The sequence below is a fragment of the Calonectris borealis genome, chromosome 2 (genome assembly GCF_964195595.1).
Source record: "Calonectris borealis chromosome 2, bCalBor7.hap1.2, whole genome shotgun sequence".
Classification (NCBI taxonomy): Eukaryota; Metazoa; Chordata; class Aves; order Procellariiformes; family Procellariidae; genus Calonectris; species Calonectris borealis.
This window is the reverse complement of record NC_134313.1, coordinates 117,887,217-118,009,112: the sequence shown is the minus strand read 5'-3', so window position 1 is coordinate 118,009,112 and position 121,896 is coordinate 117,887,217. Positions and strand designations below refer to the sequence as shown.

At 46.8% G+C, this 121,896-nt stretch overlaps 1 protein-coding gene and 1 long non-coding RNA gene across 2 annotated transcripts; one reads left to right on the top strand and one right to left on the bottom strand.

Annotated features, from left to right (window-relative positions):
- Window positions 1–201: 201 nt before the first annotated feature.
- EEPD1 (endonuclease/exonuclease/phosphatase family domain containing 1) lies at window positions 202–63,924 on the bottom strand. The gene is made up of 7 exons (XM_075143077.1): window positions 63,036–63,924; window positions 28,557–28,608; window positions 11,398–11,508; window positions 7,924–8,058; window positions 6,497–6,629; window positions 807–1,001; window positions 202–698 (listed from the first exon to the last, which is right to left on the bottom strand). The coding sequence occupies exons 1-7, from the start codon at window positions 63,887–63,889 to the stop codon at window positions 499–501; spliced, it is 1,680 nt and encodes a 559-aa protein (XP_074999178.1). The 5' UTR covers window positions 63,890–63,924; the 3' UTR covers window positions 202–498.
- Window positions 43,462–54,486, top strand: LOC142078277 (uncharacterized). Its single transcript, XR_012672169.1, has 3 exons — window positions 43,462–44,248; window positions 47,948–48,006; window positions 54,270–54,486. It is a non-coding gene; the product is annotated as an uncharacterized LOC142078277 (long non-coding RNA).
- Window positions 63,925–121,896: the final 57,972 nt, after the last annotated feature.

Genomic DNA, 121,896 nt, shown 5'->3' with positions numbered 1-121,896 from the left:
CAGGTCACTTAGGGACCAGCTCCGGCAGCTTTTGCAAGTGCTGAACAGCATTTGCGACTTGCCAAGAATTTCCACGGTATCTCTCTTTTTGGGGCCTATCTTATTCCCTCAATTTACAAGGAGGAAAGGAAAATAACCATCACTCCCCCCTCACCCTCACAGCAAAGCCCTGCTCAGCTGCGTTTTAGCAAAGATCCTGTACAGTATTAAAAGTACACTTTATTTTCTGTACAATTCTCATCCAAATCTCCAGGCATGGAAATGTCCACTGTGTCCCCAGAAAAAGTTGCAGATTGCTCCACTGCCATGAGATACCCCACAATTGTCCAGGAGGGGCACAAAGCCAGGGCCACCAAAATCAAGTGCTGATGCTTTCTAGGCGTGGGCAGGAGAGCGGGAAGGAGGGAGAGGGAAAGGCAGTCCTGCTCCGCCGAGCTGCGAGCGAACAGAGCCTTCGACTGCTCCCTGAGGAGCAGAAGAGACACCCTCGAGTTCACGTCATCGTTCGTGCTTAGCGTGGGAGTCATTGCGTTCGACCGTCACCCCATTCCCGTTCCGCGTCACCTCCTTCCTGTTCCAGTCCTTTTCCAGGTAAAATTCAGCGAGCACAGGGCAATGGTCCGAAGCCACCCCACCCCAGGACCAGTTATCGGGGATCCACGGGTTTGTAAGACCTTCTCGCACAACAGCCCAGTGGCCTGCATGAAGAAGAATCGCAGAGAAGATGATGAGTAATATTGCCCGCATTTGGCACACACCACTAACCTAACTAAAGGTTACATGACCTCACTAAAAAGCAATTCTACCTGTGAAAACCTTTTTCAAGCTCCGACTGATCCAGATGTTATCCAGCGACTTGGACCCTTGAGGGTTCTTCGTGCTGATGTTGGTGAAGGTGCTGGAAGGGACCAGGTGATGGAACTTCTCCTTCCTCAGGATGTCATGGTCGCTGCTGTCTGGGGCCTGGTTAAAATCTCCAAGGATGATCACGTCTTTCTCCCCTAGAAAACAGGAAAAATAGAAATGAATGGGAGGAATGGACATCCATCACTTAAGTACAAGAGGGAGAGAGGATAAATGGGAGGAGGAAAAATACAAATACTGAGTAGCAAAGCTGACTTTATTCTGCACTCCTGAAAGAAATGCTGTTTAAAGCCTTTTTTACCGGCTATTTACTCATGGCCCTCCTCTTCATGACAATAAAAACCAGCCAGTACACATTTCACGCTTGTTTTTAAATATCATCTCATTTATATTGACATCCTTTGCTTGCTCTTCACTGATAGTGACAAACTCAAAGGCAAGCAGTTCTGATCTTAGAGGTTTTTAGAAATCTGTGACTTTGTAAGCTTATTTTTTTCTTTTCCTGCAAGAAACATATTAGCTTTAACTTGTCCTGACATTGTCTTTTACAGATTTGCTGTAAGAGTCAACGACGCTTTTGTGAGGATCCCAGGAAGACACAGCCTTACGCTATATATACCAGAGCCCCAAAAGTGCAGTGCTTGTTCTAACCCTGTGCATTTAAGAAATCCCAAAGAACAAGCCCAAGGAGCAGCCTGCAATGGCAGAAGATGACTTCACAAACCACACGGACACTCCCTGACTACAGCGGCTTTCCTTTCCCTGGCTGACTGAAGGGATACTGCTGAACTTGGGATGTCTTAGACTTTGTCTAGGGCTGAATTTTCAAAGAAACGAAGGGAATGACTTGAAATGCTCATCAAAAAATCCTTTCTTCATGTGAATAGAAAATGACCTCAGTTACATTTTATTTCCAACCCTAATGAAGTGAGAAAGGAAACTCTGGACCCCAATTTCATATCCGCAATGTGTGCTTTCCTAGCTCCACAGCTGCAGATGGAGACATCCCAGCTGTGCACTGGGGTAAGAGGACAACGCACATGTCCCACTGCCCATGTCAAACCACTGCCAGAAACGTCTGATATGACAAACTCAAGAACACTGATAGCCGATCAAAGATGTTGCTGTGTTACAGCTTGGTCCTGGAGAAGGAGGAAGATGCTAAAAGCACCAAAAATAATCCCAAAGCTGACTTCAGAGATGAGAACTATGTGATTCCGTAAGCCCTTTCTTTCCTGAGGTTGAAGTGTGGAGGGAGAAAGGGTGGACAGATGGATTGCTTTATCGTACCTAGTGCTCACAGATAAACCTCCTCGTTTTGTGCTGTTGCTGTAGAAGTAGCTAGCCAGGAGAGGGAGCGCAAGTTAAGCAACAAAATCTATTCAACTCCTGTCTTGCACTGCTTGACAGATCTATTGGGAAAGGGCAGGAGAGAAGCGAGATTGATAGCGTATGACTTACAAAACCAAATAATTCAAAATATGCTGATTGCTAAGAAGCAGAGAGGCGATGAAACAACAGTGAAACTATTTATGGTTTCTCTACCCTCTGCAAGTCGCAAATCATACTGAAAATGACAGGAGGTTTAAATATTATTCTATAAAGTGTTGTGACAGCGGCCTTCCCACCTTTAAAAGAAACAAAAAACCCAAACCTGAACCTGAGCTATTTTAAGCTCCACCAGAACCCAAAATAAAATCAGTGCTTGTCTAATAAGACGATAGTGCTTGCTGGGAGCTGGCGGTTTTGCAGGCATCTCATTGCAAAAACCCAAGATCTCTCACTTGGCAGGACCAGGAAGCCTGAAATGCAACGACGCCGTCTCGGTCCTTCAGGACTAATGCTTGCTTAATGGCCAAGGCAGCACTTGGCTCCTTCCATGCTTTCAGCTCGGCTGTATAAGCGGGGAAAGGCCATTACAGAAACCTTTGGAGCACATCCTTGCAGGGGGGAGCACATCCTTGGGGCGGGGTGGGGTGTTTAAAAATGACAGAGAGGCAGGGATCTTAACAGCATTATCTCGATCCCGCGCAAAATATATTCCTTCCTATTCTATTCTATTCTTAAAGTACTCGCACTTCTTTTAGCAAATCCTCAAGCCCATTTCCCTTACATGAAAAAAACATAATCACAAGTGAAAATTTTAACTGACTGCTCCATTCTAGGCAGTTTAGAAAGAGCAGAGGCTAAAAGACCCAGCACCTAGACGTGTACTTGGAAGGAGGTAAGAAGTCAGCCTGCGTGCACAGGGAGGGAGTCACTGTTTTCTTCACCCACTTAAATTTTCACATGCAGAATAACTAAGCATAAAATCAAAATGCAGCGTAAAGTTGACAGACGGAACAGGCTGGGCTGTGTTAAAGAAGCCGAAACCCAATTTGCCATTGGGGAGGGAAAGGATTGCTTCTGGTCCCCTCTCACAGAAGCTGCTGGAACTTCCTGTGATTGAAAATTACTGGGGAAAAGGCTGGGCAGCCCTGCGCTAAGCAGGAAAAGCAGGCAACACCAATTTTCTAGATAACCACCAGCTTCATTTCCCCTTGTCCTGGCTTGCTCTGAGCGCTGCTCCTGCCTCTGCCAGCTCCTGCGACAGCAACGCCACGCACGGCGGCTTCGTGTCTCGACTGCCTGCTGCAGCTCCTGACAGACGTCGAGCAGGGAAAGAAGCAAACCTGCCTGGATCCTCCTGGGTGTGTGACTGCGCCTGATCGGTCGCCCCTGAGTCCCTCAGCCGGGGCAGGGAGCAGAGCCGCCACGCAGCAGCTGCAGCTCTCAGGGGTCCGCGGATCAGCCCCCACGGCTCTCGGCCAAACTTAGCAAAAGGTCTAGAATTCATGCCCTTGCCCATAATGAGGGATGATAACTGACTGAAAATGGCAGTCACAATGTCCACAGTTACAATCAGATGGGGGAAAAAAGAAAATTGAGACAATGCTACTGATGCTGTGATGTCATTTCTCTTTTGGAGGAAACAAGAGTTCGAGACTGGCAGGGCTCGTTGCTCCTCCTCCTCAGGACTGGGCAGCAGAGGCTCCTCAGCTGATGCAATCTGGGTCTTCTCCTCCTCCATCAGGACAGAGCAGCAAGCACTGCCTCACCAACCCATCTTTTGCTGCAAAGGTCCCTCCCACAGACTACGCTGTCCCACAAGGACCCAGAGCCTCCATCTGGTGAGACGTGGTGGCATACAGCCTGCAGCAGACAGGCGCGTGTCCCGTCACCCCTCAGGGGTGCTCCCACATGCATTCAGACCCATCGGGCTCAAAGCAACCCTGCCCTTATCAACGGGGAACTCTTCAGGTGAGGAAAAAGTCCGTCCTGTTCGCAAACGCACCTGCAAATTCACTGAAACACCAGCGACTTTTAGCAGTGTCTGCGGGTGGCTCTCGGCCAGCAAAGCGCAGCGCTGCCTTAACTCAGCCCTGTGCCGCAGCGGCTGAGCACCGGTGCGCCAACGCAATCAGCTGAGGGACTTTCAGTGCCCGCAGAACGTCTGCAGTGTTGAAATCTGCTTTCCTGCAGGAACTGGGAAACCCTCCTTTGCTTTGTGGCAGTCCAAAGAGACACCTGTAGGACACTCTCCCTGACTTTCCCATGCCCCAGATGAGCCCCCTCACGAATTGAACAGACCCTTAAACCCCCAAATCCTTCCTGGAGAGAGTGAGAAGCAGATGATGAGAAGGATGTGATGGTACATTGGCTGCTAAGAGGCTCCCTACCGCCTCTCAAAGGTCTTCTAAGCCTAGTGTGCGATGCATGGGTAACCCATGGAATATGGCCAAGCCGGATGGGAGAAGATGACTAAGCCAACACCCTGGTCCCTGGGTCCAAGCACTACCAGCACATCCAGAATAGCATCTGTGTGCTGCCCATGGTCACCACACTGAAGACGAACTGGTGGAGCTCTTGAGAGAAGGTAGAAGGGCTGCGGCCAAGAGTTAGCTATGAGCAGCCAACAGCCACCGCATCTCTCCGGTACTGCTGAAGAGAAAGAAAGAGGGGAAAAAGGAACCAGGACCCACTGGTCTGATGGGAGAAATATGGGGACACTAGTGCTCTGCATTACAGGAGGCTGTGGATAGGAACCAAATTTCCCCAGATGTTCACATGCCTCTTTGTAAGAATGAAAGATAACAGAGTAGGCATCTGTTAGCAAAATGAGAGCAGAAACTCAAATTTACTGCAGTATCCAAAGAAAAATCACTTCTTATCACCCATATTTTATGGATTGATTTGGAAGAGATTGAAGGATGGCGGTAATTTTAAGAATTACATTCATTTTGGCAGGGTAATTCAGTACTTCGAAGTAACACGTGTACACTACCATTCATTTAGGAAACAAGACCTGCATCCCACAAGTTTGGAGGAATCTGAATCTCTTCTTTTGTGAAAGACTAAGCCAAGAACAAGCCTGCTCCAGTAACGTGCCTACCAAAGAAAATAAAAACATGAAATAAAGAGAAGCCCTAATGCCGACAGTCTAAATTTAGATTCAGTGGAAATGCCACTGAGCTGACTTCGGAAGAGCTACACATTTATCCGTGTCTCAGTTGAGCCTTTGGGATTAAACAAACGATCCTTTTGTTTACCTTCATCCTTTCCAATTTCAAGGTACGTGGACAAATACTTAAATCAGTAGCACTTAAAAATAGCTCTGATTGACTTCTTGCAGCTCAAAAGGAAAAACAATAGAACACGCATAAAAAACTGCAAATACCTCTTGTGTTATACAAGAGAGATATTAATGCTTCCAAGTGACCAACCTTGCTAAACTGGGCCAAGCTGAAAATCATCACGCATGTAACCTTGTAACCTTTTGCATCTTTGTTAAGCAGTAAATGAAGGGCTAGATTTTTCTGTTCCCATAACAAGATCAGCAACATTTAGAATCTGAAACATGCTGTTCTGCTTCGTAGGAAATTGAATTTAATTTGCAAGCTTCAAAGTAAGAAGCAAATTCTCAGAAATGAGGTAAAGAAATTCAGCTGCCTATTACATTGCTTGAGTTCAGATCTAAATTCTGGTGTCTCTCATCCTGGTGTAAAATCAGAGCAACTTATTGGAAATCAACAAAATTATCCTGCATATTACACCCAGGTACCAAAGCAGGATTCGGCCTCTTTTCTCATTAGCAGGCATCTCCTGATTTGCACTGGGTTTTCCAAAGTGCTTCCAATTATCCAAAAAGTGAATATATAGAACCGATTTCTTTTGGAAAAAAGCCACTAAGTTTTGTTCTGATATCAGGTAGGTGTCATTTCCACAAAGCACTTAAAATAGGGTCTTAACCTTGGTGTCTTTTCTTTCTTTATTTTTTTTTTTGGCTGAACTTGCTCTTACGCTAGCATAAAATCAGAAGGAACTTCATTTGAAAAAATGATGTCAAAGCCAGTAGGATCCTCTGTGCTGCTTGTGTTAATTAGGAAAGACTACAAGACAATGAGCAAGGGAAAAGCACATTTGCCATGCTATGCATCATTCAAATACAAATACCAGTAAAGACAATTGCGAGGCTGATGAGGATATTTGTGAAACTCGCACTGAGACAGATTTTTTTTTTTTTAAAATTCCTTTTGATTAGATAAACTGGCCAGTGTGCATGTGATAGCTGGCAGGAAAAAAACTGCCCTACCTTTCAGAGTCTCCTGCAAAGTCTGTGCAAAGGCTGCCAGTTTGTGGCTGTCGTGGTTCTTCCCGGTATTCTCTCCTGCCGAGGGCGACAAGGCCAGGTGAAGGTTAACCAGCGTTAGATCATTTATCCCAACCTGGGGGAGAAGGAGAAGAAATCAATGCCATGCAGACAGGGCACGGAAGGTCACAAAGCAAAACCACACGCCTGTTCCCAGTACTTTTGGTAGTAAATCTGGGTGACCAGGACTCACTTCGCTATGTATGTGGTGTGTTTTGGTTTGTCTTGGTTTTGGAAGGAAGAGGGGAAAGGCGTTTTGCAGCTTTGTCTGCAATAACCTGATACCCCCTCAGTTCTGGGGAAACTGGTTTGCATAAGCAAACAGCTTCTTTCCACCACGGTTGCAGAAAGAAGCCGGCTGCTCATGAAAATCAGTTTATGCAAAACCAATTGTTAATAAGCTACAAATAATGTCATGGTCATTACATGGGCTAATTACTACTCTCTTGTGATTAGCCCTGGCCCGTCACAGAGACTAACCAAGAAACTTAATGTACCTTGAAAGGAGCTGTTGGCTCCCTGCAATCTTCTGCTCACCTTCTGGGACTCACTTGGCACAACTAATACTTACTCCTGATATTGACCTATTTACATTATTAATTAATATTAATTATTAATAATTATTTATTTATTTATAATTATTTTATTAATGCTTCTCTCAAAGCATTACCAGAGATGTCAAGTTCCCCAGACTGGACCCCTCCATCACAGCCTGTGCAGAGATGGGCTCTCTCTGCTTGTATGTTCACTCAAGCATATGTACGAGAACAGTTTCCAAAATGCATGACGTTCTTTTAGATGAGTTCAGCCTAGTGAAAAAGCTTTAAAATGGAAACTCTGCAGTATGCCAGCAACATAAGACAGATCAGCCCGAGTCTCTCAGGAGCACTGTGCCTCCTATATATATGTCTATCTCCATTCTGCCTACACTTACCCCTCTCCACTCGCAATTTGCGGCACTGAGAAGACTCACAGCCCTGTGGCTGGCTGCTGCTGGATACACACCTCGTCCTAGCTGTGTTAATTTGGTAAAAGCAGAACAAGGTGACTGGTGACTTTTGCAACACTCTCAGTGGCTGTGGATGCTACTGAAGATCCGGTGACCCTCACGTGCCCAAATGCTCCCTTGCAGCAGGGTTTGCTCCCACAGGAGCGAGGAAAGGACTGACTCTGGTGATCTGCTATACATATGAAGGCTCACTAAGCACCTTTCTATAATCAAGCCATGAGACAGTGCTGAGGCGATGAGATGAGTTAGAGCCTCATGCAAATTTTTATCTGTTAGAAGACTGGGTCTCTTTCCATCTTACCCAATTTTTTTTTAATAAAAGCTAAACCCTGTACGGGTCGGTTGGCACAACAGCAGTTACCTTGAAATGTGCAAGATACGGGTGAGGATATGCGTGCCTCCCATTGCCATTAGTCTGTGCACTCTCCTGAGATGAAGCATCTTTCAGTTCAATGCCAGCTGTTGTATCCCAGAGGAAGCCAGAATATTCAACTCCCTGGAATCAAAAAAAAGAGAAAAGTTGGTAGTAAGAAGGTAAACCCAAAACATTCTGCCCAAATGCAGCCCCCTAGATGAAACTTTCACCCGCAAGTGTCAGTACCACTGTTTCTGTTGGCAGTAGTGTACATCACTCCCAAAATATGCAGAGGCGGTAAAAGATGATGCAGGTTTGTATCCGGGCTTGGCGCCTGCTGAGGGCAGGAAGCCCAACTCGCTGTGCACAAGCGTAAAAGAGAAACAGCATCCTAGGCTATCCGTAGGAGATAAAGAGAACAGGTGGAAACGCTTCTTTATCTCAGCCCGGCCAAAAGCCCCACCAGATGTGGGAGGAACGCTCCCCCGGCACTGACTTCACTGAAAGTGAGTTTGAAACACATATTGCTCTGCTACCCGCAGCCCCTCGCGTCTGTACGCTGGCTATCGGACACCCAGGTAACTTTAGCACTGCTCTGTCCAGACAACGATTTAATAAGCTGTTTTATCTTATACAGGCGGAGCACGAACAGGACCGCCGCAGGGGTGAAAGATAAAGACGCTGCCTCTTGTGCACGTGTTTGGGCTGATATGGTCCTCGTTTCCTCCTAGTCCAGGCAAGGCATCGGATTCTTCTGAGCGTGGTCAATAACGAGGTAATTTATTACCCATAGGAAAACAAGGATTGTTTGTCTAACCCCGAGCTCAGCGCCTCGTGGTCTCACTGGGCAACTCCTAGGGTTGCGGTAGACGATGCCGCACACAGTTGTTCCTTCTCCCCACGCCGTACGCCATCTCACAGATTTCTGTCGCCCGCAAGCTAAAAATATCCAGGCTCCTTGAGTCTCTTGGTGGGAAATCTGGTCTAGACCTCTCAGCCCTTTCAATCTTCTCTGTCTCTTTTCCAGCTTGAACATTTCATGCTCAGCTCTCTGCTCCTTTCAGCTCTGTTTCTATCATCCTGCATGGGTTTTTTGATTACTTTGGGACGTGGAATTGTCATTTTCAGGAAGCTGCCCGCCCCGGTTGCACCAGCAGCGGTATCTAATTCAAAGCCTGTCAGCCTCTCCTCCCATCACCCAGACACCATTCTCCTTGGTATCATTCAAAGCCAATTCCCTTAGCGAATCGTAGTTAAATCCATCGCAAGGAAGAGTTTTTTCCATTTCAGCTGCAATAAACAAGTGTTATCTGCTCTGCTGACTTCCCCTGAGCCTTGAAAGAAAGTATTAAGGTTGGCTAAAATCCTTTGGAAGCTCCTTTAGATAACCTTTAAAATACTGACAAAATTATTCCACCAGTCAGAAGTCTAAGGTCTGAAAAGTGCTGTAGGAAAAGATGTTGGAAGAATAAAACGGCTGTCAAGAGCTCTTCCCTGGTTCCTGATTTCACACCAACATGGTGGTCAAAAGTCATTGCTTGGTTGAAGGCCAAATGCCTGGCACGTGTGGAATCACAAGCCTGAAGCAGCATCCACCATTTTGCATTATTTAGCCCTGTAGAGTGTCCCGAGATCAGCTTGTGGTCAAAGATGCTATATGCTCAGGGTTACGCTGCCTTGCTTCACCGTATTGCACTTGTGTACACGATCTTCAAACCTGACGGACCCATTAACTAAACCGAGGAGTAGAGCAGACTTTTTGGCTTAGTGGAGGGTTCTAACAGCCAGATTTCTGTTAAAGCAGCTAAGAGGAAGAGTCAGTAGATACCATTTCTTTTCTTAGCTTGGCCACAGACTTTTCGCATAATTTAGGGAACCATTCATCCTTACATCCTTACCAGTAAAACAAGGTAGATGATGATTTTTAATTACTCAGCCCATAGTCAAAACTTTCATTGTTATCTTTGGAAATACAGCTCTGGAAAAAATAGACTAAAGACTCTGGATTTAACATAGAAACTCTGAGACAATTATAAGTAATTCTTGGAAAAAAAAGAAAAAGCAGAGGGAAAAACTTCAACAACTTTGCACAACTTTTGAAATTCAGTGTTTTAATGATCTGACTTAACAAGAGATCCCAAAGGAAAACTCCAGCCAGGAATAAAAATGTCCTGAAGGGGATTTGCACTCTGCATTGGAATTAAGCGTAAATTGTGTTAAACCTTGGACACAATCAGATCCTCTGTGTCTTTCTAGTGGTAGCTAGAGTCCAATACTTGTGCTGCTCAGGTGGTGGGTTTTGGTTTGTTTTTGTTTTTTTTTTCTCTCCCGTTAGTTGCCATTCTTGGGTTTTATTCAGAAGGGCACTAAAAGTTGCTGCACCTCCCAAAACATCAGAGTCCAACAAGAGCCTCAGGTATGAACAGTGATACAACTTGATTTGGAAAAGCCAGATTAAGGAAACGTGGATTCTAAGCAGCGTGACTACGGGATACAACTGCAGCCACGTCTTTAATAACGACAGTGCTCAGAATAGATGAAGACAGCCCAATGTACTGCTAGGCACCATTCATTACATGACAGGTCTCGGTTCCTGCTTCCACCCCACAACAACATCCATGCTGCAATAACTGCATCACGAGAATGATCTCGTTCAGCAACAATAGGCTCGAGCCCGAGGAGGACCGTGCTCTGAAATCTCATTAACACCCTTAAAGGGAAAAAAAGAGAGATTTCCCTTGGGAGAGACTGCTTTTGGACGCTGTTAGTGGTGTCCAGTCCAATGCAACTATAGCTTGAATATTGTCAACGGTAGCAGGTGTACCTGTCACCACCTTATAAATTAGTACCTCACTGCAGTACATATATATATTCCCATGGCAGAAGATGCTGCAGGGAAAAGCACAGTGCAGCACAGTGTTGATTTCAAACACAGTCTGCAGCATATTTTAAATAACTGTGCAGAGCACTTTGGGGAACGTGTGAGATAAGCTCCTCTTCCAGATGAGGATGGCAGGCTGCACGGCCCCTCTGCGGGGTCTTCACTTGCAAGCTAGGGAAATGGGGAGCTCTTCCGAATGCCAGCTGGTGCTGTGCTAGGGAACAAGCTCAGCTGACTAGCACACAAAAATTCAGATGTACTGCAGCCTGGCAGTGGCAAAACCAAGGACTCTTTCCTTGTCCTAATGTGTAGCCTTTCTTCTATATTTCTATACTGTTTTTATCCACCATACCTCCCCCAAACACACACCTCTTCCTCCTCACAAGCGTGCCACAGGCTGAGGAAAACAATTCTTCCAAAAAATCAATCGCACAGTCGAATTGAAAGCTATAGGAAGAGTCAGCTTAAAAAAACAGAGATGCAAACCTTGCCAAAAAAGATTTGCAAAATGTTTTGCCTTAAACAGATTCAAAATATATCCTTGCTTAGAGGGGAAAAAAAAAAGCAAAGCCGAAGTTCAGACTCAGGGATTAATGTACCTTGTGTAGCTGGCCCGAGGGTTTTTCGGAAACAACACCCTTCCAACATCCTCTAGGACCCTTCCACTTGCGGATGTTTGGCAGCGTCGGCTGGTTCAGCTCCATACAAAACTAGAGAGAGGAAAGAGGGGAAAAAAAAAAAAGATCAGCTTTGTAGGATTTCAAAAAAATTGCAAAATAAAGCATACAGCGAGGCATTGGTAAGAGACACCATGGAGCACAGCCTGTGCTCCCTCCCTGGAGGCTCGCAAAGGAGCTGGTCTGGGCCACATCCCAGGCTGACTCAGTCCTGACTGGATGTTATTTGGCAATAAATAAAAATTATAACAGCTCAGTGCAAATGCTGCGAGTACAACGTTTCTCCCTCAGACTCTTTTTTTTTTTTCCTCCAAAGCTACTTGTTTGACTGGACAGGGGTTTCCTCTGTGCCGCCTCCAAAGATGCTGACTGCACCGTATCCCACCCGTCAAGGGGCTCCATGAACAGCCGCCGAATCCTCCCGCATCCTCCGCTCCAACACCGAGGCCACCAACTCCGACAAACTCTTGTATCCAGAATGTCCCTCCAAATCAAGCAGCAACTTAACGAAGAAGGATTTTCAAGGCAAACAATAACGTCTTGTACACAGTGACTCTTTGCAGCGGGATATGGCAAACACAGTTCTAAGAGCTACAGTGATAACCCGCACGGATATAAGTGTTTCCTACGTGGGTATCAGCAAAATGATGGGACAGCTATTCTCATGTTTATTTTACCTTTTGCTTCAAAAATTAAAATCAAACCCCGCTCTCTCACTAACTGCCTTGTCTGCAAGTTCAGCATCCTGGAGGCTGAAGCTGTAAGCATTGACTTCTCAAATAGACGCAACCCAGCAACCCGTTTTCACCTCGGAAGGCTGAGAGTCATTCTGGTTGCACACCCGAAGCGAAAATGCTTGACACACTTTTTAAAACAGTTTTCTGAAATGCAGAGAATGGCTGAGACTTCTTATTCAAGATGAACATACTGCGTTATTGTCCGTTATATACCTCCAGGCAGCGCTGGGGCTGGGCTGATTTATTAAACGAGGAGGCACGCAGGGTGTTTGCACGGCCTGGGGACAGAACTCTGCTCTGAACTGATTGCCAGGTGGAACCCTAACAAACACAATAAATCACGGCAGCAACCATTATTCATTCCTGATGTCATTCCGATGACTTTAAATAAATGACTTTAAGCGGCCTCTAAACCACTCATTCGCGACAGCATGGATTTGGTGAATGAGTTTTCTAACATTTAAATAACTTAAATCAGCAAAAAAAAAAAAAAAGTTGAAATTAGGAGTTCTACTGTAACCTGACAAAAGAGTTAACTTATCTCTGGGTTGCAGCTGCCTGGGAAGTCCAGCCAGCACAAAGTATTCGACAGGGCTGAATAAATCCTACAGAAACCATCACTTTATTAAAAAGAGCATCTGCAGTCGACTAGTTTGAATATTTTGTTTCTCCAAATTGATTTTTTTTTTTTTAAGGTCTTGATTTAACTTTGCCCAAACAAAAAGATGACAAATAAGATTACACGGTCTGTTCAGAAAAAAAACATCAGCCCGTTCTGGGTATGGTTGCAGCAATGGAGAACTTGGCCTACAGCAGCTGACTTTAATCTGTGCCCATTTTCCAGGGCTTAGAGGCGCACAGATTTTGAAGCTGTGACAGCATACTTGCTTAGGTCATGTTTTTCTGAAGTGAGAAGGGCATTTCTCAAATCATGTTGTTCTGCCCACAAAACCCAACGTCAAACAACATTACGCTTTCCCTCGTACAGTAAAAATATACAGACACGCTCCTAGCCCACATTGGAAATGAAAAAAATGCCTTTCCTCCTTTGCAAAACTAAGTTAGAGCTACGCCAATCCCTTTGAGAAGCAGTTCTTCAAATGGAAAAGAAAAATCAAAATTAAAATCTCAGTCAATCAGAACAACTTTTTTTTTCCCAAAATCCTCCTAAGCAAAAAAGTTCTAGTTTTGTTTTTCTCTAGAGCCTTTCAGGCTGCAAGTTTACTGAAATTCAGTCAGCTTCTTCATTAATTCCACACATACTGAGTCAAAACTCACACACATACCATAATACCAACAGCACCAGGGCTTATTTACACGGATGCCCTGCATTACACCTATGCCGTTGCGGTCTCTCTTGCAGCTGGGTTCTGGTTTTTGTGGGATAGGCAGTGCTGCCAGGGAGCAGACACATGGCAGCACCAGGCTCCAGGCACGCTCTAGGAAAAGAGCAGCCTGTGCTCTTTAGAGGTCACCCCACCTTGTGCCAGGTACCTGCCCATTGCCCCCATTTGGCGTGCAAGGCGCCAACAAGGGCCACCACCCCAGTGTTGGCAACAAGGGCCAACGAGCCCCGTTGCCTTTGCTCACATCAGCAACACGTCATTTTCCCAAGAAGGGAAGATCCAAAGACATAATTGCTCTTTGTCCACCCTGATAAGGAGCCAGTGCCTGTTGCTCCCAGCCCCTCCAGAAGCAGAGACGGGTACAGGAATGAGCTTATGACTGACACTGCAGAAAAACGGAGGGCAGTTGGAAGAAGCTGGGGAAACACACATTTGAAGAGGGACTGCAGAGGGGAAGGCAAGGGGTCTTGGACTAATTTGGGAGCAGGGAGAAGAACACATACCGAGCTGGCGCGTGCTGGAGATCACAAGGGAGTTACAGACTCCCTGACACACCTACCTGCCTCCCCGAGACACTCCACGCACCGCCAGCAAGAGCATCTGATTTGTGCATGAAGCTAAATCTCTTCCAGTGCAGTAACTCTGACACTAGGAGAGCTGCCAGCGAGCACCCTGCAGTAGCCCACGAGCGGATCTCACCACCTCTTGTTCAAGATGCCCTGGTTAATCTTTGTTTTCTTTTGGGGTGCTATTTGTGCAGCCAGTCCCAAACCAGGCACAGCAGGGTCATCTTTTCCAGATGATGACACCACTCCGTGCTGAACACCTTTGCTTGTCAAGTGTCACTTGCCTGTCAAGTAATACCAGCACTGGGGACCACACCGAGTCACCTCCCTTAAGGTGAGCATCTTTTGCTCGAAAAGAGGGTGTGCTACTCCTAAACCCTGAGGAAACTAAATGTGACCCAGACAAACAATGTCTTAGGCCTTAATAAATTATTAGCCAGTGATTCCTCTTTGGAGGACACTTTCATTTCAGCCTGGAGTCAGAGCACAGGCTGTAAGGAGGGCGAGGAGAGAAGGAACAGTGAGGAGGAGCTTCCAGGGAGAGCCTGTTGTTATGGCACGGTCTGTCTCGATGCAGTAATCATTGCCTGAACTTTAGAAAGGCACTCAAAGCAATTAACTGTCCATTTTGGTTAATTACCACAGAAGCTTTCAGGCCAAAAGGGCACTGCCGTAAAGGTAAACAACAACTTAGTTCATCAAAGCAAAGTTTCCTCTTAACCAAGAGGAGAGATGAGAGCTAGGGAATAAATATTCCATTTCTAAATGTCACACATACACAGTTCCTTTATTTTTAACAGGCACTACAGGGAGCAGCTTTAATGAGTACTGAAGATGCATACGAAAATTCTATCAATTCCTTATCATTTCAGCTATGTTGAGGTGTCTTATTAGTAAAGATTTGACATAGTCACGGTGAAAGAGACTTGGAGTTCGAGTGTGGGAGCTGGCAATAGTTGAAAAGGAGACCCTGACCAGCAAAAAAAGATGTTAAACTATATTATTAGGTCAAAATTCACCACCTTTTTTCAAATTGTAGATCCTGGATAAATCTTGAAGTAGGAATCTGTACCTGTGCATGAAAAATTTAAGTCTTCTGACAGCGGGCTTGCTTTCCTGTTACTTTTGAGGGACCTCTTAGTATTAGTTCATGGCCCGCAGGTATCTGCAGGTCATGGATTGAAAAACACCAAGGTAAGGGCTGTTCTGTGCTACAGAGCATCTCCCAGTGATGGACTTGGTGCTTCAGGAAAGGGTAAACAAAAGATCTCTAAGATACACCTTGTAAATTGTACAGTGGCACTTGAGGAGAAGCCCCCCAACCCTCTCCAATAAAACTCCCATCCTGAAACATGATCTAATATTTCTGATAGAAGATACAACAAAATTGACAGTGGTTTCACGAGACCATCTGGCACTGCTCTTTTTTAATCCATCCTTTAATATACATATGTCTTCCCTGCTCCATCACTGGGTATTGTATAAGCTAAAAATCACGTTCCTGGAATTAAATGCACATTATCCTTTCTTTTCTTTATTCGTCCGAGTGGACTGTACTTTTATTTCTGATTGAAAAAGCAAACTCGAATACCTGTAATCCTAATCCAATCTACCACATACAGGACACAGCTACAGTTGGTGCACCCTAATGAAGCCTGACCTAGAAAGCCAGGAGCAGAAAAGTTACAAATATTTCTGAGAACTTGAAATTAACACTTTTGGTTTTCAAATAAAGCATCCTGATCTGACACCGACACTCCAGAAACAGTGTGTTTTGTTAGATCACGTTTGCAAGGAGGAAGAGGCAGAGTTAGGGGCTGAAGAGATTTCTGGGTGTTGTATTTTACTGAACTGGCTACTGAGGTAGGGGTAAGGAAGGGTCAAAGGCTTCAGGACTGTTGTCCTGGTGCAGCCGCACGCGGCAGTGTGAGGCAAGTCAAGAGGGGATGCAAGATGCAGCGGGGCCAGGACGCCCAGCGCAATTCTGCAGCCGAACAACGCTGCATCCACTTCCCACAGGCAGGAGCAACTAGGGAAGGGGACACAGAGGAGCATCGGGCTTTTCGGTTACATCTGGATTCTCCTATAACCAAATGTAACAGCAGGGAAGGAAGCGTTATTATGGCTAAAGCCTGAAACAGAGACTCAGGGTTGGATCCCACTGACAACAGTGTTGTCTCAGGCCTTCATTGCTTGTTTGCCTTTCCCTCAAGTGTATCCCTTTCCTGTTTGCAAAAGTAGCCAAAAAATACACGCACAAGAAATAGATGCATCCACCGGCGTGGGTTCACTGGCGTGGACTCTATTCAGAGGAACCATATAAATAACTCGAGGGAAAGTCGGGGTGGCCCTATGTTAAGATACAACATTTTTCACATGCCCATTCAACTAGTCCCTTCTAAGAAGATTTCATTAAAGATTGCATAATATTTATTGCTTGTGTTGTTCAAGTATTGATATTACATAAAGGCAAATAAAACTTGGCAGGTGGATAGAGGCCTGATGGATAATTATGACTGTTTTCAAAGGAGAACAACCCCCTCAGGGAATCAGTTTCAGTCTCAGCCATATCTATACATTTGTGTTGGAAAAAGTTTTCTACTTCTCCCCCTTGCACATAATTGTACATTGTACATAATTCTACAATGAAGTTAGAGCTGAAGAAATAATAAAAAAATTATAAAGTTTAGGAGAAAAATTCTAGGATAAAAAAAAAAAGAAAGATAAGGAACCAATCTACGGAAAGTGCAGCAGCCACACAATTACTCCCGCAAAGCTTATCTGCCCCTTCTGCCATGCTGGCATGTCCTGCTTGCACTGGGTCATCAAGACCTGGGACAATACCTTCCCCCATCCTTTACGTACTGGTTTGTTGTTACTAGAGCTAAATCAAAACATCGAGATTGATGACCGAATAAATCCTTGCCATCCTCCACGTTCTTCACAAACATTATCTAATGCATCCTTCAAAGAGCTCATTGCGAGCAGCGAAATCGAGGCAGAGCCCTTCAACGCAGCCAAATCCTCAACCAGGATCTTTCTTCAGAAATAATACAGCACCTATAGGCACAGTCATCACCTCTATGTGCCTTTGCACGCTATGGACATACAGAGCTCATTCATTGCGATAACATGCATGCATATCAGGGTCCCAAGTCCGGCTCCATCTGAAGGTAGGTACCTACGGCTTTTTCATCAACTCAAGCAGGACTCATTTTTTCCTGGAAAATGTACTGCTTCTGCTTCTTAAAGAGCATCCCAGTAATTCAGACAGACACCCACGGAGGAAGGATTTCCTTCCTCTGGGGATCAGATTCTCAGCTCCTAAATGAGTGCTCCGGGCACCATGTTACGGACCGGAGAGCAAACATTTACCGTACTGCAGCCTCGCTGCCCGGGAGCCACATGGAGACCTGAACTCCCAGCTTTGCTGCAAAGACCACTTCTAAGCTTAATACTTAAAAAAGGAAACCTCGAGGACTGAGCTCCTCAGAGCAGATAGGATGAGGAAGGCTCATTTTTGAAGCCCAACTATGCATAGGCGAGAAACTAAGCTGTCCAAGTCCGCTCTGCCTGCTTCAGACGGGGATAATTCTGGGTCTGCAGAGAGGCACCGCTCTGCTGACCTGAGGAGCGTGAGAGCAAAGCATCAGAGGACTCTGTCCTTTAGGCACCCCTGGGGTTAGGTGGCAGCTAAACGATGCTTGGCAGGATTGGAAAGTTTTTCAAACTGAAGGCATCGTTTCCCACGTCAGGTATCTGAGCCGTTCCATGAGCCTGGCCCTCTTTTGAACCGGCCCGTGGATGTGAATCCAGCTGGACAGGCGCCTCTCTCCTGCCGCCGCTGTGTTACCCATTGTACTTCATGCATGTGCGGGAAATAATTATGCTGATAAGGTTAACATTATCTCAGTTATCAAAAGTGTGTAATGATTTGTTTCCATATATGAAACTGTTTGAATCAAATCAGATTTTTTTTTTAAGTCAGGCTTTACAGGATCAGTTGGGGAGTGGTAGGAGCCTAAGTTTGCACTCCCAAGTTATTTACTTTCCTTTTCAAGTACTTATTTTGGAAAAATTTAGCAGTGAGTTTCTACACTGCGCTCCCAGATGAATTATAGCTCGCTGCAGTCACCCACCTGCTTAATTCTTTGTAATATCTGAGAGGAAATGACATTCTTTATCTTTGAATATATGATTAAAAAAACAGATTGTAGCCGACAAAACCAGTTCTCTGCTCGCCTTTAATCATAGTGTTCCCGGGACAACAATGCAGATCATTCACTGGCATGTTCTCCTACCTTCATGCTAAACAAAAGTGGTTATTTATATAAACAGTGTCTTTTTATAGATCTTCAAAAGGAAGACACAGAAACCTTTGGTGCAGAGCAGTGAAACAACAACAACCGAAAGAGGCAATGCAGTAACTCTTCTAACGTATTTTAAGTGTTGGGGCCACTATTCAAGAATTACAGGATGCTCAACTACCTATTGTCGAAATGGGATATGTAACATCTTTCAGCAAGTTTGCCATTTAAGGGGAAGGGGTCTTCACATATGCTTGGTGGAAATTTATGCTGCCTTTTCCCTGTGGAAGCCAGCACCTGTATTTGTCAACCTCCGTGTAGGAGAAGTTTCATGGGTTCTTAATCTCTCATGTTTCCATTCACAAGCTGAGGTTTTTCCTTGTACTTCATGGGACAGACTCATTTTGCAGAAGACATTTCCTGACTTCTTTTCTTACCCTTAGGGCTTTTTTTATTTTTAAACATAATACGGGAGTTAAGGCTCAAGAGGTTGTCAAGGATGGTCACAAATCTTTGCAATTTATTCTTGAAGCCTTTTCAAGAGAGTGTTCTATTCTGCATAAGTGGGCAGTATAATCATTAACGGCAATAACGGCATGCTAAGGGAACTGATGTGATATAAAGAAGAATAAAAAGAAGCCCTCATGACTATGAGGCTATCTTTTTCATGAAGCTGCTTTTACGAGAGATGAGTGGTTGATTTCAAACACTTTCCCTACATTGTCACAAAACACTGCTCAACTGGTCAGCTGTGCCAAAATCATAGCCACCCCACGACTGAATTATTTACTTATTACTATGTTGTCTGCTGTAAATACTCAGGTGCTTTTCCAAGTTTTTTTTCCCCAACTCATTATTTCCAAAGGAAGAAGACAAGTTTCATTTTGCTGCCACTTCTGCCACCAGATATACATCTCTCTGGGAACACGGGTGTATGCTTAGGGAAGGTATCATTGAGATTATTAGAGCAATGCGGCATCAGGTATTTTAGAAATACTACTATAAGTGTATAACTACAGCTACTGCTTCAAGCAGTGACCGCCACAGAGGGGTCCAAGCCTTGCCCAGCGTGAGCTATTGCACATTTACCCAGAGCACAGGTACTTCGTTTTGACCCGTCAGGGCCACCACTCTGCACGGCCATGGACTGCGCCGCAGACACAGGAGACCTAAGCTGCGTGCTCATTTGGACTAGACACAAGGCACTGGGCAACCAGGAGTCAGTGGCTTCCTGGGAACCCCTCTTTTTTTTATTTATTTAATCCCTGGGCTGATTCTTTTCTCATGAAACATGAAACTGAGGAATCGATTTCTGCGGTGTGGTGTAAAACCATACTACCGTGAGTACAACCTTACTCACCCAGTAACCACCACATGAGGTGAAAATCAGTTTATCAGAACCTAACCCTTAACGTGGATAGCAAATAGAAAATCATCCCATGAAACATGAGACCCAAAAGTGATAAAAAATAGTTTCTTGTTCACCAATTAAAAAAAAAACCAAACAAACCAACCAGTGAGCTATATCGATTTGCCACGATCTGACTCTCCTTACCTGCACACTGCCTTCAACCAGAGGAAAAGAGGAGGGGAAAAAAATGTGCTAATACAAAAAAAGAACAAACAAAACCAAAAGGGAACAGGGAAATCACAGTTTTGAATGTTATTAATCAAGGAAAGCTGCTTAAGCACGTAAGATAACTAGGTCTCTCTCCATTCCCATGATAAAAATTTACTCATTTCCAGAGGTGTTAGCAAGTGAGTTGGAGCTTTTTGGTTGTTTTTTTTATTTTTAATTGTGCACTTCTGGCATATACATGGTGGTAAAGACAGATGGGACTGTGCTGATGTGCAGTATGAGAAGGAGTAAGAGCAGTGTGTTAAGAAAACTGCTGTGACACAAGGAAAAAGGCACAGCCTCATTATTACAAGGTCACAGTTTGGCCACCTCTACAGAGCCTTGCATCAAAAATAGTTATTCACTGGGCATTTTGCTTCCATCCATTTCTTTCCTACTGTTAGTATTACTGTTTTCCCCAACTGATTTACATCTCTGCTTAGAGCAAGCATTCTTTCCCATGGTAAGAACACAAAAACAAGGAAGAGAAAAATATATGCTATGACTCACAACCATTGCCAGCCTCAAATATTTATTCTTCTTTCAGGCATTGATTATGCCACATACAGAACTCTGTGCCACCTCCTGTAAAGTTATTTAAATCTGTCTTGTATCCTATTCCATTACTTTTTTTTTGGATGCTTATTATTAGGAGGATCTCTTCCAGGCTGCTACATTAGGACATGTCATCTCACCTTTTTTTTTTTCAAGTCTCATACACGTCTACATTCTTTTTCACACCTCTAGCCCTTAATTTAAAGAGCCCAATTTGACACTGATTCCTCTCTGAAATAGCACATTCTTTATTTATAGGTTTGCATGAGTTTTCTGTCTTCACCCACTAGCACATCCTCCACAGAGTCTACGGGACCGTCCTCCAACCCTGACCAAAGTTCTGCTCTAACAGATGCAATGGACTCTGGCTCCCCACAGAGAGCATATGCATTACTTAATCACATGAACTACCGAAAAATGATTTGGGCTGACATTAAAACACTCTTGCTGCTATGTCAATCTATTAAAAAGAAAAAAAAAAAAAACAACAAAACACCCTTCCCCAAAATTGCTGACTATTCAGAACTGGTCCTGTTCTATGAACTTGCTTTGCCCTCTGCCATTTTCTAGAAGAAAGCCAGGAAAAAAAGGACCAACTAACACCACTATCACTTCTACCACCCACAAAAAAAACTTAAACACATGCCAGCATTTGTAAATGCATGTTTTCCACAATAACAGGTATACTTTCCTTCACCCTGAGATTTCTTGACCCCAGGGGGTGAAGTCTGAAAAAAAGACTTTGCACCCTGAGTATTACTTGCACTCAGATAAACAGGCAAGACAAGGGAAAGAGATAGGGGGAAATACAGGAAGGGTGTGGGAGAGCAAAAGAGTAAGTAATAGGGAATAAAAGGTGAGAAAAAGAATTAAAATAAACTCAGCTGGACGATTTGGAATAATGTCCTTTTACTCTGAGTGGCCAATCATTGACTCCATGGCAGCTTTGAAGGAACAGGGCAGGAGGACCTACTTCAGCTGATGAACTATGCAGAAGTCTGTCCCAAGGCTGAATTAGGCAAAGGGTACGGCGAGAGGCTTGATTCCACCTCTCCTCTCTGGGAATGGGGAACAGAAAAATGAGGCAGCAACAGGGCTGGAAGAGATTGATGAAAGGTCCCGAGTGAGTGGCCAAGTCTACATCTCCTTTTCCTGTTCTCTGAAAGCAAGACTGCTGTTTCCTTATCTGACTCTAGAGGACATCCAAATGTACTTAAGTTTCAAAGAGGTCAACCTCTTTCCGGAAAGGACAGTTCTAAGAAGAGGCAGTAAATATAACTCATTTACAGCAACTAATTCATTTGTTGCCAATTGCCTTATAATCTTTTTTAATCAATAGCTCCGAAGCGAAGCAAGATTGCAAGACAGGGCTCACTCTGTACAGGAGGACTGTGGCTTTTAAAAATATGCACACAAAGACTCAGTCCTGAACTAACTGCATTTCTGGGGTACACATCGAAACAATTCACACCGAAGAGGAAGGACCATCTTGGCATTGGAAGAGTGCCTGGGACTCAGGAGACTCAGGAGGATCACTTCCCGACTCTGGTCAAGTCGGTCATCTTGGATGACTCTGCCAAAATCATGTGATTTCCTTGTAACTCCAGCACGGCTCCATAAATCAAGGATAACCACAATTCTTCCCTACCTCTCTGGGACTGCTACATGATTGCACTCTCCAAAAAACTGAACAGCAGCAACAGTGCAGGATATTTTGGCTGCACGGGCAACAGATACATTCCAGGTGGCCCAACCCCAGTAGCCGTAGAGCTCAGACAGCAATGGTAGACCCTCACCCTGCAGGGGGGTGTCAACAGCCCCCTTCCCTGCTCTTCCTTCAGGAGACATTGATGGTAGCTCCCATGCCAGTGCTGGCTTATACACACGGAATGACGTTTGCCTGCAAGGGCAGCCTTGACTGCATGACCAGCCACTTGCTGCTTATACCGAGGAAGCGGTGACAGGCCAGATATACGGCCTCGGGTGACCAGCTGCTCCATGTCAAGGCATATTATAGATCACTTTCAACTGCCCTAGCAAACGCACACGCAAACATGCTTATATCCACGCAAGCAAGAAGCGATGTGCCTATGCTTACTCCTGCAAATGGAAAACAGCACCTCTTTTTCAAACACCGACAAGCTCCTAGGGATAACCTTTCACAAATAAACAACCTGCTCTGCTCCGAGAGGGATTTTATAAAGAACAGAGATTACAATGGGCTTAATCATGATTAAACACTGATCTGGCTCAATCTACTCAAAAGCAGACAAAAGATAAATAAAAACCTCCAGCAGATGCATTTCATACTGGAAATTCTGGAACCTCAATTGACGTCATACTTTTTATGTCCAGATAATATCTGGAGGAAACAGTACATTGGATCAAGAAAACAAAAGCAAATTTCTAGTTAAAATTCTCCGTGCTCTGTGTAGAAAGGAAAAGGCTACAGCAGGGAATGCACAACGCAGCTCAGCATTTTACAAACCCATTTTTGACTGTAGCTGAAATTGCACTATTAGAGCGATGCCACTAGAAAGAAACAAGCACTCCCTTTTGTCCTCATCTCCTGGGTCCTACCGTGTAAAAATGGGCAACATTAGTCATTGCATTTCCCCTCAGACAAAAGCTGCTTCTGATCAATGACAGGCAGGTTAATTTTCTTTTACTAAAATAATGCCACCTCCTCAGTGTCACCCCAGTTGTGGTGCACTGATTCCTCAGAGACAGTATGAAAATTCTGCACGATGGGAAGGGGTTGCATCTGGAGAACATCTCCCAAATACAGACATCTGGTCTTTCCTATGGGTGAGGAAACCCAGGAAACAGATTCCACATCACGGGAGACAACTCCAGCCATTGGTACTTGCTGAGGGAGGTGGAAAAAGTCAAAAAATGAGCACCGATCCTAGGGATTACTTGCTTACAATGCTAAGCTTCCCATTTTATTCAACAGGATAAAGACGTTCGCTTCGAGGAAAGAGAAATAACTCTTCATATCGGGGGGGGGGGGAGTTGAAATCCTATCTGGATGAGAAGGCTGATCAGAGTTTTCTCATTCTATCATCCCGACTCTTCATGTCCACAGCAGCAGAAATGCCCAATGGATGGCCACGTACGTCTGGCCAGCAGACAGAAGAGATCCCTTCCCGCACTAAGACGGCTAGAAGCTACGTTGCTGCCTCTCCTGGTGCCTAGCAAATCCTGTGCTTCAGAGCTACAGGACGCTGAATGTCAGGTGAAAGACTTTCAATCTCTTTTGATTTATGACCTCCAAAACGTCTCCAGTGAAGGTGAAAATCCCCTACAGACAATGTAAGCCTATTGTTAATTACTTTGTTCTTCTCACTTTCTTTTCACTGACCTCTTGGACGTAGCTCACAGTGCATAACTTTGCCATCACTGGCACAGACAGACCTTGAAACCTACGTGAAAGGTGAAACCTATGTTACTTATCCTGATTTTCAAGCTGCAAGTTATCAACTTCATCCCCGAGCAAAATCACAATTCTCACCCCAACTGCTACCACGCTTCAGCCCACCCAGCGTATCTCTCAGGCCAGTCTGGATAGATCACTTCCAACTTCAAGCAGAACAAGCATCACTTTGCAGATGAACTCCACACTTTCACAAACTGCTGAATCAGAGTTATGTGATTTGCATTTACTAGATGAGAAGCCAACAAGCTGCTCTGTCTTTGGGTCAAGTGGACAGTCCTTTCTCATCCCCAGTAACAGCAGATGCATTTGCTTATTAATACACAAATAGGAAACTGGGGTTACTGTTGCTTGTTCGCAAAGCAGGCTTACCTTATAAAAAGCTGTCAGGGGGTTACTAAATATAACGTTGTTGTACAGATTCTTTAACTTTCCTCAATAACCTACCTCTGAAGGACAAATGAGTTCAAGAGCCCCTGTTAACACCTGAAGAGCGCAGGGGGGAACATTTGACAGAATGCAAAGAATACTTTTATTTTTTTTACAATATGGATGACTCTTCCTGCACATCCTACTGGCATCAAGCACCAATAAGAATAATCATTTTGGCATACTTGTTGCCTATGGAAAAGGACTATAGATTTAAATGCTAAAACAGCAACCAATGTGAAATGTCACCTGGCTAGGCAGTTCAATCTGCTAATTACTTGAACAGATTTCTTTTTAAACTATAAAAACAGCATGTTCCTCAGGAGAATTATTTTTTCCCCTTCCCCAAATAAATACAATTAACACTTGCCAAGTAGAGTTCTTCATCTGCAATTAAGGACTTCCCGAAATCAGACCGAGTAAAGTACTCAAACACACGTTGGGGCAAGAGTGTCCCTGGGGGTCCCTCCCAGAGCTGTGCTTCTGGAAGAGGAAGAGATGCTTCATACAGGACGCGGCGCCAACAAACCTGCGTGCCCGAGATACTTCTTTCTAAAGCCTGAGTGGCCTTGAACCCTTGCGGGGACGAGGCTGTCACGACCGCAAGCCCTCCCCTGGCATCTCGCCGTCTGTGTTCGTTACTGCCTCCGGCAAACGGCAGCGGCACTGCTGAAGCGAAGGCACGCCAGCAACGCGGTCCCGCGGCAGCCGGGGCAAGCGCAGCGAGGAGGCAGGGGGAAGCAAACAGATCGATTTGAAGATTCAAGGTAAGACAAAATGCAGGTAATCACATGCTTGGTTTTAAGCTGCCGGTGAGACCGCTCACGTGGAATACGTGCTGGAAGGGGTCTGATGGGCTATGGCCAAAACAAACAGAAACAAGTCTGTCCCTGACCCAGAATTTTCTCCAGGTACAGACTCTTGTTCTTCTTACGTGACCTGGTCCTGTTTCACCGAGATAAATTATGACTTTCCTGTTCCTCTTAACGACAGCAAGCATGGTGCTGGGGTCCAGCTCCCTTCTGCGGTGCTTACAGGCGCCCGTGGCACCCCAGAGAAACAAACTGGCTGACGAGCAGCCTCCAAGGGTCAGACAAGCTTGTTCCGAGCCAGGACAAGCTGTAATTAAACCCAGCCAATCATCCCTTCTGTCTCGGCAACCCCAGGCATAAATGCAGCCAAGTGTGGTAGACCTTTGGCTTAAAGGGTCTTTTTGGCCAAACTTGCCAAAACATTAGGGTTTAGGAAATTAAACAAATAGAGTCTTTGCATGACACAAAGTTTCTTGCAGTGTGATCAGTTTATTTTCAATGGCCAAGGTGGAAAAAACATTTAAAGATAATACGGTATTTATCTAAGATAGTCAGAATGGCATTAAACCCTTTTGCTGTAAGTAATCGAGAAATAACTGATGTGCAGCTTTTGGAGCGCAGCAGAGCTCCACTACACGAGGGCAAAGCTTTTCGCGACGTACCCGCAGGGGGTTGCCATCTTCTCAAGACCTCAACGGTTCGAGTAGGTTCTCCCAGCCTGCTCCGACCGCCTGCTGCTTCATGTGCCTCGCCTCCCAGACCGTCATCCCGTTTCAAAAAGGTGACAGTAAACTGTGTTTTGCAGTGCCAAATAATTTTCTGATACTGTCTCAAGGCCCTGGTTCTCAAGAGACTCGCTACACACGCGCTTAACTTCAGTGTGATTTGGTTTAATGGAGCTAGTCTGCAGCACGAACACCAGTGTGCACCCGTAAGTCTTGTCAGGGGGCACTGCTGTTCGCCAGTTGCTTCTACTCACTCTGGGTTTCCACGCAAGTATCAAAAATATATAACAACACTTGCAAAGCTGAGCACTGAGTTTTAGAAATAATGAGGTTACAAAAGTTCAAAACCATCTATGATGGACTAGAAAGTGTCCTATAGGAAAAACACTTCTAAGTTATCATGCCCATAGCTACCTTAAAGAAAACTTCCCTTCAAAAGCCAGAAAAATCAATCTTGCAATGAATGTCACAATATTATCATTTAATAATAAATTCTGTATTCCTGCAGTATAATGCAGATAAATAATGAGTTACAAATACAAAACTCGACACGTGTTCTCAAAACCTGACTCTGCAAGCAGGCAGGACAAGGGATTTTGTTCTAGTCTACTTTTTGCCCCCTCCGTATTTAAAAAATAAAGACAGCAAATTTCTTTGAATTCCACCCTGTTATTTTCCAGAGGGCTAAGCTGGCCTTTTAAATTCTTTAAGCTTGGCATTGTATGAAAGCAGATATCAAACATTCAGAGAGCTCAATTTAGAAAGATCATTTTTCTGAGGCTGAGCCTTTCTGAAGAGCTTCCTGCAGAGCTCCAGACAATGCCTCGAACAGCCATTCCCACCAGGCTGAGGTCACTCGCCCTTGCCAAGCTGTGTTTTAGGAGGTGTTGGGCCAAAGGGAGCTGCAGACCCGACAGAAAGGTGGGAAGTGGACAGGGTGTGAGGTGCCAGAGAAGCCGACTGCTGCAAACGACAACAATTTGTGAATATTAACCTGTTTTGCACAATGAGTGGTTGAGAACCGTGTCTTCTTCGCACACAAAAAACTACAGTATCACCTGCCTAGTCCTCTGTGGCTGCCTTTTAACAAAATCCACCTCTTTGGGTCAAAATCTGAGTTCACCAAAGCCAATGAAGAGATGCTCCTCTTGAATTAACTGGGTTGTACATAGGACCTCTGTGAAACACATCTCCAAGTCAGTGGCAAAGCACAAGGCTGAAGCACCTGCTGCTGCTGGATTTTATTTTACCCGGTATTCCTAGAGTACCCAGCAGATGTAGCCATGGCGGTCTGGCTTTAACACCGTGCTGCACGACCTTCTCCTTCACACAGACAGGATTAGCTCGAGGTAGGAGAAGGTTTCCTCCTTCTTCCCTCAGCCTTGCCAGGTCACTCATAGGTACGGAGGGGCTGCTTGGGTCAGCAGCAGCTCAATGCCTGCCACAAGGCAGCAGTTTTCCCAGCAGGGCTCCGAGTCCTGTTGTTTTCTTTGAATCCTACCAAGTCTTTCATATTTCCATGCTGCCTCCCAGCTGGCTCCTCGGTCTTATAGATGAAGGAGCTGGTGCAAAAAGTGAAGGGAACCCACCAGTCCCAGCGTGGGCACTGGGAGTTCAGTCCTCCAGGCCAGCAAAATCATAAAACAGTAAGAAATACAACACTTGGTTCTTCACGCAGAAGGAAATGATCTGTAGGGTACTGCTGTGTTTACAATACCCTTGGCTAAAGAGCAACACCGGGTTTTATTATTTACAAACCCTCCAGCCTTTTGCGGCTACTGGTTTTGCTGCGGCTCCACAGGTGGGACCTCAGGCTGCTGAGGCACCAAGCCAACGGGAGGTCTTAGGCGCTGGACCAGGGGGACGAGCCCCCCGAACAGGACCACACTGTTAGGACGCAGGAAGCCATCGGCTCCGCACAGCTCCTCCTCTCTGCCCCCCCCCCAGCCAAGCACAGGCTGTTTGCAAACCCCACCATCCCTGGGACAGTGGATGGACGGCACATCCCTCAGCTCCCTGGAAGGCCAGGCTTAAAGGCAGGCCTATCCCTGCACAAGGCAGACAGGAGGAGAGCTCAGGCTAACAGACACCATATACTCGGCTGGTGTTAGGGCTGATGATGAGTAGCTGCTTTGATCCCTTCATCACTAAATTAAACCACATTTCTGCCAAGGCACCTCCTACCATTCTCCTGAGCTGGATGTTCAAAAGGGACTCCTCAGACACTCTTTCTGCTTCAGACATTCATTTGTGTTGGTTTAAATCATCTACTTATCCTAGCTGTTAGCAAGGAACTGATTTCGGGAAAGCTCATACAGGCAGGCTAGAGGCATTGCTTACCTGAAGCCCATTGTAAAATCAGAAAACACCAAAACTATGCGGTCAACTTGGACAAAACATTGCCCCTCTGCCTTCACGTACTACGTAGCTAGGAAGATGTCCTACCTTATGCTGCATGATTTTCTATACAGTTAGGAAGCCTGACTAACACAGAGGGCTTTAAGAGCCTAAATGTATTGTGACAGTTGTATTATTCATATTTTTAAATACCTTTTCCAGCGCTTCTCTATCGACCAGCTCCTGCACAGCCAAAAGCTTGATACTGTAAGAAAAAAGAGAGAAGAAAAGAATGAATCACTCCACTGCAAGCATTTCAGAAACACAAGTAACGGCAGAACTGAAGCTCTCTTTTTATGTTCTCACTTCACAAAAGAGTCTATAGAGGTACGGATACAAAAATTGCTCAGGATATAATAAACCAAAGCAAGAGAGAACCACTGTTACTTTGTTTGCTTTGAATTAGCTGTCCCAAACAGATTTTCTGGTTTCTGACTTACCAATGTTTCTGAATTCACCTTACAGAGAAACTGCATTAATCATTACATTTTTAATACCCTAAATTAACACTGAAGGATCTTCTGAACGACAAACATAGAGAAAGACTCTAAACATTTATATCATTTTTAGTCAGCTTTGTTCTTCAGTATCAACAGGGTTCTATGAGTCCCACGACAGTCATTCCCAGGCATTTACAATATTATATATGAGGTACAGTAAATAAGACAATCCAGCTCAAGAAATTTGAGGGAGATATGAGGGAAATGTGCATAACTGTTTGAAAGTAGGGTAGAGAGATAATCCATAATTATTATTTTGTAATGCCATTTGCTAATCAAAACCAAATTTCGTCACCTACTGAATCTTTTCTACGTTTACCTCTAGGGGCTAAATCCTGCACACTGAATTTTGTTCACTTCAACAAGGTTATGAGAGTTACTCAAGCAGGATTTTGCCCTGTAAGACAGATAAAATCACAGCTAAATCAAGGTATATAAGAGAACCTTGTACAACATCTATACTTTCATAATCAGTGTACTGAGTAATTTGAAATTATCCATCCTCCTTCAACTTCAGTGACTTGCATGTGTCACCATGTAGGGCAAAAGCCTAATCTTTTCCATGCTCAGGAATTTCAGGAAAAGACCTTGTTGCATCCCCACCAAGCTGCAGGGCTCACAGGACAGGTATGAACCTGAGAAGCATTGGCAAAGCATTGCCAGCAGGTCGAAGGAGGTGATCCTTCCCCTCTGCACAGCACTGGTGAGGACACACATCACACCTCCCCACCCCTGGGCACTCGCCATCCATGGTCCACAGCGGCTGCCTTGGCCAGAGAGCAGAAGGGATCAACAACACATCCACTTACGGAGCCGGGCATCTACTTTAGGACGGCACGGTTATGATTCAGCCCACCTAAACTTTAGCTCTCTACAGCTTTGGTGCCTCATCGAAGCTAAAGTTTAGATGTGCTATATGGTCAATGAAATGAGAGAGGAACCTCGCTTCCCCAGGGCAGTTCAATCCACCTATCCTGGCATCATCCCCTACGTCCTCCCACAAGGGCAGAAGCTGCTGTCACACCACCCTGCGCCAAGTCAGGCTTGCAGAAAGCTGGCAGCCTTTTTACACATGGAGTAGACTAGTATTGCAACTCTGACTGCTCACCTTCCTTACCCAGTCTTAAAACCAGTCGCTTAATATATTATCCTTGGACTCCAGAGGATAATGTCCTTTACCCAGGGATACAAAAACATTTGCGTGGCAGTGGAAGAATCAAATGATGCACACAAATATTGTTTAAATGACTCTCACGACTCTGTAGACAGACACAGCAAAGAGCCAGTATAGTTAGAAGCTCATATTCAAGACTGTGCGAATAGTTGACGTAGAAGTCTGCCAAAGGATATAATTTGTCATGTACTATAAGGAGTTTTATTAGCCTTTCAAAACCTCAGAGCAATGTTGCATAATTCTTGAACGTCCACAGACATCTTATACATTGATTATCTACGTCCATCCTGTAACAGCAGCTGGCAAAACGTAGCTTTAGTCCTGTCCTTCTACTGCGTTACAATGCTTTCCACTACAAGCATTCACAGCCTAACCCCTAAACACGAATGCGCGTTCACTTTAACGTACTTCTAGTTTTCAGATGTCTTCAAAGCATCATAAAAAGCCTATAGCCAATGAATTACAAAATAGCCCCAGACCATACATTTCCAGCCTGAGGAGGCTATTATTACTAAGACAGAGAGGGTGGAGATGGTTCAGAAAACAACGGGATAATCAGGAAAAAGAAAAAGGTATTCCATTAAAGCCCAACCACTACAGTAGCAGGGGGCGCATGATTTTCTGTTACCGTTTTGTGAACACATCAGGCTGTGCACAAGCATTCAGCTGAACGGGAAGGTACTTAGGGAAAGTACAAAGCCAATACAAGGTATTTTTTAACATCATTTTCCTGGCAATTCAGCCAGCAAGCAAAATAAAGATGGGATGTGCACCAAGCAAAAAAGGCACCTCCATTTAAAAAACACTGCAATATGGCATCCAACCCTGAACAGCAGAAGGAGCCTAGGCTGATGCATCTTGGAGAACAAAGCCCAATAACATTGGCAGTAGCAATGCAGCCACGATCAAGACCTGTCTCTGAATTCAGGGCTCACCTCTGTTGCAGCGCATTTCGGGAAAACACAGGACGGGTGAGAGGGAGGTAGTCTAACACGCATGTGGAGGCATCCAGGATGCTCACAGCCAGCTGGGCTGCTGCAAAGACTGCTTCAAGTCCGTGTGTACGTAGTTAAATCTAACATTTTGCCATTCCCTTCTGCAAGCTGTACAACAATGTGGTTTTTGTTATGCAAATTACTTTTGTCTTTTTCCTTTTGAAGCCAGAGACTTTTTGATCACTTAATCATCAAAAAGTAGAATTTATCAATCAAGGCTGCTGATGCTTCTACCAATTGACTGATTTATTTCCAGAACGTTAGTTGTGGATTATCTGACACTCAATAGCTGCAGAAGAAAGACACAGACTGCCCAAATGCAAGTACTGTTTTCATTAGAGATCATCACCTTAGTGTGCAAACCTACCCTCCCTCCCATTTACACTCGTAAAGCCCCACAAGATCTCCTTCAGCTGGTATGCTTTTATTTAAAACAAAGTATACCGAGTTACACAGAAGCAAGTAATAAAACAGGGAGCAGGAATCTTTTTACTTTATCTCATTATATTTACAGGGATGCTGTACTCTTGTTCAGAGCTGAAGAACCCATACAAAATGCTTATGTCCTGCAGGGATACTGCATATGCAGGGTCAGAAGCAAATCCGAATTCGATGTTGTTACATGATTTGCAACAACATTGGTTTGACTCTTGGTGAGAAAAAGACTTCCCTCTACTGTTATAAATTTACAGAGATCAATGTTTGCCCAGTATTTTATTCTTTTCTGCTCAGGTGACACCAGGTTATTTGTTCTGGGTCAAAAGGAATCAGCAAATGCAAATATCGGTCTTCATACAATCAGCTGCAAGATGCTTCTTTCCTTGAAGCATCATCGTGGATGCTGTCTCTGCCCATTGGATTACAGTCCACTACCTGGAAAATTGCTCTTGATAGTCAGTTATTTACTGCTATTTCTTCCAGCAATTCCAAGCAACATCTGTACGTGCTAATTTATGCAATGTCGGCTTGGAAATGCAGCTTCTTTCAAGGCTGCTGCTTTGGGGGTTTGATACTTTGAAAAGAAATCAGGCTGTTTGTTTAGGCACTACATCAGCAATCCTACAAACACTGAAAGCAGCTTATAACTACGTATGCTGTTTGTACTTTATGTGCTTGCCAATGATTTCAGAGTAGATGAGAATGTAGCTACTCGGTAACTGAGAGAGGAAAAAATCTCTAATAAAGCAGAAATGTAAAGAGCGTTACCAAAAGCCAATGCTGAAGCCCAAGGTCTTGCTGTCTACAATACAACACTTATGTACTCTGTTTATACACCACGGTGTCACTTCTTTCATCCTCACTTGTGGTATTTGAACGCTAACTCGTGAATAAAGTTGTAGAAAAACATATTTTCTGAAGACACTTTTTGGTTACTGGAGCACCTGCTCTAATCTACCAGCTTTAAAATATACTGGTAATAAATCTGTACTGCAACTAGCTATATCGACTTGACGAAAAGGGCCCTGCTTGTATCTGAAACCATATTAAAAATACTCACTCAATTACTTACATGATCTATTTAAAAAAAGCTATTGATATTAATATCCTGGCACCCCAGGCACACTCAAAATACTTGAAAACATGCAGTGATCAGGATGAAGGACTCTCCTCCAGCAGTAGAAATATGCAAACATGATGTGCTGTCAAGGAAACACATGACTCCCTCTTTTTTTGGCCATGAGTGATGCACGGCGTTCTCCTCTAAGGGAACTCCTTTTCGTTTCCAGAAGATGAGTCACAGTGCTGAGCGAACGCCTATAGCTACAGCACATTTCCACTCCTCAGGGTAGCATTGCAATCCTTTCCTCAAAGTCTTCCTACTTAAAAACAGGTAGCATTGTGTTCCTCTCTCTAATCCCACATACCCAGGCATAATTTAAGCCTTTTTAGCAACTTTCGCAATACTGCAAACTTGCCGACAGGTCCCTTGCTGGTTGGTGCGTTCCTATTCACCGTGAGCCATCATCGTGTTTTATTTGCGTTGAGCTTCACTTCCCAGCTTGAGTTTGCATTGCCCACAAAATCCCATCTGCTCTTGCAATAGGGGATATCAGGGTCTTCCTGAGAACTACTCCAGGGTCATCTGCCTGCAAACCAGCAAACCTATGGCTCTGCAGCAAGGCAGATGGGATAGACAGAACCTGCCGCGCAAGGCAGATCCAAGATCCATCCATGCAGAATGCACCTGAGGTCTTCACCTAAGGAAGAGAAGCTGCTTCCCCCTAAACCAACTTGAAGGGTGCTCTAGGATAGGGGTAGAGAGGAATTAGGATTACAGCCAGTTTCTGGACCACCCTTGCACGGCACTGGACTTGCAGCCACTATGGACACATGTCACTTGGCTGCCACTATCAAGGCAGAAGGTCCCCAGAGCAGAGCCCTGCATCGACAAGCACAGAGACCTGCATCTGCTGAGCTGACCCTGGGGTGGAGCTGAGGTTCCCACTCAGTGCAGAACCTGGTAATTTTGGGAAAAAGGGAAAGAGGAAGAAAACATGAAGCGTTAAGTTTGGCGATCAGAGAGTCAGCGAAGTGTTTAAGCAAACACTTAGCCTCACGACGGCGTCCTGCAGAAGGGGCCAGTCGCTGTGATGCAGGGCAGCTGCGAAGGTAAAGCAGCAAGACCCCAGCTGGAAGCCGTGCCTTCGCTCTCCACACCTTGTTAGCCTGCAAACAGCTGGTGCACGGTGAGTCTCCAGGCACGCCAGCACAGCCGGATTTACTACCACTTTGCTTTTCCTTCCCCGCAGCCAGCCTCCCTCCTCAGCCTGGAAGAGCAGAGCTCTCCGGACAGCCAGCGCTGCCTGTCTCCTCCCTGCGGGTCGGTACGGCACGTGGCTCATAGCCAGTCTTCACCGACCCGGGTTTGTCACCCAGCAGCAACGTGAACTGAGTATTGGTCTCAATTTGCTTTGCAAGCTTATACATTTTTGCTTGGGGTCTGAATTTTTCCAAAAATCTCATGCTTTTTATCAGTCAGTGCATAAGCCTGACTAAAGATAACAACATGAAGAAATTGACTTCTCTGAGTCTTCTGGCTCCTTCCTCAGCATACAGCTGTACCGAATCACGCTTCAGCAAGACTCACAGACATTATTATAAATAGCCTGTGCAAAACCCACTCAACCCCAAACGGTTCTTTTGAGCATCATTAAATCATTCCCTCCTCCCTCCTTTTCGGTCCATAAACTTTTCCCCTTTGTTCTTGAGATAAGATCCCAAAGCCATGTTATGGCCCACGGTGAAGTTTTATGGATGACTTACATATCCAAGAGCAGAGCATGGATGCACGTAAGAGAAGTGCCCCCAACTTACCTTGGGGTTAATTAATACAAAAGAAGAGGACAAGACCCCTCGGGTCATCAAATTTGTATGCTAAAATTGTATTTGCATATCTACACAAACTGACCTCACTCATAAATCAGTTCTGCTCTACAAGATTGGCATGAAAGATGAGAGTTGGAGGAAAAAAAGACAAAAAAAAAAAATGCAGCTGAGCTGTGCTAATGACCCTTGGTACCTGGGAGGGAGCGCTCCCCATCATCCACCCACCCTCCCCACGCCTGACCTCAGTCCCCAGCTCCCCTGCCGCAAGGGCACGCTCCGTTTCATCACCATTCACATCGCAGCCCGCAGCCCCAGTTTTTCCTCTGGCGTTTGCCAGGGGTGAATACTCAGGGTGAGTAACGATAAGGATGGGGAAGCGGCCGTCGCGGGTACGTGCTCACTGCAAGGGCTGTGGCACGTCCCCGCTGCAGCCAGCTGTCGACAGTCTGACATTACGGGCTGTGATTAACTGTTTTCTGACTGTTTTAAGCGCAGGCAGAAGCTTAGGCACCAAGCACGCGCTGCTTCAGGAAGTACATGGAGCGTGGGGAAAGATAATAGCCAAAAAGTGACAAACACAGAAAAACATGTATCTTGCTGCTTAAGCCAATGGGGGGGGTGGAGGTGGCGGTGTCTGGGGTGGGTTTTTTTTGTGGGTTTTGTGGGATTTTTTGTTTGATTGTTTGTTTTAAATACAGAGCTGCTGCTGACATATTTGGAGTTGTCCCTTGCTGCTAAGGTCTAACGAGACCCATGGCTTGGTTTCTTGACTCTGCCCACCCTGGCGATGATTACCTTGCCCAAAGGCAGGTGAAAGAATGGCGGGCTCCCACCCGCAGCACGGTGGACTATGCTTAACACGGTGAGATGACCAAGGAGCAAGTCTCTGAGCACCGATTTGAGCTCCAGCCCTGGGGGGCTGCAGAGCGATCGGTGCTGCTCCCTCCTCAGGGCTGCCCACACCAACCGGGGCAACGGGCGACCTAAATGGGGTGCCTCTACAGTGAGGAAGTAACCATTAAGACGTACATCAATGCACGCACTGTGAAAAACCATCTCATTTTTGCTGGCATATCCCATTTACAAAGTTTTTTTTCCCCCCAAGATCCTGTTCACTCAAACTCCAGTAAAAAGAAAAGCGGACAGAAGAAGAAAGAAAAAAAGCATGCTTAATGACTTTCAGCCTCATCAACTTCCTCCGTCTACCCCTACGAAGTCTGACAAGGAAATAAAATCGGTTTCTCTTTTTCCACTAACAGCATCTGTGTCTTCTCAATCGCTCCTTAAATGGAAGGAAAAATCGTGTCCGCTGCCACGTCTTAACGGCTGCTGGAAGCCACCAGAGAGCTTATGAAGTAAGCTGACGGGCTTGGATGGGAATACCATGCCGTATTGCTTTGTGACTAGCTGCCAGCTAATGACACAACAAAATTATTTGGTAGATTCTCAGGAAAAATACATCTACAGTAAGTAGAAATGAGGATAAAAACAGGGAGCTGCATTTCCTTTAAAAAATATATGTATATTTATATTTACTTTATATATATATCTATATTATAGCATAGTATGTATTTATATAAATACATTACATATAGCATATATTAAATAGCTATTATAAATTTTACATATAATTTAATTAACTATATATATATAAATAAAACCCTATATATTTATGTAAATTTATTTAGGGCTACTTTTTTGTAGTTTCCTAGTTCGGATGAAAGCAGCTGTTCTTCGATGTCTAGCCATCATCGATTTGCCTGCTGAATGGTTTGAAACCAAAGAGCAGATGAAGGCTCCACAGCTGGGAAGGGAACCAGGAGTAAATGGAAGGAGCAAAGAAGTTGAAATCCATCAAGCAAATTGGCAGTGTAGCGCAGGCCAGGCAAACACTGTTCCCCCGATGTTTGCATTCGCGGATCCTATTACATTATGTGAGTGATTGGAGTATTTGACATGGGGAGAAAGGAAACTGTAATGGAACTAAAAGGGGGAAAACATGAATTATGGATGGTTACTACCGAGAGTTCAAGGGGGGAAACAGCAGCATTACCCGAGCTAACAGGCAGGAGGCAACCGAAATAGTTCACTCTGTTCTTTTTCCATTTCAGCAGTTCCCTGGGTCCAGGGATGCTCTCTCAGTCCTCTCCTGCACACAGTTCTCTCCTTGCTATTCTCTTTCTTACATCTGCAGCAAAGCCATCATTTTGCAGGACCTACAAACTTTGCATCGAGGGTCTGATTTATGTTCAACTGATGCTGTGGTTTCAGCACAGCTATATCATTGCAGGAACAGAACGATGATTCATAAACCCTGGACTCTGTGTATTCCCAATGCATGAGTGCAAAAAGGGAGGTTCCAAGAACAGCAGACTTCTTCCTAGCCCTCTGGAAGGGAGTAAGACATGCTCCACGAATGACCCAAACCACAACCACTAGCAGAAAGCGTGAATGCCCACATACAATGAGTCCTGGAAGCCTTCTTGACCTCCTCCTTGGGCACAGCCATCCAAGCTCTTTCCAAAGGGATGAAATCTGTGCTGCTCTGGATACGGACATTTCCTACGTCAGTCATCAGAGCAGGCATGCACAGTGAAGTTAAGAGAGGAGCTGCTCAAAACTCCCAGACTCTCTGTGACTTTAAAGAAAGATCATTCTTTTCTTGTTCATCTACTCAGAAAAGGTGTCTCCTGACTTGTGAGGCACTGATGCTCAACAGGTCACTTCTGCAAATTCTGGGGGTTTCTATCATAGAGAAGATTAAGAGCAGCAGGGAAGCATCCTATTTACCTCCTCCTCCACATAGACGATCATGTTTCAGGCTTAATTCTTTCCTTTTTCAGGTAAGGGGGAAGGAGACCAGACATCATCTACTCATTTCCACTTGCATAAAGTCTCTCTTTCTGAAGATTCCCTCAAACTTTTAAACCAGAGGAAGTGCAGAAGGAACATCCTTTTGGATGCACGCAACATGCGTGTGCACATAAATACTCTCATTCATTATTTTGTTCATATAGATTTGCTATCCCATCTCAATTTGGGGTGCAGAGTACCGAAGACACGAGCCCAGAGCTAACTGCACTTTCTAGAAACGCTTTGTTTGCTAAGTTATAGGCCATCCCGTGGCCTTTTCTTTTGCCGTCCTCTTATTCTTCTTTCCTATCCTTCTCCACCTCTCTCTCTGCAAACTGGTGCAATGCCAAGAAAGTGGCAGCAGCTAGAAAAGTAAGCATCATGGAAGACTTCCAAGGTCCTCAAAAGAAATGCTGGTTATTAAGGGCTGAGATACATTGCACTTGATTGAACAGAACCAAAGCTGATTCCTGAGAGGCAAAGGTTAATTAGACAAATGGCTCAGAAGGATCAATCTGTTCTAACTCATTATTTGTTGATTTTTTTAAAAATTTTAAAAGAGAGTTTAAAATAGACTAGGCAGCTGAAAATAACCCCTGAATTCCCAAATGCATGAGATAAAACCACGGAAGGCCTGAGACTGCCAATAACATAACGATTACAGAGTAGTAGCCTAATGAATAAAGAACAAGCAAATCAAATACCTATATTAAATTATATTGAATGCAGCAATCTTGTCTGCATATATCTACTACGGGGGACCAGGTACAGACAGTGGCAATGCAGCTTAACTTCCGACATCATTCAAAACTCGGGGTGACAATTCCAGGAGGCTTCTCTGTCACCACTTCCACCTACTCCTTCACTGATTACTCCTGTGCCAAACACTTCACTACATGATGGTTCAGGCATCACAAGAGAATACTATTGCAGTTGTGGGGGGGGAATAATCTGACGACAGGTATATTTACTCACAAAAAACACTCGAGTTGTTTCAACTCACTTCTGACAGACAGCAGACCAAAACCAGTTGCCCGTATTAAAAAAAGGGGGCTGTTGGCTTTTAGTTTAATTTATATCATGATAAAATGTATTTTCCTTCTTCCATATTTCATTTCTTACTATATTTAGCTAAGAGTAATAATGTCTCCCTTCAAACTGGTTCATGTAATGTCCACTGGTTTTGAAATTAGGGAAAATGCTCTGTATAATGTTCACAGTCTTAGGATTTTTTTTTTTTTTTAATTTTTCAAAGGATGCCTGTTTTCTTATAATTCTGCAGGAGGAGAGAGGCTCACAAAGAGTGTTGTGTTTGCAGCAACATTGATTTCTTCTGAGTCATTAAAACTGGACATGGGCAAGTTATTTAACTTGCACTGAATTATTCAAATCTGTACAACAAGGGAGGAAACCAAGACTGAAAACAAAAATTTAGAAGCTCATAAAAATCAAAGGTGACTTAGAGCTTCCAAATATAGGCATTATATTATAGTGTAAGTGGCCTCTGGCATTTGGCTCTTTTTCCGGATTTTCTGAATCATTCCCTGCTGGGGTAGAGCTTCTTAGCTCCAGAAACGGCACCTTCTCCAATCCAACCCTGCCCTACTGCAGCAATGGAAAACTTGAGTAGTCCTTAGTTAAATCAAATGGGCATGTTTGGGAAAGGGCACACCACCGCGCTATCGTTCTGCCACGAAGAACAAAGCCACCAATAAAATTATGGGGGCTTGCGATGCAAAGCGATTAATAGGGACTCTGCTTGAAGAATTTACCTCTGTGTCCCTGCAAAACAGACTTGAACTTGGGAAGCAATAAAACGCGATTTGGAATAGTCTGCATCCCCTTTCTCCATCAGATATGTGAACCATATGCTGTCAAGCTCTTATGTGAAAGCTCCTCATGTCCCCTTCTCAGAAACTTAATGCAATATTACCTTGTCATACATGCACATCCTCCTCTCAGAGAAATGGGTTTGCCCAGTTAAAAACCTTACAAAGGAATATAGTGGAAACCAGTTTGTTTTGTTAAATACTGGCCCAAGAACAAAGCTGCTGTTCGGTGGCAGGAGAACCACAATCAGCTGGTGGCATCTGAGTGCCGGTAAAATTTAGCCTGGCATTATGCAAAGAGTATTGAAGCTTCCTGGCTGAATCTGGATACAGAACTTCAAAGTCTTTTATGGTATGCTCTTAACAAAGAGATTGACCCTCAAAAGTTGGTTCTTACTTTGAAGAGGCTGGCGGAGCACCACAGCAATTGTGCGTTTCCTATGGGCATCTTCTGCAAAAGACTTCATGCCAAAGTGGAATTGTTTAAACGGCGGAGGAGGCCGAACACCGGGGATTAAAATAGGAGAACGTACACAAGAGGTGCTCGGAGAGACCCTATGAAATCCCCGAGGAGAGGCAGTGCAACGAGGGGAAAGGAGCACTACAGAAATCAAGAGCGGTGCTTTGCTCAAGCGTACTTTTCTCTACGGCTCTTTCACGAGCATCTCACACTGTCTTACAAATTCAAAGACCTTTCAACAGAAAGGATAAAATGAAGTGCATCATTACAACAGGTAGAGAAACTGTATTAGCAGAGAGCCCATATGTTTTCAGGGCTTCCCACTGCATGGCTAAAAGCCAGCCCAACTGTGTTTCTAGAGCAGAGCTCAGGAAGCTATTGACAAGATCTTGATGCTGCGGTGCCCTGCAAGAGCAAGGGGCAGGTGTCAAAGGATGAAGAAAAGACTATGCCAAGGTGACTGAGGCCTTGCCACCATGAGGGGGAAAATAAGGGGACGTTTGTCAAGATAACATTCCTGCATTACTACTGCAGCAAAAGTCTCCAGCGCAGGCCTAGCCTAACACTGTTAAGTTTGCACATCAACAGAGCTGAGCGTGTCCATCAGCACAGCCATCTACCGCACCACAAACAGGAATGGCGGCAGGATCCACTGCCAACAACCGGGTCGTTCTCTTTATAGCATCTATACCATATGGTGAAGGAAAGGCCGCAGTAGATGAGACTTCCTCGAAACTGTCACTTGGCTAGCCCGCTTAAAGATTACAGAAAACAGAACAATTTGGTACCCAAGCTTTGAAGGAATATGAACATATATGCATCCTCCTAAAACTGAGGTCAGTTGCACATTCCAAAATGTGAAGTAAAGAAATGGAAAACTGTGAAAAGCAGCGGGCCAGAGGGAGCAGAGGCAGAAACCTGAGTTCCGCATACCAGTGAAGATGGCACACCTCCGTCTTGCATGCACCCGAGCCTTTAACTGTCAGAAGTGCCACTGAAGACAACTGAGTAAGGCTATAGACAAGCGGAGTTGATATCAAGCCATAAAGAATTTTGTTTATGGCGATGCTACCCTCTTAGGACATCAGAAATGCAAGAATATTGTAGTCAGAAAATAACAATCAGCCAATACTGAGGTCACATCTGCAAGAGCCCACAGAAAGCACAAATCAGATAAGAAAACCACCTGTCAGGTAAGTGTAAGAAGTTAAAAGCCTCCTTTCCAAGAGCTAATTACAAAAGTATCCTACCAGCTTCATCTACAACATCACATGATACTGCATTAGAATAGGGAATTTAGCTTATGGGGCATTTAGAGTGCCATTTATATAACTTTAACCAGAGCAGACCAGACAGTCTTTCAATCAAGGCCAGTCTAAAAAGCAGACCAGACAATCTTTCTATCAAGGCCAGTTGTTTTTTTACTTTAATAATGACTTTGAAGTGTGATAGGGACTATATGAAGCTTAAGCCTCCGGTTAGCCAAAAACCACAACCTCATATAGCCTTTGCTCTGAGTATCAGAGTAACACGGAAAGGTTTTGATTTAAACCTCCGGGGATGCATCACATAGCTGCAGCTCCAATCCGGGAGAGAATGTAATCCTTCCTCGATTCTCAAAGTCAGAAAAACTGGCTGAGTCGGCACTCTCCCAGCCAACTGCTGTCCTCGAACCAGCCTCTGCTCTGTTTGCTGGCAGAGTTTTCCAGCAGAGCTGTACTAAGCAGAAGGGACAGACCGCTCAAAAAGGAAGCATGCTACATAGACGTATAGCAGAACAGACTACGGCCTGCTACCATTCACTTTTTCTACTGCATCACAGAAAATTCCTGGAGAGTATGTGTGGTAAAGAGAAGAATCCTCCATCAATCAGATCCCGGGTATCTGTCTCCAGGAGCACTACAGAACCACAAACACAGAAGCATTGGTCAAAAGAGACCGATGCAACAACCCCCTCAACATGGGACTATCATGAGGTCAGCTGTGGCTTCACCCAGCTGTCTTGAAAACCTCTGGAACGCTAAGACTCCATGGCCTCGAGATAACTTCTTCCAGCGCTGTACCAACTTCTGAGTGAGCAAGCTTCTCCTAGCGTCTGTTCTGAAAGGTCCCAAAGCAGCCAACTGCCCACATGTACTAAAGCAAAGGTTCATTTTACCTGCAGTGCTGGGATTCTTGTTGAACTTCATAAGGCTTTTGTTGACCCAGCCGAGTTTCTCCAGGATCTTCTGGATTGAAGGGTTACCATCTGCCACGGCAGCCACTCCCCCATATTATGTACTTTTACAGTGCATAATAACTTATTACCCATCATAAAGGATAATTACCCTGTGTAGCAAATACATGCTACCACAATGGTCTTTGTTGACATAGGAATAGGTTTATCTGACTAAACAGATGGGTCAAGTAATGTTTTCTTTCTACCACCCCAACAACGGCTTGTGCCAGGTTCTTCAGAGGACAGAGCGAGACACAGTAAAGAAGCCAAATAGCTTCTCTGCTTTCCCTCCCACTCTCATCTCGCGTAACGGGATGTCACCACTGTCCATATAATTGTCTCACTTGGTGGTTCCCAAGCTTTCTGAGCTGCGAGCTGCTGTCAAGATTGAAGCTGCTCTTCATGGAAGATTACACGCTGTTGTGAAACTTTTGACTAAAAGACACTACAGAAGGGATGTCTCGCCCACCATGAAACCACAGTCACGTCAGTCACACCTCAGGAATGGAGGTGGTGGGGGACAACTAATCCTTTATTTGAGCTTCTGCTGAGCTCCTAACCAGCGTGGCATTCTGGCATGGGCTTATTAACATGCCATGTTAACAACTCCCTTGAAGCAAGCACAGCAGAAGGTTTTCCCCTTGTTCTAATATGTACTTAGAAAATAGCACACTTGAGTTATTTTACATTCACTTATCACAGTAGCCTTTTTGTTCTAGTATCTCATGACTTTGAGATCAGAACGAACCTCATCAGTTAAGGAACCTCATTAAAATGACCTATTTCTTCCACAGGAGAGGAGAAATCTGAAGTTTATATCATGGAAGATATCACGGAAAGTTTTAAATTGTGGAATAAGAAGTTTCAAATCAAGAGTGTCATATGGGTACATACACAGAAGCTTACATCGCTAGTAATAATCGGTGCTCTTACAAAGGCGGATTAACCATCTTTCAATTAATGACTGCAAAAAAGCCTGTGTACAACAGGACACAATAGTAAATGCTTCCCTGCAGCTGATTACTGTACACAGGAGCAAGTCGTGACTTTCCAACTTATTTATGACAAATACATCCGCTGCATTTGTCAGAATAATAAAAAAAAGAAAAAAGAAAGAAATGCACCGCAGTGTCAGTCTCCAAGTGCTCCGATCTGATAAGGAATCACGCGGGGTGGCTGGGCCTCGTCAGGCGACGCAGCGTCACGCTGAAACACAACAGCACTGCCCAGGCACCCTGCTCCCAGCACCGGCACCACAACCACGCCGGCCGCATCCACCCTCCTGGGACGGCCGCATAGGAGAGCTCCATCTACCCCGACGAGCAGCAGCGCTGACCAGATACCAGAGGTGACCACCCGGTGGACCTCTCCCTGTGCCACGTCCCCCCCACGCAGCAGCTCTCCTGCCTGTGTATTTTAAAGTTGGGGTCTTCATACACTATTCCCGGTGGACTTCCACATGCTTTGCAAAGGTGGCAAGCGGTGCTGCCCCCAACACGTACAGGCAGGGCATAGCCTGACTTTCTCTTGCAACTGCAGTTAGGGTGGTTTGAGCTGTCCCCGCTCCCGTTCAGCAAGCTGCATTCAGCAGCTGTTTAAGTGAAGCCAATTTACTTGGCAGACAAGAAGTTCCCAGATTAACCTGGATCAGCTCCGGGTGCGGAGAAAGAGTAACAAGCAGCTAGTGGAAGGATCTCAGAAACACGTGCTTCTTAAGCGGCGATGAGAATACGCCTGCTGCAGAGAAGTGACGACACTTGTCCAACATCACGTCAGAGGTGGAGATGGGACAGAGCCATGGTGGCTACAGTCCCAGGCCGTAGCTTTGTTCTCTTAGACCACCTCACTTTTTAATGCCTCATTTAGACATTTTACAGTGCATGAAAGCATATGCATTATGTAAGTGCTAATTATATAGTGTACATGGCTCCTACTTCAGATTTAAGGAAAGTATTAATGCATTATTCATTACTTCAGCATTTACTCTTTGCAATTTGGATCATTGCTCTGATTTTTATAGTAGCCCCCCGCCCCCTTTTTTTTTTTTTCATTTCGCCAAATAGTTCCTAGCTATAATTTTGATTACAATTTTCAAACGCTGGTTTGCGGAGGATTAGTTATGGTGGTGGAGGCAGGGGAAAAACCTGTGGAAGACCAGTGCTTGTGGATCCACCAAGCACAGGACAGCAATGGGAAGCATCACAGTCATCTTCTCAGCAAGACTTGGTCAAGCAGCAGAAGTCTTAGGCTGCCTCTTTCTCAAAGCTTGACAAATTCCCAAACACTGAACAGCTACAGCTTAGTCTTAAAAGGCCGTATGCCATTTAAAAAAAATTAAAATAAATAAAAACTCAAACCATAAGCAGAACACCTAAGGAATCTCACAGGCTGGGATGACGGAAAGGGACATTAATTTCATTAGACATCTCTCATTAAACACAGATGCCTGCAAACTGCCACAACTGTCACAGTATACAGCCAGCACACAGGTATGTAACCAGTTACTATAGAAAGTTTTAGAAATGACCATTACACAAATTGCAGAGGGCTGCATCTACGGAGGAATTTTCTTTAACCAGCCTGCTAGTATCCACTAAGCTCTAAAGCAAGGTTTAAGGTCTAAAACAAGGAGGACTTGTCATATCTGCTTCACCAGATGCATAACAGGGGACAATAAACATGATCATGCTGTGTCAGCTCTGTCACCAAAGGTTTTCCTTTAGAGAGGACACAGGTAAACTTAAAAACAAAACCCCAAATCCTGATTTTAAAAGGCTGTGAGCTTGCTGGGGATTAAAAAAAAGAAATAATTTTAAAAAATCTTTTTAAAGCCTTGCAGAGAACCGTGAAAAGGAGATTTTGTTAAACACATGATTCTCGCCATGTTCTTATTTGTGCTACACAGCGCGAGCAGGGCAAAGATTTAAGGTGCTTTACAGCCTGTGAGCGGCCGCAGCCTGCTGCAAGCTGCGGGCAGCCTCCGCTCCCTGAACTGCAGTAACCCTGCGCAGGCAGGGATCCAGCCAGACGTCTTAGGGGTTACTAGGATTCACGTTTAAAGAGGAGAAACACTGACTCTCTCTCTCTCTAATAAAAATAAAAATTGCCAAAGGCAGATGTCTCCACGTGCTTAAATTCAGTCAGATATTATGTGGTTGGGATTGCATTGCCACAGGATTTAATAAGAGGAAGTTCTCTTATCTCTCTTGGTTAGGCAAAAAAAAACATGTCTTTTTTGCTTTATAGAGGAAAAAGAAAAATAGCACCCACCACACAGCCACAGCTTCTGTGCTAGTTGAAGGGAGGGGGGGGAAGTTCCTGACTTTATGCAAGTCCTAGAAGTGTAAGAAAGGTTAATAGAGTTTATTGGACTTCTAGTAGGGGATAACTCTAGCGTTTCTTCACAGCCCATATGCATCAAAAAGGTGATTTCATTTGTTTTCTTGTTTATTCCTCCATGACTAAACTCAAGGCCCCTGCCTCCAAGCCCGTTCTCCTTTCTGAGCCAACGACCGATCCCCCTCGTCATTCGCCCTGATTAAGCGGAGCGGTTTTATGCAGCTGTGCAGCACACGTAAGGGTTCTGAAGCTCATAGACACGGCAACACGTTCATTCCTCCGATGGGACTGATTTTGGTTTGCAATCTAGGTGGCCAGGACATCCAGCGAGAAGGAAAGCCTCCACACCTTCTCCTGATGAAGGGGAGTCCAAGGAGCAGCGTCTCAGAAGGCACATGTCCCCCCTGGCCGGCCGGCTGGCTGCCCTTCCAGCGTGGTGCCAACCAGGCACCTGGGGCTTCCAGAACATGGCACCAACTTTGTCCTACAACAGACCTGCCTACGGCCCCTTGGATGCTCACCAATCTTTCACTAGTTTAAACAATCAAATACTATTCAAATGATTACTATTGCATATATGTACAAGGCGATAAAGAAGATCATCCCCTCCCCAATGCCTCAAATGCCAATACTCAGGAAGACCAGCCATGGCACAGATGATGAAAAAAATATCAAGTACGGCAGCATTCACCAGCACTTCACTGAAGAAAAAAAAACTAAGCGCAAGACTGCAATTTGGCATCTCATTCGGAATAAGGTCAACATGAAGCAGCACCATCCTCAAGGGAACGAGCTCAAGGAAAGAAAAAGGGAGTCCTAACAGAGTGAAGGAGCATGATGGGTCTCTGGGTGACACCGAAGAGCAAAGTCAATCTGTTATCGAGTCTCCAGGGTGCTCAGCGAGGCAGTGAAGGTAAGCTCCCCGGCCGTGCGTGAGCCTGGGCGATCCCACCTGGGATAGTGCCACTCGTGCGAATGACCACGCAGTGACACAGGAGGATGAGGAAAGCCGCACGCTTGGGGAGGGAAGGCTACAAACAAGAAGAGGCGGCCGTCACCCCTTCCTCTTTTAGGAGAGCACAGGGAGGAGATGACAATATACGTAACACCTCATGACACAACCACACAGAAAATGCTAAGGACAGCTTTCCCAGAAAAGCAGGGTAGAAGAAAGGAGCAGAAAGGAGGATTTCCTTTTCCTTTTCAGAGAAAAGCATGAACAGTTCAGGCAAAAACCGTACTATTAGGGCTGAAGCACAATTTAATAATCAGGATGGACAGAAAAAGAGGCTGAGCAATCACTGGAGCAGATCGTCAGCAGAGGTGCTCCCCCCTTCACTGCAAAGGGAGGGCCCTGGGCTGGGTGGCAGGGTCCTCTCTTCCCATAGCTCCAAAGAGCAGAGTGAGGATCCCTGCGAAACCTCCCGCCCTCCTACCAACATGAAGCCTGGCAGACCACACAGGAGGAGCGGGCACACACAGGCAGTTTAGCAGTAAGTTGCGTAAGAAACTCAGGTTATTTAATACCAGTTGCTACTTTATGAAAGAAAAAGACAATTCAGCTTTTTTCCAGCCTTGTAAGAAGCCGCTATCCACATGCACACACGGTAATGATGGTGGAATTTCTGCTTAGTCATAAAACACCCAAATAAATGTGTGTTGCCCTGACACACGGCAAGAAAGCCAGAGCCGGGGAGACAACCTCTTCTGATGAGCAAGCAGGGGTGACGCGTGCCTGCGCGGACGCAAAGACATCGTGCGAGGGGAGTTGGGTAACACCAGGAGGTCAGCCAACACTTCGGTGGGATCAAACCCCCCCTGGAAGAAAAACACTGCTATCACGAATTAGTCAACACTGCCACAAACCACCTCACTGCCAGCTCCGCGCTGAAGAAATCTCTCACGTGGCAGGCAAACCATCTGATTTCCTAAGCCAGCAGAGCCCCAGGGTGTTGGGCTTTTGCTTTCCTCTCTCCCCCACCCCCATCCCAAAACACAATAACGCTCCGAAACGCTCTTTCAAGAAGGGAAACACCCATCGTGTCTACAGGATGCGAGAGGCGAAAGGGATGTGGGTTAGCTGGAGGAGGTGCAGCAACACGCCTCCGACTGCCGTGCCCTTCAAGTCATACCAGGACGTGCCCCAAAGCTCACAGCGCACATCAGCAGGTCTTGCACATCAACGTGGGACCTGGCTGTGAAGCATCCTACCCACCTCCCGTTTTAGCTTTCCTTTCTTGGGGCAGAACGCAGCCTTTTCCACAGGGCACGGCTGTGAGGAATGAATGCAAAAGGTGTGAGATTATGGATCACAGCAGTCTGCAAAATTAGTAAGTGTAGCTCTGAATTAATCCTGTTATTTTTTTAGAGACTATCTATCGTCATGATTTTTGAACGTTCGGAACAGGTGATACTTGAAGGTCAGGGCCCGGCCCTGCAAAGGGGACTCCTATATCTATACGCCATCGATTTAGGGATCCCCGTCGAGCTGGCTGGTACTCATGGGTAAAGCTGTTTACATGTTCTCGTAATTAGAAGGAGAGACCCTGAAGAAAAACCAAGCTATCAAACTGTGCGTACGAGCTCCTCTAGCACATCTCTGCGTGCCTCAGACCACAGCTTTAATTCTACCCCAGCTTCCCTCTCCTCAAATCAACTCCTTTAGCGCTCCAAAGACCCACAGCTAATAATATCAGAAGGGGCAGCAGAGCTAACAGCAGCACAGCCAGGTGTGGCGGGAGAAGTTCTCAATTCACCTGAGCTCCTGACCTGCTAGAAGGCAGGAAAAGGTGAAATAATTTAGCTGGAATAAATTTCCTTTTCGTTCTTTATTTGCTCTGTCTCCTTAGGCCTGTGAATGCCTCGAGAACTGCGCAAAGTCGTCTGGAGCCGCACCTTCAGGTATCAGGTGGGTTGACCTGAAGGCCACCATCTTATAAATGATGCAATCCAAACCTCCAAGGTCAAATCCCTGCACTGAAAGATGTCCTTGTAAAGACGTTTTAATATATCTATATATTCATTACCTTGTTCTCTCTCTATCCTTGTACCTGGGCTTGGGAAGAAAAAAGGCCAGTTCAGTAGAAAGCACCTTCCTCCCTGTCCCATTAACCTGCTTTTATTTCCCCTGGCTACCTGCACACAGAAAGAAACAGCAAGCCAGCAGCAAATCACCCCCCAAGCGACTGCAAGCGGGGTCGAGAGGGAGACCTCGTTTCTTCCTGCTGACACCCGGGAGCCCTGCCGCGCTGAACATTTGCGCTTCTTGATGGCAGGCCAGCAAGCAGATAAATGGAGCACCGCCATGAGCCAGCCCGGCTAGCTAAGCATCCTCGCTAGCGCGCCGTAGAGCCGAGCGCTCGTACCACCGTCACGCCATAGAGCCGCCCTCCGCCTTGGCTCATCGCTAATTCGGGGTTACGTTATTCCCATGAACTGCTGCTTGTCTTCCTGCACGGAAAGCCAACAAGGGAACATGCTAGCCTCCCAAAAAAACATACTCCGCGAGGAGGAGGGGATTAGGAGGGAACAATGTCGGAGTGTCTTCAGTGAGCTGGAAGCAATCCCAGCTTCCAGCTGCACAATGACACGCAGGAAGGAGTTTTGAAAGCTTCCCAGTCACAGAGTACCCCTGCGTGCCAGGCTCGGAGACGTCTGGACATAAGAATGGCCTTTAAAGCATAAGGATGCAAGAGGACTGCAGAGCCCCGCACACAGACTGGCCCTGGCAAAGCAGGGAACGGTGGCTCGAGCTTAGCTTTTTTTCCCCTGGCACTGGGTGCTAATTGTGTAGTCCAGATCCTTAACCTTATTTAGGTCAGAGACTTCAACACAAAACAGTCTTAGAAACGCAGATCTTCTGTGGGAAGGAGAAAGCCTGCTTGGCCAGACCCTGCGCTCTCCAGGTATTGGAGCTGAAGTGCAATCGTATGTTAGAAAGGGATGACAGGAGGAGATGGTGTTTGATGGGCTGCGCTGGGCTCCGCACGACGGTGCAAAATTATGCCTCGTGCAGCTTTGTACGTGATCCGCGCGTTTTGTAACAAGCTCCAAGGCGGATAAAGCAGCTCTCAGCGAACTACACGCAGGGCACGAAACAGGATCGTGCAGATGCTCATGAAGATGTTCCCCGTCAGTTTGCCCTGATGCCCCGCCAGCCACCGCCATGCCTTCCCACGCTGTGCCACAGATCATTGTCTTCTCCTGCCTGGACAGGTGGCAACCCCCACAAAAACTGGCAGGTAAATGGCGACGGTGGTAATGCGGGCACCCCCAGGGAGCAGGAGCGAGAGCATTGCACGCTGAGCCCTGGTGACTATTTTATCGGATTCAATATTGGGCATAAAGCAACATCAAGAGGGCTCCAGTGATTCTTCTCAATGGTGCTTAGGCACCTGCAGGCCTACAAAGGACATGGCGCAAATATTATAACCCTTTGAAAACACTGTTCTCATTCCCATTTCTGTATTATTCTGAGGACGAAGTAATCATTGCTCCATGGAAAGCATTTCAGATTACTTGAAGAGGTGCGACTCGCACAGGTTTTGTCAGCATGACTGCCTCCTAAAGTTGTGCTATAGAAACAATCAATAAAAACAATCAAACCAATGATTTAATACCTATAGGCAATAATACAGTACTCAAACATCAAACTTGCCATTCATTGCACCCATAAGGCAAAACGTCAGTATGGAAAACATGATGTAAAAATAGGGTGACAGGGAAACATACAGAAGCGTTTGACTGGATGCAGCATCCAGGAAGATGGAAACAAGGAGAAAGCAAACTGCCCAAAGTTTAACCCCCAACTCAATGGGAATAAATTTTTGGATTTGGCAGCATTTTCAGGAGCATCCCAGTTTTGAGGAGTCGACCTGGGAGGTGAAACTTGAGCCAAGCACTGGGAATAACAAAAATGGAAGCAACAATCTCTGAGTATTCTTTGGATGGTGGACTCAAGCTATTGTATGACCCTTGTTCCCCAATAACATGAAATTGTCCTGCAGCAGATAAATACACGTGCAAAGTTGATGAACAACATTTGATCAAGTCTTTAGGTTAGAATGACCCTGGGAAGATCTCACGAGCAGAAAAAAAAAAAAAAAATCCCCTAAAAAACCAGAATGACAGTATAGACACCCAGCAAAACCTCTCCTCCAGAAGAACTGAAGTTTTCAGACCATCGTACTTATGTTCCTAGAGAAAAAACACACTTACATACCAACTAAGAGAGTAGCCACACTTAGCGCTGATCTGGCTGTAGACTCCAAACAATCCCCCAAAACGAATCAATAAGTACTTTAAAAACTGGGGCACGGGGAGTCTTGCATGGACAACTCAGGCCTTCTCCTACAAATACCAGGGTTTAGCCACACCAAGCCATACCTAGGCACTGAGGACAAACAACACCGCCGTAACAAAGCTGATATTCCTCCAGCACTTTCTATTTTTAAGAGATATTCTGAACAGCACGCTGTGTTGAAGAGCTGCTAGACAAAGATTTTTCTGATATAAATTCATCAGCCTCTCCTCACAGAGCTGACGTCTCCAGACACTATCTTTAGGAAGATAAGATGCATATGGAAGAGAATTGTAAACTGTCGGTGCAGCATGCACCCATACAGCATAATCAGATAGGCTCAACTGAAGGTAGGAAAAAAATGCTGAGCACTTGTGCTTCTAAGCTCTTAACGTACATACAAACTCCTTTTAAACAACTGCTCTTGCAAGTTAAAATAATTCCATGTCCAACACATCAGGAAGTTAACAAGGTATTTTTTCTGCAGAGCTTTAAGTACCTCTGAGGAATAGAAATCAAAATCATGAATACTTTTTTCCTTTAAAGCAACGGTACAGGAGCCTCCTCTATTTGCAAGAATTCGTAACATCCCCTGAAATAAAAGGCAAGGCTGCAGTTTTCAAGCAGGTTTTGCCTGAAACTTGAGACATCTTAAAAGGTACTGATTTTCAAACCACCTGGCAAGAGGCTTCAGTGGAGGAAAAAGAAATACTGCAGCACATCTTTGAACGAGAACACAGCATTAGAATGATTTTGGGGGAAATACCACGGATGATTCAAGGAAACTGAAGTCCTCGGCCTCGTAGGTGGGAGATGATACCATTCAACCCTCACAGTGTGGAAGCAAAGGCTTGATCAAAATGCACTTGCAACAACTGGAAGCGTTGGAAGGTGTGGCAAGACAATTTAAAAGCCAAGTGAAGCCAGCGAGAAGGCTTTAGTTCGTTGGACTAGAGAGAGGACAAGGAAGGGGGGCGTCACGTTCAGGTTACAAGAGCAAGCTTTGAAGGTCAGGTCAAAGATAGAGCAGGTTTTATGCGGTAATTTCCTTTCAACCTATGGACAATCAATATACAGAAATCTGCCCATCTTCTTACTTTCACTTTCTTTTTGCCAAATCTGAGTGCAGAGCTGGGCAATATAGAGTGCCACCATCATCCTTGCACACAGCTCCTCCAAAAAAGCTGCTGTACTCTACACACACACAGACAAAGTCAAAAAGGCAAGGAGAAGCAAGTCAAACCACAGCCAACTCCAAGTGGTCTCGGTTTAAAAAAGAAATGGGAAACACCACATGCTTAGAGGTGGCTTTTGCTTGTGCAGCACAACCTTCATCTACAGGCATCGTTTCCAGAATTTTTACTGCCAGCAGCTCTGTGTGGAAATTGTCCAAATATTTATTAAATCCATGAGCTGCTGACTGAGGACTGTTAAATCCCTGAACCTTTATATTGTCCTTTAAGCCATCGTTTCCTTTTCTGCGGTGCTACTTTGCACCACAGAACACAGAAGCAATTAAAACAAGAAATCGTGGGGGTTTTTTTGGTAACCAAAGGCTAATCTTTACCAAGAGATCCCTCTGAGACGTGTTGGAAATAAGGCTGAGCTATCTGCCAGTGGTACCAACCCCTTTGCCCTCACCCAGGCCACATGCTGCTCATTGCTCAACACCGTGTTTTCGGGAGGGCGGCCGGCGTGGAGGCCAGCGGGCAGCGCTGGTAGCGCAGTCTCCATTGATTATGAAAGGGGAGTGTAAACACAGCTAGAGATAAGGGAAAGAGCTGTACAAAGGACTAGCAGGAAGATATAGATAGACAGAGAGATAGCCAAAAATTGCACTACCATTGCTGCCAAAATCATAGGTAAACTTAGGCTGGTCAGTATAAAGGTTGCAAAGGGTAGCCAGCTACCACTGCAGCATTTTCCTGCCAATAACATTTCTCTTCACACTTAATTCAGCAGCGGCTCTGATGTTTTATAGATGGTGGGGATCTCACGCAGGCATGGCGTGCTTCCTCTTCCATGCATTGTGGTGCCGGTACGTGCCTCACCACCATCAGCACCACACGCCACGAGAGGGGAACAACTCAAAGACTTCCCAAAGGTGGTCCTCACGCAGGGGGACCCCATCACTGCCTCCACTAGAAGAGCCACATCTGCCTATGTTAGCTTAAGATGGTATTACCACTGGAGAATCGCTGCCTTGTTTAAAATGCTAACTGTTTTAAATCATGTAATGTGGGTCCTTCCCAGCTCAGACTATCCCTCCCTGACAGGGCTTCACACTTTTCCATCTCCTTGTCTGCTTAGGAAGGAGGAGGAAAAAAGAGGAGTAAGGTAGTCATTTTATATGCTATGACAATAGCAAACCTATGGAACTGACTTTGCATGCATAAAAGCAACAAACTTGCCTATTTTACAGTTCATTTTTCAATACCAGATTAGAATGGCTTCTGCCACAACACCCTGCAATTCATTCAGCAGCATTAAGCTAGAGCCAAACTTGGTCTTATTTGCTTAAATAGAATAAACAATGAAACCAAACACAAGGTTTCTAAGTTAACATCCAGTGCATATCCAACAGCACGCCGCTTCCAGTTCTGCAGAAAGCTCGCTAACCTTTATGCCAGCCGAGCCCGGGTGAGGAAGGGAGGAAGGGAGGGCACTGACCGGCAATTACCCTGAGCAAGGCTGGAGCAAGCCCTCGGCGGCCAGCGGGAGAGTGCCTGCCCCTCTGCTCCCGCCAGCCTGCGATGGACGGACCGACCAGGCAGCAGAGGGGGAAAATGGAGCTATAAATATAAAAGGATTCGAAGGATAAGCCCGAAAGCAAAAGCAACAGCCTCTTTACGCTGTAGCCGGGAGAGGTTTACGCTCCCCTCCCCATGTTAAGCAAAGGGCACGGTGGTTTTGCAGGACTGGCAGTGTGTCAGGGCGTGAGGGATTTAGGGCAGGAAGGCTGCTGCCGCACCGCACAGCAAAAGCCTTGTTGATCAATTAGCTGTTCAGTAACCCATTAAAAACCTGTTCAGCTGTGAACAGCTTGGACAGCTGTTGTAGCTAAATTTGCACAGGAGCTCAAGCACCTTACCTGAAACGCCTATAAAAACACAGCAAAAAATAGCCACGCAGAAGGAAAAGGTAATTTTCCAATTCCTCCTTCTCATCCATATCTGTAAACCTACAGCATGAACTGCTCCCAGGAATAGCTTTGCCCTGTGGGATGTCCCCCACAGAGAGCAGAGGGCTGTGCTCTCCCCCCAGCTCCGTGACAGACTCAGGGAGAGGACAGACAGACAGCCTGCATAGCCCTGAGGCTCCCTCACGGACGGGAGATGCCAGGCGCCGTCAGACAGAGCTCTGCACAAGCTGGCTGCATTTATTCCACTGCAAACACAGCATGCTTAGTAACCCCAGTATTCCTGGCCACCCTTAGCGTAGATGACAACATGATCCCAAATGTATATTTCCATAAGAATTTTTTTTTAATTCTATTTTATTATATTTATATATAATTATATTTAATTATATTTTTATACACAGTTCAACTTCTGGAACATGCACACTTGTAGGGCACAGGCAGGGTAAATGTATTTCTCTTACTCACTGGCCTCTAATAATTTTACCACAGGCACTGAAAATAACAGCTCGGCGCTGATGCCTGGCTCCTGCCTGCACAAAGCCCCCAGAAGCAGGGATGGAAAAGAGGTCAGCGGCGCTGATCCTCCCCGCCAGTGACCGAGCAGTTTAAAACACTCAAACATTAGTGCCATTTGAAAATGCCACATGGCTCAACTGGGACATGGATAGGCTGCATATGCCGAGGGTGAGAGGAAATGGTTTCTCAACAGCAAACATCTTTTTTACCACAGCTACATATTCCCTTCACAGTTCATCTGCTGTTGAGACGATGCCCAACCTGCTCTTGGCACCTTATCGGGCATTTCAGAACCTGCCATGAATCACCCGAGCCCAAGACAAGGGAGGGGACCAGACCGAAGCAGGGTGGAAAGCACATCCAGATCTCCAACGTTGGAGAGGAGGTCTTCAGTAGGTCTCACCTTCCGCTCAGCAAAGCTACCAAATGCTTTCATTCTCTAATAAACCGGTGGGCATTGCCAGCTATTATTCAAACGAAGCAAAGTCCCTTATGTAAAATAATAAATAAAAAAATCTGGAACGAAGAAGCTACTTAGTTAAGCACTGTTATTAATAATATGCCACGGTTCTTGTCTCCATCACCACACCACATAATAGTGTTGAGAAATTACTGCAGCGTATTGTAATTACTTCAGTAAGGATACTGTGCCTCCGTCTGTCAGCATACACCTGCATCACAATGAAGAACAATGCAACTTAAAAATAAGTTACATGCACACTGTAATCTGTGTCCTATCAATTTTTCTCTGTTCATCCAGCCAAGCCTTGAAATCATTATTTGGGCAAGACTCCCAGGGAAACGCTAATTAGAGACTGAAGAAGCAGCTGAGGGAAACACGCTGAAGCCCAACTCCAGCAGGAAGGGTGCAGCTAAATCTGTAAATCCAGATTCTCTCTTATGTGTCCCCATTTAACACAGCTGGAGACCCGTGTTCACAGTGAGCCAGACCAGCACTTGGTTGCAGAGAGTGTCTTCCTCTAGTTAAGAGGGATCTGAGTTTCGGCTCTTACCTTCTCAGGAACTTGGAGTATTTAATTCCCATTTTTTTAGTCCCTTGATCTTTCTTTCCTGGTAAGAACAGCAGCAGCAGCATCTTTTGCCTTCAGGAACAGTCCTATTGCTCTTTTTAAAGCCAAAGCTAGAAAACCACCCTTCCTGCAGCTGTACCGTGAGCTCCCAAACCGCACAAGAATCACAGAGCAGTAAAGATTTCTGTTTACAGGATGGAGCCCTATGTGTAGATACCTAGTGTGTCTTCTTCAGTTGTGTGGCACAAGCTTTCTGAAAAGTCTAGCAGGATGAGGTTATAGCCCTGTGGCCTCTGCTCATGATTCAGGAGCAGGCAGTAAAGCATCGCTTACTAATTCACCAATTTATTACCGTAAATCAGCCAACCCATTTCATCTTTGCCGCACAGAATACAGCAAACCCCGCAGGACCTGCAGGAGCAAGCTGGCAGCTCCGGTTTATCAAAATACCTGCGATCTGCAACATGAGTCCAGCGACATGAAATAAATGTGCAGAATCGCCCAGAAGGCACGGATTGAAACTACGCAGCCATTAAGTGCTGCCAGATGTATCAAGTACACACGGCGGGAGAAAAAAAAATATATATGAAGAAACACTTTCCCCACTGATCTGTTCCATTTTAGTCAGGCTTCGTGGCACAAGTAACAGCGGCAGGGTATGGCTATAATTTTAACAAGGAGAAAAATAAGGTTTATATTATATGGATAAACTGGCCTTTAACTATACCATTTTTCCAGCCACATTCTCAACTTTAAAGCAGACAAAAATGGCTGGTTAGATACAGCCTCTCAAATGCTCAAGGAACACACTGAGGCAGTTGTTCAAAGTCAACCTGGTGCCCAGATCTCCTTTTAAAAGAGAAAATCCCTGGGAAGGTTACTCAGGGGTGATTTCAAGGGCCTGTCCTACATTCCTGTGTCATGTCCGAGGGAGGAAAGCTGTGGGGGCTGTGGCAAACCCCCCAGATCCACAGCTATCGACAGAGACCAAGCGGGATCAGACAGCTCAGTGCATCCACCTCCGAGATCTCCTGCGGAGCGCACGGCTCCAGATGCCTTCTCCAAGAGTCTGGATACAGGGATGGTGTACACCCTTCATGATCCTGCTGTAAGTCCACGCACTGCTTTTGATCTCTCCCGCAAAGACTCCGGAGTTGCAAAGTATCTTGAGCGAGCGACCCATCTCCTACAGCAGGAACAGGCGATGCCCATATAGAGGGTCTCAGTACTGCATCCATATGAAGCAGAGGTTTGGAAATGGAATTTAATTAATTTAATTTAATTAATTGACATGACCCGTTCCCCCAGCAGCCGTCCTGAAAGGGGCTGGGATCCCTACCCAAGATGGGAGCAGTACTGCAGAGGAGCCCTAACCCCCAGGGAGACGGTCGTGCTTTTTAGCACTGAGCTCCGCAGCCTTCATGTGATTTGACACAGACAAAAGGAACGGGCCAAATCCTGAACAGGAATAAATCAGTAGTTTCATTTCACTGGAAAATGGTGTAAATGAGAGTCTGACCTGGGAAGATCTTGCTGCTTTCCCCTGCCAGATGGTACGCAGAAGGCAGTTTTAGTCTCCAGCAAGTAAAATATTGTTGATCTCATATAGGTGGAGGCCAAAAAAACCCAAAAAAAAACAACAAAAAAGCCAACCCAAAAAAACCTGAACTCAACAGCTCTTCCATCACCCCATTTTTTTGTCCTCAGAGGTATTAGAAAGTGCAAAGTAATGGTAGCTTTACATGCACATGTATTTCTATTGCTCATAAAAATCCCTTTGTGAAGTGCACATAGAAGATATCACCTAACAATTCCTTTCTTCTCGAGTTTTTCCTGAAGTTGCAGGAGGCAGGATTTCCTCCCTATTACATAAGGAGAAGAGGGTGTATTTGTTCTTTTGCCGTTTAAGACCTATTAGCACGGTCAGGTTACTTCAGCCAGACCCTCTTTCCTGATCTTTTATTGCAGGGGAATTATTCTTGGCAAGGCTCCAGCCTACTATTAACCCAATGGAGAAAAAACTGAACGGCTGTATAAAGACAGAGACATAAAACAGATGCACCTCCAGGCTTTGCCGGGCCACTAGGAGTTGCAGCGACAGAGTAGAAATAACAAATACAAGCTGGTGCTGAGCCTCCGAAGCATGCAAGTACAACCATCACTACTTCTATGATACACTACTACGATGTCCGTTTCGGGGGAGGATGTGATCCTTTTCCATTGTCCTGGGAAACACCAGCAGGCAAGGTACCACACCGCACCCCTTCCCAAACAAAGCATCAAGCCCCAGTAGTAAATAATTTCCCCTTGTAATGACCCCACCTCTCAGTCCAGACAGGGACTGGAGAGGAAAACAAAACCCCCACCCTACCATTTAATGTAGGGGAGTGATGGGAAAGTGGTTCCCCTGCCTCCAGCACCTAGTGTGGGGACCTGAACGAGATGGCTTTTCCCTCATCTCTTAATAGGAGGAGGCTCCTCTGGAGGCTGGTTCAGGAGCTTGCTTTTTTTTTTTAGGTGACGAGAGGTGCCCGCTCCCCTGGAACACCTACCTGGGGTAGGTAGGACTAGGAAGAAGAGCTTCCGAGTATGGTGGTACAGTGAGGGTTACCCGGGGACTACCTGTCCACCCACTGCCTCCCAGGAGGCAATTTTGGCCTGAGGTTTACCTACCCCTCCCCCAGCGGGAACACCGATTTGGGTCTCTGAGCCACGGAAATTGAGGTTAACTCCTTACCTTTGAGAGACCTCTACGCTTCTGTTTTCACTTTGGTGAGATAGCTAACCAGTTACAAAGCTGGGGGAGGGAGAGGGGCTGACATGTTCCTAAAGGGTAAGCACGGAGGCTTGCTGTCCAAGAAACGAAGCCAAGAAGAGAAAAAAAAAATTCATCAGTGCTAAGTACAAACCTTATATTAGTACTTGTATTTGTTACTCTACAGACATGTAAGAAAGAAATTTTTTACAGTGAGAAGTGTCAATCACCGGAACAACTTCCCCAGGGATGCGGAAGAGCCCCCACCGCTGCAGGTTTTCAAGGTGCAACTGGACAGGGTGCTAGATAATTTCACATAGGCTCCCCTTCCCACCAAAGGTTGGACCAGATGATCTTTTGAGGTCCCTTCCAACCTGGGCTCTTCTATGGTTCTGTGATTTTTGCAACAGGTGTTAAGGCTTTATTACTTTACATTTTGCATCTAGAAGATGTTACCGCACCAAGAAGCTGACCAAAGCAAGCAGCAGAGGGAAAGAGCAGCCTGAACTGCTTGACATCTGGAAAGAAACAGAGCTGGGCTTCTCGATCTTGGTACCCCACCATCGTCCCGCCACACACCTCCTCTTCCCCCCCTCCCTTTTTTTTTTAATTTTTTTTTGAGAGACAGTGCAAGTTCTGGCTTTCGGACCCTCTATCAATTTTCATTTACTCAGCTGCAAAGTGTGCTTACAAGAAAAAATAAATAATAATTAAGAGGTCTTCACAAAGTTACCACTCACTATCGTAAAGCGTAACGAAAACCAGTTGGAAAACCTCCACTGCAAACCGTGCTGGGAAAGGTGCACAACTGATCACTGCCCTCGGCTACTCGCAAACTTTAAAGCAAGCAATTAAACTAGAGGATGCACCTTTAGCATGCTCTGTGTATCGGTCAGTGTTGCACACGCCCGTGTCACGCTTCTTGATGAGGTCACCCAGCAGGCACCCCAACACGTAACAGCCAGAGAGAGCGGTCACAGGGTGTCGTGGGAGTCACGAGCTCGGTTTACAGCCAGGAGGGACAGGCCTGAGGCAGGTATGGATGAGGAGTGGAAAGAGTGCCCTTTCCTATGGACCTGGGGGACAGGACAGCTCTGGGGTACCTCCACCAACCTTGGCCAGAGGAAACATCTCCACTGGGGCTACTTATCCTCCCCATGAAAACACTCGCTGCCTTTGACCTGAACTTGCTCGCCCTTTTCATCTTGCTACCCTAACCCTACATTTTCCTTTTTTTTGGTGAGAAGAAGCTGTCAGTTTCTTCATCCCCCCCGAGAATGGGGAGGACATGGAGGTCAGCTGGAAAGGATGACCTGCATCCCCAGAGACAGGCCAGCTCTGACCCCCTGTCAACAAATCCCAGATTTGCCGAACCACGCCTGCAAGAAACGTCGCAGGTTTGGGCAAATTCACCCCACATTTGATACTTTAATCCAATTACGTGTCACGCTCGCCTCCACGTTCATCATGTTAATCTCTTCTAAAATTACCCGCTAGTCCTCTGAATGAAAACACCTCGTTCCTCCACTTCAAACACTGTGATAAACATAGATCCTTGTAATACGAGAAAGAGGGCGAGGACCTTGCTGTATTTCATTATTTTTGTACTGCAGCAATGAATTTCAAAATAGCTTAGCACTAGTAGTCATGCTTACTGATTTGGTATACATTCTCTTTACTGCTCTTCAGAAGTTTAGGACTTCTGGGCACGAGTGTGAAGGGTTTGGGCTGGTTTTTTCCCTCCCCCCTGCGGCAAATTACTCTGCATGATTTTATTGCTTTTTGTTTGTTTTGAATGAAGGCACAGCCCTCTTTCCTTCCTGCACAACTGTTCCCTCAGTGCAAAGGCTATGCAGGGCTGGAAGACAGGAGGACCTCCATCTTCGAGCCTCACCTGGAAATGAGCAGTAATTTTCCCCGTTGTTAATGCATGAAAGAACAAGCCCAAGGGGTCTCAAAGCTACTTGCTGTGAACTGGTCATGGGAGAAAAAAAACAAACAAACAAACACACACACACAAAAACAACCACCAAAGCAAACCCCAAACCAGTCTTGCCACTGGCATGAAAGTCCCCAAGATTCTTTACTGCTCTTTACACAGTTTTAATACAGTCGTCTTGACTTGCTGTGCTTTATTCCTGGACTTAAAAAGCTAGGTGAGGCAGGCCCTCCAACAGGAGTTCTGCAACAAGGCAGTACTCCAGCTCCTGAGACCACTCCAGACTACCTGAGACCACCCCGGACTACGAGGGACCGGCGTGCCGGAGCACGCTTACGTACGTGAGGGCGGCTGTGGCCGAAGTACATCAGCAAGCAGGTGCCTATCAGCGTGGCTCATGAGAGCATCTGCCTACCGTCGGACTAAATAGCCTTCAGATCCACCAGGCAACAGCTTGGGTCACAGCTGGAGACTCCAGCAACACGTGTGGGACATCCGCTGAGCACGCAGAGTGCCTTGAAAACACACCCCATGGGTTTCATGAGGCCGAAGTGCTGGTGAGCCCGTGAAGCGGTGTATTCTTGCTTGCAGAAGCAAGAGATTAATTTCTCTGGCTGATTATCAACTGAAGTTGATTTACCTGGGCAAAGATTAGTTTGCAAGGCAGTTTATCAGTTCCCAGGGTACACGACTGGCGCCGGGAGGGAGACCATGGAGTTCACACACAGAAAGAAGGCAGTTTCTGACCTCAGCTGAGGCTGTTTTACAGCTGCAAAGCTCCACTGACCTCAGCAACGCTAGCACAGGCAAGAGGAAATTCCTCCCTGACGTGCCGAGTATGACTTTTCCCAACGTATACTTTTTTCCTGCGTCGTGATGATTTCTTCTGTTCCCACATTTATTTTCCTAGGAAAGTTTTGTAGGCTTATCTGTGGATGCACGCTACTCTCATTTCTTTCCAGCTTCTCACGTTATCACAAATAGGATCAAGTACAGAAAACAATTGCATCGTACTCTCCCTGTGCGATTGACGGCACATATACGTGCAATAAAACAGAACAAAACCAAGCGCTTACATCAGGCTCCTTTTAAACTTCAAAGTATCAGAGAGACCTTTCACACCGCCCAGTACAACTGAGTACCTGTTTGCTAAGCTGGATGGAAACAAAGTACCGTGCAGTTTAAGAGCAAAAATAAAACAAACTGATAGGGCCATGCTCTGCATACACAGTGGCCAGCTTGGGCTAAAGCAGGCTTATTTTATAAGTCACTTTCTCTGCATAGCTTTTTTAATAGGTGGACTGTTTTGGGCTCTTTTTCCCCCAGAAATGCTGTAGATGCAGAAGTGACAGACAGTTAACACTTTACTGGATGAGATCCTTAAAAAAACCAGTTTTTTTAATACATATATATGTAAATAAATAAAAATGAATAAATGTAAATGAATAAAAATGAATGTAAATAAATAAAAATGAATAAATAAAAATGAAAAATAAAAAAGTTCTTCCAAAACTGGATTATTAGAATAATCCTGAGACTAGTGATAATCAGAGATGTTTCTTTCCTCAGCAGGTCTGTCCACTTCTCCCCCCTTCCCTGATGCCCAGCCCCACCAGACTTCACCCTAAGGTCTGCTCCAGCCAACTGACTGCTCACGAAAGAACAAGAGCAGTGGCGAAGAGGGAAGCACGGGATACCTGAACTAGCAGAGCAGTCGAGGAACACTGAAAGATATTAGGCAGAAGCCATCAACGTAACATTTGAATACCCCTGCTGGGCTATCATCTCCATTTTGGCTATCAAACAGCGATGGCTGTGAGATGACAGATGTTTCCTATGCAGGAGCATCAGGCTCCCAAGCAGCGCACAGCAGAGGTATCCCCGACCACAAATACTGTACCACAGCGCAGGTCACCACATCGCTGTCACCGTCCTTCTCGAGTGCCTGACCTCTGCAACCACACCAGCAAGAGCCATTATTCAGCACATTACTGGAAAAGGACAGAGCTCTCGGCACTGCCAGAGAGAACGGTTCATCAGCACTTCCCCTCCCCACAATACCCCTTTTGCAGGAGTCCAAGAGTCCCCTGCCTCTATTCATTTCCTGCTGGAAGTCTGAAGAGAAGCCAGAGAGAAAAGTTAGTTTCCCAATGCCGTAAACTAAATGCCAGACCAGCTGGGACAGATTTCACACGTGGAAAGGAAAGGGTGAGAGTTATTTCAAAATCCGTATTGCATTCTTACATTTCTGTATCAAGTAGAAAGTTTAGTAAGAGAGACATCCCCAGCCTGTTGCCTGACTACCTTATTAAAAAAAAAAAAAAACACAAAAAAAACCCTAAACATCCCTAAGCTTCTCAGCCATTAACACCAGAAGCACCATCCCACTTGACCACACCACAAACAGACCTCGCTCCATGCCCACTAGCTCAGTGATATCAGGGGCCCACCAGGCGCAGCCTCCCCAGGCAGCTGCCCCACGTCTCACACCCCCAAGGATGAGCGGTCCCTCCAGCTCAGCAGATGCCCCGTGACCGCTCGTTAACGAGTTGTGTCACCCTTGCGGGACAAGCCATGACATTCCACGCTTGTTACACAGCCCAAACCATCCTGACTGTGCTCTCAAGCCTTTTTGATTTGAGGAGCGGATCCGAGGGAGAGCGGACTACAGCCCTAATGCTGACATTAAGGAGGTCACCACCCAAACAAGGCTTTCTGGAGAGGAGGCACTGGCAGGTCTCAGCTTGGCAGCTCCGAGAGAGGTGGATGTAGCACTGCATCCTGCCTCCCAAAGTGGTAGTAAAATGCTCTGGGAAACGCTGTAAGAAACAGGGTATATACAGAGCAGCCCTTCCCCTGCTATTCCCCCCCAGCTTCTGGCAGGAAAGACAGTCCTCTGTGACTTGTTCAAAAGGCTCTTGAGAGAGAAACAATCCTTCATCAACCATTAACAGGCCCAACGTGACCAACCGTAACAGCTCAGTCTTCCCCACACAGATGTGTGTACACACATACCTCCTCAGGAGGTCCACCACCCTTCAAGGACTATAGCAGTGTTATCAAGGGACAGTCACTACAGTCCCAGCATTAAGACTCAACCAGGGTTCCATGCAAGAAGCGGGAAACATTTAATAATCCTGGGAAGGAGCGAGTCCCACTAGGATCACAACGGGACTCTAGAGTGCCCAAATCCCAAAGGCATTAACCTACAATCCTGCATGGAGCTGGGCCTACAGGACAGGTGCTGCCTCTTACCTGTTCTCCAGCAACGTCATGCACACGACCTCCCGCACGCCTGGGTTGTTGGCTTTCTCGATGGAGCAGCTTTGCAGGTTCCAGGTAGCCACCCTCAGGACAGGTCTGCCGTCTCTCACGCCCCCGAACATCTCCACAGAGGGGCGAGTGGATATGATCTGGGTTGGACCCCCAGGAGGAAAGTCCAAGTCCTCGCTCTGGAGGCTCAGAGAAGTGGGGCTGGGGTGAGGCTTGGCAGTGAAGTTGAGGCCACCATTGGTGTTCGTCGAAGGGGGCCGGGACCGCTCCGCAAAAATCTGATGCCTGATTTTGTCCAGAAAGGAGGAATTGATGCAGTCCATCCTCACCAGGTCCTCGATACTTTTGAAGGGCCCATGCTCTTTACGGTAGTCCACGATGCTGTTGGCGATCTTCTCGGTGATGCCGCGGATGCTCATGAGCTGGGCCGGGGTGGCAGTGTTAATGTTGATCTTGGTGGCGGAGAGGTGGTGCTCAGAGGCCAGGTCCTTGCGCAGGGAGCTGGGCGAGTGCTGCGCCGAACTGCCCTTGCTGCTCACGCAGATCTCAAACTTCACCTGCTCCAGCTTGGCCGCCCCCACCCCGCTCACCAGCGCCAGGTCCTCCACTTTCTTGAAGCCACCGATGTACTCCCGGTACTCCACGATGTTCTGCGCCACCACCCGGGTGACCCCGGGGAGGGTCATCAGCTCCTCCTCCGTGGCCGTGTTGATGTTGAGCCTCTCCTGGTTGACGAGGATGTTGCTGAAGTTGCACGCCGCGCTGAACTTGCGGCTGTGGCACAGGTCCGCCGGGTCGCGGGGGATGGAGCGGTGGCAGCCCAGGCTGCCCCCCATCTCACCGCCTCCGCCGCCGCCGCGCCGGGCCGCCGCCGGAGCCGGGGGAGCGGGCGAGGGGCGCTGCCCGCCCGCGACTCATGGACCCCCGCGGGAGGCCGGCGACGCCCCGCGGCTCCGCGCCAGGGGACGGACCGCGGCGGCTGCGGGGCACCCTGCGGACAGACCCGACACGACGCGCTCGATCAGGCGGACCCCCGCGCCCTTCCTCCTCCTCCTCCTCCTCCTCCTCCTCCTCCTCCTCTTCCTCCCCGCCCTCCTCCGGGGGCACCGCCGCTCCCTCGGCGCCGCCGCAGACGCTGGCCGCCCGGCCCCGGCCCGCCGCTCCGCTCCAGCCCCCGGCGCTCCCCGGGGCTCCTGCCGCTGCCCCGCGCCCCGCCGGCGGTAGTAGTAGCTCGGCGGGAGCTCCCGCCCCCTCGGCAGGGCGAGGCGGGGCCGCTCGCCGCCGCCACCGCCTCCCGGGGCGTCACCCGCGCCGTGCCCGCCCCCGCCCGGCGGCGGCGGGGACCGGCCGGGGCTGCGGGAGCGGTGGGCGGGAGCGGCCGTCGCGGCGGGACTGCCTCCGGGATCCCGGCCCCGGCTGCCTCCCCGAGCGCCTGCATGGGGCAGGGGGGGATGAGGAGGGGTGACCCGCTGCTTCCCCGCAGGGGCGCTCACCCCCGAAAGGTGGAGTCGGGCTCGCAGGGCCCAGGGGCACCCAAAATGGCCCTACTGCTGTCACCTTGCCGTTAAGGGCAGGCTTTTCTCTTCCTCCAGGTGAATGGGACGCCGGGGTCCAGGTGCTCAGGCGCTCTCTGCAGCGTGCCCATCATGCTCGCCTCTCGGCAGCTGGCAGGGCATGAGTGTGTTTTCAAACCTCATGAAAGCCTCATCAGTCATCTCCACTGGCTTTTTTTTGCTGTTGCAGGTACTATGCTTTCATACATCTGGGTAAAGTCTGCTTTTTTTTTTTTTTTTTTGCTTTTTTTTCTTTTTTTCACATCTCAAGCAATTGTGGGAGTGCTCGACAAACTGAAACTCCCTGCAGAATGATGCTTTTGGATGTATTAGATCTGCATACTAGGTCTGTTTCAGCCCATGGCCCCTGGTCTACCACGTGCCTAGCCTTTCCCTGAGACAGAGTTCCACCATTCTGCACCGAAATTGTCGTTCTGTGTCACTCGTGTGCCTGAGCTGGCTTTAATGTAGTTTGTTTGTGCCCCAAGAGCCGCAGCAGCCCACCACAGCCAGTGTTGGTAAAGCCACGGAAGTATTTGCCCAGCTTCTACTGCATTGAGTCCCATGCTGCGCTGTCTGCAATGCTATCTGTAGCCAAATTAGCTCATTTAAAACTAGCTTGACTGTGCCCACACAGGAGTGACTGCAATGTCAATGAATCCGAAATATAATCAGTGGGTGTAATTGAAAGGAAGGGGGAGGAAAACCGAAAGAAAGAGCAACATACGCTTGCAGACGCCAGCTACGCACCCTGATGCTGCCTGATGCTGACAGTATACATATATTTCTTTTAGCCGGACAGAATATGCTGCACGAATATTTTCAACATCAAGACTCTTGGTTGACCCTCTAATGAAAATTAAACAGCTTGTAATAGCGGCTTATACGTGTATTTTTCGTGGCAAGTTAATGGAAATTATTCAGGTTCACCTAAAATGAAAGGTTGAATTTGTTCAGCTTCTTGGGGAAGGGGAAGGAGAATGCGATGTGCATAAGGGAGTGCAGGCTGCACCAGGCTTTCAGATTGCACAGGGGTACTGCTGCTTTAACATTTGCACTAGATATTCTGCTGTGGATCACACATTTCTCTTCCGTTTGCCTGAGCAATAGTTAGCTAATTATCATTACGGGAATGGGTACTGGCTGCATTAGGGTATTGGCTCTCTGCTGACTGTTGGAGTGGAGAAAGTGCTCGCTTAGGTGATTAAATGCTTCCACGTCTACTGGAAAGTGCTCTGTGCGCTGCGATAACAGCGGCCAATGCAGCAGAAGTCATGCTGGGCCTAATCCTGCTGGGATGATACCAGCGCAGAGCTGGAAACAATTAACCATTGAAACGAATATTCTTTGCAAGGCAATATTATTATGGTAATGGCTCCACAAGCTGTTATCTCAATGGAGAACATACTCTTCTGCTTTCTACAGCAGGTTGTTTTGAATTGATCCAGGCTCATTAACTAAGTTTTGAAGCTGAAAAGCACCAAAATCCATCTGAGGTGTCATCTACGTTGCAGGCAGCACTAAGGTTTCTGTGTTTCAGAGAGAAGGCAGGAGCATCTCCAGAAAGAAAATAACAGCTGTCCCTCTCGTTCAGCACTTTCTATTGTCAGCAGCTACTCGACATTTTTTGAATCTGCAGCCCCAAGATAACTTGCAAAGCTGGATGCAGCTGAGGGAGCAGAATTCAGAGGGTTTCAATGGGTGTCCCATCACCTAATCCAGAATATGACCCGTGCTAATGGGGGGTACAGGGAAGAGAAGGGGCTTATCACTCCGTTAGCCGCTTACCCTTATATTTTTGTCAACACTATGAAAATGACAGTTACAGGGAGCTTACTGAGCTCTGAGTCAACTTTTGACACGTCTTGGTATTTTTGGGAAGTACCAAAAGATGTGAAAAGGTACAGGTTTGGTTTGTATTTTAAAAGGTTAAAAAAAAAAAAAAGATGAGTCAACTGGCTTGACATCAGTGTTAAGCAATCCATTAACACAAGAAAGCTAAAAATGGGGTGCAGTCGGTAAATGATTGAAAAAACAATGGCGAAATTATTGACAGCCAGTATAGGCAACAGAAGATAAATCTTGTGAAACCCAGGTAGATACTAGATTTTATCTTCGATCCAATCCCAAGCTTGGTGTATTTAAATTTATTCAAGAAGTGATTGATCGTGGTCTGCTGGTAGGCGCTGGCTGGCAGGTAGCCTGCCCAGGCTGCTCGGCACCTAACATGGCAAGTGGCCACAAATCTGGGATTCCTGGATCTCCGTCAGCCCCAACAGGTTAGAGGGCTCCGAGACGCCGTGGGTGGCTTATTCCTCAGGATCTGCAGCTCGCTGCCTATCGAGCAGCTGGCTGCCTGCCAAGGCTGGCTTAAAAACCTCTCAGCAGAAGCAAAATTGAGTTTTGCTGCTTTGAAGGTGCAAGCCTGGGGAGGACCTCACAGGGCCAGGCAGGCTTCGGCAGTGTGAGGAGAGGGGAGGACACCTGCAAAAGGACCAGCCATCACCCATCACGCAGCGTGTTTTCGTGTATCTCTGTATAAGTGTTGCAAAGCGGGCAGCGAGGGAGCAACGGTTTTATCGCTGCCCAGCAGCCATTTGTTGATCTTGGGCTTGCTTTGCCACTGTCTAGAGCCCTCCTAGGCTGACCAGCTCGCACCCTGTCCCCCCAAGCAGCTAGTGAAGCAGGTTCCTGGGCAGCCGAGCGGCACTGGGACAAGTAGCTGGCCATGCGGGAAACCCAGGGGTAGGGTAGCGTCATCTGCCTGCCAGTTCTGAAGGTCTCAAACTCCTCTTCCCTGCAGGAATTGTTCAAAGTGGAAGAAGAAAACTAAACTTTTTCCATAGGAAGGAGGTTTTCCAACACTTAAAGCTTTTAAATGCAATGTCTAAGGAAGATATGGAATTTCTTGAACCCGTAATGATGGGGTGGATGCAGATAATGCTGAGCAATGTCTTTTGACTTAAGTCAGGCAAAGAATCAGCCTATAGGGCACTACATTTTAAAGGCTTAACTTCTCAGCATTTTAAGATGGTCTTAAAAAAAATTTATTAATCTATTTTCACATTTCCCAAAATGCATCATCTACATTGCAGAGACTCTAAACAAATGAACTCTGTTTCATGATGAGGGCTAGAAGGAGCCAGGAGGTGTTGCTCAACAGAATGCCACAAGAGTTTGCCTTCAGTTTGCCTTAGCAATTGCAATTCCTACCAGCCCACCATGTGATAGCAGTGCCTTTTCCAGCTCCCGCTTACACGGCCTTTGGGAGCTGGGGGCTTGGCTCTGAGGAGCAGTCACCCTCCTAGGGACTATGTTTTCAAACCTGCCACACTGGGCTCTTAACGGGCAAGGACTTGAAAAGGCAGCTGATTAACTGCAGTGCCTGTATTTTTATTTAAAGGAGCTATTAAAATAATTGTTTTCCTTCTGAGAGGACATCTTCAGTAACACTTGTAACAGATGCCTGAGGCAGAAGACAGACAGTGTTTTTACGAAGACAAGTAATAACAAGTAGGAGTTAGCAATTTCATGAGCGGTGGGACTTATGAAGTCTGATTTCTGATGGCTCTTTCCTCTGTTGCTTTTCTGATGTATAATAATAATGCCGAGTATCTATTAGCCTCTCAGTGGGGTCACTAATTTGGATGTCTCTGTTCTACGTAGCCATCAATTTTGTGGCACTCGTAGAAACTCTGGTTTTTTTGAGACATCAAATTTGCTTGAAATTAGCCCACATGCTAATAAAATCCCTGGGGAGGGGATGACGAGCAGAATAGCAGAGAACACAATCACATGAGTTTTTTCTTAGGAATCCAATGTCTATGGTGTGAGCTCTTTTTCCTGTAAGGCATTTTATATGGCTGCCAAACTTGTTGCAAAAAGATTAAGTGATGTCACCAGTGCTGGGTTGCCAAGTTACGAGTGTCACATCCTACAGAGAAATACAGTCAGAAGGGTGAGCAGAAGTGACTCATTCTTATACCTTGATTAGGGCTTCTTGGCTGGTGTTGGGTCTGAAACCCAGACCTCTCCCTCCCACAGGAGATACCAACCGCTGGCCCATCGTTCTTTCTCGTCAATGCAAGGTGGGACAGCTCATCCTGGAGGGAAGTGAGAGGAGCCCACGCTAGAGAGGACGTTCTCCAGCAGAGCTTTAGATGTGGCTTCCAGTTTCCTTAGACAGCAGGGGAATTTGATTCCCATCCCCTACATCTGAGGTGACACTGTTAATTACTCAGATATCCCTTGGATCGCAGGGCCAGAAAGGAATTAAAAGATCTAGTCTTTCCTTCACCCCAGGCAGAGTCACCATGCTTACAGAAGCTCTGGGCCTCCAATGCTGGCACCTCCTGAACTTCCCAGGTGAGAGACGTGGGACACAGTGGACCTGTGTCACAACTAATGTTTTCTTTGAGGCCCAGTCTGGCAAGAATCTTGCAAAAATGCCCACAAATCACTACTTTGTGATTTGTCAGAAGGAGAAAGTCAGAATTTGTGACTTGTGAGCTTAGGTGCTCTCACCCTGGGCAAGCTTTCAGTGGTTCCACCCAGAAACAAGCATCAAGTGGATTTTTGTGAAAAAGGTACGGGCAATGAGATTTGAGGCAGCTTGAGAGCCAAGCAAGAGGAGAGGGAAGGTAAGCCAGCATGCTGGAAAGGGACGTTCAATATAGCGTTCAGCACTTCACACAGCGCTTTGGTTATCAACAGTTGGACAGCCAGCCTCTCAAACATTGCCTCTCATATAGACCTCTTACCCTTCAAATGTCTTCAGGTGATGCCTTTTGGTGGCAGATAGGGATTTAAAATGCAAGCAAGTCAGCTCGCTGATTTATACTGAACCATGGACTTCACAGGCAGTGTGTTTCATTAGTCATTGCTAAACATTTGCATTTCAAAGGCAGTATAACTTGTTGATGTTTAGTGCCAGAAATAATGATAAATATTGAGGTCTATCTCCTGATCATTCTGTTGTTTCACTGAATAAATTATTATTTTGCATTTTTTGTCATTTATACCTTACTTGTAGTTACTAGGTTACCTTCTATTACACGAAAAGTTAAAACATAATTAATTTTCTTGTTAACAAATTTTAAAGAAATGTTAAAAAAAATCCATTTCATGTTTACTTTTGACTTTTCAAAGAGTTTCATGAACATTAATTAGTTAACTCATACAGACAGCTTTTTAACTCAAAGTGATTCTGCAGTTACTGTAGCAGCCAATGCAATTCTGCCCAGACTTAAATATTACTTATAACTTCTGCTATTTGGAGGTTTTGCTTTTGTGGGTTTTTTTGTATAAAAACTTAAGAGCTCAGTCTCTACTTCTCGTTCACATGAACAGTTGTGCTTCAGACCCTGAAATTATTCAGAGAGACAAAAACTGGACTCTTAGTTCTCCTAATTTTCTCAGATGTAAGGAAAGGTCAGTGAGGTCTTTGTGTTGTTTATTTGTGCTAAGATTCATTTGTTTCCTGTCTCTGCCTCTTCATGTGTAAACTTCTGTTTGTTAAGAAGAAAATAAACGACAAAGTAGAGTCGAATTTTCCCTTAGCCCCAAATTCTCAGAGGAGATCTGCAGAGGACAGAGCTTCAGTATAAAGCCATAGCTCTGCTGAGGATCAGGCCATTGGTTTATGAAACAGTAAATGTTTTGTTTAAGACTTTTCACACAAAACATAGCATCTTGCGTAACTGAGCATCTCTGCACTACTCTCTTGAGAAAACCTGTCTCTCACATTTCAAGTACTGCACCAACAATTAAAATGGTTGCATGACCTCAACCACACCCAGCAGACTTTGAACTTCTCTGAGGAACCTCCCCGACAAGTGACACCTAGCTGCCTAATCATTACAACACCTTCTGTGAAGGTTTGATCCAGTTCCCGTAAAGATAAAGGAAGGATGCCCAGAATGATTCAAAAGGGTGCTCTGCTGATTTATGCGAGCAGGCAGACCTGTGCTGTTGATGGAGTTGACTCGTGTGGTTCTCCATCTGAGAGTCAGGTTTGTTCACATGAGAACATAAAGGAGGTAGGAAGGCAGGACAGTATAGAGGTCTTCCTCTAGAGCCAGGTCCTGTAGGATGGCTGCTTGGAGGAGACAGGCGAGCTCAGGTCAGTAGCATCTGGGGGAATTGGCAGCAGAGCATCTGAGCAATACTGGACCACTGGAGGACAAGCAAGTCCCTAAGCACCTGGAGATGAACACCACTGACCTATTTAAAACAGAAAATGAAGGACCTCTTAAACCTAGCTTTGATCCCTGGAAAGACCCTGGCACAAATAAGGATTTTAAGTACTTGGAAGATAATTAGGTGTTAAAAAACCCCACCAGCATGGCTTTACCAAACTCACTTTTTTCTTTGACAGGGCAATTGGCTTGAGGGATAGGACAGAAACAGCAGATTAATGACAGAGGGGGGTGGAAGAGAGTATACTTACAAAGATTGTGGGTGGCACCGAGCCGGGGAGCCTGCAAGGACTTTGGTAGGTGGGATCAAAATTCAAAATAGTCTTCACAGGTCAGAGGGACGTTCCAAAACTGACAAGATGAGTTTTGGTAGAGACCTAGGGAGGAGAAATCCACGGCATCCATCCAAACTGAGGAATAACAGAGCCACACATGGGGCAGGAAAAGCTCAACAACGTAAACAGGAATCAGCAGGGTAGCCCATTAGGTAGAGACCAAAGGCTGTTTCTAGCTGATCTCATGAATCCTGACAAGATGATTAGGAAGATAGCTATGCAATGACACAATTACTGTCAAGAACATGATGCTTAGAGCCACCATACCAAAATATTGATGAATTACTGCCAGATGTTGTACAAGTTGCAAAAACTAAAGTGTTCCCCGAAAACAAACCCCACAGCCCTGAAGTGTGTCCTGTTTTAAGCCTAGATCTCAGTCCTTGCTTGTGCCAAATAATACATACTCTGATAAATGGCCTAATTGGAATCACAGGGATTATGAAGTACTGCTGGACAGGAATAAAGCTTGCATAGCCTGGGGTGTGGAATTTGCTTCCTAAATAAGGGCTTAAATTACATAAGGTGTCGGAGTGTTCTTTTTACTGTATGTGACGTTGTGGCTGAGGTCACGTCCACAGCTCCAAGCCTTGTTCTAGCCAAGCATCATCTGCTTTGGAGAGGCTTTTCCAAAGTTTGAAGAGCCATGAGGAAAAATAGCTGTCACCATCTTACACAAGCTTTTGCATTATGTCAGCAGCACGAGCTCCCCACGCTCTGCAGGACGTTCATTCCTATTCACCTGGTGTATTCATTAGCGTGACTCAACATGAAAACAACAGAGCAGATATTGGTTTGCTGTAATTTCTATGCAAACATTGTTCTGAATATTGTGGGACTTCTGGTGTTCCTGTGATGGATTCTCAGACTTCGCTGTGGTTCAGGAACGGCTCCCAGCACCTCCTGCTTCAAAAACAATTTCACTATGTATCCTGAAACCAGGTTTTAATCCTTCTCCCAAGTGTCCCAAAGCACGCAGTTGATTAATTCTGATTTCACACTGCAGATAGCCATGTCACACACACAGACTCTTGCCAGCCAGTACACGAGCCACATTCTTCCCACGTTAGTCATGGAGCACGTCTGCCTTTAACCTACGCAGTGGCAGACAATTATGGGACACGGGGTGCTCCTCTGGCGCCTCAGGAGACGTTCTTGTCTCCTGATGCTGCAAGGTGCTGGGCATCCCTATGCTGCTGCCTACCGAGTGACGTCAGGGGATGCTGGTGTCTCACCGGTGTGACTCCTAAGATAGGACAGAAGGAAGATGGGACGCTCAGCAGGGACAATAAGCTCAGAGAAATGGTTGGATGAATGACTCGCTTAAGCTGACTAAGGTCCCATCCCGAAGGTGCCAGTTGCTGAATCTGACTGTTTCTCATGTGCACACACATGCAAGCTGTGGCAGTCAAACACCTCCGGGAAGACAAACACTGCTCCTTCAGCGTATATACCCTGCTCCTTCAGCGTATATACCATACTGCCATCCCAAACTGGACGTGAACTCACTCCACACTTAATATAGGGCTGACTGCATGGTGACCTTCGTGCCCTGGGCTTCAGGGTGTCAACTACCTCTTTCGGATGTGCCGATTCCCTTGGCCCGCCTGACATCCAGCACTCCTAGGCAAAGTTGTCAGGCTGCCCACAGTTCACCTCTCAGACCATTAGATTTGCCAGGTGTGAGTTACCCAAACTAAGCAAATAGTTGCTGTTAGGTGCACTACAGCCTTCATGCTGCACAGGGATGGGGAGACTGATTTTCAGCAAACCAAGGCATCACTTATACTGTTTTTTTTTCCCCTGCAGCTTTTCCCATGGCATTTCACTGCTTGCAGGCATTACTCCTAATAGCATAGGACAGTAGGGTTTTAGAAAGGCAGGTTAAAAGAGAACCCGGAATGGTCTCCATTTATTTTAGAGAACTTCAATATAGAGATTATCTATCATTTCAATAAGGGTCTGCAGGTTTCTAATGGCTGCTGGCCCAGCTCAGCGAGGTCTTTGGACCTGAGCCTGCTTATTGCATGCTGTGCATGAGGATCTGCCATCTGCACTGCCCTCGTTGAATCCAACTTTCTCTAGCGTGATTATAACTAGCGGGAGAGTAGAGGATTGCCCAACATGAGGAAAAGTATCAGCACATGGCCTTCACAGGGTGTGTTTGAGATAGGCAGCCATGCATGCTAACGGTTGGCAGGGACGCTAGATTGCGTTCACATCAATTGATCTTGATACCATCTGGTTTTGAAAGGGCTAATTCTGCCAAAGACAAACATTCAACGGTTCTCGCCGTCTTTGCGGTAGATTGAAAAGAAATGGAGAAGTAGTTTTGCTCCATCTGTATTGTTTTGTCCTCGTTGCTTTTAGATAATGCGACACAAATTTGCAGGTTCCCTTTGGATTTAAGCTGGTAATTGTTTAAGGCACAATGATGACTCTGTATCACAAGACCAAACGATGAAACATCGTTAGAGAAGAAATCCCTCGAGTCAGGGAAGGCACTGTATTTTCTCCTTCGTTAAGCTCTGAATTTAATTTGGTTTTGCCAGGCAGAGGCTCTGGCAGGTGTAATGTGGGATGCACTGCCCAGCAGAAACATTCCACCAACTTACCGCAGGTAAGTAAATACACAGAGAGAAGTTCTCTGAGGTGTTTGCAAGTCCCTCGGCAATGCTGGGGGCATTCTTCCCCTTCGATTTCAGGAAGAGTTAGAGATTCCCAGGAAATCAGACTAGGCACCATGCGCAAAAACCAAAAGGCAAGACAAGAACTGGTGTTTCCTTAAATCAAGCTGGGAAAAAAAAGAAAAAGAAAAGGAAAAAAAAAAAAAAGAAAGAAAAAAATCCAACCAAAAAAAGAAAGAAACCCAACCAAACAACAATAAAAGCCAACACTCACGTTTTTAAATCAAAATGTTCAAAAAGATTGTATCAAATAGTTTCACTTCCCAGAAGCGGAACATTCAATAAAAAGTCAACTATAATCTTGATTTAAAGTGTTGAATTAAGCTTCAAAAAAAAATCTTTAGAGAAGTGGAATATCCCACCAAAATTTCCTTGATTAGAAAAGTGCCTCTTGCTAAAACTGTCAGACATTTGTGATGTCAAACAATTGTTCCAAGCTCGCTGTTAAAAAAAAAACAAAAACAGCCCAAAATTTTAAGATTTTTTTTAAAAAAGGCTTGAAAAAACTGTAATATTTCTGATCTACGTTGTTAAAGGAACCAGCTGAAAAGGGGTTCACCTCACTATACTGTGTCACTTTGTAGGGTCAGATATTTAATGCTCACATATTTTAATCTTTGGATAAAGCACTGGGGCTGCCCACAGATAAGATATCCAACACTCTCCATGCTGTCTTCTAAGTTGCCTATAGCTTCACTTAACAGCTCCCTGACTTAGATGATGGTATTGCAAGAGGCTCATAGTCAGGCCCACTGAGAGGCGTTTTAGATCCAGGAGTAAATTTTCCAGGAGAAGCTATTTTCTTTGCTTCCCACCTTCTGTGCCACCTACTTTCCTTCCTCTTGGCATCCACTCTTGCTCTTCAGAGCTGTTCAGGACTTGGAGCTACCAGAGACAGAGGAGCCGCAGCAAAGGCTTAGCTGGGCGAGGAAGCCTCGGACGGCACAAGGGTTTCTCTCGGCACTCAATCGCCTCAGTTTTATCTCCTCCTCACAGCTCTGCTCAGAAGGCTCTGCCAGCCCACCGCTGTGGGTTTTTTGTGCTTGCTGTCAGCCAAGAGACCCTTCCCCGTGCCTCTGAAACGTTAAAGCTGTGTTAAGATTCAAACTCGGTGCTAGGATTGCTGAGATAAGAGAGGGGCTCTCATTTCTGGATGCAAAAGGAGAAAATCTGTCACTCTTAACCATGGCCTAGTTATTTTTATTAAGACTAATAAAACTGATTTAATATTATTAAACTCTTTAAATGTACTCAATTTCAGCATAAAATTCTGAGCAATCTCCCCCTGCCCAGATACCCCCATGAGAGTGGTGCAGCCCTGGGATAGGAGTCCAGAGAAGCTGAGGAATTGCCATTCCTGGAGATATTTAAAACTCAACAGTATGCAGTCCTGCGCAACTTTGAGCCGCAGGTCAGGCTAGATGATCTCCCTTCCAACCTCAGTTATTCTGCAGTTTTGTAGAAGATGGTGGTCTTGGACTTGTTGCTTGGTAAATAGGAGCTGGGGGAGGATTTGGTGAGCTGCGGACAGCACGGCTATGAGAGGGAGAGGAAAGGAATAGCGGATGGCTAGTACGGGACTGGTAGTTTCATATCCATTCTTGGCAGATCCTTGGGGAAAACCATCCCATTTTAAACTGATGAAGTAGCTTACAGTTGTACGTTATTTTTGATAATTAAAGAAGATATGTGATCTAAATTGGATTAAAAAAACCAAGCAAAAAATCCTCATCCATCTGCTCTCAAATAATTAAGATTTTTTTCTAATTCTGCAGGAATGGAGGTGGTGATTTGTTAATACTACACAAGTAAATCCACAAGTCCTGAGTCAAAGCTCTGTTGAAATGGTCCAGCAGAGAGCCTCCCTAGTCAAGGTGAGGTGCCTTCTCTAGGGAAGGAAAAACAACCAGCAACGTCACAGAGCTTTTATTCTGCTGTCACTCTGCATGATATATGGGGTTAATTTTAAGAGAGAAAAAACTGGCGGGCTTTTTTTGCCAAATAGGGAGAAGTTCGATCACTTCAGAACAATGGAAGCAAAGAGAACTCAAGGGAATTATTCATCTTGTAAATGGAATTTGATTTTCTAATGCAAAGAGCAGGCTTTAATTACAGCAAATTGAAACAATACAACATTTCCTCAGTAAAAAGTCTGAGGTTTTTTTTCGTTGCTATGATTACTATGCGAAGGGGGTGTGTGTGCTTAGGAGTCCTAGCAATTATAGTAGGGTTTAACTTCAGCCAACTACTTTGTAAAAATTACCATAACTGACAACAGGAGTGTTTTCCCTTAACTAACTTCTCTTAAGGACCAAACACAGATACCATGATATGTGCATAGTCATGGTGTGATATACTACATCGGCACAGAAAGGGACAATCACCTCTGCTTCAGGAAGGGGACCCTTTCTTCGTTTGAGAGCATGGCCCAGAAGAGGAGAAGTAATACAAATGGATCTCCATCTCCCACAGTAAATAGGATCTGCCACCCCTCAGAAGAAAGGTATCAAATGCTAAAGTCACATTAAGATTCTGCTCAATACTGGATGAAACAGTCCTTGCGAGCTTGTGGTCATTATATTTGGTAGCATCTATAATAAATAATCAGATTATGACTAATTGCATTAATAGGATAGCCCAGGGATCAACACACATGATACGATACATCACTCTGGCCAGGTTTTCAGGTTTAGTTGTCCACAGTTTATTCCATAGCTACATTCTTCTTCACTTTCATGGTCTCATCGCGGGCTGGGGACACTCATACTGGTTCCTGGCATCACTTTTGGAAATAGAGGTTCCAAAACTTGAAGAAACTGAAGGAAAAGAAGTAAACTCCCACACTCCTGTGAAGTTTTCCGAGTATGAAAAAAACGTATGCTGAGTTCGTTAGAGGCTGCAGTCAAATTAGCATTTAATTACATTAACATTTAACGCTTAAAAATGTCAGGAAAGGACTGAGGGGGAAAAAATAATAAATCAGAACTCAGAACAGAGACAGATGAGACGCACACAAGTTTAAATGCCTGATTTGGATTCCCAGTGAAGAACCGTCTCCATTTTTCTTGCCTCATGCCATACTGTAAACAAAAATTTAGTGTGTTCGATCTTAAAATGCCCCTGCCTTCAGTTTCCTAAACTAGTTGAAGCTAATCACATTTAACTACCGCTTCCAATTAATTTTGTTCCCTGGAATGTTGTTTGATAATGAAAATCGTGATGGGGATAAAACAGATCATGCTCTTCTGAGGTCTCAGGACTATCAACCGTGCTCCGTTTAACCTTAGCACTCACCTGAGCAGGAACTTCAAACTTTTGCAGGGAGTAGATGCATTCGGGGCTGACGAAGCAACTAATGCTGTGCCTGCACAACAAGGAGCCACTCTAGAGAGCTGTTGCTCGTGTTCAGCATCTTGTTTCTTGAGCCACGTAGCTCAGAAGCTCACACCTTCGGGAGACCAGTGATCTGTCAGACTGAGAAGAGACTAGACATATAGTCAGTGCATCCAGCTGAGAGAATACAGAAGCTGGATACATGGACAGTCCCTGCTAATGGAAGAAGTCCTATGTTGTCATCCTTTTAATAATGAGATTTCTCCAAGCAGCAGCTGTACAGAAGACTCTGGTCCTGGTTATCTCCTACTTAAAAGCCAGATAGAGTATTTTTCAAGGCTCTTCTTGAGGAAATTTTTTTTTTTTTTTTTAAATTATTATTATCCCCTCAAATATCAGTGGGGATTCCTACAACATATAAGCTGTGCAGACCTAGAAGGTCCAGTAAAAGCCTGTGCCTTTGTGTTGCTTGGGGAATGATACTCCAGTGGGATCACATTGCCGAGAACTTGGGATTTCATAGCAAAGTGAAATTACACATTCAGAAGAGAACATTCATGAAATACATTCATTTTTAATGGAGACATTAAATGCTTAGAGCTTTGTCTCTTCACTCCTGTGCCCAGCCTACTGCCTCTGTAACGAGCCCCCAAGCCTTGGAAGTACAGAGATGCCTCAGTGTCTCTTTGCTAGAGAGATTTCAGTTTTTCGGTCTCTTCACTTAAGAAATTATTTGACAGTAATGGATAATAATGAAACTAAACTGCCTGGAAGATTTGAGAATAAATGTTTTTCTGAGTGGGGCTAGGGACTGTATGGCCTTGATAAGCCTTATCACTGTACAGAAAGCCCCAAGAAGGATCTCTTGCAGATTGTGGTGAGCAGGGCAGCAGCCAGGGGCTGAGGCAAATGAAGCGAGGGATGATGGATCTCTGAAAATGGCCAGAGGGGTTAATAGAGCTTCACATAAAGCACGTCATCTTCTCTCTTTTCTCCTAACACCAAGGTTCAGACCTACTACATACGTCTCCTGTACTTCCAGGATAGGGCATGCAGGGAGGAAACCCCTTTGGGAAATTACAAGTGAAGGTATTTCCCTGGAAATATCTAACGATCCTAGGTCACAGAACAAAACGCTCAGAGGTACTTGCTCTGCCACACTTTAAAAAGAGCAGGTCTGAGAAATGAAAAGCTACCAATGTGGGATTGGAAATCATCTGCTGGGGTCCTCCCCCCAGTCTTTCTAATCAAAGCACCTCAGGAACATCACAGAAATCTTTCCTCATAACATCTTTGTAACACCTGCAAGCGCCATTAACCTCTTTTTACAACTGAAAAACTAGAGAATAAAATGAAATGCCTGAAATCACAGACCCTGATCTGTCCCAGACTTTCCCCTTGTCCCTGGAACTACTCCATCACATACCCTGTATACAAACAATTCTGTAAAGTCAAGCCAGACAGGAGAGAAAATGGGGAGAGCTGTTTGTTTTGAGAAACATCATCCAGATGCTGCATTTATACTGCATGAGCCAAAGCAAATATTTTCATCCTTCAGCACTCTCTCCTGCCAGCTCCCCAGTTTTCCAGGGCAATATCCATAGATTGGAATTTCTGTATGGACATGAAAACGAAACGTTACTGTACCATAATAGCTTTTGGCATGGACATGTATTGCATTTGAATCATTGCTCGTGATGTTTTTATTTCTGAACTGTGAAATCTTGGCCACCTGACTCTTAGATTAATATATTAACAGGATAAAATTATATACTGCATGGCTTCTTAGATAAAAAGCATAGCTATGCGAGGGCTTTCTATTCTCCTTTTTATCCTTCACTATGTCAGAGTGAATTGTAGCATCTAACTCTTCAGCTAAAATCCCTATTCAATACTTAATGCTAGCAGATAGGATAATATTTATTTTATTTTGGAGTTTAATTTTAGATGAGGTGACATGCATCAGAATGGAGTGCAGTCACTGGAAAATGGTCTCCTGCAGCATGATAAATGACAGAGTACAAGTGAGTAAGGCAGAGGCAATTAAAAAAAGGAATATACCCCTAGAAGTTGGCACCCTATAACCCCATGACTAAGTAGGGAAGCAACCAAGTGAATGCCAACATCCCCAGCTGTGTTCATGCAGTATGCTGCTCACATCTAACCATACTGCAGAGCACGAGGCGGAGTGGTCCAAATGAGGAGAACTTTGGTCTCGTTCTGTGACAGTGGTTATTTTTTTGCACAACACAAAGGGGCCCTCCATACACCAGCCTCCCCTCCCTGTGCCACTATCCACGAAGTCACTCAAAATCATGCAGTGCAGCTGAGTAAGCTGGAAGACCTTGTCTTAAGTGAGACATCACTCCCCATGCAATAAAGCTTTCAAGCAGCTGCTCGTCTTGCAGCGTGTGCATAGTCCCATTGGCTTTACTGGCTTGGTGGTCCTGCGTGCCTGCCTGTGTTTCTTTTGCTGGAAGAAGTCCTCTTCAGCTGCCTCTATTTGCCTGGCTTTTAAGAGGCTGCATGACCTCAGCAGCGTGACCTACTGCGTTACAGGAGCTGGGGCTTCCACCTGTGTACTTTAAGCCAAGCAACGCATGCAACAGTTGTTGGCGCTGTCCTCTGGGAGAGATGGTCTACGCTGCAGCTGCAAAGGCAGTGATAACTGGGGGAGAGATGGATTTAAATAAATAAATAATATTTGTTAAATGGCCATGATGATAGAGCAGGGAAAATGTTAAATCTCCTCCTAGCTTAGACTGCAGGGTGGAAACGACATTTGGCAAAGTCCATTTCAGAAACACAGAGAGACAAAGAGCTAAGACAGGCCTAACTCCGAGTTTCATATCTGTTACCAAGGCATCGTATAGTCTTAACTGTGACAGCATCTAAGTTATCACACCCAAGGCACTGAAATTAGTCATAAAACAGAACACTATAATTCATACTGTCAAAGCTATTTTTGTTCACTTGGAGCTGTTTTTACAGACTGACATAATTGGACAACAGGTATGACGAGCCTTCACTGTGATGTTATCTTCACCAAGCCAGAGACTTCGTTGTAGGAGAGGATGAAAAACAGGGCTCTGCCAAACAACACAGCATGGAGAAAGCCTACCTAAGGCCTACCCGGGGAAATCAGGAGGCCCTGTTCTTCTTTCTCTGAAGCTAATACCAGTCCCACCAAAGTTACCTCATTGTAGGACTCAAGAACTGTCGTAATGTTTCATGCTGGCAATTTCCTAGAAACCAGTTATAAACAGAAGACATGAGCAACAAGGGGGAAGAAAGAGAAGAAAAAAAGAAAAAAACCCACATATTTCTAATTTAAATATGCAGCTTTCAGCAAGCTCCTGCCCTAGGCAGCCAGCTTGTTTCCACATTCCCCTTTAGAGTCCCACCTGCAGACATGACCGTACACAACCACACTCTTCAGAACACATAGGGCATTAGGTGTCAGCATGATGGGGTACCTTTACCTTATGACCAAAGGAGAACATATACGATAGCCCACACAGCTCATCTTTACTGAGCCAAGCAATACCCCAAAAGAACAAGAACTTGTCTGTACTTCACCATTATTAGTATGCTTTAGTAGTAACTTTTTCATAGTGCTTCCCATCTTGCAGACAGACTGACTTCTTGCCCTCGTCGTGGAAATCATTAACATTCAGCCTCATCTCACCAAATGGGCAGCTCTGGCAGAGAAATTGAGCTAGAGCTGTGTGGCCACACAAGGCTACAAACTCTGCTGCTTGTCACACCAGACTGTGTCTCAGCAAAGCAGCACCTACATAGGCACAAGACAACCAAACCAAAATGAAATATTTACCTCCTCCTGACTTCAGCCTGGTTTGTGCTAAAAAAGCCTTTGCAAACCCTTCCCAGCTTTGCTCTCAGAGACTCTGCTCAAAAGCAGCTGACAGCTGAGGCTTAAAAACCACATTGATTAGAGATGGCCTGTGCCGAGTTAGAAAACCTGATGCTTAAAAAAGGCAGCAAGTAGCTAGCATCCCATGTCATTAGGAGATGTTTTCCCCATAGCGCCTAACGAGCTGGCAGAGCACTGACTTTCAGCGGGAGCTCCTCATCTTGCTGAGATTGCCTGACAAGCTTCCCCCAGCACAGGCTACTTCTTTGTCATCTTTCCTGCGGTGTTTAGCCCTGACTAGGAATAACAGAGGCTGCTATAATATGAATAAGAAAAAAAAAAATCCCACTGTGCTGCTGACACCAGGAGAGCTCATTGCTCTGTGGTAAATAAGGTGATAATAATTCTTCCCATCCTGATGGGGATCACCAAAATGTCAAGGCTGGTAGCTGCTCTTTCCCTTCTGACATGATAGTTAGCCCCTGAGAAGGAAATAAATTACTGAGCCACTTAACACCTCATTAGGAGTTAAACCGATATATTCAGCATCTCCAAGTAGATTTTTAAAGCAGCTTGGGTGTTTAACAGCAAGCTGTGAAGTTAGCTCTGATGGTATACAGCACCACTGCCTTGAGGGAAGCTTTTCCTTTAAATGACTCCAAATCCCAGGCAAATAATTGTTTCCATTCTCCCTGCTTAGCTGTCTTGGTATAGTCTGTCTGTATTTATAAATAACCCACTTTGTTTACCAATTATTTTAAGTATTTTCAGGAAAGGGAAGGAAGAAAACTCTGGGAATATTGCAATTGCCTGACTGCCCTCATTAGCCCAGTAATTATTTCACTGTAATTCAATTGTTTCTTGTACTCGGTTCAAGATAAGAAGCCTGCAGCGGCAATAATAGCTTAAGAAGTTCCTCTTCTCTTTTTTTTTCTTTTTTGCTCTTTTCTCCAAGGCTGTTCATCCCTGCCTCTGCATCACTCCTCCCTCCTAGTTATAACATACGGGGGGCTTGCTGCTGTGCATTGAATCAGAGCTAAAAATACTTATCTTCCCTTCTTTTTTGTAGGTTTTGGTTGTTTTTAAACCCAGATCAGTTGGCATTTGCATGGTGGGTACATTGTGAAAGCTAAATAAGATTTATTTTATTTTATTCAAGTTAATAAAATCTGCAAACATGGTGTGACCTATTACTGAAAACTAAGATACTCTAATATCCAAATCCGTGAAGACTCAAAACTGCATCAAAGGAAATGCTTTGAACGAAACACCAGCTTTTGATGCTCTTTACTGTAGCAATGGAAGTAGGAGGCGGAAATATAGATCCCATGTGTACAAGTCTTCCTATCAGAGGTATGAATGGCGCAAAATATTCACGTGAGTCTGGAGTTTCTGGATGGGACCAGATTTCTTCCACTTGGGGCTTGGACTTACAGGGTGATATGAAGAGACAACCTGGGCCGTTCCACGTTTTAGGTTGAACATAACCTGCTGTCTTCGTAGATTCGATGTGACCAGAGGTACAACCACCATGACGCCTCCGAGGGAGAGGGTGCAGAGCTCTTTGCTTTGGGTTCACTGTGATGTCTCAGCCGTCCTCTCCCCAAGGCTTTGGCTCGGCTATGAAAACACAGTCGTCATCCACAACTGTCACCCACAGCATTCCCCGGCTCAAGAGGGTGTCATTTGTTCTCTGTTCAACTTCACTGGGAAGTTAATGATCTCCAAATACATCTCTGAGTGTCCCCCAGTTCATTTACTAAGGGTGTCTCTTTCACTGATGGATCCAAGAACAGGTTTGGGTTGAAGAACGGTGACTTTATCCTGCTACTTGGAAGGGGGTGGTGGTGTTTAAATACAGCTCCTCCTTTTTTAAAAAGCAAGTCTCAGTCTAAACTTGGTTGATGTGATTTCCTCAGGCAGGATATGTTGGACCAAACCACTTTAGAATTATATGTTATCTTAATTTTAAAGCTAAAATGATTAATCCTTCCACTGTTTAACCCAGAACTGCGCTTCAGAGCTTAAGGAGCTTTCCTTATATGGGGAAGAGTTGCATATTCCTCTTCCTGGCACATGTCCCACTTACACCTCGTCAGAGCAACAGAGTGGAGCTGCCATGCCAGAACCTCACTTTTTCAACCAAATGGCAACCATCGTCCTTTCTCTGCTGGATGGTCAAGTCCATGTCGCTTAAGTTACCCTTTGGCAAGCTCCGGTGACCTCTGCACATGCCTGAGCCCACCACAACAGCCAGGTGCCGAGATTTAACCTGTGAAGGGCGATGCACCAGAGCAGGTGGAGCAGCAGGGTCAGTGGGTCAGCTCCAAAATGGGGAAAATAGCTCTGATTTCACCCAGACTAGCTGCATGTAAGGAGCTGCGAATTTTGCTCAAGTTTCTCAAAACTTCCATGTGTTTATCTTGTTCGTCAGCGTGGCCCTTCTCAGAGAAGCCAGGATGTTCTGGGAACTGCGCAAGAGGGGGAAACTTTCCATCTGATCTCACTGATGTCTCCCGGACGGGAACGGCATGCATTTTGGTGTCCCATCAAGGCTTTCTGGTTTGCCAGATGGTGACTGCCTTACCTCTCATAAACACTCCAAATCCAAAGAGGTGGAAGAAGAAGAAGAAGAGGAAAAGATAAGGAAAAATTGGGAAAAAAAAGACTGGGAGGCCTCTCCATCTCCCAAGAGTGAATAAGAACTGGTTTACGATAATCAGTCTCAGTGCCAAATCTTCCATTAGCCTCCCTCTCCCCAGAGGCTTTTCTGGGGGGCTATTTTTAACTCCCATCACTGTTATGAACGGGTAATCCACGTCCTCGCAAACAGTGTTACGAGCCCCACCGAGAGGGTGTGAGGGAAGCATAACCCAGAAGAGGAAGGGGTGATGGTGGATTCTGCTGAGCCTGGCTTAAGCAGGCTGGGCCACCATGAGGGACATCTGAAATGGGATGGAAATGCCTCTTTAAGAAAGTATTCAGAAACTACCAAGACCCTCTGAGACAGCCTCACCCCTAACTCTGTGCATCTGCATCTAACATCAAGGTCTGTTCCAGCCAGTGCATGTGTCTTACTGCTGCATTGCTTCGGGTGCAATATGAAGCTCTACTCAACGCTACGTATTTTCTTATGGGAAGCACTGGACCTTGGTAATGTATTGCAATTGTCCTTTGACACTGCATTTCCAGAAGGAGTTAACACCCAGCATCAGAAACGGGAACGGCTTATCTTGCAAAGGAACAAGAGGGGCAAGTGTCTGCTGCTGTCCTTGGCTGGAGGGAGTCAGTGCTGTTCAGCTCCTTGCCTTCAGCCCTGCCTTGGCAATGGTGAAAGAAATTATTCTTCATGTTCTGAAACCACGAATGTGGACTTAGTTTGCAGATTTTTCCTTCATGCTTGGTGGCAAACACTGAGGCCCAGCGTGAAGAAGAGAAACTAGCTCCAATGGCAGCAGCCTGTGCCTTTGAAGCAGAGAGCGCTACTTTTCCCCATCTGTCACTGGTGACTTTCTGAATGACCTTGGCATGCAGCAGTATGACAACCATTAAGACCCGGCTGACTGGTTTGCTACAGCGATGTCGTTTCCAGATTTACTGCAAGGAAATCAGAGAAGTCCAACACGGCGTCCTTGCCAGAGAGAGGGTGACTAAAGCTGCACCCCCAGCACCAGGACTGCTGCTGATTTTCCTGTGCATGGACTATCTCCATTTAATACATCCCCAGTTCTCTTCTCAGTCCTGCGAGCGTGCCTCCTCTCCCACAGGAGCCTGTAGCATTTGCAGTATATCCAGCAACGTTGTAGAGCAGCAGGATTATCTTCTAGGGATGGGTGAACTTGTCTGACCTCATTTCAGATCTCCTCAGGTATGATGGATTGGAAAGTTTGGCTCAGATTCGTGCATTTCCAGATGCAGAATAAAAACAGGGAGAAAAGAATGCAGGGGGAAATGGCACTCAGCCTATGAAGCAAACAATTTAAAAATGATTATGAAATTCGAAGCTGAGAGGGGAAAGAGAAACAGTCTAATAAACACCTAACAACCTGTGCCTCATGGAAAACATGTATTGGCTCTCAGAAGGAAAAGGGAAGGTTATTTCATCCCGGGATCATCATCTGTCCTCTGGCTAGAGCACGCTCCCATTCTAGATTAATGGACCACTGTAGAAACCCTGAATACAACATTTTGGAAGAGGTTTGAAAACCTCTTCAAAAAGCATTTTGAGCTGTTTGTAAATCCCTGTGATCCTAAATATCTACTTTCATACCAGGACTTTGGGAGACTGCAGCAGATGAAACCATGCTGTCACCACAGGTGGCTCGTACCTTTCTTTTACGTTATTTTTTAATCAATCTTCCTGAGCCTATTCCCCAGAAACATTTGCAGTCCCAGGCCAGCCTGCTTCCCCACGGTGTCCTGAGTCAGGGCAGTGCTGGCTGCTCACCCGCTCTCAGGTCACAGGTGACTTCTGGGCAGTTCTTCACTCCCACCGGGGGATGCAAAACTCGGTCAGGTAGGTTTTGCAGGTGGAAAACTGAGTTATGGGAAAGTGAAACCACTTGCCTAAAGCTACACAGCTGGTCAGGGACAGAACTGGATCTCAAATCCAAAGCTTTTTAAGTCCAGGCTGCTGCTTTGAACTCTGAAATGAAACTTGCTTCAGGGAAGGCAGCTGCACACATCCCTCTGCTTGGGACCCTTGCTCTGCGGGAGCACAGCCCTTCCCATCGCATGCCGACCCCAGGGCCGGACAGCCCATGCAGGGACAGAGAGGGACCTCAGAGCTGCTTCTCTCTTCCAAAGCCACGATCTAGCCTCCAGTGATACCCAGCACGAAGATGCTCTCATCCGCCGGTGCGGCAAAGAAAAATGCTGGTTTACGTTCCTGGATAGTGAGAAATTTGCATGCTGCCAAAATCGCCCGCGTGGTACAGCACCAGCTAAGTAGGCAGCCAGCTCCTGTCACAGGAGATGCTCCATGGCCATAGCGGGATGCGCCGCTCAGGAGTGCATGGTGATTTTCAGTGAGGATACAATGATGGGCTTTAGCGGTTCCCCAAAGTGCCTCCTCTGAGGACTGAAGCTGAGGAGAAGAAACCTGCTCGTTCTGTTCAAAGACATCCATTAAATTCCCATTTAAAAATGTCTTCAGACATAATTCAGCATTATCTGTAAACGTGGATTACTGACTTTGTGAATATTTTATGATTTCTATTAGTCATCTATATTTTTAGAAACATAGGCCATAAAAAATGGAAGTCATTTTGCTTCAGTTCTGCCATGCCAGAGATCTTTTTCTCTAAAATATATTTTGTTAGAGCCTTGTATGTCTGATGAAAGAAATTGGAGTGAATTTAAAAGGGAGATCTGTCTGGTCTCTAACGCTTCCCTGAAATATGGGTCTACCTGGGCAGATGGCAGTGTATAAAGCTTCATTAGGCAGGTAGGAAATTCTCCTCTCACATCCCCTCCCAGCACTGACTGTCCTAAATACCTCCCTTTTCACCCAGTTAATTTCTCCGGGGCTTACCCTTTTCCTAGATAAAAACATACCTTTTAATTTTAAGCCACACATTTGTGCTCTGTTATATTTGAAGTCCTACTTGCTTTTCTAATGACCCACGGTGCTCTGATGGCTAAATGTGTCCTCCTGCAGCCACCGGTAACCTTATGCTTGGCCCAAGGGCTCCTAACCTTATGCTTGGCCCAAGGGCTCCTAACCTTATGCTTGGCCCAAGGGCTCCTAACACTGCTCCAGCCCTGGGGATGGAGCAGGACCACAGGCTGCCTTTCTCCTACGTGGGCACGATGCCCAGCAACTCCTATGGGGAATCCAAGAAGCCAACCTGCCTCTGGCTCTGAGGGGCTATAGGGGTTGGGTTGTGACCTGGAGAGCTCAGCAAGGATCTGAAGAGCAGGACTAGGCTCTCTGGGGCCAGAATGATCTGTTAGCACATCTCTCTCCAGCACTTGATCACCCAGATTTTGAGGATGATAAGCCCTGAGCAAAAGGATGACCTGTGGCTCTCAGCATTTGGGTCAGCATCTGTGCAGATAACGCCGTCTGAAAAGTGCAAGCAGCATTAACAACAGAGGCTGAGGGCACAGCATCCCCCCGTGCAAGCCCCGGGGGTGAGCTACGTTTGAGCTCACTTTAACGTCCTCAACTCCGAAATATTCACTTCACACTAAATAAAATAAAGCCCTGCGCTATCCGTGGCTGGCAGCCAGGAGATGGGGCTGGGACTGATGCTGCCCGTCGCTCGCCATGACAGGAGTGGGGAGGCAGGAGACCACGAAAGTGGGAGCAGAGGGTGTTGCTGTGCGGGGCTGTGGGTTTGCTTCCAGCTTTCAGGCAAACCGGACCAATTGTTTTCATCATGCGGATCCTACTCAAATACAATTTTTCACATTTTAAAAGATACTTTTTTTTTAATGGGGAATTATAAAATTCAGTGCTGACTTTTTTACAGCTGGTGAGCTGCTAGATGGGATTTTTGAATTTATTTCCCCCTCACCCCAGAGCCATTCCTTTGTAACTAGGGTTTGGCTCCTCAAAGGTCTTTGGCATCCCAGGGCTAAGGTCATCCCAGGCACGGTAGGTGTTACGAGATCACCACAGACCTGGCCCCACTATCTGCATCTCAACTTGCCAGACTGACATCCCCCAAAAATACACATTGCTCCTTTTCTTGTTAGTATTTTGCCTCCTGAACTTTTAAGGTATGGGCAGGTCACCGTGGGAACTGAAAACTTGCTTTCCAAGAGGGGGGAAAAACCCAACGCCACTAAAGTTGTCCTAAAATTCATTAATCACAGATGTGAGAATGGACTCAGCACAGAACTGCGGCAGCAGCAAACGCTGCCGATGTCCCTGCTCCAGAGACAAACGGCGATTCATTGGAGGGGTGGTAGACACTTTTGGCAGCATGTGGCTGTACATTATCGGTACATCCTGCGAATTTCCAGCTGGCCCCTGGGTTGTAAATGAAATTTTGGAGCTGCTGTGATTCGTACCCTGACTGTTCAAAAGCACGGTGCCATCACAGGCAGGCTGGAACCCATTAGGTCGTTTTTTCCCTTATAATATAATTACTCACAGCTGCTGGGAGTGCACATACTCTGATTTCCAAATATAGAAAGCTGGGTAGCTTCCACCTCACCCCCGTTTTTCCACAGCTTGCTTTATATCTTCCAGACCCGCATTCTTCTTTGAGCTTTACACGAGTTTCGGAACCCGACTGAAAGACCCAGGGGGCCCGTGATGGAAAGTCACCATTTCTGAAGCTCAGCGTGTGTAAGGTGAAGGAAGACTCAAACCACTGCCGGTTATTCCCCTGGAGTGCTCCTATTTCTTTCGTTTGGCACGGTAGCCCAGTGAAAGTGGCTGGAAGGGAAAATGTTTAACATAGGAACAAAGGGAAATTAAAAAAATCACTGGGTTATGAATCTTTGCTGGCTTTGTCCTACCTGGCAAATTCTTTCCTTTTTTAAAAACTCTTTACAGCTTACACTGTTTTATAGGGAACCTAATCTACAAACCATGGAATTGCAGCCGATTTTAAGACTCGTGTTCAGCCTGTAGACCTCAACCTCATGGTGCAGCATGATGAGATCAAAGACAGCGCAGAGATACGGGCAGGTTAAGATTTCCAGTCACGCATCTCTCCCTGCTGCATGTCCAAGGACCAGACTCAGAGACATGCCAAAAGGTGGAAAGCCCTACACCACTGATGTCTTTGCGGTCCATTTTCTATGAAGCCCCATCAAGTGACCCCCCAAGGCAGATATTGGTCCTGTTGTACAACTACAGCAGCCAGACAAGAAGGAGGGAAAGTAATTTGGTCACTGATGTCAACACTGTGGGGCAGATGCTGTGGGACCATCCCCACCGCCCTGGGTGCAATTTTCAACTCTCTCCCGGCTCTCCTTTGCACATTTTTGTAGTCACAAGAGATACAGAGCAAGAAAGCTACTCTATTTTTTTTTGTTTTTAATCTCCTGAGTACTGCCTCATGCATCCATGAACTATATTTTACAAATTCCTTAGATCTGACAGAAACTACACAAAAATATCGGTGCGCTTAATGAGACACCTGAATGCTGCTTTCCCATCAAAGAGCTGAAAAGTGTCTGCTGGCTTCCCTGCCCTCAAGTTTACTCCCATAATTTGTGCCAAAAAATCTGCCATTGAGGTTAGCTGGTCAAAGCCATGGGGTCAGTCCTTCCAGCCTCTGTCACCTGGAGTCTCTGCCAGGAAAGGTCAGTCTGATAAGAGTTTCTCCATGTTTTTCTTCTTTTCATCATAGTTTCACTGGTGGCCCAAAACATTCATGTGTCAGCTTTGAATTTAAAAAAACCAACAAACTGAAGGGCAGCCTCGGGGAGGAATACATCAGAGGCTCAGTTCTCTGGGAAAACTTTGCCATTTATATGAAATATGTTTAATTTTATGGATAAAAGTTACAGTGGTATAACTGTGGAAGAATACTTATTCTACGTGTTTTAGAGCAGCACAGTTATGGTTTAGCTTAACCCCCTTCCAAAATGACACAGACTGGAAAAAAGCAGTCTCAGTTACATACCAAAGTAAGCATACGTAGGTATCTATGTAAGTATGCGCATCGCTTCCCTCTGAAGACAAAACCTGAGAAAGGTACTAAATAAGGTCCAGGAAGAAAGCGCAAAGCTTATAGAATACAAGTAGATGGAAAGTTTTGGATCATGTAGGACTTGGGACAAAAGGACACAAGAAATGCACACTTCAAGCCCAATTCATTGCTTGCGGAAAGTGGGAAAACTCTCCCGGAGCTGAAGTAGCAGTAGCTGTGCAGACGAGAGATTTGATCCGGTGGGTTGACTGGGTGAATTTTAAAAGTAATTTTCTAGTTGCAAAAACCAAGGTGTATTTCACGATTCAGCTGGCCATAAAGGCATCCCAGACCACCCTGGTGCTGGGGTGCCTTTCCCTCCCTCTTGGGATGAAGTGGGAGGAAGAGGACTCGGCCTCCTGTGGTAGTGGGTCCGGTGCTGCCCAGGGCTGCAGGGGGTAGGCATTAGGGCTTTTTCCCCTTAGGGCACGTTCATTTTGCCCATCTCACGCTCATCTGTGCTTTTTTTAAAGGAAAACCAAAGGCCTTTCTCATTTTTATCCAATGTTTATTAATTCCTTGAATATTTAGTTTTAGTTTTGCTTTTTGTTAGGACCTTTCTTTAATTCTTCAAAAATTTTGTAAAAAAAATAAAAACACGCATATTGTTTTTTTTTTTTTAATTAAGCCTGCTCACCCTGTGACAGCTCTGTTTCCACCCTCGCAAACCCAAATCCTCCTCCTCAACCACAGCTCACAACGGCTTTCAGAGATTACCCCATTTGGACTGATGCAGCGCTCCTTCTCCGTGAACGCTGGCAGCAAAAAGATCTCACCAGAAACTTGTAACTTGAAGCAGGGACCTTTCTAAATTCCCGGAGAGTAAGTTCAAGGAGCAAGCCTGTGACGTGGCAAACTGCTGCTGTTACCAGGTTGAAATCTCAAAACTTTTTCGTTCCAAATCTGTCCATTGGCGTATTTTGCTGTATGCATCCCACACCCAGAGTCCCCATGTACCGCATGGGACCCCATGTCCTGCCTGGCACGAGGCTCAGGTGGGACTGCTAAGCCCCAGAACACTTGTCCCAGGGTTATATTTTCCAGATGCCTGTGATGACCTTTTTTGTGTCTGTGGGAGAGTCCTTACTCTTACCTTTCTTTCAACATCTCAGAAAGCTGCACAGTGGAAGTGGGAAGCATCTAAAGGAGCTGGAGCTGCTGTGTTGGCCCCACTAAAACCATCTGGAGGGCCTTGGTCAAAATTCATTGCCTTGCTCTGCTTTCAAAGGAGAAAGCATCAGAGAAACCACCTTCTGTTCCTAATTCCTGCATCTGCTCAGTGGCCTTAGCAAAGGCATTTCACCTTTTTACTGCCTCTATGTCCACATGTGCAAAGATAAACAATAAAGAAATGCATGGCATATGAACGCAGAGTGCTGTAGGAAACTTAAATATTGCATCAGGGAGGTACTGGTAGTATCAGTCAGCAAATGAAGGCTGAACCAGAAGTGACTGTCTCTGCAGGACTGTTATACTTTGCAATGCTGCTATGCTATTTTTCTTCTCCCTGCATTTTCTCTCCTAAGCGGTTATGCTTCTAGCAGGGAAGTTTGCAGCCCTCCCCCAGCCCACCTCTCTCCCTGCCTTTCCCAGAGAGAAGTGACACCTCTCCAGCAGCAGCCCGGAGCTGCAACAGGCAGGATGCTCGTATTTCACTCTGTGCCTGCGTGACCTTTAAAAATATAACCTGCCAGTGATGGGAAACAGGTAAAGGAGAAATGCATTTGACTCGAGGCACAGGTTTTCATAGAAGCACAACCTTCATGGGGCACGTGGTGATGACCAAGCATGGAAGGGCTACCAAGGTAAGCGATAAAAACAGCTCTGCTGCGTGCCCACAGCTGGAGAGACACCCCGACGCAGACCCTGAGAGCGCAGCGTACAAACATCCTCACTGCCTTCCCCGTCATGTAGGTTGCCAGTCAGATCTGCCGTGATTGACAGCCCATCATAAAAGAGGATCAGCAATGGGTGGGGTGGCATTAGTCCGAAATTACCAAGCGGGAAGAGGGAACATTCAATCACGTACCGAAGTGGAGCCAGCCTAGGCACCTGGATTTACAGCTAATAACATCACCTACTATTAATCCACTCGCTGCGCAGGAGAGGTTTTAGCAGAGAACTCCATCATGTTGCGGGACTTTCATCTGATGGCTTCTCCACTGCGTTCAACAGCAGAGGATAAAAATAGGAAGGAGAAAGGTAATTAGCACTGTTAACTTTGGCTACAATCAATTAGGATGAGCGATGACTGCTTCATTCGTTTAAAACAACATCTTTTAGGAAAGAAACTTAATTCAAAGCCTGACTAAGGAGGAAAACCAGAAGGATAAGCAGACTGTAATGCGTCTGATGTCCTCCAAGCCACACTCAGAGAACTGCGACAAACAGCCATGTGGCCCAATGCACGATTCCCAGTGCTATTATCTATTTCAGAAGAAGTTATAATGCTTTTGAGAATCCCAGCAGCCACCTTTTTGCAAGTGAAAGATCCTCAAGCCTTAGAAAAGCTCTCCTTTAATCACGGGCTCCTGGTTTTCTCTCTACACCATTGGGTGCTGTGAGAATTAATTTGGGAAAGTATCTGTCTGGACAGCGCTCAAGCTCCGATGGGCAAAGCAGCTGGATACTGACTGGCTATTTTATTCCAATGCACCAGAGAAGGATGTTAAGAAATTAATTCCATTTTGCTCTGGCTCAGTACATACCCATTTAACCAGAAATGCTGGAGACGCTTTAATCCAACAAGAACATTTTCCACTTACCAAAAAATCCAATTTCACACTACATGAAAAATTTTGGAAGAAAACTTAAAACACCTTAAGTGTTTTCACAAATTATTTTGGGGGTTTTGATTTTGAAAGGAGACATTTTTAAGAAGCAAGAAGTTGCATGAAAATTTCAAATCATTTGTAGTTATTGAATTCAGCAGCGGTTCTGATACAAAACCTTGGAAAGAGCTTGCCAAATATGTGTATCCTATTATATTTTCAGTTTATTGCTAGCACATTTTAGAAATGGAAAGCAAGCAATTACTGCAGTTGTATTTGACAAACAATACTCGTGAGATGTAAATTAAGAAAGCCTGTTTCTGGGATCTGCATCCTTCTTACGCCATTTTATAGTGCAGGAGAACCACGGCTTGTGCAATGCTGGCAATGAAATATTAAGACGCACCCAGCAGAAAATTGACTTGTCTCATCTTTCAGCTTTGGCTCTGGATTAGACGCTAGCAGGAGAAGCTGATTTTCCTGACAGGGCCAGTCTGGAGAGCAAAACTCGGTCATTGACAGCAAAAGAAAGCATCACCTTGAAATCTGTTGAGTCACGTGAGCCATGCAGCCCCTTTGGTACTTTTTTCTGGATGTTAAGTCAAAGTGGCAGGTTTAAAATGAAGAAAAAGAGATGGGCCTTCATGCAAAGCCTCTTCAAGCTACATCGCCTCTTGGTGTCTAATGGTACAGACCCCACCAGTTGACAAGGACTCAAGGGACGGCGAGATAGCCCATGAGACAGATCAGTTGAGAGCCATGAACTACCCCAGAGATGGGGCAGCACAGTCCCAAATGGGGGCCGCGCCTGCTGCCAGCCACCCACGCGGGCAGAGCAAGGCAAGCCCATCACCGAAACCCATGCAGCAAGACATAAATGGTTAAACGGATGCCAAAACCGTGTACAGATCAGCCCTGAGCTTATCGGGGGACAAGAGTTGCCTGGCAGCTGTGGCTCTGGGGGCTGTTCGAGCCAGAGTGACCCTGACCGAAAAGACATTTGATTGAATTTTGCCTCGGTGACCTGATTACCTGGCTGCAGCCCAGCTTTTGACATCTTATCAGCCTTTCTCGAGCCAGAAGGGAAATCCTGACCCATGGCCAAAAAGCAAAAACAGAGGGGATATTGTTTGGGACAAGCATTAAAAAAAAAAAAATACATATATATTAAGAGAGTCTTAAGCTACTGGATTAAACAGACCAGGGGCCTTTCATATTTAATTGAAGCGCTTCTATATTATCTCAGTGACAAACAGGCGGATGCTGGGTCAGGATTACCCTGGGATTTCCAGTCTAATTTCAATGTTTTACTGCTACCTTCAGCTGGTAAAGAGATAAAGGCATCAGCTAGGCACTGGGATCCTTCTCTGCAGATGTAGGTATAGGATCAGAACCCAGGTTTGTAACAAAACAAAACAAACAAAAAAAAAAACCCACAAAGAAAACAAAAAAAAGTCCTTAATCAGAGTGTTTATTCATTAAGAAATAAAGCTGACAAAGGAAAACCAATTCAAATCATAGTGCATACTCCACTGCAGATGATACCTGTGCCCCAGTACAGGCTTCTCCCTCCACGAGGGAGCCCGGTGTGGGGCATCCCCTGAGCCCCAGCTTCAGGCACTGTTGTGAAACTGTTTGGTCAAAAGCAAGGATCCAAGTCCCCAGGACACATCATTTCCATAGCCCAGAAAGTGGGACTTACGAAAAAGATTTTCTGTTTCCTACAACATCTTACTCTGCACACACTGTGCTTAAACTTCTCGGGGGGGTTCATGGCTCTCTGCAGGTGATTTTGCATTTAAGAATAAGTTTTTACCCCCAGATAAGCTCTTGGAGGTATAAGTCATCTTTTTCTTCTGCTTGCTTAGAGCCCTGGCAAAGTTCCTACATCCTCCTGTGACACATGCAATAATAAACCTTTGAATTTTTGAGTAGTAATTTAGTACTGGCTTGGGTGTTTCCCCGGATCCTGTGAAAAGGACTCAAATCCCTCTGAATTTGCTGTCCTTTGATTACAAATGGCTGTCTGCTTTGGCACAGAGCATCCCCCCCCATGGGGGACGGCTTTGCCCCCACTGCAGGGATCTCTGCAGAGTACGCACTCCGCACCAGCATTTGGGCCCCTTGTTTCACCTTTTTCTAAAATAACTCCTTGTCAGCAAACACTAGAGGACATCTGAAAAGTGCGTTCAGCCTAGCTGGTGCTTCAGAGCTTTTTTTCTTTGCTTTGCTATTTTTTTTTCCCCCTCGATTTCAATTTCTCTAATGCCTGGGGATGCTCAGGTGAACAAGGTGTGCTGCCAGAGAACAGATTTCAGTGGGGAAGGCTAAAGCGCCCAGCTAATGTCCCAAATAGGTCTTTCCCTCACAACGCGTTTCATGCAGTTGAAACCTCGTCTTCAGAGTGTCCACAGATAGAGTTGCAAGCGCCGAGTTTCCTCCAGCACGTGCCCAGTAGGGTGTCGTTCATCCCTGTTTCTATGCAATTTGCTTCACTTACCTACATTACTTTTTGTCTCCTGATTTTTGCAAACGTTATACAGGGTCACAATAAGTGGCTATTTAGAGAACAATGGACCTGTTGTGCTGGATTTATAGATCAGTACTGATATAAGCACTGACAAGCACCGATTTCAGAAGTCATTTGTTGTTAGATAATGTGTGTGTATATAGATACATTTTCCTTGTATCATTTATAATCTCTTCAGAGACATATTTATCTGTATGCATCTGTAGGTGTGTCTATATATAGTTCTCTGCATATATCTGTGTACTTGGCACCCCCATTAGCCTCTTCTTAAAAGCATGGTATGCAGCTCTGAGGTCCCCATTTCTTTATCCTCCCACCCACATCTCCTTCCTTTTCACTTCACCTACCTCATTCCCCAATTTCCTCTCATCCCCTTCCTCCTTGTCTGGGCTCCAGTGTGTCACCCTTTCCATGCAACCACTCGGTGATGTTGTGTGCCCAAAAGCAGCTCCTACACCTGTGGCAGAGGCGGCAGCCACAGAAGAAAGGGAAAATTAAAATATTGCCTCCAGCCAGCTTGCCACAGCAGCTAGCCCGCTTCTCGCAGGTCGGGTCGAAGTGCAGGCTTTCACCCCTGGTTCAGAAACCCTAGGGAAAACTGCATTTTGCTATTAATTTTTCCCCCTGTGTACCAAGCATGTATTCTCAGAAAGGCCAACAAAACAGACCAGTCAAGTACGGACTTTCTAAGCCAAGCCAAAAATACGGTTGAGCCAAATAAACCCCCAAACCCAACAACATAAGGAATAGTTTTTGGGAGTTTGGGTTTTTTTGTTTGGTTGGTTGGTTTTTTGCAATGTTTGTTTTTTTCCAAGACTTTAAAATGTCTTCCCTGGTTTTTAATAAAAAACACAGATCAACCTGTGTGGGTGAACTAAAGAGAAAGAACATGTCTATTATTGGCAGGCAGCTTTGACTTCAACTATAGAAGAGCTCGCATCTCCTCTTAACATCACCCAAAACAGTGGGTGCAGAGAAGGGGGGCAGTGAAACAGCTCTGGATTTGCTCGCACATGACTCAACTGCCATTGAATTTTTTCCCCCTCCTGTGCCAGCGGCGGTGGGGACGCGTGGTCTCCCCTCCTGCCATCACGTCTCCGTGAACCTCTTCAGGCACCCCAGTGGCCAAATCCCGGGGGGAAGTGGGGGGTGTAGGAGCTTCAGCCTTTGCTTCTAAAACAACAACTTGGCAAGCTTTAAATGTAACAGACCCTCACTGACATAGTGCAGCCGGAGCCAGCTGTGCGCTAGGATGAAGTCCTGGCACTTGATGGTAACAGATACCGGTAAACCTTACCAGCGGCTCGCTGGGAGGACTGGCATAGCTCAGCAGGGCAGGGGTGGAAAGGTCTGCCTCCCGGCTATAATTAGCAAGTAATTCAGCACGACAGGAATGGTTCAATGGACCAAGGCAGCTGGTGGCCCCACGCTATTAGCGGTTCAGAGGTTTTATTTCAGACGAGGTCTGGTCTGCTCCCCCAGACTGGGTGTCCCCACCACAAGGACCGAGAATTGGTCTGGGCCACCCTGGATGGGGCCGGACCAGTTTTGATGTGCATGGGAGGCAGCTTCTGGTTTGGTTTCCTCCCCAGGCACCTCAATCATGTACGCCAAAGCACCCCGCCAGCACATCCAGCACTCGCATCCCAACATACCACTGCTGTGAACCACAGGGAGGCGAGGAGGTGCAGCCCCAGGCTGTCGGGCTTGCATCTCTGCACTGGAGGAAAATGAGAGTTGAGCACAAAGACAGCAACCCTGGCTCCATCCTGTTGCTAATACGCAGCACGGGCAGATAATGGTGCCTGCATCCACAATTAATCTGCAGGCACCAATCTGCCCTCCCCCAGCAGCTGGTCCCTTGGTCCCCCCATCTCCCAGATAGAGCAGGTCTCATTGGGGTGATCCTGCAGACCTCCACACCCCACATGCATGAGACCAGCTGACACCATTGGTACAGAGATAGGGATTGCTACAGACCATCACATCCTTAAACTGGAAATGGAAGAAGGAAAAAGAAAAGGCAGGCAAATTGCACGCTGTATTGCAAACCTAGGACTTGCTATTGACTTTTACCAGGGAAATGTCACGGCTCTGGATAGCCTCGCACCAGAGGTGACAAATGGACACATTCATCACAGCTTGTGGCCTCGCTTGACCTTTTGGGGAGGCTTGGGGGATTTTTCTTTCCTTTTTTTTTTTCTTTTTTTTTTTTTTTTTTTCTTCTTGCTTATCTGCATGGGAGGGTTTTAATTAGCTCTGAAATGCCATTAAGAAAAAAAGCAGGCCATGTTCGTCAAGGGGGTAAGTCTCCTGAAGCCAGCCGTGTTACTCAAGGGGTCAATGCTTTTCGTGGTCATGTTATGAAATATGCAGAGCAACAAATAGATGTTTTGACTGGAAATAGATTTCACCAAGGAAACACTCCCCAATTTTAGCATCCATTTGACCTAGGACAAAACCAGCAGCAGCCGTGGCTCCCCATCAGCCTCAGAGCAAAGCAAAGCCTGAGCAAATTCTTGCAGCGGTTTGCATAGCTGAGGCCCCAGATGGCCACTGCCATCCCTGTGCTATTAATAAGGACTATTTTGGAACAAATGATCATTTCGCAAGCGACCAGTCTATTTATTAGCCTTATTATCGTTACCGCCAGCTGCAAGGTGTTTCGAATCCTCATGCACTGCAGATGTAGCCTGACCAAGAGACACGATGGTGCAAGCGAGGGTGATGAGCTGGCCTCTGTGCAGTTTTAGCACTTGGAAAGCTGATGGCACTTGTCTGCCCATAATGACCTGCAGCAGTATTTTTCATTGCTAGTGGCAAAAAAGACAGTGCTGTTCAAATTATCTGGGTTAGTCCCCTCAGGTGTTGTTGCTTCCCTTCCTGGCGTGCACTCTGCAAACAGAGTTTGATAACTCGGAGTGGCAGAGCTGTTCCCAGCTGAGGCAAGGCTTCAGCATACTTGTTGCTTTTTATAGATTAAGCTCTTGCAAAATAATGTATTCTGCATGTTGAAGAAGCAAACCACATTAAAAAAAAAGGGGAAAGCAGGAAGGATGATGAGGCAGCATCAGCCCAATACAGTACCCCAAGGGGATCCCCGCTTGGAAGCCATCCTGAAACTTTCACTCCTTCAACTTTCTGTCACATGAAAAGGCAGCAATAGGTTGGGTTGGGTTTTTTTTGCTATATGCTTTTTTTGCTATATGCTTTTGATTAAATGCCAATGCTGTCATTGACTTCTATTCCCAATTAAGTGTCTTCTACAAAAAGGTCTTTTGGCCGACCTGCCTCTTAGTCCTCTTCACCAGCGTTAGGAAGACAAAGGTAGGACAAAAAGCTTTGCTAGGACAAAGCCTGATTTTCAGATGAGTTTTTCTCCCACCATGGTTCTGCACAGCGAGGGGTGTAACATGGGACGGGCAAAACCCATCCCTCATTCCAGTGACAAGCTTTTCCCAGCCAAGGTGGCTGGCAGCAGTTGGTCCCCAGTCCAGCGGCCACTGGGAAGGCACACACCAGGGTGCGATGCTCCCTATAGCCAGGCTGCTCCAGGCACCTGCTTCAAAATTTAGCTACAGAAAGCAAAACAACTCGCATGCACCCACACCTTCATCCTAAAGGCTGCCTACCTATGGATTTTGCAGCATCTATGAAGTCTTTCATGGTTTTGGGGAGAAGCCAAAAAGCAGACTTATAATGGAAACTCAACCACAGCCTTCGGTGTAGTTTGGCAGCGCTAATCCTATAATAAACCCAAAGCACACGTGAGTCTGCAAAACAGCATGGTGAATTCTCTATTCCTGTCCGCAGTATTTTTAGCAACCAGGGTCATTTTTAGCCTGTGCTTTTTTTTCCCCCTCTCTTTTGGTGTAAAGATGTTGTCAAAATACAGGCATTGCTCACAGTGCAAGCAGCAGTCAGTCGATTCGGACAGACACGCCTGACATTTCAAAACAAAAAATGCTCTGCAATCCAATGTGATTGCAAAAATGTGAAACTGTTACCTATGGCAAACATTTCTCCATCTGGTGTATCACAGGACTGCAATGAGGAAATCGGTGGAAGAGGAGGGAAAAAGTCAGAGTTTATGTTTTGCAGATAGCTTAAGGGAAAGGAATCCTAAATCTTGAGCAAATGTTTGGGTTTGCATTGTGGCAAAAATGTTTGTTTCCTTAATACAGGGTGATTACAATGTGATCTGCATTTTTGTTTAAAAATACTTCTCCCGCTGTCTGGGCTGCAGTGTAAACAGGATGCACTGAAATGTCAGCCCATCCGCGGGCCCTGCCGAGGCAGATGCACGCAGGGAATCAACGCGCTCACACTCAGATCTGACCTGCTTCCCCAAAATAGATCTCCGTTACCCTTACAGAGTCATCGTCACCTGATTTCAGTTTGCCAGGCATGGGGGAACACAGGGACGGGTGACTCGATGGTCTCAGTTAACGAGACCGAAGGCAAAGGCTGGGGGATGATCCTGGGGGATGCACAGCCAGAGCTGAGCTGTGTGGGAGGGGGTCCTCAGCAAGGAGCCCAAACCTCACTGCCTGTGTTACCTCCCCTCCCCATGCCATCGGATTAAGCCCATCCTGGCTGGCTCCCAGCAGTTACCAGTACCTGGCTGCCCGTGCAGATTTAGCTGACGCGGGGCTGGTCCGTTCCTTAGGTGACTCATCACCACAAATGTCAGGCAGAGACGAAGACGTTTGTCTTCAGCTGCTATTCATATCAGTACAAACTTCAGAAATAGTTAGGGACTGTCTTATTTGTTAATTTTTCTCCATTAAAAAAAGTAAGACAAGAATCCTGCAAACCCCTCAGGCACAAGCACCACCTTTGCCAGCCCCTAGGCAACAGTTAAAACACTGGTAGTTTCCCAGAATCAATAAGCTAAAATTTACACAGTGAAATGCTGCTAGTGCTGGATCCAACCCTTTCTCTTCTGCTTGCCTCCATCAAAAGTTGCCCACATTTAATCCTCTTAAAAGACAGATATGTGCAGTCTATGAGAAGCCTCTGCTATTATACAATCAATATTCAGCAGACTGCCTGTGACAAGGCCACTATCCCTTAGGTGACACTGGTGTCCGGCCTGCAAGAGCTAACATTTTCCTTACCATACCCACGAGCTTCACATTGCACAGTGTACGCATCTTCCCTGTAAAAACTACTGCAACAGGTCTTCAATAGCAACAGGTCTTCAGTAATAAAAATGTTCTTTCTTCTGCATTTTCCTGAGCCCTGATCCAACACACCACTTGAGCACAAGGTTACCTTTAAGGATGCCTGTGATCACACTGAAACCAAGAGGACTGCAATGGCCTCCCTGCAGACAGGGACTCTGGGTTTCCAAAGGTCCCTAATTGGATTTCTTAGAAATAAATGTTTCTTGGAGCCCACCTTGACGTTAAACACAGCCTTACATATTTTGACTAATAAGACTTGGGTCAATGAATGTGCTCAAGTGCTTCAGCGCTCCAAGACCTCATTCACTGCACGAGTTATGCACAGATTAACAATCCCCAAATCTTTTCCCACATCCCAAAGGTCTGACAAGAACAGCAATAGGTAGCTCTGGTGGGTGCAACCGCATTAAGCTGAATTACTCATTATCCCACAAGCTCATGTGTCTGCAGGGATTCTTAAAACTCTGATGAACAAATTTCATGTCTCCAGTGATGGTGTCCAACCAAACTAAAACTGGAAAAAGGGTTTAGGGAAGCACATTTCACTCAACTGTCCTCTCTTCACAAAACAAGATTCCCAGAAGACCAGCTGGGGTTTTATAGAAAAGCCATTTGCCATTAGCTGGGCTATGGGAAAATACTTATCAGCATATCATGACTACAAGGGCTAAGGATGAAACTAATTGCTTAGAAAATTACTTCACAAAATGAAATAAAGGCATTTGTTTCAACTTGGAGAGCATAAACTGCCTCTTGAATAAACGATCTTCTATTTTGTTTGCTTCTTTCTGGTTAATGAATGACCAAATAGGCTTGTTTTTCAGTATGTAGCCAACAACTGTAAACATCACGGTCTTTGAACCAAATCTTTGCTCCCCGTATTTCAGCCCAGAAATCAATGAGGAACATAAGGCTACCGCTGATTTTCTTACAGGCGACCGCAAATCCTTTGCAAAATAGGTTTATCACCGTGATATTCTTGGTGTCTCTCCTCTCAAAAGCTGCCTTTTACTCCAGTGGTATGAGTATCTGCATAACAGATCTGTTATATTGTCTGCAGCTCAGTCACGTATACAAAGGTGGTCTGTAATATACACGTGCATCTGCTGAAACACAGCACACATTGAAGGAGGTGAAGAGCAACAAAACCCATAGAGAAACAGCTATAACACTGACAAGTTTTTAGGTGCAGATGGGACCCAGATTGCACGTGAGGGTTGAGAGCCCTCTTGCCTTGTCCCTGCTGGCAGGGAGTGGGAAAGGGCAATGACAGACACTGTTAACAGCCCTGTGCTGGGGGCACAAATTTGACCATTGACGCCTTTTCCAAATGGAGAGCGTTGCAATGTTGGACTGTTCCTGGAGTTACCAAGAAACCCCTCTTCTCCCAGTGGCCAACATGTATTTTTTTTCTTAATAATTTTAAGGCACCCACAGGTGTCCCATATACACATAGATGCCCTGTCATCAACGGAAAGAGATTTATCTGCTCCGGTAAGCCCTGGGTGAAGGTCGAGGAAAGCCAGCTGAGACGGCTAGGATGTTTTGGGTGGGCTGGCGGGTCAGGAAATGCACTTGGACTTCTGCTGACAGATTTTGCCTGAGCTGGGAGGTGCTAGAAACATAAGATGAGGAGGAGGCAGCGGCAGGCAGGAACAGTTGACCAAGCACAGCATTTACTGCTAGGAAACAAAATACAACAGGGTAGGTAGGCCCAAACACACAAAAACCCCCACTCCTCTTCTCTTTAGCTTTCATTGAAAGCAAAGAGAAATTTTAGTACAAAAAACCCACAAGCCAGTTACTACCACAGAAGCAAGGTCACATTTCTCCCGCTCAACCCAGCTTGGAGTACATCTATACACGACTTAGGAGTTTTACTATGTCAGACTTTTGGATAGGGGCCATCCAAACCCAAAAAATCCAAAGGAAATGTGGAGGATCTAGACACCGATGCAACAAATACTGCCTGAAATCTGTGCTGCCTCGCTGACTGACAGGCAGCATCCCAGCAGCGGGGGCTTGGTCCCCACAACCGCTCTGGGAGGACATCAGCTCTCGCTCATCACCCCTGCATTTCTGGCCCTCCTGTTTGCAGAGCAGCGCTTGAAAATGTGCCCTTACCCCCACCGCAGAAAGAGCCAGGCATTTACTATTGCTTTTTTGCTGAGGAGATTAGGATGTTTTTATGGTGTAAGAACATCTCATGGTTTCAGGCAGAGGATGGGCTGCCTCACGACTTTGAACGCTAGGAGCTGGCAAGGCGGCAAAGGCAAAGAAGAAGCTGGCAGCTAACTCTGAGAAATCAGGCTGCCTTTTTCCCTCCTCCCCTCCCACTCTTTCCCTGCACCAGATGTCAACTGGGACACGCCAAAATGCCTGCCATCCTCCCAAATCCCTGCCTGCTGGCTTATGGCACAGCGCGCTGTGCGGCCAGCCTTTCGTCAGCTTCCCAGCACTACCTGCCAGCCGGTCCTCTCTAGCAGAGCCAGCCACCCAGTCCATGCTAAAAAGGCATCTGTGCTCATACCTCTCCATCCTCCTCCTCTCCCCTCTTCCACTCGCCTGTTTGTTATATATTGCAGAGGTGCCTTTCTGATGTGGATAGCAGATATACAAAGGGTGCATTAAAAACATGCTGAATGCAAATCAAGCCAGGGAGGAATAGCCCCAGAGGAGCTATAGCAGCAGGGGAATATTAATCATTTCTGATTAAACAAAGCCCAGTAACACTCTGCCTTCCTTTCAAATAGGCAGGGTTTCCCCTTTTCTCCTTCCTGCTCTAGGCATTGCCTTGTTGGATTGTTTTGCTACCAATAGGAATGCCATGTTGAAGGACACCTTCAAACCATCCCCATCCCATGAGAAAGCGGGCATGTTCAACAACAGCACAGGGCAACCTACTACCATAAAAGCCTGATGTTTATTGGGAAGATTTTGGCCATACAGCAAGCTCTCCATGCTCTTTCGGACACAGAAAGCCTCAGCAGCAGTTCTGTGCAGAGCCCGTTCAGCCCCACCAGCCATGCAGCATCCAGGGATGAGCTCTTGCCATGCTGCATGAAGACAAGTGCATAAGCCCACCAGCCTCAAGCGTTCCCATGACCATGGCGACCACACGTTGCTTACCATTGTAAGACTGGAAAGGCTCAAATGACTTTCTATGATGACCAGACATGCCCACAGTGAAGGAGTGGGATTTTTCAAAACTGCTGAGCATTGGCCTAACACCATTGCCAGGAAGGTCATCTGGAGTTTTACACCTGCCTCTGGTGGGACCAGAGTCGAATCAACGCTTTGTGCTTTCCAAACTCTTTCCTTGAGTTTAGAAACATGTTACCCTCCTGTCTCTACACCCCAAATATGGGGAGCTCTGCACAGCATGGCACTCAGAGGATGGGGGTTTATTCCCTCCCTCCGAGGCAGCAAGAAGTCCTCCGGGACCAAAGCCTAGATTGAAGCTTTGGCTTGTGAGCCAACCCAAACCCAGTACTGGAAATACCAGCAAGGAAAAAATCTGAGTTTGACAGACACAGTATATGGTCTGTGGCTGAGGAACTTTAGTTTCTTTGTCCTTTTGTCTTAAGGGAACAAACCAGACTTTGTGCACAGCTCTGAAGAGACGAGGGAAGAACGCAACCCGAGCACACTGGTGTTCTGCCCGCAGGGAGTACAAAAAAGCCCTAAAAGGCAGAGCAGGGGGAAAAAGTCCACCTCTGAGGTCACCCAAGATAGGGGTTATGCTAAGAAGCCTCTCAGTGTTTTGTCTAGGTTTCCTACTTGCTCTGAATTAAGTTTGAAGTCCAAGCCTGGATGGCAATACAGGCCGGGTGAAGAAACAGCTTCCCCATCGGATGTCAGACAGTGAGAGAGTTGCACAGAAGAGTCCAGTACTTTCTCTCCAGGTATCATCACTGCTGCCTAAAAACAAAGCTTTCCCACTCTCCACAAACCATTTTCAGAGTTATCTACTACCACACAACCAATCTCCACCTCCAGCTTCTTCGCTTGGTCTTGCCATGCAGTTTTATCTGCACATCAGCATCTCTGCCACGCTGCATCAGGAGGAGCCAAGTGGCCCTGCCCTGTGCCGCTGCCTCTGCTGCGATGGCTTCCCACCAGCGATTCACCGGGTCTGAATTACTGAAGGGCACCTCCTGAATAGATGGAGGCTGAATTTAGCCTAGGAGACCAAGGCAATGACTTAATCATTCTTGTTAGAGATTATTTTTAGTCATTATTATTAAAGATTATAATCTGTGAAAAGAAAAAAAAAAAGATCAGCGCATGATTTTGAGCAGGAATCATGTCTCTCCATCAGCTACAGAGGAGACCCGGGTATGCCCCGTGCCTGAAGGCAGCCTGCAATGAAAACATTCGTCTGGGAAATGTTTGCACGGGATGAGTGACAGGTAGATTTGCTTACGCATATAAGGTGTAAAGATCTACCAGCCACAAAACCCATCAGGGCCATCACACTGAAGAAATATCACATACTGTTTGCTCTCAAGAAATCAAAATCCCTCACGAGGAAAAAGAACAAGAGAGGGAGGGAGAAGGCCCATCTGAGTTTTGCCGTTCTGCTCTGAAAGAGGTGGCCCAGCCTCGCTCCTAGCGTTGCTTTTCCCCACGAGCAGCAGCTCAAGGGCTTTGCAAGGTGGCCCCTCCTGCCCGACACAAGCCCGGTTCCCACTTTGCAGGGACACGGCGCACGGATGGACAGGCCCTTCATCGCACAGCTCTTCCTTTTGCCAAGAGCAAGTCATCGCATTGTGGAGTCGCTCTGAGCAAGGAGGTAAGATTAAATGGGTTACATCCAATTCCCCCCACCTCCATCCCCCTCCATGCAGCAGCTGATGGAGAAGAGCAAGGAGAAAGTGGGAGAAGCAGAGGGGCCGGGGGGGCTGTGGAGGGAGGTTTGCACCGGTTACCGTGCCTGCTGCCAGCCACCTCTGCTCGCCACCACAGCTTGGCCTTCACTTTCCAAACAGAGCAGTGATTTAAGATGATGCCATTTTGGGGGATGCCCAGCATAAACACTGCAAAAAGATCAAAGTTTCAGGGGGTGCTTAATGTTTTGAGAAAGCCTCCAGACGGCTGCCCAAATGGAAAACTGCAGCGTTTTGCCTTTTACTTACTTCATCGTCGCTCCTGGCTACCCAGCAAGATCAGGCAAGGAGCAGATGCACAGAAAAATGAAAAACAGTTGGGAAAACACATATAAAAATAGCTGCAGCGACCATTTTGCAATGCAGAGAGCACAGCTATGTGAAGAATACATTTCAATGCCAGCAAAGAAACTCGGACAATTCTGTTAATTAAGAAGCATCAATACCCTGCCCCACTCTCCTGCTCCCATGACAGGCAACAGCTGCTCTTGCTTTGGAGCAGCAGAGGGGCCCATCAGGCAGAGCAGAAGATGGAGATGTGGGAGAGATTAATTTAGTGACCCTTGAGCAGCAGCCTTCCTGCCTGCTTCGGCTTCCCCAGCTGTGAAACGCACCTCTCCTCTTTTGCAGCATCTCCGAACTCTGCTGCTGCAGAGATACATGCGGCTAGTAACTACGGAGGATAATCATAGTAGCAGTGATAATACAGGTGGGTCTTCCTTGCAAGGGTCTGGTGCGTTCCTAACTTACTGCTCAGGCAGGGTAGTACGTGGTTTTTGAAATAAGCACTCCTGAAACACAAGCTCGCTAAACCTTGCGGTAACATGGGCATCTGGCTTCTCTCACAGCTTTATTCAGCTTAGAAGGGCCTTTGCTCCCCCACGTCGTGTTTGCAGATCCAGTATCTCACAGCTTCTGATCCAGTCCTTCGGGAATCATGAGCTGTCCGAGCTCTACCAGCTGTGCTCAGAGAAAACCCTCCTGCAGACAGAGCCAGCAGCCATGCTTTTCAGGTCTGGCTGTCCCCGCGCTTTTGGTTATGCCAGTCATGCACCACCTTCTGCAGGGCTGAACTTTGCCTGCATAAATGCTAAATAATGCTCTGGTTGGTCACCAAATGGCACGTTTATCTCCTGAACAGCTCATTCATCATCTGCGACTAACCACTGATTCTGCTTCAGACCAAGGGCAACAACCTCCCGGGTTATTGCAAGAGAATCAGTTCTCTGTTCGCTGCAGGGGACCTCAAGCATGGCTATGTATGAGGTAGGAGGCACATTCCCTGTAAGCCCCAATGATTGGGTCCCAGTGATTGCCTGAGCAACCACCTGCATGGTCCCTGCCTTAGCCATTGATAGGGAACATGCCTCGACATCTGGAGGCTTTGGTCCTGGAGAGAGGGGACGGCGTGGACTGGCTCTTGCTGCTATCTCTGTGGGCACCAGGCCCCCAGATGCATCACTGCATTTGCCTTTTTTTTTTTCCTTCTGTTTAAATCATGTGCTTTTTTCCTCTCTGAAGCAGCACTTTGGGAACCCACTCCCTTTCCTGCTCTGCTGAAGCAGCAAACCATGCAGCATGGTGCTGACTGGGCACCAGCAGCTCTGCTCATGAAGGGGGGTTGCAAAACTCACTTGAGAAATGTCTGATTCCTCTTCCCAAATCACATCATAGCTTGTTTTTGCCATACAATTGCACATACGAAAATTTGAAGGACTAGACGGCAGCTAGTTTCACCACCGCTGCAGAGGAGGTGGCGAGGGGGGCACTTGGGAGCAAAAGTAGCAATTTGCCCTCAGCAGAGCAAGCCCGGTGGTGCTTGCTAGTAAACCCCATACAAGCAAACCATCCTCAGCCTCCCTGAGAGCCCTGCCAGCACATCGCCCCGTACGCCGCCCCCCGCTCCCTGCCAGAGCTGTCTGTGGGGTGGTGCATGCGTGTCCCTGCGTGGGGCTGGAGGTGGACAGATGCACCCCAGCTCCCTCTCTCTTTTCCTAGAAGGGTTTCTAGAAGCTCCAAAACTGGGTTTTGACTGGAATGATCCAGGGCAAGATGTGAAAGAGTCAACAAATGAGAGTGAAAGGAATAAACAAGATTTGTCAAGGCAAAGCCAAGGCAGGAAGACAGGGGCAAAAGGCTCTGCGGGACTCAGGATGGGGGAAAGAGGAGGGAATAAAGAGAAAGTCTCAGGTCGGACAATAAAATGGTAAATGAGGCACAAAGGACAAAGAACAACTAGCCTGTTGCTGCTAATCCAGCCACAGTTTTCAAAGCAGGATCATGACTCAACAGCCCCATCAGGGCTGGAACAGAAACCCCAGCTTACCACATGCAAGAGCAGAGCATCCTTTTTTTGGCAAAGCCAAGGGCTCCCGTTTGTGGCATGTGGGAGGCTGGAGGTCTGGAGTCAGGTGCTGCAGGTTCGTGTCCGTGGTATGGAGGTTGCAGGAAAGCTGCCTGGCTGGACCGCTCGCCTGCATGGAGGGATGATTTAGGGGAGTGGGGCTTTCCTGCCAGTTTAGGGCTCACAAATACACCACTGGGCAACGTGCCAGGCTGGGGTTGTGCTCTGCATATTGGGGTTTCAGTCTTGCTAGAAAAAAAATCTGGGACTTTTTCTGGGGGTTTTACTGAGATGAGTGTTCATGTTGTTTCCTTCTTGCCCCAGTAAGATACAACGCAGTCTGAGCTCCCTCCAAGCCAGTGGTTTGGGCTATTTCCACAGCCCCGAGTCACGCTGGAGGCTCTGACCCTGCCGCCAGCTATATGGGGAGCTATATGCACTCCCTGATGCCGTCAAGAGCCAGCAACACCTCCCAAATTCCTCTTTGCCCATCACAGACATCTCAAGGCACTTCCAGAGAGCAAAAGAGCCCATGCAGCTTCTGCCATGTTTTAGCACATCCGTAACAAAGTCGTTCCTCTGCTTTTGTGCCACTCCACGTGGGAAACCTAAAAACACATGGGGCGTAACACTGCGGACAGTACACAGCCCCATCAAAGAGGCACCTGCAGAGACGCTGCCACCGTGCTGCTTCATGAACCCAAAAGGAGCCGAACTGCGAGCAAAGAGTCTCAGCTGGGAGGGTTTTACGGGCTTTAGCTTTGTTTCTCCCCTGCCCTGCACTGCACTCCCCTGACCTCCCTCTGCCTGACAGCAGAGCAGTGCTACCTAACATGGTGAAAAGCAGAAACTTGGGCTTGCCCCAGCAGAAAGCAAGAGGCCTGACTCCATGTTTCACGCAGCCCAGGCTGCTGGGGCGCTGAATGTTGCGGCAGGCGGGAGATGCACGTGTGCGCACATATTTATACACGTGAAAGCATAGGGGTCTGAGAAAGGTTTCATTTCCCTGCGGTGGCTGCCAAGAGATGCACTGAAGGTATTTTTGGGAAACGCAACGTCCCCTTGGCATGCAAATCAACTGAGCAGGCCGGCAATGCTCAAGGCAGCCAGTCTTTCACTTTTCAACCACAGAGCGTAACCCCCAAATCAGGCTCTGCAGCAGGGCTGGGATGCACAGGGTCTGCCAACCCGGCAAACGCATCTCTCGCCAGCCAGCGAGGTGTATTGCACCATCAAAGCTGCAGGGCTCACTGCCCGGCACAGCCTTCTAGCTTCAGGTGGTTCCCTCTTTTATTTTAAGCCCAGAAGTCATTGTCATCAGGGCTCCGCTAGTTATAAACCACAAACAAACAGGAGTCTTGCCTGCATGCTCTGAGAGATGCTGTTGAGCTGAGGCAGCTCTTTTTGGGGTGAAACAGCAGGAGACTTCGCCATTCCTAAAGCTGCCTGACCTCTAGGAAGTACTAATAGTGCTCAATGACATTAGCAATTATTTATGTATCTATAAATAGTGAACACCCCTGTGCTAGCTAATGCTATTTCCATCTCACAGATGTTTCACCTGGTCCCTCATCCTAGGTCTCAGAAAAAGCCCCATCCCGAGTATCCCTATGCACCTGGCAGTTTTTATTTCTGGCCTGGAGGATGCGATAAAAAAGATTTCCTCTAGATTTTACAGGTTGCTGGGTGAGACAAGGAGGGTAACAAGACCCAGAGGAAATCAGCCTTGGCCTGGGAACAGGGAGAGAGATGCTCCGCTCCTGGCTCTGGCACAAGCCTGATCCGCCTGCAAGCACCTGACAGCGCTGTCTGTTGCCATCTCCAAAGCAGCTTTATTTAGAATAAAAACAACTATTACAGGACCTCTGGGGACAGGTCACCAGGCAACCTTGTCCCTCCCTGGAACCGCAGGGCCAGGCTCTCTGTCTGCCCCGCTGCCGCAGGGTGGGCACGGATGCACGGCTCCTGCTGCTGCCTGCACCCGGGGGACAGGCAGGCCAGGGAGACCGGCCTTCGTTTTAAAGGTCGCCCCAGAAGTCAGGAGAGATATGGGGTTCATTGACTCGTTAAGCAAACAGGGTGAAGCTAAGCTCACCTCGCATCACCCGCGGGTGGCCAATACCCAGGTGGAGGCGAGAGCAGAGAGGTCAATGGCTATTCTCTGACCCCACGGCTATTCAAGTTTGGACAAATGACCCCTCTGAGGGACATGGCTGTAAATTGCTTAAACAAATGCAAAGTTCAGACAACTGCAAAGAACTTGTCTCGCTTGCCAAAAAAATTACAAAACGCCAGTGTTTTCCGAAAAACAAGTCTGCGCAGCTCACTTGTGAGAAAGGCGGGAAGATGCCAGAAGCCGGCAAGCAGGGCAGATGAGGAAAGACTCTGGTTCTTGCCCAGACAAGACTTGTTCTGGGGGGGCTTGTTTTGCTATTATTGCTCCTAAGAAAAGATGTGAGGTCACGCCGAGCCCTGCAGTTGTTTGTAGGGAAAGGGATAGCAGAAGCCCCATGGGCACAGCAGGTGAGGCAATGTTTGATCACAGCCTTAATGAGCAGGCTCTGGGGCCGCTCGTTTCATCACCCACTCGGTCAGGAGGTGACTCACTTCAGCACAGGAGCTTTTGAAGTCCCTTGTCCTCAAATTAGTAGCAACTTGCACATGATGATCCCAAACAGCTTCAAGGAACGGGGATAATCTCCCATCAAAACAACTCTTATGTGCCCTTGTCCCCCAGTAAGCAAGGGAGGCACATGAGCATCGCCTACTGCAGCGGTGAGCTTTGCCATTGCAATGTTTGAATAGAAGACAAGCTGCTCCTTCCTTTTCTCTCCCTGAAGGCTGGGCAAGAGGGGGATTTTTCACCCTGCGCAATACCAGAAGCATCTGGTAGTTGTTGCTGTTCCAAAAGCAGCTTAAAACCATCACCCAAAACCAGTGTCTAGGAGCTGTACGCAAGCCTGGTGAATGAAAACCTCAATAGCGGAGGGGACACGGCCATCAACGCCAACACAACTCCTTGCCTCCAAAGGCTCAAACTGGTAAGAGGATCTTTTAAGCTGAACACTGCAGGAATACCCTGTGATTTACACAAGTGTTGTGTAATTCGTGGCGTGAAGACACAGCCATGCCTTCCCCATACAATCTGTCCAGAGATGAGAGACAAGGAACACAGACAAAAGCACTGGTGCAGACGACTTTCACCCCAAAATCCCATCCGGGACCCCTCAACCACCCTTTGCCATTCAAACCACTATGATGGAAGCTGTTCTTTTACTGGTTTACTGGGGAGGGAAGAAAGAAAGAAGCCTCCAGAGGACAGTAAACCACCAGGAGTTTGCACAGCCACATGAACCAGCTGGCCCAGGTCGTTGGAGCAGATGATCCGGTGGCTTCCCGAGTTCAGCCGCACAGAAATATGCATCCAGGTATGCAGCTTCTTGCACACCCTTCACTCGGGAGCGCTGCCAAACCCTCTTCAAACACTTTTCCAGCTACGCTGTGTTCCTATGGGTGGTTTGGCACATGAAGAAACCTCCCATCCATCCCCAAAGGCTGTTTTCTGAACAATTATTTTCAGCCCCTCTCGCAGGCAGAAAATTGTTACTCTTTACATCTGTCTGAAATGGTTTCCTGGCGAGCCACAAAGCATCCCATCACGCCCTCCGTCCCCCCCTCCCGACGGCTGCCCCGGCAAAACCTTTTGCTCCCCATGGGCCAGGCATGGAGCTGCGTGCCAGCTGCCCCACGACGGGGGATTTAAAACCTTAGACCTCGCTTCCTCATTTTACCACCAAGCCCCATAATCTGCTTGTGTTTTGGTTTCCATTGCAGGGATAACAACCCCCAGGCATATTTAGGAGGTAAAACATGCTGCATGAGGAGCTTTAACACAACAGCTTAGATCTCAAATCTTTCACAAAGAAGCATTTGTGGTTTAGATTGAACATTAGGAGAAATTTCTTTACTGAAAGAGTGGTCAGGCCTTGGAACAGGCTGCCCAGGGAAGTGGTGGAGTCACCATCCCTGGAGGTATTTAAAAGACATGTAGATGAGGCCCTTAGGGACATGGTGTAGAGGGCATGGTGGTGTTGGGTTGACGGTTGGACACGATGATCTTAGAGGTCTTTTCCAACCTGTATGATTCTATGATTCTATGATTCTATGATTTAAAGCAGGAGCATAAGCATCTAAAATTTTAGGGTTTAGTCTATAGGGAATGAACATGAGAAGCAACATTTTTGGTCTAAAACTCCTTTTCTCCCCCACCCCCACTTGCTGCAGTCTGACTTACCTGCCATCCCTGCTCTCGGATGCTGAAATACCTCTTCTGAGGTACCCAGTACGACAGCATGCTGAGCAGACTGGAAAATTGCCCACAGCACTAAAACAACCTCCAACTCTCCCCCTTACCTGCGAGAAGGCCTTCAGGTCCCTATATAACCTGACCCCACAACTGGCTGCTGCTGGGGATTAAGTCCCAGCTAATGGGGATCAGCAGTAATTCACAATTAGCACCTCAGAAAGGTGCTGGGATCTCTGTGCTGGGAGGGAACGCCCTGAGCCAGAAAGCAGTAGGGGAGCACCCTGGTCCCAGGGGCATGGGATGGGATGGGATGGGATGGGATGGGATTTCTCCTTGCTGTAACTCTGCCCATCCCCTCTGCAGCACCTGGAGAAAAGCTCAGCAGAAGGCAAGGTGAACCGATGTTGCCTGATCAGTAAAATCAGGTAGATGCGATGGCAAATCATGACCGGCACTGTGCAGAGGGATGTGTATGCTGGGCTGGGAGCAGGGCTGCCGTGCTGCCCTCCGTGCCCTGCCTGCATGCAGTGATTGCCCCGAGCCCCCTGCCTGCGCCAGCCAGGCCCGTGGGCAGGTGCAGGGCAGCCGTGGGTGCGTACCCAGAGCAGCCTCGTCCCCCCTGCAGTGGCCCTGCTGAGGGGTTCGTGCCCGTTGGCCCTGAGGAGGGGCTCGAATGCCCTGTCGTGCCAGGGATGAGTGTATGGGGGGTTTCTAATGGGGCAAGGCTACCCCAGAAAGAGAAGAGAGAGGGGAAGCAGGGCAGGGGTCTGGCAGAGGGGGAAAACAAGGCTTGCTATTGCCTGCAGGTGAAGGGAAAGCGGGAGCGTCATCCTGCCGTGGGACAGAGAGTGGGATGCTGACTGGCATGCTCCCTGCCAGCCCTCGTGTCTGAAGGCTTTGCAGAGCCCCTGCCCCACTCAGATCGGGAAAGGTGATGTACAAGGCTTGGGAATGCCATCCTTTCCCGCTGCTGAGCAGGTGGGCTAATTAAACAGGCTGTGCCATTAAATGAAGATGCACGGTCTGGAGCAGCATGATAGCCTCCCAGCGGGGCCCAACACATCGGAAAATTGTGATTGATTTTCCACTTGTGCCTGGAGAGAGCATCCTCACGGAGCATCCCCTCCTGCCGCCTGCCACCGGTGACTGAGGGCCAGCACACAAGCAGCTCCTGCAGCCAGCGCTCGCTTTGGCTTGCTGCCTCTCACGGGCAGGTGGGGATCGAGATTTGGGGATATTTAGAGTTGCAGGGGGATGATTTGAACTCTTAGCAAGGTCTGATTTGAGGAAAGCTGTGATCCGCCTCACTGAGGATTAAGCCCTTCATACTAAGCATGGGCACCCAAAAGACTGAAGCAACCCACATCAGTAACCACGCCAGAGCCTTCCCATGGCAAGGCAAGGGCTTGTTCATTGCTTTTCATCTGCCTGCAGGTCACGCTGACCAAAGCCGTAACATCACCAAGAAGGAAGTCAACAGGAACACGGAGAAAGAAGAAGAAGAAATTTCCGTAAACACCATGGCTGCTGCTAAAATTAAATGGGAAGGGTGCTGATTCCTAATTTACTATTCCTTCCTGTGATTTCCCATCCCCCGGGCTCATGCCTGTGCTGTGAGAGCAGGTCCCTGGGATGGATGGCTTTCCGCAGCAGCGGTTCCCAGAGAGCGGTGAGCTGACATTGCACGGCATGTAGATAGATATTTTTAGTGTTATTTGGCTTCCCCTGTCCTTACACATTAGCTAAGATAACACGGGCGAGCGCTGCCAAGAGACCTCACATCTAAGCGCAGAGCGGGGTCGGGGTGCTGTCTCCCCCTCGCCTCGTTATGGGTGTCTCAGCCACCTCGGCTGGGAGAAGAGACCTTTTTCCCTGCGTGAGGAGCAGCCAGCTCGGCTCAGGAGGAGGTGGTGGGGGCAGGGGAGCAGCAGCACCGCTGGGAGCCAAGCACCCCGCAGCAGCACCGGCTACACCACCGGCTCGCCGAAGGGGAGCTGCACGCCTGCGGGGTGAGGGTCGGCGGTGGAGAGCAGCCCTGGTACTCAACCCCAAGGCAGGCGACCCAAGCTGCGCCTTGCTTTGCCTGATGGTTATCTGGCGAGTGGATTTCAAAGGTGTTTTTCACAGGCTGATGCCTCCCTAAGGTAGTAACTCAAAATCCAGAGCTGCCAAGGACATGGCGTTCATCGTGTTGTTTCCTTGGCTGCAGCCCTGCTGCCTTCCCCGGCTGGGAAGAGGCCAAGCTCCTCTTTCAGGAGTTAACAAGAAGATGACTACTAATAAATCAGCCTCCCGATGCTTCTCACTGCTCCGTGCTCCCTGTTGGGCCTGGGGAAGCGACCACAGAAGATGCACCAGCATCACTGGTGGAGGTTCGACAGCCATTACTGGTTTTGGGTAGCAATGGTGAGAGACAACGCCTCTTGCTGACAGCCAAGCCTCTGAGGTCTGAGCACAACCCAGCTGCTCCAGTGCTTATCTGGCCAAGCACCTACCAAATCCGTTTGCTCTTATACTGGGGAGGAACACGGCCGCTGCGGGGCTCTGAGCAGCCGGAGGAAGCGTTTGGGGGAAGCCGGGGTTAAACGAAGCCAAGGCCACGCCGGGGTTTCTGCTCTATTTACGGGACTCATCCTACTCAGCGCAGGCGCCTGGCCTCCCCCGCCCTGTGGGGGGAAAAAAGGAGCTTTTTCCCCACTATATTATTTCCTTAGAAGTTTCCTTTTGTTATAAGCATGGGACGAGTCTGTTCAGACCATTTCTGACCATTAAAACACCCTTTCTCCTCCTAGACCAGTGGAGGCTGGTCCAGCCCTGCCTTTCCTCCGCTCCCAGCCAGCCTCATGATTTCAGGGCACCCTCTTTGGCCACGCAGATTTCCTGGCAGGAAGAAGGCTGGAAGAAGCACATTTTCCCACGCGGGTCCCTGCACGCAGCCCCAGGGAAGCGCTGGTTTTCCCTCCAGCCCTAACCCCATGCCTCCATTTCAGTGCAAAGCCAGGAGGAAGACTTATTGCCGATGGCATCGCCAAGAAACCCAACCTGTCCAAAACTGTCGTGCTGTTTTTAGCATCTTCCATCCAGGAATCTCGCAAGCGTGTGACCGAGGATGTATTTTTACCTTCCTCCCTCAGCATTCCAGGCAGGATAGCTGCTGCCTCCGCAGTGTGAGCCAGTCACTGGGGGCTGCCATGAGCCGGGAACAGCAGCCGGGCCCGCTGCCAGGATTGCCCATTTCCAGCTCCTGACGCCCAGGAGTTTAGTCTTCAGGGTCAGAGCCGCAGCTGGGTGCTTGAAATCTCCCCCCAGTGCTTCTGTAAACAACAGCAGAGAAGATTAGGAGGGACAGCAAATGTGAAATGAGGACAAAAATGATGCAAAATCATGGGAGGGGGTGTGTGTTCAGATAAACGTTACGTGAAGGCTGTCCACAGCTCTTTTGCTGTGCAGAGCCCTTTCCGTGCATGCCCAAACCCCTAAACCCAGAGTCAGGCTCTTGAGGACACAGCCAGATGCAGAGCTGGCCAAAAAACAGCAAGTGAGAGACAGGGGGATGGACCTCCAGCAGCGCTCAGCACCCCAAACCCAGCCTCCCCGTCCCCACGCCACTGCCCTCCCTCAGGTGACAGAGAAAAACACACTTTGGGGGGGAGTCGCTGGGGGACTGATCCCTCTCAGACAGCCATGGGGACCCTCACGTGCATTTCCCTCATCCAATTCCATTTTCATGCAGAAAAATCTTCACGGGCATCCCTGGCACACCGGCATTGGTATGCAGGGACGCACAGGGATTTGTGTGTCTGGGCACGTCTGGAAGCCGCTGCATCTTCCAGTGATAAGCCATGACCTGATTTGGCCAAGCCTTTGATGAAAATCACACCAAGCGTTTTCATCCCCCGGCATTTCTGGACCTGGGAAACCTGGTCTGAAGTAACTTGCTCTGGTGACACAGAAAAAGAGACAATTGAAACAGAAGTGTACCATGGTCCAGGCTGGGTCCAGGGATCTTCCCTGCGGACTTGGGAGCCACTGCTCTCTCCAACAGACCCGTTACAGCAGGTGGGACACGTGGCAGCAGTACCCTGCCTTAGTACGGAAGGAAAAAATACCTTCAGCTGACTCCCCACACAGGCAGAAGAGACATCGTTGATACTGGGATTTGGTCAAGGCAATAGGTCACTCCTTTCCTCCTGAGAAAATAAATAAATTGCAGTCCGGTAGGAGCCAAAAGCAAGCAGAGCCTTTAGCTTTCCGCTCAACAGGTGATTTTTGCATGTGACAGAGACTTAATTTCCACGCATTGGTTCAGCTCAGAGTCAGAGGAGACATCTAAAGGTCTGGAGCAACCTAAAAGTCACTGGCACTTCTGCCCCTTCGGTGCCAGTGACAGTCCTCCCCGAGCCTCCCACCCTGTCCCTGGCGGCGCTCGGAGCTTGAGCTGATGATCCCGGATGCAATCCGGGCAGAGAAGGCAGGTAGTGCTTTATGCACAGCTTATTCATCAGCTGCTTGCCGTCTGTAAGTAGCCAGGGTCTGAAGGCCCACCTGCACACCTACTCCTCGGTGGGTGCCACCTGTGCCAGCTTGGCCACCAGCCCATTTGGTTTAACACGCAGGGGAACGGAGGGACGTAACTCATCGGCTTTCTTGACAGGCATCAAAATAAATCCAAGGCGTGTGAAATCCCTTGGGGTTTCAATGAGCCCAAACTTTTCTTTGACAAAGTGATGGTCATCTGAGGAAAAGGATGCAACCTCCTGACTCTCCTTTGGACAAAGCCAAATGCCGGCAAGGCCGTGGTGGGAAGGATGGTGCTTGGTGGGTGGACAACGACATATTTCGCTGAAGACCAAAGAACTCTTCAGCGTTTGGGTTATATTCATAAGGATATCTCTATTTTTAAGACATCAGTGAGAGCCACTCTAAGCACTCGGCTTGAACTAGCAGGGAGTTAATATCCCTGACAAAAATCCCTCCCCTGGGAAAGCAGCCCTCAGTTAAGCCCCAGCACGCCGTCCCCATGCAGCAAATCGGCTCAGCACACCGAAAACCAAGTCGTGTGCCCATCCTCGGGCGCTCAGCCGGGGCACAGCTGACACCGCAGGCAGGCTGCTGCCCACTGCAAATTTGGGCACCGCTGCCCCATGCAGACACCATAGGCACAGCGGAGCCCGGGGACAAGGTGCTCTGCAGGCGCCCGAAGCCGAGGTGGATGCTCCTGCCTCCGGCAGCTGCTGCTCCAGGACGCCGGGAGATGCGGCAGGGATGGCAGGCACCGGCCCCCAGATCCCGAATTAGGTCAGCGGAGTTGTAACATCTGGCAACGTAGCTGCCTTTCCGCGGTGATTAGGCACAAGCGCCGCTCAGACGCTGTGACGTGAATACCCCCAGATGCGGCTCGTGGATGCTGGTGGGTCTGAACATCTGCGCTCCCCCTCCGCCCAAGGGGCTCGGGGGCTGCTGCAGGGGCCCGGAGGGGAAGGAGCCTGCGGTCACCCATCCCACGCTCCTCTCCCGGCCATGGCCCCGGCCTCCCCAGAGGGCATTGCCCTCCCCGGGGGTGGCTGCTGGGTCGGTCACCTGCAAGGCATTGCTGCGGCGTTGGAGGAATCTCAGCAGCAAATGCGAGCAAACCTCCCCCAGGAAACCGGGAGAAACTGCCAGTAATGAGGCAATTATCCGAAAAGGCTGAGAGCTACCCCAGGAGCTCAGGAAACCCGGCTCAGTCACAGGACGAGGCCACGGCCAGCAGGGACACCAGCTGCCGAGGCACATTCCCATTCACCGTGCAAAACCGGGGCCAGCTTTTTATATCCCATATATAAGCCCACAGTATCTCTACGTAAGCTCGTGTAAAGACAGACATACAGAACAACTTGCCATTTTGGAGACATCAGTCTCGATTAGCAGTTTAAGCAGCGTAAAAAATCCTTGTTTCTGAGGCATGAGATACCTTTATAAGGCAATTACATTTTCTGTGTGGTTTTTATTTCTTTTAAGCGCACGCAGGGGCAGCAGCAGCACTGTCAGGTGGTCCCTGCTTGGCATTTTGTGATGCACTTACCAGCCTGGCACGCTCCACGTGGCTGTGGATTTCAGACCAGTGTAGTTCAGGATTTTGTCTTTTCCACTGCCACTGGAGCCGCCCGAGGGGCACAGAATAATTCAGGTGGGAAGGGACCGTCATGGGGGTCTTTATTCCGACCTCCCGCTCAAAGCAGGGTGCTCAGGGCTGTATCCAGCCGGGCTGCAAAACCTCCAGGGACAGCCACCCTGCACAGCCACCCTGGGGGACCTCCCCTGAACTCGCTGCAGCTCATTGACACCCATCATGTACTGGGGGGGACACAGTATCCACACGTGGTCTAACGAGTGCCGAGCACAGAGAGATAACCCCTTCCCTCGACCTACGGGCCATGCTCCTGCCCATAGTGGGGTGGGATGCTGCTGGTCTCCATCACTGCCAGGGCACACTGGGGGCTCACGCTCAGCTCCTGTCCCACCACCCCCAGGCCTTTCTCACAGGGAGCTGCTCCCCAGCCAGTCCCTCCCCAGTGTCGCTGTCAGGGGTTAATCTTTCCCAGCTGCAGCACTTGGCCTCACTGGATCCCATAAAGATCCTTTCAGTATTTTTTGAAGCCAGGTGTGCCATTTGCCTTTCTGCAGTCACTGGGCCCTCCCCTGATCTCCAGGACCTTCCAAAGGTGACAGACAGTGGTTTTGCAAAGACAGCGGCCAGCCCTCTCCTCGGGAGCACGTGCAGCCCGGCTGCTCAGGCGGACATGCATGGGTCATGTTCTCTGCTGCAAGCCCAGACTCGATCCAGCTCCTCCAGACTCCCACCAAATGGGACCACCACATCCAGCCAGGACTATGGATTACAAATTCTGGTGCAGGAAGAGCATGTGGAAAAGGAACTGAAATCATTGAGTAGGAAGGAGCAGGTGTTAAGCTCACACCTCTTCTGGTCACGGAAAATGGAATTTCTACGTAAATGGGACTGTTTGTTCGCATGCTTTCTCCATGCAACCGCATTTCCATAGCTTCAGGTGGATGGGGATTGTCCTTGTAGATGGAAAGACTGGAAGACACATAAACCTGGTATTTAGGAAAAACAATGTTAATGGTAAGAGCAGATTTTAAAAGAAAGAGTTTGAGGCTAATAAAAAAACTGATCAAAGTAGTATGAATCACATGCCAGAACGATCACCATGACAAGAGCAGAAGATGAAATAGAAAGTGGAAGCATGCCTATTGCCAATGCCCATAACGAACCCCACTACTTATAATCAGTAGTTATTACTGCGACTCGGTAAACTGGCCTCCTCACCCATATCAAATGAAATCCCACAGGCTTTCCGGCATCTACTGTTGACCATCTGTCTTTACAGACAGAAATATCTTAGTACCTTTTAAATCAGTGTCACGTGTGTCTCTTCCACAATTTCCAGGAATTTCTGGGCTAGCATTTACTGTCAGCACAGCTACAGAGATGATCTTTTATTGTACCAAAATCTTGTGATCTGTCTTAATTTTCTGGCTGCTTCTTTCTCCATAATAGGCTCCCGTATTTTGTTAGTTCCTCTACGTTTAAAGCAATATGACCTTACCTCTGGCCCTCAACATTATCCGCCAATGACCCAAACAAGATGACTTTACAGAATATATTTTTTACAGAATATTTTCCTCCATTTTTTAGAGCTCAACCTCACTATGCAGATTTTGCACCATTCTACGCAGCAGCTCATCTTCTTCCCCATAAGCAGCTACTCACAGATTTGAAATCTGGAAGTGCCAGACAAAATTGCACTACAATCAAAAGGGGATTTGTCAGGGGGGTTGTTTTTTTTTTGTTGTTTGTTTGTTTAAAATCACTGCATTTTGGGACATCACCAGCTACCTCATGCTTCATATCCACGACCATTTTGCTTTTGCTAGCCAGAGGCATGGAAGAGCTGGACAGTATAGAGACTGAGTATGCCTCAGAAGAACAACAGATATAAGGTGAAGGCAGCATGTAGAAGAATTTAACTGGCATTCTCTTTGATTAATTAGAAATCATACCATTAAACCACTCTGGACCCTGGGCCCTTTGCCCGTATCCTCCTATGCCAGGAGTGCCATAATTTTAGGCTTCTTCAAGCAGCTCCCATTTAAAAATTACCTTTAGCCTTCTCCCTTTTGGAATTAGTCCCAAATGTCCTTCCCCATCCCACCAGCCTGAGGCTGAGCAACGCAGTAGATGAAGCACACAAACAGTGAAGTGGCTCAACGAGTTTACAGCAGCTTTTCCAGACGCTGAGGTTAAAAGACGCCCGAGTTATCAGCTGTGGACTAGCTACGAGTCTGTGGTCCCAAGGACGGCAGTAAAGCCGGAGAGCCACGCCTAGTGGAGCCAGCGTATCTCAGTCTAACTGCTGCGACATCAACGGGGTGCCAGGATATTTCAAGGTAAAGCTTGAATTCGTATTTAAAGTGTTTTGCTTGCAACCCACTAAGGCCCACACAAGACTTCAGGAGAATGCTAAGATTTAGTGGTGGGAGCCAGAAAGGAGAACAGCAGCAGCAACATCCTTTAAAACAGAAACTCGATGGACCATTAAAGGCAACACGAGCAAGGCACACAGAGTCATGCTTTTAAAAGTCACTCAGGATGAATACCCAGCTTGCGATCTGATGCATCCCAAATGCATGGGACTGCAGCTCTGCCACACCCCATCTCAGCATCAGGACACCTCTCTCTGTGGGCCAGATCCAGTCTCAGATGGTGCAGTTGCAGCTGAGCAGTGTCTGTGCCCAACGACTGGAGAAAGCACATGGAGAGCCGAAGTGCATGAGGAACAGCCACGAACAGGAGTGCACAAAGGCTGAACACTGCTCGCCCAGCACAGCAATTACTAAGTGGCTTTGCCTCATTATCTCCTTGCTCACCAGAGCAACAAAAACCTCAGTACAAGGAGCTTTTGCAGGCACAGTTGGAAGAGGAGAGATGAGATGAATGGCAGGACGGGACAATGGAGAGTTGAAGAGCAGGATGGGTGGGGAGGAGGCAGCTCCATGGGGTCTTTTCCCACAGACACATCAGTCACTGTAGAAGCAGGAGAAGGAGGGGCCAGGGCTGGAGGAGCAGGGCACAGACATGGGGAAGGCAAGCAGGAGACTGGGGAAACACGGGCAGGATGAGGAGGACAAGAGTCCTGGAGGTCACCAAGCTGCCCTGCAGGGAAATGCTGGGAATGGGAAAGTGGAGATGTTTTTCTAAATTGCTCATTTGAGAAGCCATTAAAACAGACACCTGTGCACATCCTTGTGTTCAGGGAAAGCTTTTTTTCTGCATCTTTCCCAAACCTACTAAAGCCACCATGTAGGGAAAATGTCAGCACACATGGAGGCATTCCTGCACGCCCTCACACACCACCGGCTCACTTCAGGTTGCACTCTGTGAAAGTCATTTGACAAGGGGAAAAAAACTCCTGCTCTGAACAGGAACCTGAGCACTAAATTCAAGATGCTTCCCCACTGCGCTTCTGAAGACGGGCCTTTGGAGGCACTGACAAGGTGCTCCTGAGAAAGGCAGAGGCTGCAAACAGCTTGAGGCTTTTCCTGCTCCAGGAGAAGGAAAAAGAAACCCTTCATGAACCCGTAAGTTGAATTTCATAAGGCAGTGGATGTTGCCACCTGCTGCTTAAATATGGGCAGACGTTAGTTCCCCGGGGTTTGGGTCATTTCTGGGGCTTGAACTGTTTTGCAGCCTGATAAGCCTGGTTGGAGGGGCGGGGGCGGGGGGGAATACTGCATGTTCCAGGGACTAACAGCTGGTTTTTTTGCACTTGTAACTCAGCTGTCAACGACTTCTCTTCCACCGTACTGCTGGCAAACACAACAGACCATGAAACACTCCCTTCTCTGCAGTTTCTTCATTGTAATCAGGTTTGCAAATCAGGTGGGCTACCCCAGCAAGCAAACATCACCTGCAAAGCCTTCAGAGGCACCCGGGTAGGTACTCAGCTGCCACTTCTTCCCTCTTAGTACAAGGTGCAAATCTTCGGGGACCATGACGATCATGGGTGGCCAAACCTTGGGCACCCAAAAGAGAGAAGAGGTTTTTAAAATGATTTTTAAAGAACTGTAAAAAGTGCGTAACCTAAACACACTAGGAACAGGTGTTGAACCGCTGCCCT

Bases quoted from the DNA above. Each gene is read 5' to 3' on its own strand.
- EEPD1 (XM_075143077.1), bottom strand. From the start codon at position 63,889: ATGGGGGGCAGCCTGGGCTGCCACCGCTCCATCCCCCGCGACCCGGCG. The intron at 11,509-28,556 runs GTATTTAAAAAT...TCCTCTCTCTAG, and splicing joins ATAGAGAAGCGCTGGAAAAG to TTTTGTATGGAGCTGAACCA. The intron at 1,002-6,496 runs GTAGGGCAGTTT...CCTGTTTTCTAG, and splicing joins TTTGCAGGAGACTCTGAAAG to GGGAGAAAGACGTGATCATC.